Raw genomic sequence first — 127,251 nt, 5'->3', positions numbered from 1 at the left:
CGGTGTTTGCAAAGAGATATAGGTAGGTTAAGTGAGTGGGCGAAAATTTGGCAGATGGAGTATAATGTGGGAAAATGTGAACTTGTCCAATTAGGCAGGAAGAATTGAAAAGCAGCATACTATTGTAATGACTTGTGGCTCAGTTCATAGCACCCTCGCAGAGGGTTGTGGGTTCATGTCCCACTCCCGGAAAACCAAGAACTGTGATTGTACTCAAAAGAGTTGCAATCTGTGACTGTTGATAACTCGAAAGAGTATCCAGTAAGGTTTCAACAAGAAACAGATAAACTTTATTACAGAGAGCTTTTCAGGTGCTACATTCTTGATCAGGTCTCTCGCCAGGAAGCCCCGCCCCGGATTCATCCGCATTCAGGGCTCATTGGTCAGAGCCTCCAAGAACATCACGTGACCCCTGATAGACAGGAGGAGGGGCTATACCTTCAGTCACTACAACTATTTAAATGGAAAGAGGTTGCAGAACTCAGTGGTACTGAGGGATCTGGGTGTCCTGGTACATGAATCACAAAATGTTAGTATGTAGCTACAGTAAGTGACTAGAAAGGTAAGTGGAATGTTGGCATTTATTGCAAGAGGAATGGAATACAAAAGCAGAGAAATTTTACTGCCACTGCACAGGGCCTTGGTGAGATCACATTTGGAATACAGTGCACAGTTTTAGTCTCCTTATTTGAAAAGATATATATAATTGCGTTAGGAGCAGTTCAGCGGAGGTTCACTCAACTCATTCCTAGGATGAAGGGCTTATTTTATGAAGAAAGGTTGAACAGGCTAAGCCTTTACCCATTGGAATTTGGAAGAATAAGAAGTGGTCATATTAAAACGGGTAAGTTCCTGAGGGGGCTTGATAGGGTGGATACTAGGAGAATGTTTCCATTTATGGGAGAAACTAGAACTAGGGGGCGCAGTTTAAGAATGAGAGGTTTCCCTTTTAAGATGGAGATGAGGAGATTTTTTTTCTCTCAGAGGGTTGCTAGTATATGGAATTCTCTTCCCCAGAAAGCAGTGACGTTGCGTCATTAAATTTATTCAAAGCTGAGTTAGACAGATTTTTGATAGAAAAAGGAGTCCGGGGTAATGGGGGGCAGACGGGAAAGTAGAATTGAGACCACAAACAGATCAGCCATGATCTTATTGAATGGTGGAGCAGGCTCGAAGGGTTGAATGGCCAGATCCTGCTCCTAAGTCCTATGTACCTATGGATCTTAAATATTGACTCTGGACGCCATGAAGTCTCGTGGCATCAGAACATAAGACCATCAGAAATAGAAGCATTCAGCCCTTCAAACCAGCTCCACCATTAAATGAGAGCATGGAAGATTTTCTAATTCAACACCATTTTCCTGCATTATCCTTGTATTCTTTGATGTTTTTAATATGTAGAAATCTATTGATCTCAGTCTTGAACATACTCAACGACTGAGCCTCCACAGCCCTCTGGGGCAGAGAATTCCAAGCATTCGCCATCCTCTGAGTGAAGAAATTCCTTCTCAGCTCAGTCTTAAATGACCTGCCCCTTATTCTGAGACTGTTTCCCCCACCCAGCCAGGGGAAATATTCTTCCTACACCTACCCTGTCGAGCCCTGTAAGAATTTTGCATGTTTGAATGAGATAAACTCTTATTCTTCTAAACTCCAGAGAATAAAGGCCCAGTCTATTTAATCGTTCCTCATAGGACAATCCCTCCATCCCAGAAATCAGTTTGGTTAACCTTTAATTCACTCCCTCTATGGCAAGTATATCTTTCCTTAGGTAAGGAGACCAAAATTGCACCCAATAGGTAGGTGCGGTCTCACAAATTGCAGTATAATTGCAGTAAGACATCTTTACGCCTATACTCAAATCCTCTTCTAATAAAGGCCAACGTACCAGTTGCCTTCTTAATTGCTTGCTGTACCTGCATGTTAGCTATCAGTGACTCAAGAACAAGGACACCCAAGTCCCTTTGAAGTTCAACACTTCCCAGCCTCTCACCATTTAAGAAATACTCTGTATTTCTGTTTTTCCCACCAAAGTGGATAACCTCACATTTCTCCACATTGTACTCCATCTGCCAAAATTTTGCTCACTCGCTTAGCCTCTCCAAATCTCCTTGAAGCATCTTTACATCCTCCTCACAATTCAAATTTCCACCTAGTTTTGTGTCATCTGCAAACTTGGAAATATTACATTTAATCTCCACATCCAAATCATTGATATAGATTGTGAATCGCTGGGGCCTGAGCACTGGTCCTTGCAGTACCCCACTAGTCACAGCCTGCCAACCTGAAAATAACCCATTTATTCCTACTCTCTGTTTTCTGTCCTTTAACCAGTTCTCAATCCATGCCAGTATATCCCCCCAGTCCCATGTGCTCTAATTTTGTTTACTAACCTCTTGTGTGGGACCTTATCAAAAGTTTTCTGAAAATCTTGATATACCACATCCACTGGTTCCCCCTTATCTATTCTGCTAGTTACATCCTCAAAAAACTCCAACAGGTTTGTTAAACATGATCGCCCTTTCATAAATCCATGTTGACTCTGCCCAATCCTACCATTTCTTTCTAAGTGTCCTGTTGTCACATCCTTGATTATAGATTCTAGCGTTTTCCCTAATACTGATCTCAGGCTAACAGGCCTGTAGTTCCCCAATTTCTCTCTCCTTCCCTTCTTAAATAGTGGGGTTACATTTGCCACCTTCCAATCTGCAGGAACCATTCCAGATTCTATAGAATTTTGAAAGATGACCGCAAATGCGTCCACTATCTCTACAGCCACCTCAATCAACACTCTGGGATGTAGATAATCAGGTCCAGAACTTTTTTAAACTAATATTAATCTCCTGCAGTTCCTCACATACACTAGTCCCTTGATTCTCCTTATTTCTGGGAGGTTTTTAGTATTTTGCTCCGTGAAGATAGACACAAAGTATTTGTTTAGTTTAGTTAGGTCAAACATGGGCAAAGAACCCACCTACTGATTATCACTTATCTACCTCAGTTGATGAGGTACTCAGTACTCTTCCATGTTGAACACCACTTGGAAGAAGCACTCAGGGTGCCAAGGTTGTCATATCTCCTCTCAGCCTTCTCTTCTCTAAGGAGAATAGTCCCAGCTTCTCCAATTTATCCACGTAACTGAAATCCCTTATCTAGAACCATTCTTGTAAATCTTTTCTGTACTCTAATACCTTCACATCCTTCCTAAAGTGTAGTGCCCAGTGTTGAGACCAAGCCAGTGTTTTATAAAGGTTCACCAGAACTTCCTTTCTTTTCCTTGTGTGTAGAAAGTGGCTTAGTGATCTATTTTTGTTAATGCTTCTCACTCTGATCATGCTGGAAGTTTGATCCCCTTTGTAATAAGGAAATCGACCTTTAGTAAATTTGAAGGTTCCACATTAGTAGCAAGCAATAAATCTAACAATGTGAAAGTATATTATCAAGGCCAATGTCCTTTAGAGAAGGAAATCTGCCATCCTTACCTGGTCTGACCTACATGTGACTCCAGACCCACAGCAATGAGGTTGACTCTTAAATGCCCTCTAAAATGGCCTAGCAAGCCACTTAGTTGTATCAAGCCACTGCAAAGTCACAAAAAAGGAATGAAACTGGACAGACCACCGGGCATTGACCTGGGCACTGAAAAAGGCAAAGGCAAAATCAGCCATATTGACCTAGCAAAGTCCTCCTTACTAACATCTGAGGGCTAGTGCTAAATTTGGGAGAGTTGTCTCACAGGCTAGTCAAGCAACAGCCCAACAAAGTCACCCTCACGGGATCATACCTTACAGATAATGTCCCAGACTCCACCATCACCATCCCTGGGTATGTCCTGTCCCACCGGCAGGACAGACCCAACAGAGGTGGCAGCACAGTGGTATACAGTCAGGAGGGAGTTGCCCTGGGAGTCCTCAACATCGACTCGAGACCCCATGAGGTCGCATGGCATCCGGTCAAACATGGGCAAGGAAACCTTTTTACCACATACCGCGCACCCTCCCTCAGCTGATGAGTCAGTGCTCCTCCATGTTGAACACCACTTGAAGGAAGCACTGAGGGTGGAAAGGGTGCAGAATGTACACTGGGTGGGGGACTTCAATGTCCATCACCAAGAGTGGCTCGATAGCACCAATACTGACCGAGCTGGCTGACTCCTAAAGGACATAGCTGCTAGACTCAGTCAGCAGCAGATGGTGAGGGAACCAACAAGAGGTAAACACATACTTGACCTCATCCTCACCAACTTGCCTGCTGCAGATGCATTTGTCCACAACAGTATTGGTAGGAGCGACCACCGCACAGTTGTTGTGGAGATTAAGTCCCCGCCTTCACATTGAGGATACTCTCCATCGTGTTGTGTGGCACTATCACCGTGCGAAATGGGATAGATTTCGAACATAGCTAGCAACTCAAGACTGGGCATCCATGAGGCACTGTAGGCCATCAGCAGCAGCAGCAGAATTGTATTCGAACACAATCTGTAACCTCATGGCCTGGCATAACCCCCGATCTACCATTAACATCAAGCCAGGGGATCAACCCTGGTTCAATGAAGAGTGCAGGAAGGCATGCCAGGAGCAGCACCTGGCATACCTAAAAATAAGGTGACAATCTGGTGAAGCTATAACTACTTGCATGTCAAACAGCATAGCAGCAAGTGATAGACAGAGCTAAGCGACCCCACAACCAACGGATCAGATCTAAGCTCTGCAGTCCTGCCAATCCAGTTGTGAATGGCGGTGGACAATTAAACAATTCATTGGAGGAGGAGGATCCACAAATATCCCCATCCTCAATGATGGGGGAGCTTAGCGCATCAGTGCAAAAGATAAGCATTTGCTACAATTTTCAGCCAGAAGTGTCGAATGGATGATCCATCTTAGCCTTCTCTGGAGGTCCCAGCATCACAGACGTCAGTCTTTAGCCAATTCGATTCACTCCACGTGACATCAAGAAACGGCTGAAGGCACTGGATACTGAAAAGGCTATAGACCCTGACAATATTCTGGAAATAGTACTGAAGACTTGTGCTCCAGAACTTGCCGCGCCCCTAGCCAAGCTGTTCTAGTACAGCTACAACATTGGCACCTACCCTGTTTTGTGGAAAATTGCCCAGGTATATCCTGTACACAAAATGCAGGACAAATCTAACCCGGCCAATTACCGCCCCATCAATCTATTCTTGATAATCAGTAAAGTAATGGAAAGGGTCATCAACAGTACTATCAAGCAGCTCCTGCTTAGCAATAACCTGCTCACCGATGCACAGTTTGGGTTCTGCCAGGGCCACTCAGTTCCTGACATCATTACAGCCTTGGTTCAAACATGGACAAAAGAGCTGAACTCCCGAGGTGAGGTGAGAGTGACTGCCCTTGACATCAAGGCCGCATTTTCTGAGTGTGGCATCAAGGAGCCCTAGCAAAACGGGGGTCAATGGAGATCAGGGGGAAATCTCTCTGCTGGTTGGATTCATACATGAACAAAGGAAGGTGGTTGTGGTTGTTGGAGGTCAGTCATCTCAGCTCCATGACATCACTGCAGGAGTTCCTCAGGGTAGTATCCTGGGCCCGACCATCTCCAGCTGCTTCATCAATGTCCTCCCTTCCATCATAAGGTCAAAAGTGGGATGTTCGCTGATGATCGCACAATGTTCAGTACCATTTACAGCTCCTCAGATAGTGAAGCAGTCTGTGTCTGTGGTACTTAGGCTAACAAGTGGCAAGTTACATTCGCACCACACAAGTGCCAGGCAATGACCATCTCCAAGAAGAGAGAATCTAACCATTGCTTCTTGACGTTCAATGGCATTACCATCACTGAATCCCCCACTATCAACATCATGGGGGTTACCATTGATCAGAAACTGAACTGGCCTAGCCATATGTGGCTACAAGAGCAGGTCAGAGGCTAGGAATCCTGCGGCGAGTAACTCACCTCCTGACTCCCCAGGGCCGGTCCACCATCTACAAGGCACAAGTCAGGAGTGTGATGGAATACTCCCCACTTGCCTGGATGAGTGCAGCTCCAAAAACACCCAAGAAGCTTGACACTGTCCAGGACAAAGCAGTCTGCTTGATTAGCGCCACATCCACAAACATTCACTCCCTCCACCACCGATGCACAGTGGCAGCAGTGTGTATCATCTACATAATGCACTGCAGGAATTCACCAAGGCTCCTTAGAGAGCACCTTCCAAACCCACGACCACTGCCATCTAGAAGGACAAGGGCAGCAGATGATGGGAACACCACAGCCTGGAAATTCCCCTCCAAGTCACTCACTATCCTGACTTGGAAATATATCACCATTTCTTCACTGTCACTGGGTCACAATCCTGGAACTCCCTCCCTAACAGCGCTGTGGGTGTACCTACACCACATGGACTGCAGTGGTTCAAGAAGGCAACTCACCACCGCCTTCTCAAGGGCAACTAGGGATGGGCAATAAATGCTGGCCCAGCCAGCGAAGCCCACATCCGGTGAATCAATAAAATAAAGACCATAAAGAATAAGCTTAAGGATGCCATGTTTAAACTCCCCATATTTTAACCCTTAATGCAAAATTGGCATTAGTGTTAGCTTTAATACTAAACAGTTCCTCGGTGTTCCTCAGGGAAGCTGGTTTCCATTAGGTATTAGTCGACTTTGTGTGTACTATTAGTGATGCTCATTCGTTTTGATAACACTCCAATAATGTATCTTCATGTGATGCTATGGATAGAAAGCAAAGCCAACAATCAATCAATACATCAAGTGAAATGAAGGAAAATTCTGACAGAGTCTTACAGCCTGAGGGAAAAAAACATAACAGTGCAATCCATTAATGATATTTGTACTTTTGAACGTAGTTGAAATATTCCACTAAGTCAAAAAAACAAATTTGGTTGAAAGGTTCAGCAAGTAATCAACCAGCCCATGCTTGCAAAACCCAAAACAAAACATCTACTGTTAGATGTGATTCCGTGATTGGACAGCACTTGCTAAACAATCCTAAGTGTGCTAATAGCTATACTAACAACCAATTTAAGATAATCGGTCAAGCTCGTAACGTCGTTCATTTACATTTGCTGGAAGTGGCATACATTCATATGCAGGGACCTGTCCTCTGCAAACAAAATGAATATGTTCAAGCCTTGCACCTTTTTTGGATTACCAAGGAGCTTGGGGAGTGTATAGTTTCCCCATTACTTTCTCCATGGCAATACCTCAGCCAATTAGAGTCAACTTACCAATCAATCAGCACCTTTTTCTCCTGTAGTATAAATTGTTGTGATCATTTGGAATTTGGCATTCTTGCATTTGTCCTGATGAGTGCAAGATGGAAACGTTCAGCGTAATGTCTCTCTTTCCAGCAATACACTCATTGATGTAAAATCATGAATTAGAAATGCTAATTATCTGGATAATATGCTGCAATAGAAAATAAAAGTAAAAATTTTCTAAGAAAGTTGTTCTGGCAACCTGCTAACTGGACTGCATTATTTCTCTACTCACTAATTGAGAGTAAAATAAATTTGCAACAATCTGTGGAAAGTGCTGATAGGGCTGTTCATTAGTGTTTAGCACTGTTATGAGCAGTCCACGCCTCCATATATTAATTTTTGAGTATTTATGAAAAGCCAGGAAAAGCTGCAGATTACCTGTTAATAATTAAATGAGGAATTTGGGCAACATCCTAGAACTGCAAGTCAAACTAAAAAGTAAATACTGTCCTTCTCTCCTGAGCTTGAGTTGGGAAAAGTTTTAAACAGTCATCATGTATTTTTCTTTTATTCATTTACGGGCTGTGGGCTTCGCTGGCTAGGCCAGCATTTATTGCCCATCCCTAAGTGCCTTTGAGAAGGTGGTGGTGAGCTGCCTCCTTGAAATGCTGTAGTCCCTGTGGCATAGGTACACCCACAGTGCTGTTAGGAAGGGAGTTCTAGGATTGTGACCCAGTGACAGTGAAGGAGCGGCAATATATTTCCAGTCAGGTTGGTGAGTGGCTTGGAGGGGAACATCTTGGTGGTGGTGTTCCCATGTATCTGCTGCCCTTGTCCTTCTAGATGGTAGTGGATTTGGAAGATGCTGCCTAGGGAGCCTTGGTGAGTTTCTGCAGTGCATCTTATGGATGGTACATGGTTGCCACTGTTTGTCGGTGGTGGAGGGAGTGAATGTTTGTGGAGGGGGTGCCAATCAAGCGGGCTGTTTTGTCCTGGATGGAGCCAAACTTCTTGAATGTTGTGGGAGCTGCATTCATCCAGGCAAGCAGCAACTATTCCATCACTCTCCTGACATGTGCCTTGCAGATGTTGAACAGGCTTTGGGGAGTCAGGAGGTGAGTTACTCGCCACAGGATTCCTAGCCTCGGACCTGCTCTAGTAGTCACAGTATTTATATGACTAGTCCAGTTCAGTTTCTGGTCAATGGTAACCCCCATGATGTTGATAGCGGGGGATTGAGTGATGGTAATGCCATTGAATGTCAAGGGTCAATAGTTATATTCTCTCTTGTTGGAGATGGTCATTGCCTGGCACTTGTGTGGCATGAATATAACTTGCCACTTGTTAGCCCAAGCCTGGATATTGTCCAGGTCTTGCTGCATTTGGACACAGACTGCTTCAGTATCTGAGGAGTCGCGAATGGTGCTGAACATTGTGGGATCATCAGCGAACATCCCTACTTTTGACCTTATGTTGGAAGGAAGGTCATTGATGAAGCAGCTGAAGTTGGTTGGGATGAGGGCACTACCCTGAGAATCTCCTGCCGTGATGTCCTGGAACTGAGATGATTGATCTCCAACAACAACAACCATCTTCCTTTGTACTAGGTGTGTCTCCAGCCAGCGGAGAGAATTCCCCCTGATTCCCATTGACTCCAGTTGACAGAAATTATTATTAGGTATTAGTTTTGGTAAGAGAGCATGGGTTTTGCCACCAGTTTGCGTAAATTGCAGTACTTTAGAAGGAGGGACAACTGTCTGCAAATGTAGAAGAAATTTATATTCACAGTGGGTCCTAACCCAAGCAGTTGATCCACATTGTGACAGAGTCAGCTTCCTTGGCATAACAGGGCAATGCATGCATTGGCTTAGGCTCAGCAGAAAGGCTATTACTGAGGTGTGCGTTCTGAGTACATATGGAGCAATCAGTCATCTGGAATACAGAATGGCAGTGAAGGTCATTACTGTCTCCCAATTATAATGCCACAGGGAACTTACAGCTTTAATAGGGGACATTAACCTTTGAATAATTAGCATTTTCTTTCTCACACAATATGACAATTACAGACTGCAAGGTGTAGTACTCGGGAATTGGTTTATTTTGTGCTTCAGCACATATGTTTACTGTATTTTGCTGGTATTCTTTCTCCTCATAAACATGCTTCTCAGTTGAAGAATTGTCACTGACGCGTGACTGCCCAGCCTATTGGTAGTTGCATGGGATACAGAAAATCGACTTCCTGTTCCTGGTGCCAGTTTAAATTTCTTAATAATTCTATTGTGGTTGATTATGAGACACAAACCTCTCATACTTTTAACGTTCTTTCCAGAATATGGTCATCAGTCCTTCAGTGATCTGTAAATTAAAATGCAGGTACCAAAACCATGACGTTTATACCGAAATCTGTAAATATATTGGGGTGCCTGGAGAGTTACATTTGCTGTTTATTGCAAGAGTGTGAAATTTGAACCTGATTTGTGTTTCAGTTTCTAAGAACATGAAGCAGAAAAGCCAGAAAGCTGCCAGGCCGGGCAGTAATGGTGTGCACAGAATAAAAAATTAATTTCATGTTTGGACTACTTCATCTATCAGTTTCTGTTCTCTGATCTCTTTTTCATTGAGATCGCTTGGGCAGAATTTAATGCCCTTCCTGAGGTGAGTTTGGAGGCATTTAATCTGGTGTGAGGGGACAGGGTGGTGAACCCGCCACCCTCCTGCCTCTGCTCCGATTAAGTCCAGGGCAGGAAAGCTCGTGGACAGCCTTCCTCCCCGCCTATGCCAGTTGAGACCCTTAAGTGGGCAACTTAAGGGCCTCATCGTGCTGTCTCTGACATTCAACCAGAGGCAGTTTGGGCAGTCACGACACTTTCAGAAGGGGGTCCTTCATTGTCAGGCACTTTGTGTTTGACCAAGGGGCTTGGCTTTGGAAAGGGGAGTGCATGCTGAAAGCCAGCCCCTACCCTTTGTTCTGACTCCCAGACCCCCCTGCCCTCCCTCTAGCCAGCAAACCCTTCCCTACGACCCTCTCCCCCCCCATGACCCTCATCCTGTCCTCACTCACCTGTGACCTGGGCCCCTTGCTGATCCTGGGCCTCTGGTGGATGCATTATTGACAGCTATCACTGCCCTTCTGGTTGCATCAATGGCCATGAGGGGCTGTCGGCCTCCAATTGGCTGGAAGCTCTTGGGGGGTGGAATTTCTGCTGCAGGGGAACCGTGATCCCGGGAAGGCCCACTGCTGGCCACTTAAGTGCTTGACTGGCACTTAATACAGTGGGCCTTTGTCAAAGGAGGTGACCTAAAGTGGGGCTTTTGTTGGCACTCTGGCCAGTGGGCGAGACCCCCATCATCTGGATTAAATTCCGCCCCTTGTAATTTTTCTGTCCCAAAAATCATGTGCACAGACTTTCAAATACAGAATTCCAATAGATGAACTACGCTGCCTCTTATAGTCACCACCCCCTATTGTGGAGTTATCCTTTGTTTCAGGCAATGGTTTACAAATAGTTCAGGGCAGCCAACAAGAACTCTGCTGGATCGGAATGATACAGTCGCATTCACTAGCATGCACCAAAGAAATAGCATAAGATATTTCAGCAGGAAATATGAAACTGTAAAAGCTAATTTCAAAATGACGCAAATGTCTTCTCAGATTTGGTAGCTGCTTCAAATTATGCTGCATAAATGAAAGCCTTAGACTCTTACCATATGGTTTCAAAGCCACTGTTTCTAGAAATGTTAAGAATGATGAGAAAATGAAGAAAAATAAGAAAATCGCTTTCTGCTTAGCGGTGACTAAACGATTGAAACAGTATGGTTGGCATAATCTGTAATGGTATTAGACCTTATTTGTCTGGGGCTGTTCTCTTCTGGATGCAATCAAGGTTTGTGAATATTCCCTGGCCGTGTGTTGTGTGTGGAGTCTATCCTTGAGTGAAGTTGTAACTCACAGTGACTGACCATTTGTCTCATTTCGACTTAGACCTCCCAGAGGAAGAAAAGGCAGAATTTAGCTGTTTGGGTTTTGCAAATGTGTGAGTTCTCCACAAAGTTGACTGCTACCTGGTCTACTACCAACGAGCAACGGTCTCGTGAGACTTTATTAAACATCTCCAATGAGACAGTTAAATGACTTATGTTGAATCTGCCTTTCACAAAGATGCTGCTTTAATGCTTCCAAATCCAATTCATTAGGCATAGCAAAAAAGGAGAGAAAGCAGGTCAAGTCTGGACAAATAATATGAAAAATGTGTTCATCCATTGCATCCGATGAATTCATTTATAAGAGAGTGTTTCAATCAGGTGGATTCTGGACCAGAGATTTTGAAATTTTATCATTGTTTCTTAAATAAAGTTCACAATGTTGTTTTGACATTTGTAGCTTAAAGTTGAAGGGTGGCATGGTGGCGCAGTGATTAGCACTGCTTCCTCACAGCTCTATGGACCTGGGTTCGATTCTGACCTTGGGATTCTGTCTGTCAGCGCGGAGTTAGCATGTTCTCTTCTGTGTCTGTGTGGGTTTCTGCTGGGTGCTCTAGTTTTCTCCCACTGTCCAAAGACATGCTGGTTAAGAGGACTGGCTACAGTTAAATTTCCCCTTAGTGTGTGTGCCCTATGATAGGCTGGCATCCTGTCCTAAGTGTACCCTGCCTAGTGCCCATTGCCTGTCAGGATAGGCTCTGACTCCCTGTGATCCTGAATTGGGTAAAGCAGTTCTGGCAAAGTGAGTTCAAAGTTGACATCAAAATACTAAAACCTGAAGATATAACCTCCCTTGACAACCATTCCAAAAAGTAAATGCGTATTCAGTACATTCAGGCAGCAGACTTTCACTTCCATTAATATTGATAGGCTTGATATTGATACATATTACTTCCAACTCTACTTTTAAAATCATATTTATAGTCGTGGTGCTGTTTTTTGAGACTCACTGTGCCAATTTATTTTAATATAAAAAAAATACTTGTTGAGATCTGGGTGATTCTGGCAAGGTGGGAACTTTCTTGAACTGTCTGGTGATGCTCTCAGGATGTTATTTCATAGGGGATTCTAAAATATCGAGCCTGTAATGATGTAGGAACACAGATGTATGTCCTTGTCAGGGTAGTGTCTGAAAGGGAACTTGGATGTGGTGCACCTTCTCCAATGCTGGTGTTATCGTCTTGAGGGTCATAGAGCCATTTATGGTGCAGATGGAGGCTATCTGGCCCATTGAGTCAGCAGGGAGGGTTTGTTATCTAAATGATTGCAGTAAGTTGCTGCAATGCATGCTGTAGATTGTACATGCTGAAGCTACTCTGCACGTCATTACATATTGAGTTCAGTTGTAGGGATGTTGATTAATCAAATTATATGGATTGTCCAGCAGCATCTGTGGAGAGAGTAAGGATAAGAGTCAATATTTCAGGTTGATGACCTTTCAGTAGAACTAATCAGATTCCAGCATGTTCTGTTTTTATTCCAGATTCCCAACATTCACTGTGGGATGAAACTTCCCTATGTCGGGCGGGCTGGGCGGGAGCAGGGGGGGAGCCAATCGCTGCCCGCGATCGGCCATTTTACGTGGGCAGGCCAATTAAGGTCCGCTCAGCGCTACCTGTGCGGGCGGGGGGGAGGAGGGAGAGTCGGGGCCTACGCTCTTAATCAGGGAGATTAAGTTGATAAAAAAATCTTGTTATAAATAAAGTGAAGAACTATTTAAACATGTCCCCTCATGTGACAGTGTTACGTGAGCTGGGACATGTTTGTGAGTGTAGCAAAATTTATTAAATTATTTTATAAAACCTTCATGAAACCTCATTCCGCCCGTGGATGAGGTTTCCTGAAAATCGCAAAGGCTGCTTGGGCTCTTCACCTGCCCGACAACCTTAGCTTTGGATGGGCTGCGTTGTTAATAACAAAAACAAAAATAAAAACTCAGCAGGTCTGACAGCATCTGCGGAGAGGAACACAGTTAACGTTTCGAGTCCGAATGACTTTTTGTTTTGGATTTCCAGCATTCACAGTTTTTGCTTTTATCTCAGCGTTGTTAATAAGCTTGGGTACATTTTTAATGGCCTGAATAGGCCGTTGACAGTTCGGTGGGTGTGCAGCCGCCTCCGGCATGCACCCACTGAGCGAAAGATCGAAATGACGCGCGATGACATGGGGACGCACGCCCGATGTCATCTCGTGTCATTTTATGCATTGGCGTGTCGGGCCCGCCCCTGCACGCCAACGGCAATATTCTGGCCTGTGTTTCACTTTTCAACTCCGGATAGTGTTGAGTTCCTTGGGTGCTGGAGCTGTTCCATCCATTCAGGTGAATGATCAATGGAATAATCATTCCATTATATTCCTAATGAGCCTTCTAGATGATGGAAAGGCTTTGAGGGGTCAGGAGATGAGTCACTTGTCACTGAGTACGCAACCTCTGTCCTGCCCTTGTAGCCAAGGTGCTGATTGAGGGGCTGAATGACCTCCTCCTATTTCTTATGATACTGGCAAGTACAGTTCAGCATCTGGTCATTGCTGGCTCCAAAGGTGGGATGAGGTGTTGCTAGCTAGGCGCTTGTTCAATGAGTGTCCCAAAAGAGTAAACAGAAATTCATTGACTTGATGGCTTTTCCTCCAAACACAAAGACTCTAACTGATAAGTCACTGTAAGGTGTGAACAACCTTGACCCTTTTGATCACTACAGGAAGGAAGGGAACTTCAGATAACTGTAATGGAATTACCACTGCCTTATATGGAAAGGTGACTTGGCATTTTGTACAGGTCACATGATAATGGTGGCCATCTGAGCTTACCTGCAAAAAGCATTGAAAAGGGCAGGAAAAATGCAGACCCACAGAGAACCACCTTGAAGAAACTTCAAGCCAGGGGGAGACAGAGAAAGCATTTAGAAACAGCCACAGCTTCTGCCATAAGTAACTAAGCAGTTTGAATGTGTCGCACATATAGAACCAAAAGAAAGGAACCTTCTTCCCTCCCTGTAACCCCTGATTCCGCCTAGTAAACTCACCTGTTAAAGCAACCTCCAGCAATTCAACAGTGGAAGCCATCACAGCTGCAGAGACAATCCTAAAACTTCAAAACCTTCACTTCAGGCAACACAACTTCGTGGCATCAGAAATATCAGGCCTGCACCAAATATGGACTAAACGGATCCAATTTTTATAAGTATCATTTAATCTCCATTTGCGACTGAACTTTGTGTGTGTATGTGTTAAGTAACTTTATCTTTTCTTAAGTAACTTCCAGAGCAATAGAGTGAAATAAACTGCCCTTTTCCTTTTGAAGTAAAAAGGCTTTGATGCTGGGTTATTTTAAATTGAATTGCTCACTCCATGGGTAAGAACATACATACATACATACATTGTTCATGGGCGACTTTGGGAATGCACCTTTTAAAAAAGCGTCCGTGACACCAGGCTCAGCTTACTTGGCTACTCAGAATGATAGAATAGTATAAGACAGAAGGAGGTCAATTGGCCCATCAAGTCCGGGTCAATTCTTTTGAAGAGCAGTCCAATCCAAAATGGCTGTAATTTGTTGGATTGTGTGGGAATTAGAGTATAACCTTCAAAACGGCAGTTGTGCCTGAACATATTAGCTGCAGTCTGGAGGACAAGTAGATAATGCTGAACCTCTGACGTGTTTCTAAAATGTCCTTTAATCTTCCCAGTGGAATGACTTACCTTTCTCTCTGCGGGCTTTGTGAAGCTCATTTTTCTTATTTCGCTTCTGATTGCCTTGTTTATCCATCTAGGACCATGTTTTTTGGGTCTTCCATTATTAATCCCTGGTTCTATTTGTCCTTCCTGTGCCTCACTGGGCTTTTGACAGTATCCCATTTGCCCTCAACTGAGGTGTTAATGAAGGATTTCCCCAGTTAATCTGCAGCCTTTTCTAGTAGGCCTTTTTAAAATTGCATTCAATCACTGTGATCGAAACTTAATATGTTACACATCACATGCAGGCATTGCTGAATTCCCACTGGTTATTCAGAGCAGGCTCCAGATCCTCTTTGATGTTTTTTTCAGCGAAATATATTCATGTGGGCCCACTGCATTCCTTAGCTGTGAAATACTGCCACCTCTTGGCTGGATTCACAATTGCTTCTTAAGATTGAGGAATTGTGAGCAAATTACAGAGTGCTTGAGTCATTAGCTTAGAGGGAAAAAACAAGTGAAAGGGAGAGACTGTGGTTTAATACAGCTGTAACTCTTTTGATTTATCAACAGATCACATGTAACTCTTTTGAGTACATTCACAGTTCTTGGTTTCCAGGAGTGGGACATGAACCCACAACCTTCTGATTCAAAGGCGAGGGCGCTATGAACTGAGCCACAGCTGACACCTCCAATACAGCTGTAATGCTGGCCTCATTAGATCTCTGTCTGAATGGGCATACAAGCTGATTTGCCATCACTAACTACCCATTGTTATACTTTCCGAGTTCTAAGGCAAGTTATCTGTATATGAAATTGGCTTCCAATCAGAATTGATCTTCATGGGGAGACATGAATCCAGTGTAGCAGCCTACCTTCAGGCAGTTCCAGAATGTAACATATGTCTGAGGCAGCGTTAAATATTCTCATGCTGCTCTGACTCTTTGTTCCTGCCCTGGAAGCACATTCCATTGCTGATGATTTTAAACCTTTGAATACCATCTCCATGTGTCTTAAAACTATGTTAATGTATATTTTCTAATTAGTGGACTAGAAGCTAAGCTTTGTCCTGTTGCAAATTACAAAAATTATGGTACTAAATGTTTTTATTTTTTAAGTATCTTTAATTTTGTGCATTGAAATGTTAATTATTTTGAATATGTGACTATTCAGATGGTAACTATCTTGTCCTGCTGGTCATGAAATATAATGCTATCATTGGGAGTAGTCTTCAGATCTCATTAGATTGGTTTCAATGCGATATCTAATGTCTACAGTTTGCCCCTGACAGAACTTGTTCAGATTGCTTTGTGTTAACTCTTAAGTCCATAAGGTTTAATATGGTGAAAGGGTGAAATCAGGAGTGAAGTAGGTGCTGTCTAATAAGGCACAATATGTTTGAAAGTCTTACTTTAGAGTGCAGATTAGCTTGCCTGCAAGTGCTTTATCAGACAGTGCAAGTTTCACACACATGGGCTGATTAGACACAATTTTCAAGGAGAAGTTTTTTTTATTCATTCGTGGGATGTGGGCATCACTGGCTAGGTCAGCATTTATTGTCCATCCCTAATTTCCCTTGTTCAGAGGTCACTTAAGAGTCAACCACATTGCTGTGGGTCTGGACTCACATGTAGGCAGACCAGGTCAGGACAGCAGATTTCCTTCCCCAAAGGGCATTCATGAACTGGATGGGTTTTTACGACAATCGACAATGGTTTCATGGTCATCATTAGACTTTTGAATTCCAGATTTTTATTGAATTCGAATTTCACCATCTGCCATGATGGGATTCGAACCTGGGTCCCCAGAGCATTACCCTAGGTCTCTGGATTACCAGACTTGTGACAATGCCCCCTCCTTGCCAGTTGTGGGTTCCAAGCACCCACTTTGACTGAAGTTGTGAAGTGGGCTGACTGACACACAGCAGCAGGTTTCAGGATGGCTCAGGTTTGAAATGAGAGGGCACACAAGTTCTCAAACGTATGGATTAGGAGCAGGAGTAGGCCATTCAGCCCCTCAAGTCTGCTCCACCATTCAACAAGATCTTGGCTGATCTGATTGTGGCCTCATTCCGCCTATATACACCACACTGGAGATCCTAGTGGAGAAGGTCCAGAGGAAGGAGTCCCCTTTTCCTCCTGTCCCTCCCTCCTCTCTCTAGTCTCATGTGCTCCTCCCATTCCTCATTCAGATCAAGGGGCCTCCTAGCAAGATGCCCATGCCCAAGCATTCCCTTTCTCCTGGAGACTCTTGTGCAATAAGGAGATGTAGCACAGCATTTGCATTTTTTAGGTGAGGTCCTCAGAGAATTTCTGTAATAAATGTTGATAGAATGCTGGCAAAGTCTTACTCAAAAAATGTCCCAGAAAGTCTCCCAAAGTGAGTTTAAATCTCCAGCAGTAAGTCAACAGTAAAAAGGTGTTATACCTTTAAGTAGCACTCAAAATTCTCAACAATGACCTGCTTCCTTCTAATCTTCTGGCTACTGTTAAGAGACAGTGTTAGGTCAAGCGCTATCCATCAGAATAGCATGCAGCCTTGTTAATGAGCGCTAGCAGGCAATTTAAGTGGCAATCAACTCATTAACAATCCTCCAGATGGCTAGTCCTAGCTCGTACTTCTTTATCAAGATGGCATCCCAAGCTAAATGTGGGCTAAAAAATCCTCCAGGTGGCTAGTCCTAGCTCGTACTCCTTTACCAAGATGGCATCCCGAGCTAACTGTGGGCTAAAACTGGTGTATCAGAATAAGATGCCAGTTGGGCCACCTCAGAGCCTCTTTAGCACCTCAAATTTCCAAGGAAAATTGTCCCTCCCACATATTTAATAAGAATTTTTAAAAAACTGCTAAAAATCAGGATGTGATTTATTTAAAATTATGGTTACATGTGCTGCAACTACATGTTAATTATGTGCATCGACGGTACCAAAAAAACACAGGTGATTTCAAAATTTGAAGATAAAAAATAGTTTTACGAACAGTTCAAATCTAATGCACAATGTCACATAGCACAGGAACTCTTATAAGATACACACCAAAGTGCTTCACATCAAGCAAGGAGGCTCAAGAAAAAAACATAATTGAATGGTATATGCTTTTAAACAAGTTTTCACCAAATAAACAAATATTCTCAAGAGATCAAATAAGTTGCATAGATTCAATGACAAACCAAATTGTACATGACTTCTAGATGAAAAAGCTTTTCTTCATTCTCCCTACATTTTTTATTCAAATATAATTAAACCCAAGAGTGAAAAGGCTGGGTGACATGAGTTAGAAGTGTTTTAGTTAGGATGTGGTATATTTTACAGATATTGTTAAAATGATGATGGATATTCGTGTTGGCAAAGTAAAGCTTCATCAGATCAGTTTAACATTGCAAGGGACTGGCTGTTGTCAGGAAAAAGGATTTCTTTCAGAACTTCAAAAGCTTTGCTATAGTTGCTAGTTCAAATAATCAGGAAGTTATAGTTCACTTCAAAGTGGGAGAGGGTGGACAGAGAATACATAAGCTATAAGAAATTTATAATATGTAGAAAATTAAAACAAAATATGTTTGGCCGATGAATAAGTGGCAAACAATCATCATTGTGAAGCCTAGCTGCTGATAACATCGGTGGTAGCTGACTTATATTAAATTTAGAATGTATGAATGCTGCAGACATCTCTAAGATCACACACTTCCATTGCCACAATATTGCTCATTTTCCCTCCTTCACTGTTGTTATGATCACCGTGGAGACAACTTTTGAAAACAAGTGGATTTCCCAGCGACTGATGAAAAGGAGTGCAGGACAAGATTTCACATTTTTAGTCTTTAACAGTAACAAACCAACTAAAATTAACAAAGACTAAACATTACCGAACAAAGAAAAGGTACTTTCCCATTAACTAATTAAAACAACCAAAATACTTTATGACACATTTTACTTTACTTCATGCTCCCAGCAGAAATGTAGCCTTAAAGATTAAGTCCCACACTCCACCCTGCTTTTTAGCAGGGTCCCTTCCCCCTGGCCAGACCAAAGCAAGTCTTTCAGTGTCCTTTGAAAGCCATTCCACTCAGTCTTCTGAGTATCCCCGAACTGTCTTCCAGCATCAAAACTCACTCTTGCGACTCCTTGTTCCTTAAACCTCCACAATTCCCCATCTCTTTGAATGGAGAACCAGTTCTCACCAGCATCCTGCCTGGTGGCTAACACAAAAAAAAAATTTACTCTGCTCTTTGAATCAGTGGCTGTTTTTTCTCCCTCTCCAAAGCTCTGTGTCTATCTGTCTCTATGTCCAGAAAACTAGCTGCCCCATTTTTATACTAAAGTGTGAAAGCTGTCACTTGATTTTCTGTAGGTTTCAGTTACCAATCACATGGGCCTATCTCAGTGCAGAGTTTAGTATGATCATCATTCCCCTGTCAGGACACTATTATTTCACCTCAAGTTAAAGGAGACAATTTAAAACATAACTGTCTTATGAAGTCTTTTGTAACACTTTTGGAATTTGATTTATGGCAAACTCGACTTCTCACTCATCCCACCTTTATGACTTCCTGTCTAGACAAGCTCAAGATCATCAACAACAGTGTGACCCAAGCCCCCCTGTGCCACTAGGTATTTATGTATCAAATTCAGAATCCTAATCCTTGTTTACAGGTCCCTTCATGGCTTCATCACACGCTACCTCAGCACTCTTCTTCACCCCTGCTTCTCAGCCTACACCCCACATTCCTGTGACTCTGACTTGCTGTGTATTCCCTTCTTCTGACATCATTATTTAGTGGCAGATCTCCCAGCTATCTAAGTCCTACCCCACAGAACCCCCTCTCCAAACCTTTTGGCTGTGCTTCTCTCCTCCCCACTTTTCTGACCATGCTTTAATCAACTGCCCTAATTCGTCTACTATCACTCAAGCCATAAAAGGCGCTATAAAAATGCAAGTTGTTTTTGAGAGTAGAATATTATAAAGCCAAAAATTTGTTTAACCAACAAATGATACAAAGTGAGCTTTTTCATCACTTTACAAACTGATAGCAGCTCAACAACAATAACAATCATAAAGATCTCCCTCACCAATAACGTGCATAACAACAGTCGCTGCACTCTAAAAAAAAAATTAATTGCGTGAAAATGCTTTGGGAAGTTCTGACATGATAAGGCTCAACATAATTACAAATCACTTCATCGATCAAATCGCCTCATGTTGGCAGAGTGCCCACTTTGTAAAAATTTGGGGATTACAGTTGTTCAAGAGTACTCTGACAATAGGGAGTCATCCAAAGTTTGGTGGCTATGTGGCGTTGCCTCATATCAAGATTTTGTTTCCCTTGATAGGAATGGATGATGGTCACAAAAACCTCAAATGGATCCTTCTCACTGGTGTTTCTTAATTTACCTTGCCAAAGCCTCATTCAATCATTTATAACTTGTTGCTATGAAACTGCCTGTCGTTTTTAGTATTTAATAGAACTGTCTTCAGTTTGGAACAGGTTGAAATTATGATTCTCTTGGGAAAGCAGGATGAGCACAAATAATCAATGTGCTGTTTGCTCAGGGTACAAAAGTGTAAAATACTTCCAAATCCAGGACAAATATATTCTCCCCCCTGGCCCATCAGTAGAAATAATGCCACTACAGTGCCATATTTTTTTCTCTCAAACTCTACAACATACATTTCTGTTATAGAAGGGATATTAGCAAAGAAATTGCTCCTTTGAGTCTTGCATGCCTTTGCAGATTATCTTGCCATGCCCCAAGAATTTTAAGGATCTTGATGAACAATTCCACTGAACCCCTGCTTCACTTCGCCCATCCTCTCTCCACCCACAGCTTGAGTAGCAGTTATGAGTAACAATGACATGCGTACTGCTACATGCTGCTATTACACACGGAAAGGCACTGTATCCTTTGTCTACACACCTCTCAGTATTCTCCATGATAACTGCAATTTATTCTTTCTTTTTCAGAAGCAATTAACAGTAAAATATCTTCAACTTTAATTTGCATTGTTGGGGTGCTTTTCTATAAGAAGTAATAACAAAGCAGCTCTGCCTTGCTATCATTTATCACTGAGATTCCGCAGAGACGCCAAGGCCAATCCCAGGGGGTGATTTTGCTGCTGCCTCTGGAAGCGTATGGGCCATCATAACGAATAGGAGTAGAAGTAGGCCATTCAGCCCATGGAGCTTGCTCCGCCATTCAAAAACATCATGATTGGTCTCATTGTGGCCTTAACTCCACTTTTCTGCCTGTCCCCCATAACCCTTAACTGCCTTATAGATCAAAAATCCATCTCATCAGCCTTGAATACATTCAATGAGCCAGACTCCACTGCTCTCTGGGGAAGAGAATTCCAAAGACTAACAACCTTCTGAGGGAAGAAATTCCTCCTCATCTCTGTTTAAATGGAGAACCTAATGAGGAAACATCCTCTCAGCACCTACCGTGTCAAGCTCCCTCAGAATCTTATGTTTCAATAAGATCACTTCTCGTTCTTCTGAACTCCAATGAGTATAGGCCCAATCTGCTCAACCCTTCTTCATAAGATAACCCATTCATCCCAGGAATCAGCCTAGTGAGCCTTCTATGAATTGCATTCCAATGTAGGTATATTCCTCTGAAAGTAAGGAGGCCAAAACTGAACACAGTACTCTAAGTGCAGTCTTATCAATGCCCAGTTGTGGCAAGACTTCTATATTCCATCTCCCTTGCAATAAGGGCCAACATTTGCCTTCCTTATCACTTGGTGTACCCACAAGCTAATGTTTTGTGATTCATGTATGAGAATGCCCAGCTCCCTCTGTATCGCAGTCTCTCTCCATCTAAATAATGCCCTGTTTTTTTTCATTTATTCTTTCATGGGGTGCGGGTGTCACTGGCCAGCATTTATTGCCCATCCTTAATTGCCCTTGAGAAGGTGGTGGCTCCCACATGTTCTTCCTGCCAAAGTGCACAACCTCATATTTTCCCACATTAAACTCCATCTGCCAATTTTTTGTGAAAATTCAGCAGTTGCTGCCAGCAGCATTTTCTATCTGTGATTTACTCTGGCTGTGGATGGGATATGTTCTCTGATTATCCCCGACATCTGTTTATAGGTCAGAGTGTTAAAGTCAAACATGTAACTGCTGCATGAGGAAGATGATACACATGCAGTTATTCTGGGATTGTTAAAGCATCCCACAGTGTAATTATGATAAATAGAATAGAACACAATAGAACTAAATTAAGTCACAGAGTCATGTGGCTACATAATTGCTTTTTATGCTGTTGGTTTTGTCACAATTCCTTTATCTCTTTCCCTTTAAAAATCTTCCAAAGTTTATAGTTATGGTTTTGTGCAATAAAATTAATTTAAAGAAATAACAAGAACTAGGACGGAGATGAGCTGAAAAAACAGATATCGTGTTATCCTAGGTCACATCACAGGCTGAGCCCATGAAGCAAGTCCTAAAAGTTCCGGGGAAACGTTTGCCAGAGCTATAGGTGTGGAGGAAAAGTTTGAGAGCAGATCTTGGTTCTGCCGTGGCCTCCTATAAAAACCTCAATTATTTTGGTAATTGAAAAGTATTCAGTGCCCCTGTACAACAGAAACCAGATGGAGGCAGCGAAAACAGCAAAGGAACTATCATGTTATCAATGATCCTTGATGTGCCAGAGAACAAGTTAAAATCCTGGGGAATTCATTTATTGCTCTAAGCCAACTTATTGTCTGAAACTGAAGGAACTGTTAACCTTCAGTTATAATTTGTAACTAGCAATTTTGAGTTGCAATTCAAGGCAGTTTCTTTGAACAATAATGGTTATCAATTGATAACTTTGTCTTGCGGAGAATTCTCACAATGATGTATGTGCATTTGTAAGCATGCTTCATGAGAAATGGATGTAGGGGCATATTTGTTGGGCACCCCAATGGATCCAGTAAAAAAACAGGTCCAGTGTTATTCAAATGCAAGTGTCACCATGGCAATAAATGGTACAGGAAGACAACCATCCGCTAATTCAGTTCAGGACAGCCTGTCTGCTTTCCCTCCCCAGCTGCTGCTGCTACAAGACAGCTGGAATCCTTCCTCGGTCACTTCCGGGTTTGGGGAAGGGGCGTGGCCAGGGCTGATTGTTGTGTCACGGCGGCGGTGTCACGTGACGCGGTGTCAGCTGAGGGGCTCGAGCGGAGCGGCTGGAAATGGCGAGTCAGTCCCAGGGCATCCAGCAGCTGCTTCAGGCCGAGAAACGGGCGGCCGAGAAAGTGGCCGAGGCTCGGAAGCGTGAGTGTGTCTCCAGTCCGCCCTCCACCCACCCACCCCCACCTGCAAACCCACATCGGCATAAAGGCCCCGGCGCCCGGAGGCTTTTCACTGTGGGTCCGTGTGTCCCATGACTGGGCCCAGTTGGTTAGTTAGTTAGTGCGGCCCTCGGGGGTTGGGAGGTGGGAGCCGCAGCCGCTCCCATACTCACCTCCCCCCCCCATTCCAGCTTTTCCAACCCCATTCGAAATATTTTTGAAGCTTGCTGAGTCACTTTGTGCGGATTGTGCAATGGTTCTCCCTTTTCTATCAGCATGCAAAATGTGGGAACTTGTGTGTGAAAGTCTATTATTGTCATTTCCAGACCTTTTAATTGAATGTGAATGTGCCTTTATACTTTTGAAATGCTAATGCAGCCTGCAGCTTTCAAGCTTGTCCTTTTTTTATAGAAGAAAATCAGAACATATACAGAATTTTTTTATGGGAAGCTGCTTAATTGCTTCTCCTTGACTTATTTACGTAAGTTAATTGCTCTTCTGTGAAGATGTATAATTATGTGGCAAATACTGATGATTCAAGTTAATAGGAGATTGGCGATGTTGGCATGAACTAATTCTAATCTTTAATTCTAGTGTTTTCCTTTTAGTATTTTGGATCACTTGTGACACTAGTGATCATTCCATGCCTCAAATGAATTTGATACTATTCCAACATTTCTTGAAATGGCTATTTATCTGAATTCACTGGGGCATTACATTTTGTGTACATCTAATGACCAACAGCCCCAAGCCTATTATAGTTCATGTTCAAGATCAATAAATGTACTTAACAAGCAAAATTGGTATCAGCTTGCTTCAATACATATGCAGCTACTGTAGCTCAATCTACCTAGAAGCTCTGTTTTAAATATTCCCCAAATATTTTTTCCTTTTTAAAAACTAATGGTCTCTAAAAAATTTTTCAATTACAGGGAAAAACCGCAGATTGAAGCAAGCAAAAGAGGAAGCTCAGGCTGAGATTGAACAGTACCGTCTACAGAGAGAAAAGGACTTTAAAGATAAGGAAAATTCTGTACGTAGGAAAACCATACTGTATGTTTTAGTGTAAGCTATTAAGATTGCAGCAAATCAGGCTGAAAGCTACAAACCCTTGAACACTGAATATGTTAATTTGAGATCCTGTTTATTCTGGTTTGCAAATAGCTCAGTATTCCCTCATTCTGGGCCTATATATAGTAAGATTGTTAGTTTTAATAAAGTTTTTATTCATTCATGAGATGTGGGCTTCGCTGGCTGGGCCAGCATTTATTGCCCATTCTAAGTTGCCCTTGAGAAAGGTGGCGGTGAGCTGCCTCCTTGAGCCACTGCAGTCCATATGGTGTAGCTATGCCCACAGTGCTGTTAGGAAGGAAGTTCCAAGGTTTTGACCCAATGACAGTGAAGGAATGGTGATTATATATAGATGGTGAGTTACTTGGAGGGGAACCTCCAGGTGGTAGTGTTCCCATCTATCTTCTGCCCTTGTCCTTCTAGGTGGTAGTGGTCATGGGTTTGGAAGGTGCTGTCAAAGGAGGCTTGATGAATTCCTGCAGTGCATTTTGTAGATGATGCACACTGCTGCCACTGTGTGTTGGTTGGTGGCGTAGGGTGTGAATGTTGGTGGATGCGCCAATCAAGCGGGCTGCTTTGTCCTGGACAGTGTCCAACTTCTTCAGGGCTGAGATAGCCTTTGTCGTTTCTGGTGCCCAGGTCAGTGCTAGGTGGTCTGCCTGGTTTCATCCTTTTTTGTGACTTTGTAGCAGCCATTTCAAAGGGCATTTAAGAGTCAACCACATTGTGGTGGGTCTGGAGTCACATGTAGGCCAGACCAGGTAAGGATGACAGATTTCCTTCCCTAAAGGACATTAGTGAACCAGATGGGTTTTTACAACAATGGTTTCATGGTCATCATTAGACTTTTTAATTCTAGATTTTGTATTAAATTCAAATTCTACCATTGTGGGATTCGAACCTGGGTCCCCAGAGCATTACCCTGGGTCCCTGGATTACTAGTCTAGCGACAATACCACTATGTCATTGCCTCCCCTTAAAGTTGCAAGCTTGCTGGTTGAGCGGCATACTAACATTTCTCGAGAAAGCAAACTGTTGAGCTTCAGTTAATGATTACTTTTCACTTTGACCTTTTGTGGAAATAAGAGTTAATTTCAACTGCCTTGGTTTGAAATTGAATGAGAGGTCCAGCGCTTGTGATTCTGCTTTCAGTGCACTATACAGGCCCTTATGCAGGGCAGTTTTATTTTACTGATTGGAGAGACTGGTGTTGATTTTGATTTGTATAACACTGATGCGATGGCTGATTAAAAATGAAGATCCAAGGACTGATTAGTAATTTCTTTGCATTTAATTGTTACATGACAAATGGAATATTTTCCCAAGTCCAGCTGTTCACAGAATTACTTTGAACTATATGGTCCGGTGTTAAAACTAGAAGCTTAGAGGTGAAGCACTTCCCAAAAGTTGTAGGAGAAAATTGGGCAGAAATCCAGACATTTATTTCTATGGCAGCTTTCATGACTTCTGGACATCCCAAAGAGCTTTACAGCCAGTGAAGCACTTTTGTAGTACAGTCACATAGGTTGCAGATCAGCCACTATTTCCAACTCCACATGCCCACCTTTGCCCCATTTCCCATAAATATCTTTGATTACAAGAACCTGTCTCAGATTTAAACTTAAATGACGTTCAATTATTGCCATTTGCAGAAGTGTTCCAAATTTCTGCCGCCCTTTCTGCAATTCTAATTTTCACTCCCGAAAGACCTGGCTCTAATTTTTAGGCTATGGGCCTGAGTCATATACTCTCCAACCAGCCGAAATAGTTTCTCTCTACCCTACCTGTTCCCCTTGATACTTTGAAAACTTCTAAATTCCAGGGTTTACAAACCTAGTTGTGTAACTCCTTGTAATTTAATCCTTGGAGTCAAGGTATTATTCTGGTAAATCTGTACTATACTCCCTCCAAGGCCAATATACACTGCCTAAGATGTGTCCAGAACTGCTCACCATACTATGGATGTGGTCTAACCAGTGCTTTGTACAGCTGTAACATAACTTCAACCCCTTTGTATTTTAGTCCTCTAGATGTAAAAGCCCACAATCTATTAGCCCTTTTGATTATTTTTCTGTGCATGTTCATGACATTTTAATGACCTATGTACCTGGTCCCTTAAGTTACTTTGGACTTCACTGTTTCTAGCGTTTCACCATATAAAAGGTACTTTTTTTTAATGTCCTAAGCGGATTGCCTCACATTTGCCAACAATGAAATCGATTTGCCATGGACTTTTATTTGTATTCTCAATTGTATGCTTGTATAAAATTTTATTTGCATATTGCCACGAAAGCATCTTAATTGAAAGGGATGGGGCATATACTTTGCTTTCACTAAATTCTTCAATTGGGTTGATTCTCATCATCATTTGCAAAACTTTTGAGTTATTTGATCTCTGCCAGAGCAGAGGTGAAAGACACTGTCCCTGAGGTAGTAAGGAAAAGTTCAGCTTGGGTCTAACTCGTGGTCTTAATCCAATAATTTCCATTGCAAGTAAGTGCACTTCTTTGGGAATTGAAGATAGGATTAGAGTTGGCTGTGATCATCTTGAAAGCTTTCTAAAGAGAACATCACTTTCTGTTGCTCATTATCCAGTCATATGGAGGTGGCCTTTTGGGAAAATTGCTGCAGGCTGCTATCTATCTTTCTAACCAATCAGATTGAAGAATTGCGAAATTAACAGCAAAGGACTGAGAAGGAAGTCTAAATTAGAGCAGGTGAATCCCATGTTAAATCAGGTACAGAAAGAAAGAGGGGGAATGAAAGAATAAGTTGAGAGAAGTGGCACCAAAAGGAAATGTGGAAAAGTTTTAACTTAAAATTTTTCACTTAATCTCCAGCAACAATTCAAACCTGAAGGAATGAGACTCCAGACTTGTAATAGTTAATTTTAAGTGTCGGGGTTGATTAGCAAAAAATAGGTGCATCACTGTTAAAATGGTATTTGGATTGAAATGGACAAGTGTTATCTTAATGTGGTGGGTTTAGTTCCTATTTGCTGTGCAGTGCTGTAACTTCATGCTGTTCAATGCTTTTCAATTGAGATAGTGAGATGCCATTCTTAAAAAGCTAATAGTGGAGTGGTGAATCTTTCATAGCAACTTTTAGATTACTGTGCATCTATCCTCGCCTTGTTGCTGTAGCAGTTGCATGTAAATAAATGAATTATGTTCCATTGACTTGGATTTAAAAATTAAGTGAGAATAGAACACCAATTGAATTTGACAGAGGGAAGATTCACTGACATATTTAAAGGAAATTGGTCCTTAATCAGATGTGACTGCTTCTGCATTGTATGCTATTCACATCACCAAGTTCTGATTGTTGATATTGATATATGGTACAGTTACAAGACTTATTCAACATTATTCAATAAGTCTTTGAGCAGCTTGTTTTGTTTTTCATGAATTTTGAGCTTTGATGCCTGAAGGAATAACCAATTAATATTGGGCAGTGTTGCTACTTGAATGTATTTTACAACTCTGGGGAAAGGGTTCAGTATGGGTCTTGTTTATAGAATTAAAAACAAACTTGACATTTTTACATTCCTTTTCAGGCACTTGGTTCACATGGTGATTCAGCAACTGAAGTAGACAAAGACACCCAAGAGAAAATTAAGAAAATTGGCGCAAGCTATGAACAGCACAAGGAAAATGTCTTGAATAATCTTCTTTCCTTGATCTGCGACATAAAACCAGAAATTCATGTAAACTATCGCGTTAATGGTTAGATTAATGCACAAAGCAACACCAAACTACCATTGAAATAGCAATCTTTTGTGATATTACTGTGATTATGCAAACTCTTATTTGTGCAGCACTTTTACTTCTCAAAATCTGCATCAGATGAATTTGTGAAAAGGGCGGTTTGAGTTCCTACTGCAGAGTGTCCTTATTAATATTGAAACTTCTTATTCCTCACTTCCACTAGATATATCCAGACAAAACTGTAGGTGCTATAACTGTAATGAATTACTATTTACAAAAAGGAGAGGGGAGGTTAAGTCTTTAATAAATGAAAAGTAATTTTGGGGAGGGGACAGATGAGAAATGTAACCCATAATTGTGTGCATTTTGAAGTATTTGAATCTGAAAAGGATATGCTGGACATTTTCTAAAATTACAGGGTAATTATTATTTTGTTAATTGGATCTAATTTGGAGGTGGACCGAATTGCAACTGAGCCTGAAATGGTCTTGTGCAATTGTAAATCATTTAATGGTCCCAAATTAGTTATTAGAAATGCTCCTGTTGGGGACAGCGTGTTTCTGCATGTCATTCAAATCCAATTCAAAAATAAAAAAGCACCCTATTGAGCTTTTTCTTCAGAATCAAAGCTGTTTAACAGCTGACAGTTCAAATGTTTTCCAGGTTTGTGTTGAGATGTTTATTGATTAGTGTTATGCAGTATGATATAGCACACAGGTTGGGAGCAGTTTTATATTTCCACTTGAACTGCTTCTAGCAATGTTTTATGCTGCTTGTTACCTTTGTTTTCTGTAACTGTGTTCAGAAAATAACCATTTTCCTCTCCTAATAAATCTGTACCAATAAAGATTGTGCTTCTCATCATAGTGTACCCAGATTTGTTTTTGTTCCATATGCATGTATTGTAGCTGCTTTTCCTATTCTCAAATGTTGGACACATTATAGTTCTTTATAAATCATTAACCTCATGAAAACAAAGATACACAAACCAAGCAAGGGAAAGTGACAACAGCAAACCCTTGCATTATGCCTCTAGCACTCCAACTTAAGAACAACGTCTTGTTAAATGCTTCCATCAACATTATTAACTAAACACAGTCAACTCCACTTTAAAGAGAGAACTCAACCAAGACAAAAACATCTCAAATGTGGCTTGAATTGATTTTTACATAGAGTAGGCTAAATGAGTTATGGTGGAGTGGAGACCAAGGATGCATTATTAACTGGCAGGAACAGGAAAAAGGGAGGGTGACGATGAATTTTACCCATAGCAAGCAGAAGACAGATTTGGGTTTATCAGCAAGATATTAAGTTTCAATTTTGGACATTACTTGCTGAATATATTGGCAATTCTCCACCTGAAATCAAGTGAAATCAAACCAGTGAGCTTGTTTATTTTCTGGAATGGATAAATTGCTTTGATAGTTTTTGATTGCATTTGCTCTTAATATTCTGCCTTGAGCACTTAAGCAATATTCAGCGACAAACCTTATCAATGAATGAAACATGCAAAAGTAACTAATTTTAATTAATTGAAGAATAGTAGGACCTAAACACATAATTTAGGCTTCAATTCCTGTGCAGTGTGGCAGGATTATTGTAGTGCCAGAGGTGACCACCTGTTGAGAAATTAAACTGAAGCCCAGTTTGCCTTCTAAGCTGTATTTTGAAGATTCTGAGGTGCTATTTGAAGACCAACAAAATACTGTTCTGGGAAACATGCTTCCCTCACTAAGCACCACTATTTTATTCCTATTTGTAGAGCTCTACTTTGAGTAAATGGGCTGTCGCCTACTTAATAGTTGTATGCAGCACTTGAGTGATGGGGCCATTGTTATCAACAATGTATAATTTTAAGTTGAATTTACATATATTTGTGTGTTGAAAAAGGTAATAATGGTTCCAGTTTGATTTAGGTTAAATTGCGAGCCTGGGAGTCTGAATAGACTCTTGACTGAAGGTCAGGTCTTTTGGGTTTGTTTATACATATTTTTACATTTTAGTAAGTTTAATTTTAAGGGGGTTAGTGATTATGGGGAGAAAAACACAAAAGTGGAAAAACTTCACTGCTGTCTAGTGATAATGGTCAAGTGACAGACACAGAAAAGAGAGTTCAGTGTGTCAGAGAGAGGACAGGAGTTTTAGGCTCTCTGATAAGACTACAAGGCTATTGAGGACAGTGGTTGACTAAATAGTTATAGGACTTAGTAAAGTGATCAGTTTAACAGAGGTGCTACTGGAAGACTCAGCCTAGGGAACTCTTGTTTGCTCTGCAGTTGAAGAAAATGAGTTTGGAGTGCAGTTTGGGTGTCTTGGGGAGAGATGTGAGCTGGGTGAAAAGCATCAAGTGAATCCTCAGGAATTCATCAGAAGAAAACCATTTGCCACTGTGCCAGTCCCAAGTGAGAAGCCTTTGTGTCAAGCTAGTGGTAACTCCACTGGTTTGTGTCTGAAGATATTGCTGGGGTAAAAGAATAGTTTGAATCTGAAGTGACTTCATGTGTTTGTATTGAGATCTTTCCAATCTTCTTGTCTGGTGTAATATCGTTCACTTTTCTTGTGAAATAAATATTTTATTCTTTGTGTTAAAAATTCATCAGCAGATTCCTGGGAATTTATTCAGTAACTTTCCTCCACGGTTTCTTAAAAAGAGTTGGGATCTATCAAGCCAGGTTTCACTCTGGGATCTGATTTGTCCAGTATTAACATCAGCTGGGATTGTAACACCATTTTGAGGAAATGACAATATATATATAAGAGGCATCCCTCCATCCCTTCAAGTCAGCATTGACAGCTAGGTCTTCTGCTGCCTCACACTCTGCATTCCCTTCTTAAACCAGTTGCAGGTCCAGACGCCTCTCTTCCTTTTAGCGGCACTTCAATGTATGGGCCTACAGGATCCCAGCCAAATTTGGGGCCCTGTGCACATTTGTATTGTACAGACAAGGCCAATACAAACAAACGCTTTTAGTTCAGTGATATGGTGTACTTCATTAATGTAGTGTATAAACATTCTCCTGGCCTATTCATATATTTTTCTATATGTTTTTTTAGAAAAATATACTTTATTCATAAAATATCTGAAAGAATATTACAAAACATTTCTAAATGGCCCTCACAAAAAGTGCAATCGCATTCAACTTTTACACATGGATTACAAGGTGCTTCAATACAATCAATGAATATTGCAGTCATTTCAATATGGTCATTACAGACTGTGCAATGGCACTGGAGTTATCAACGTGCATCATGTTGCACTCTGAGGTGCTTCAATAGAATTATAATACAATTAGTATTCAATGCATACATTCAATGCGAGCTGTACAGCCCGAGGGGTCCATACAATTCCCAGCCCCTCGGTGCACTATGGCAGAAAGGCCTTAGACAGCGACCTTTCCCCATTGTGCCTTTGCGGTGGCTGCCCCAAGCTTTGGTGTGTCCCTCAGCACGTAGTCCTGGGCCTTGGAATGTGCCAGTCTGCAACACCTGGTCGGGGACAACTCTTTGCACTGGAAGACCAACAGGTTTCTGGCAGACCAAACAGCGTCTTTCACCGAGTTAATGATCCTCCAGCTGCAGTTGATGTTTGTCTCGGTGTGTGTCCCTGGGAACAGCCCGTAGAGCACAGAGTCCTGTGTCACAGAATTGCTCGGGATGAACCTCGACAGAAACCACTGCATCTCTCTCCAGACCTTCTTTGCAAAGGCACATTCCACAAGGAGGTGAAGAACAGTCTCTTCACCCCCCCACCCCCACCCCACCCCCAACCCCCACAGCCACAGCCACAGCCACCTCGAGGGCAATGTGCAGAGGGGGTGAGACTCCTGGCATGTAGGAAGGATTTGATGGGGAGGGCCTTTCTCACCACCAGCCAAGCTACATTTTGGTTTTTGTTGGAAAGTTCTGGTGATGAGGCATTCTGCCAAATGATTTTGACAGTCTGCTCAGGGAACCAGCTGACAGGATCCACCATCTCCTTTTCCCACAGGGCCTCTAGGACGTTACTTGCCGACCACTGCCTGATGGACTTGTGGTCAAAGGTGTTTCTCTGCATAAATTTTTCCACGAGGGACAGGTGGTCCAACTACTTGGAGCATTCCTAAGCAGCGTGGCCAGACCCATCCTTCGCAACACCGGGCACAGGTAGAACCTCAGCATGTAGTGACACTTGGCGTTTGCGTACCGAGGGTCTATACACAGCTTGATGCAGCCGCACATAAAGGTGGCCATCAGGATGAGTGCAATGTTGGGCACGTTTCTTTCCCTCTTTATCTGGAGGCTTGTACGTCGCGCCCCTGCGAACATGATCCATTTTTGACCTGCAGATAAAGCGAAAGATGACTTGGGTGATCACCATCGCGCAGGAGTGAGAAATGGGCCAGACCTGCATCAGCAACAGCAACAGCGAGAGAGCCTCACACCTGATGACCAGGTTTTTACCCGCAATGGAGAGGGAGTGTCGCTCCCATATGCCCAGTTTTCTTTCCACCATCGACACTCACTCCTTTCAGTTTCTAATGCATGCCTCGATCCCTCCGAACCATATCCCCAGCACCTTCAGGCTGTCTGACCTGACGGTAAAGTCTATGTAACATTGATTAAATCTCTATCGTCTACTTCCTACCTGTAGGAAACTCGTTCGAGTTACCAACAGTCACAGATTGCAACTCTTTTCGAGTACAATCACAGTTCTTGGTTTCCGGGAGTGGGACATGAACCCACAACCCTCTGATTCAAAGGCGAGGGTGCTATGAACTGAGCCTATCTAAGTCTATGTTTGTGGTTTGAAAGATGGGAGAGGTGGTTATGTGAGGGCAGATGCTGAAGAGGTCCTCACAATTCTCAACCTGGTGATCCCACTTTTAAGTCCTTCCTTAAAAGTCACCCAACTAAGACTGTTGGTCGCTTAATCTTTCATTCTTTGGCTGATTGAGCCTTGGAAAGTATTCCACATTAAAGGTGCTATATAAATGCAAGTTGTCCTCATAAGTCTTTCATTTCTTGTTTATTTATTTATTTAGCATGTGCATAGTTACAGAGCCAATCAATAGTCTTGTCAGTGGCTAGATGGAGTTCTTTAATCCCACCTTATATTTTAGTCAGCGGACACTCCTCGACAACATGATTAATTGTTTGGACTGCACGACAACTGCACCCTGGATGGTCTTGATGACCTCACTGATGTTGGATGGCTGAACAGAGGCCTGGGCCAACTTGGAAATGGTTTATAAGGGCCCATTATTGCTGTGGGAGATCAAAGCCAGGTGGACAAGCAATAGGGGCTACGATGAGAAAGCGGTTTCTGGTGGATGTTTTCCCCTGTCATAGGCCCTCAGTTGTTACTCCTCGGGTGTGAGGGAAGGCCTATTGCTGATAGGTTGAGAAGGTCATCGAATAAGGGCAAGGTTGGGTTGGAGTAGGCCTCCTCCAGTAACTTGCCTGTTGCAATTATTCTCCTGCTCTTGTGGAGGGTGGGGGTGTGGGAGGGCCAATGTTGCTGAGGTCTAGGATCCAGGGGAGGTCAGTTGGCTGAAAAGTACCTGCGATGATGCGCATCGTTGAGTTGCACATTGATAAGTTTGGTGTTGACAGATTGGTACCGTACTGGGGTGCAGTATTCTGCAGTTGAGCACATGATGACAAGAAGAGAGGTACTTAGGGCCTTATCCTGTGATCCCCCTGAGGTACTGGCCAGTTTATTGTGAATTTTTTCTACAGTCTGTCTGGATGTGAGTGGTCTGTCAAAGATGATGCTTGGATAAAATGGGTGGGGATCCTTCTTCAGTCTCTGGCCATCCAGGATAATGTTTAGTTCTCTCATGGTGCTGGCATTGTGAAGGTGGGAATGTTCTAGGGACTGTTTTACAGGTGCTGAGTTGTAAATGCCGTGTCTTGCAGTAGTCAGCCAGCTTTACAATATCATTGTTTAATGCACCTTCCAGCTCAGGGATAGTCTGAGCCTCTATGCTAGAACAGATGTCATCTGCACAGATAAACCTCCGGGACCAGATTGGGGGTAGGTCTTTGCTGTACAAGTTGAACAGGGTTGGGGCTAAGAAATACCCTTGGGTCATTAATCTGTATCCTCCAGGTACTAGTCTTGTCACCCATATGTACTCTGAACCATCTGTCCTGGGGTAGCTGTTTAATGGTGTCAGTAACCCAGGGAGGAGGAATATTCATATTTTGACAAATAGGCCAATGTGCCAGGCTGTATCGCGTGCTGCAGTGAGGTCAAGGAAACTTGCCCCTGTTTTGAGATTTGTTTGAAAGCCATTTTCATGAAAGTGGTTAATGTGAGGACCTAATCACATGTGCTTCTTCCTTGTTGAAAGCCTGCTTGGTCCACACTCAGGATGTTCTCAATGTCTAGCTTGATACACTGCAGGATTAGTTGCTCTACTACTGTTAAACATACTGATGGCAGGGATATTGCTGATAATTTTGGTAATTGGTAAAGATTTGAGCCAAACAGGAGTGAGCCCATGGGCCAAGGTGTTTTAGGAACTCGGGGAGGATGTCATAATCAACAGCAATGCCCAGCTTGATGGTTTGTAGTACAGTGTCCGACTAATGAACAATAAATAAATACATTTCTTGGTAATTAACTAGTCAGTGAATTCCTTAACTGGATTGTTTCTTGTATTTTGATAGTTTTGCTGCAGATAATTAGAATTTAAAAAAATCTTTATTTGTTAAATAATTTTCCTTTAACCAAACCAAGTAGCTGGCATCTAGGCAATGGAAGATCCAGCTATTGTCCTTATAAAGAGCAAGGATTTCTGTTTCATTGGGTAAATAAGTACAACATTATGGAAATTTGAATTAGGTGCCATGTGAAAGAAACAAATACATTGATGAATTTTATTGAATAAGTGGTTGATGCATTTACGAGGAAATTAGACATGCACATGAAGGAGAAGGGAATAGATGGTTAGGATGGTAGATTTAGATGAGACAAGGTGAGGCGGCTAAAGTGGATGCACCAGCATAGAATGGTTGGGCTGAAAGGCTGTTTTTGTGTGGTGTAGGCAAGGTAATCCCAGGCAATAAAAACAGAAAACGCTGGAAAAGCTCAGCAGTTCTGACAGCATCTGTGGAGAGAGAAACAGGGTTAACGTCTTGAGTGAAGAAACTGAAGGGTCAGACAGACTCGAAACGTTAACTCTGTTTCTCTCTCCACAGATGCTGTCAGGTCTGCTGAGTTTTTTTTTCCCCAGCATTTTCCATTTTTATTTCAGATTTCCAGCACCTGCAGCATTTTGCTTGTAATCCTATACACAATGGGCGGACAACAACTATATTTTACAAACAAAAAACTACTGCGGATGCTGGAAATCCAAAACAAAAACAGAATTACCTGGAAAAACTCAGCAGGTCTGATATTTTTGTTCTCCATCAGAGGTCACAAGGAGGTGTCAGCTGTGGCTCAGTTCATAGCACCCTCGCCTTTGAATCAGAGGGTTGTGGGTTCATGTCCCACTCCCGGAAACCAAGAACTGTGATTGTACTCGAAAGAGTAGCAATTTGTGACTGTTGATAGCTCGAAAGAGTATCTGAGGTCACAAAGCAGTTTGGACAGCAGTGCAGTTGAAGCATGTTATTTAAAAGTTTGCCTCTTCACTCTGAGGCGATCTGATGTTATTATATGATCTACGTTAATCTCACTAAGACGTGTTTGATTCTGGCCGCTTTGGTGGGTTAATGAACTTGCAATCCTTTCGCGGCGAGGAGTGGACGCGCCGAGTCACTGTGTGAACGGCGGCTGAGGGAGGCGGACGAGTCAGGTCACACTAGAGGCTCCAGTCCGGCGAGTATGGCGTGTGGAGCGGGGCTCGCTGCTCGGTATCACTCACCCGAGTCTTACTGCAGCAGTGCAGCAGAACGGGACGGCGCCGTCCGGCGGCTGAAAGGTCAGGTCCATGTACTTCACCACAGCAGTTGTCAAAAAATGTCACTAAACCAGCATTTGGGATATCACATCTGGAATATAGGACTGAGTAGCTCATCCGTTCTTGGGTGTTTCTACACTTCTTTGCTGCTGGCTGGTTAAATCTATTTTTTTTTTAAAGAGTAGCTCAAACTACGTAACATGTAAGAATAATCCGTTTTGTGGTCAACTGATTGACAATGCAAACTATTGGGTTCTGATACTGAGCATCATAAAACATGTGGCCACTTGTTGAGTCTGGGATGATATCAATAATTTCCAATACAGTACTTTATAACAGAGCCATCGCTTTTCGTAAGTAGAGGGTTTGGAGCAAGGACTTGAGCAATTAACCTCGCGATTCACCCCCAAAACACTCACAACTTAATTTTATTGGTCGAAATTACCTTAAACAACCTCGTGGAATGTAGTCCAAAGCTTGACTTGACACGGAGTACTCTCATCACTGAGCCAGAAAGGTTGGGAGCTCAAGCCCTACTACAACAACAACTTGTATTTATGTAGCGCCTTGAACCTAATGAAATCTCCCCAGGTGCTTCACTGAGCCACCAAGTCACACAAGGAGATATTGGAACAGGTTGCTCAAAGATGGAGGTGTTTAAGGAGCTTCTGAAAAGGGAGGAGAGGGGTAAAGGGGTGGTGAGGCTTAGGGAGTGAATTCCAGAACTCAGGCTTAAAACTTTTCTTCCTGTGAAAGTCATGTCAGTCTGTCGCTGCACCAATCCATGATGGCACTTAACCATCATCAAGGTGCTTCATACTGCATATATCTCACTAATGCTGGATGAGCTGAGCCACACTGTCTATACTAGGCCTTTGTATATTTGTCAGAGGATTTTTAACACTGCACGAGTGAAGTGCTAGTGTTATAAAGACCAACTTCAATTCAAAAACTCAGTGGTTTACATGGGATCTTTAATTTAGAAACTAATAGCCTCTATCTTAGACAGGTCTGAATATAATGGAAAACGGACTAGTCTTGTTACTAAAATGCCACTTTGAAATCTCATTTACTTACAGTTGGATAAACCAATATATGGTAATTATCATACAAATGATTTTTGGGTTTGGTAGAGGTAAGTCTCCCAAAATTGGTTTCAAGTGGCTCCTAATTACAATTCATGTTGGTGAATAAATGACAGGCTTGAAATCACTGAATTGAAATTTTTGAGATTGGATGGCTTGCAACAGCTTACTTTGGACTGGGAATTCCAATGAACGCTTTGGAGTACTTAGGAATACATAACATATGAAATCAGCCATTGATGAACGGATGGTAAATAGAAAATGCGGGTTAATGAAAAAAAACTAGGTAGGTGGGCCCATTCAAATGTAAAATATGTTGGTTAGCTGGCTAGCAATAAGTTAATCTTCTCATGTTATGCACCTTGATCACCATTTGATGATACTTTAATTTTTCATATTTTAGTGCTTCATAATGGTCAAGTGATTCTGGTTCTAACCAGTGACAGCTATTATTGGTCCCAAGGTTTTGATATGGATGCCTGTGCTAGGAGACTGGAAGGATTGGGATTTCAGGTATAGTAGCTTATAATATAGCCAGTTCCCTGTCCTAATGCTAACCTGTTTGCCTGTGATCCAAGAACATTTGCATTTCACAGGGAGGTGCAAACAAGTGGGAAGTCAAGTTTTTTTAAAAAGCAGTAAGAAGTTCGTAATGTAACAAGTGCTGAATGTCGGTGGCCTAGTTTTTAGCTTTGTAAATATTGGTATCACAAGTGCGATGTATTATATTTTCTGTAGTTTCCCTTACTCATCTAATTCTTGATGCAAATCTCAACCACACATATTTCTAAATGATTCTCAAATGTCAATTGATCAAGCTACAGAAGTGTATTCTTCTATCTGAATGATGCATTTGACATGTGGACTACAGTGGTAATTCTTACATAACATTTGGAAAAGATTATTAACAATAATAAAGAGCAACCTTCTACATTTCTTTCCATAACTGTGGTATCCGCTGCTTGTCTAAAGCTTTCCTTTCTATTCCTAACTACAGGTATCTTCAGGTGACTACAGAAATCGAATTGAGAGTTCACTAATGGATTCAGAGGTACAAAGGTACTTATTCTTTAACTCACGGGCCTTCAGGCTGGTACTGGTTGTGGTAAGTTTTATTGCACTGGGAAGGAGAAATTATAAATTGCCATAGCATAAAGGAAACACAGTGGAATTCTGCAGTAGTCATTCAGTGAAAGTATCCTTAACCGTTTTAAGCCTTAGTAGTTCTTGTCAAAATGGCCCAGTAGCCTTTTAAGATGCTTAAGCAATTCTACAATATAAAATTAAACAAATTTGTTTTTCACGAGGAAAAAAAAATTTAACTGGAAAGGAGGAAATTTACTTTGAGCAATGGTGTAAAAGAGGCGATCATAAACTCACTGCCCGTTCTACATTTCTTCAGAAGCGAGTAGAAATATAGATCAGGAGAGTTGTCAATTGGGCAGAGAACTCACTATCACCCACTTTACAAGACCGTGCAAAATCAAAATTATGCCCTGATTGTCTGAAATACTTTACATCCTAGATTTTTTAACACTTTGAACCTTCAAATTTAAATTTTAACTTGGTCGCGTGATCTTTTAGAGCCACTGGAAGCAACTGATCCGCATCTGGACTCTGAATGACAAATGTTAGGAGAATGTTTAAAGTGGATGGAAAATTCCACTGCAAGGGGCGATTGATCTAAACCACTCCCAGCAGGAGAGTGGTGAGGATGAGATTGCTATTTTGAAGTTGTCATGCTCACCATTATGAGGAATTTCTAGCCTGGCTTACATATTATTCTTTGACTTTCCACCTGATCACACTTTTTGCTTATTTAAGCCCACATAGAAGTGACATTTAGTGTATAACTCTAACAGGCAATCATTTGTATATTTGGGAGCTCACTGTTATTGAATAAAGCAACAGTGCGGTGGGGGATGGGGTGAGTGTTCAGCAAGTTGTTGAAGGTTCAGAGAATTTACTTCTGGCTACTTTTATGACAAAAAAGCCTTCCCGATTCAGCTTTCACTGTTAATCTCTTGCCACACAAGTCTTTTGCCTGTGATTAAAAGGTGTAAGTATTTTGGAGGAAGTTTCTGTGTAACTAGAGACATTTATCCTAGCTCTCCAAGGACAAGGTGAAATCCGTTTGAAAAGTTGAACTGTCGGAGTCATCCGTGGAGAGTTCAGAGTAATGTATCTCTGCCGTCTCAAGTCCCCGATGCCGGCGTAAGTCCTTGTATTTGAACACATTGCGATTTCCTCTGGAGTCACGACACTCAATACGTTCGCCGTTATTGGGATTGGAAGATCTGGGCCAGGATGGTCGTACCCCTGAGGTACCCTGGAAGATGCCCCAGAAGTCCCCACGTGTTGACTACACGGGAATTGCCCGAGAAGTTTCAACTTGCCCTGAAACTCTGATTTAAAGTTGGAGACTTTGATGGTTCTAACACACTTAACAGAATAGTACCCGAGAAAAGTTGGAAGGATTAAAACTAGTTCTAACAACGCCCCCCATTGCCACCCCCACCCCAACACTACCCTTCTGACCAGCCAACTACTTCCTCACCCCACCCACTTTTTTTTATCCATTCATGGGATGTGGGTGTTGCTGGCTAGGTCAGGATTTATTGTCCATCCCTAATTGCCCATGGTCAGAGGGCATTTTAGAGACAACCCACATTGCTGTGGGTCTGGAGTCACATGTAAGCCAGACCAAGTAAAGATGGCAGGTTTCCTTCCCTAAAGAACATTAGTGAACCAGATGGGTTTTTACAACAATCAACAATGGTTTAGTGGTCATTACCAGACTTTTAATTCCAGATTTTTATTGGATTCAAATTTCACCATCTGCCATGGTGGGATTCAAACCCAGGTCCACAGAGCATTACGCTGGCTCTCTGGATTACTAGTACAATGACAATACCACTGTGCCACTGCCTCCCCTTACCTTCTCTCCCAGCTTGTCGAAGTGGCTGGGACATTTAAACTTACCAGAGTAGGGCAGCTAGTGCTGTAAAAGGGGACACAGCTTCACCTCTCCCCGACGATCCTACATTCCAAGGGAAGGATTCGAGGAGCAGCTATGCTCCACATTTCTCAGCAGGCCCAGGTCAGAAGTCTGGGTGAGAAATATGTGGAGCTCCGGCCTAAGGTAAGAAAATAGGAGTGGAGTGGCAATCTGATAGTGATTGCCACTTCACAGAAGATTTGGCCCAATATTATCTGAAAATCCATTCAGAGATAGTCCTGTTGAATTAAATAACTAGAGTCAAGATATAGCAAGGAATCTAAAGACTTTTCTTCCCACTCCCTGATCTTTGACCCCTCTCTCGACATCTTTGGTACTCAAGCATGAACAACATCCTTGCAGGTATCTCAGTTTGTTCCGTTTCTCATTCTTTGGTCAGGGTAACATCATCGTGAAAACTGCTGCTCCGAATCCATCTCCACTCCTGCCGAGGTAGTGCTGACATTCATTTGTGTCATTAATCCACTTCCCACCCAGACTGAGGCGCTGTGAGTGAGGTGGAACCTTTGAGAGGTTGCAGTTATTCTTCACAGATTAATCAGCACATAGAAACATAAATGAACAGAAGTTGCTGCAGCATCCCGTGTGTATTATTTGTTACTTAAATAAGTGTCAAACTCCCTTTAACACAGCCCTCACCTCTCAAGCATGCCATTTCATTGAGTTCTTCTCCTTTAATTATCAGATTGACTCCCTGATAGCATCTAGTACTGGAGCAAGGTTTAGAAGTATCCAGCAGAGGCTGACGAAGAGGATCCACACAAAATAAACCAAGTTACTTCACTGTTAAGTACATTTGCTGGAAAGATATCTCCCTGCTATATAATACCTTTCTAGCAGTTGTGAACCTCTATAATGGCTGTGTTAAATTTTTGATTGAATGTTCCATAGTAATAATCACCCCGCCAAAGTTTAGATTTCACAGGTCTGTGTACTTTCCAAGTGTATTTATACACCTCCCTTTTGCAGATTTTCTACTTGACTGCCTGGGGAAACATATACTCCACCTTTCATCAGCTCAACGTGAATGTTCTGATCTTCTACCTGCTTGTGAGCCTGGGTGCAACAGGCGTCACCATAATCATTATACTGCTCCTTGATAGATACACCAAGAAGGTATGGGGAAGAAAGCTGCTGCTGCTCAGTTTTGCACTGCAAAGACAACTACTATTGTCCAACATGCGATGTCCATGATTGTGCATCTTCAGAAATTCTCAATCTTATCCAAGTTCCAGATGGAAATTCACTGGTTCCTCAAAGGAGAAATTGGAAGTTGAGACTATTTACTGTTTATCAATTGAGAGTTAATTGTATTCAGGTGGTGGGTATTTGCACTCACGTGTCTGTGCGTGTGTGTCTGTGTGTGTGTATTATTTATATATATATACATATATATATATACATAATGTGCAATGTGTGTTTCTGTAAATAAAAGCATAAGTGTACAAAGACTAGGTTCCAGTATTCTAAGCTTCACTGTCTGGCTATCTGAGTTTTAACAGAGATGCCTAGACCAGTACATTATTAACCTCCTGTCCACTGGACTGAAGAGCTGAATCAGCACATACCCCATAGGAGATTACTTGTCTCAACCTTTTTGGTTAAGGAATTGCTTGTGGAATCTGAAAGCAGAGGGAAATTGATTTTAAAATAAATCTTGCCGTTTACTAGAGAGTAATTCTGTAGTTTTGAAGTAAAGCCTGAAATGTAATCAGTGAAATGTTTGACTTTATTTTTATATTATAAAGGTAATAGCAGTTTGACTCTTTATGACCCCGAAGTTTACATGGCGAAACTCCAATCCATGTAGATGAAAACCCTTGTGGGAATCATCTCCCAATTGGTTTTCCGTTTTTATATTCATTTTTGGTGAATCGTTTGCTCATCAGGGTGAGAGTTGCTGGTGCTAGGAATAGAGTGTTTCTGTGCTTCCAGGCAAAATATAGGTTGGATAGAAGACAACATTCCTTCTACTCCTCCAACAATGTGCTTTAATTCCAATCTCAGATAAGCATTCTCTACCAAACCATTATGAATTTCAAATTTGGCCATGTTTTCAATCTGTGAGATTTGGGATGAAATTGTGAAAATTTGGCTTTTCTCTACATTTGTGCTGACTTAATACTCTAACTAGTTTGTCACAACCCAAGTTCAGTTTGCTTAATAATTTCATAATGACCAGAGGGATGAGCTTTTCCCTTCATCAGCCTGGGCTGGATTGAAATGTAGATCCCAGTGGTGAAAGGATAATGTGATAATCCTCCCAGCTCATTGATTTCTTTCTCATCTATCATTTAACATATAAATGACTTGTTTTACATTTATTGTCTTCAGTCACTTAATGTGTTTCTTTTCCAGGTAAATATAAACACAGATATGCGTCTTGCTGCTGTAAATGAAATGCTCATGAACCACAATCTATTGGTGGGGGTCACAGACACCATGGAGGGTTTCCGAAGTGCACTTCAAGTATCCCTTTTGCCATTAAATTCTGAACACTTGCTGTTAACAGCTCTGTGTTTACAGCTGCAACAAAAAATAGAGATGTCTACAAATATGGAGGAAATAAGTATTAGGTTTAACCATTTTTGTTTTAAGATTTACCATAGAAAGCTTTATTTAGCTTGATTTGAACTGTCAAATATAATGCAACTTGATTAATAGTAATTAAACCGCTACTCAAATTGCCAACAAGACAAAAGTGCAAGAACCATTCAATAAAAGAATTGACATCCATTCAACACTTAATATCAAATGAGTCATTTTTATGTAGGAGGCAATTTGTGCATAACAAGGTCCTTTAGAGAGTAAATGAATAATTAAATAATCCCGTAGTGTTGGATTAGTTCACCCTGCACTTTTCAATTAGTGCCATGGAAGTCTTTTAAGCTCTTTGACGTACTGTTTTATATGAAATAGAGCATCCCACAGAGCTGCACAGAAGTGTCATCTTAGATTATGTGTTCTAACCTGTGAAGGAAATCGATGAGAGTGCTACCATTTGGGCCAAGCTGACATTTTAGCAGGTTAAGGACAGTAAGTGAGTCACAGTAATGTTGGTGGCTGCTTTTTTTTTCTGATTTCTGAGCATGTATTATATTATAATTGCAAAAGTAATAGTTTTAAAAGCTATCAAAATTGTAGTAGCATAGTCATGCAGCTTTGTTCAGATGGCAGTAGCATTTGTCCTGATTTAAAGTAATTGCAGTCTATAAGGTCATTGTGACATAACATGACACTCACCACTTGCTTCAGAATGGGCATCTTATTCAATGAAATAACAGTTAGTTACCTGCAGGAACATTTATAGTCTAAGGAATAAAACGCGGCATTATCTCCCCAATCGAGCACTTGCAAAATTGAACTAAACTCACAGTATAGTGGTTCAATTTTTGTCTGTGATCCATAAGTTATTTCCGATATTTAGATTACACCTCTAGTAAGCTGATTGCAATCTTCTTTATCCCTGGCTCCTCGGGCATTTTTTTGGTTTTTCAGTTACCCCTTTATATTCAAAATGTGTTAAGGTAGCAATTTCTTTTGTTTTGGTCTGAATTGATCTGATTTCAGATTTCGTCTGAATCATTCCCTGTAACTCTTGCAAAAAAAAAAGGAAATTTGACTCATTCTCTGAAACACCAGTGGTTTACAACATAGAGTCATAGAGCCATAGTTAGGTCTACAGCACAGAAAAAGGCCCTTCGGCCTATCGTGTCTGCGCCGGTCAAACAAGTGCCTAACTATTCTAATCCCATTTTCCAGCACTAGGCTCATAGCCTTGTATGCCATGGCATCGCAAGTGCACATCCAAATACTTCTTAAATGTTATGAGGGTTTCGGACTCTACCACCCTTTCAGGCAGTGAGTTCCAGATTCCCAACACCCTTTGGGTGAAAAAATTCTTCCTCACATCCGCTCTAAACCTCCTGCCCCTTACCTTAAATCTATGCCCCCTCGCTATTGTTCTCTCTACCAAGGGGAAAAGTTCCTTCCTGTCTACCCTATCTATGCCCTTCATAATTTTATGCACCTCAATCATGTCACACCTCAATCTCCTCTGCTCCAGGGAAAATAACCCCAATCTATCCAATCTCTCCTCATAACTAAAACTCTCCAGCCCAGGCAACATCCTGGTAAATCTCCTCTGCACTCTCTCTAGTGCAATCACATCCTTCCTATAATGTGGATTCCAGAACTGCACGCAATACCCTAGCTGTGGCCTAACCAGTGTTTTATACAGCTTCAGCATAACCTCCCTGCTCTTATATTCTATGCCTTGGCTAATAAAGGCATGTGCCTTCTTAACCACCTTATCTACCTGTCCCACTATCTTAAGGAACCAGTGGACATGCACACCAAGGTCTCTCTGATCCTCGGTACTTCCCAGGGTCCTACCATTCATCATGTATTCTTGTGCCTTGTTTGCCCTGCCCAAGTGCATCACCTCACACTTATCTGGATTAAATTCCGTTTGCCAGTCCATTTGCCAATAACAGTCTTTTGTTATTTTGTTTTCTGACCAGCTCTCCTTTAAAATGACAATCTCTGCAGCAAGTGAATTTCTATTTCTTTCTTGCTTCTGGCTTCTTATTTTCATGTTTCTAAACTGAATAGTATTGTCCTTTCTGTACTCCAAGTTTAAAGCTTTAAAAGGAGGCTTCTCTGCACCAATATTTGGGCATTTCCTTTCAATCCAACTTTATCAATCTTTAGCATGTGTTTAGTATGAGTGATTTCTTGGCTTTCATTGACTGCTGCTGATCACTGATGCAATCCCCTAAAGTATCTCGAAAAATTTTGATGTCCTTATGTGATAACAGGATTTGTCATCAATCCCTTAAAATGAGGATGATGTCTGCCAGGCTTCATGATTTGTATGTCCTTGGATGACTCAGCAGGTCAATCCTGGAGCTTCAGGTCTGTGGGTAGAGAGGGCAAAAGGTGCCCTGAGGAAGGGGGCTCTTGAGCCAGGGTCCTGCTCTCGCTCTTTCCACTCTCATTGCTTCTCTGCATTGGAGTTTATGCGGTCAGTTTCTGACTGTATTCTAGGTTGTTGGATGAGGCCCAGTTTGAGGCAAGTTCCTCCCAACGCATCGCTTTCAACTTGTCACCTTTTCAAGGAGGCCTTCATAGTATCCTTGAAACATTTTCTCCTCTTTTGAGGTCGGATGCCATCCTTAAGTTGTAAAAGAGGAGCTGCTATGGAAGCCGATTATTTGGCATGTGGTTGCAGTGTTTAGACCAGTGGAGCTGATTGCGTATGATCTTGGTCGTGATGCTGGAGGAATTGTCCTGTTAGCAGGATTATGCTTATCTTTACCCTCATAATTATTCTGCAAGATAATGCAGCTGCATGCAGGGGAGGATAGATTCAAACCCATTTTATTCTGATTTTTGGGCAAAGAATTGATGTTGGGATGGGGGTGGGGCAGTGACAGGTCACAAATTTAGGACTTCTATACAAAATTGATGAGCAGATAGGCACAGTCGTTACAGGTCTTCTGTCATTTAATCTTAGTGCTTAAAGCAACATCTGGAGGCCGCCCACATAAATGTAAGCAAGCTTTGTTATTGCCTCCTCCTAGCTCCCAGTTTGGACTCATACACGATCCCACGCCCACCCACTGGCTTATTCTCCACACCACAACCCGCACCCCACTCCACCCCCCTACTCCCGCCACCCCCAGGCGCATCAGAGCTGGATAAAATCTCTGAAACCGCAACTGGCAAGCTGCATCAGAAGGTCACACTGTCCCCTGCATCTCACCACTTTCATGCAGATGAGGCCAGTAGTCCAATTTTGAACAGGCCTCAATTTTCAGGTCCACTAAACCAGCGTGAGTTGAAATTCTCTCCATCTACATATCTTCATTTCCTCTTTCTAAGTATGAATTGCTTTGAATGTGTGGATTAAGATGAACTTTGTGCTATTCTTCTCCTGTCAAATCAAGACCATTATTTTGCTCTTGCTTCTCTGCTGAAACATCATGAAATGATGAATGGACGAATAATAAGATGCTAAACTACAGAGTAAAAAATTAAATACCATATATCATTCCCTTTATAATTTTCTATTGATGCATGTGAAATTGCATAAGACCCAACTACATTACATTATAGACACTCACTTGTCAGCCATGAACCTTAACAATTTCTATCAGCTATTGTTCATATATTTTAACCTTGAGAAATGCAAAGGAATACTGACAGCCCTACTTGAGCAAAGGAAGATGGATATCTTCTTCCAGGTAATATATGCATGCTTGACTTTTAAAGTGAATCTTCAGTCTCGATGAAGAGATATCAGTGTTGAGAAATGCAATAATTTCCCACTCCCTGTCCTTCAAGCCAGTGTGTAGCACTGCCAGGGTTCAGTGCAGTTTAAAGAGACACTAATCACGAAAGTAAACCACCTCATGCATCAATATTTTACATTCACCACATAACACCCAGCTTCTGACCACAGTTAGCTACTTGGCACTTATCAGCCTAAGCTTGAATGTTGCTCAGGTCTTACTGCATATGGACATGGATGGCTTCAGTTTCTAATGGTAATGAATACGCAATCATCAGAAAATGTCCCCACTTCTGACTTTATGATGGAGTGAAGGTAATTATGAAGGAGCTGAAGTTGGTTGAGGCTAGCTGGACACTGCCCTGAGGAAACCCTGCAGTGATGTCCTGGGTCTGAGATAATTGGTCTCCTTTGTGTTAGGTATGACTCCATCCAGTGGAGAGTTTTCTCCCTGATTCCCATTGATTTTAAATTTACTAGGGCTTCTTGATGCCACACTTGGTGAAATGCTGCCTTGATAGGGCAGTCACTCTCACCTCACCCCTGGAATTCAGCTCATTTGTGCATGTTTACACCAAGACTGTAATGAGATCTGGAACCAGGTGGTCCTGGCAGACAACCAAACTGATCATCAGTGAGCAAGTTATTACTGAATAAGTGCCGCTTGATAATCTTGTCATGAATTCTTCCATCATTTTCCTGATGTTTGAGAGTAGGCTGATGGTGATTGGTTGGATTTTGATTTGTCTTGCTTTTTGTGGACAGAACAATTTTCTACTTTGTCAGGTAGATGTTAGTTTTGTAGATGTACTGTAATTGCTTGGTTAGACTAGCAGTTAATTCTGGAGTGCTACAGTGGGGATGTTATCAGGGCCCATAGCCTTTGCTGGATCCATGGTGTGCAACTATTTTTTGATATCGCGTGGAGTCAATCGAATTGGCTGAATACTAGCTTTTGTGATGGAGGAGACCTCAGGATTAGATTGAAATGGATCATCCACTTATCATTCTGGCTGAAGATGGCTGCAGATCTTTTGCAAAGGCGGCCTTGTCTTTTGCACTCGGGTGCTGAATTCTGCCATCATTGAGAATGTTAATGGAGCCTCCCAATCTCATTAGTTGTTTAACTGTCTACCGCCACTCATGGCTGGATGTAACAGCACTGCAGAGATTTGATGTGATCCATTGGTTGTAGCTTTGTTTGTTATCTGCTACTTCCATTGTTTAGCATAGATGTAGTCCTGGTTTGTACCCTCAGTAAGGTGGCAGCTGATTTTCAGATATGTCTGCTGCTGCTCCTGACATGCCCTTCTACACTCCTCACTGAATCAGGGTTGGTCACCTTGTGTGATGGATATACCATGAGGATACAGATTGTGGTGGAATATAATTCTGCTGTTACAGATGGCCCACAGTGCTGCACGGATGCCCAGTTTTGAGTTCGGTTCTGAATCTATCTTATTATGTGCAGAGGATGCTTCCTCTTGTGGGAGAATCTAGAACTAGGGGTCACTGTTAAAAAAAAGGGGTTGCCCATTTAAGGCAGAGATGAGGAAAAAATGTTTCTCTCAAAGGATTGCGAGTCTTTAGAACTTTCTTCCTCAAAAAAGGAGTGGAAGCAGGGTCTTTGAATATTTTTAAGGCAGAGGTAGATAGATTCTTAATAAACAAGAGATTGAAAGATTATTGAGGCCAAGTGGGAATGTGCAGCTGAGGTTACAACCAGATCAGCCATGATCTTATTGAATGGCGGAGCAGGCTCAAGGGGCTGAGTGGCCTACTCCTGCTCCTAATTCATACGCTCGTATGTATTTAGCACAGTGGTTGGATCACCCAGCCTAATGGAGGGTGTTCTCAGATTGGAGTTGGGACTTCGATGCCTGACAATACTGTCATGGACAGATGCATCTGAGACAGGTAGATTGGTGAGGACAAGGTCAAGTAGCTTTGTCTCTCATAGTGGTTCTCCCGCCACCTACTGCAAGCCCTGCCTGGCAGCTATCTCCCTCAGGATTCAGACAGCAGTGGTGCTACTGAGCGACATTGAAGTTCCCCACCCAGATTACATTCTATGGCCTTGTTACCCTCAGTTGGGTAGTCGGATAGGGTCAGGTGGAGCCAGGTGGAGAGGGGATGGTAAGGTCGAGTTGGCTCAGGGTTGGGTTGGGTTGGGGGAGTTACTGGGTTACTGCAGTCGAGGGGGTGGGTATTTGGGTAGGGGGGTGGGGTGGGTGTTGGGGGTTGGGGGGGGTCAGTTGTGGAGTTACCCTGGTAATAGATTAGGTTTTAATCTGTCTAGCTATCCATGTAAGCCCCATGGAACTATCCAAAGTCTCTGATTTTGGCGCAGAGTTGGAGACTTTTGCAGACAGCCCCAGGGAGCAGGGGAATTGCTCATTGGAAGTTTAAACTTCCTGGGCAGTTCCCACGTAGTTCCAAGTGTTAGAACTTTCATAGGGCCCTGATGTGCATCTTCCGTCCCACATTCCAGTCTCTGCCAATCCAGACTCCAGAAGATTTGGCACACAGTCACTATTCCTGAGACTAAACTTTTTATTCTGGATTTATTTAACTGAATTTTAATTCCTCAGCTGCTGTGGTGAGATTTGAACTCATGTTGGTGGATCTTTAGTCCAGGCTTTTGGATTACTAATCCAGTAACATAACCATCATGCTACTGTTCCTGCAATATGGGCAGTTTTGGATTTAGGATGAGGAACTTCTGCCTAATGTAGGTAAAAATTGATTCTGAACATGACATGATACTATTGAGCATAAATTGACCGCTTCACCCTGAAAGATGGCTCTTTCAGAAGCAGTTGCAACTTGACACAATTCGTTTAGCCATAGTACTTTGCCCAGTGTGCCCATTTCATGTGTGAACCTGGACAATCAGGGGATTTGTTCCCAGGCACTGGGAGGCAGGACTGCACGTGTGAGGAGAGTTTCTGAAACTGATATCAGGTTGTGATCCCAATGTCTTCCGACCCTCTTCTGGGTTTCTGTGGAGTGGGATTGAAAACGAACGGAAACCCCTTAGATCCATTAGTTAAGTTATCAAGGCAATTTAAAAGCCAATTAAGAACTGCTTTAACCTTCATTTCTGAATCTCCTAGCCTGGGAACCTGTTTCCAGACATGGTCACTGAGGCAAGTAGGTCGAACCTCTTCAGTGAAACTGACAAGCTGGGAAGGCTTTTAACAGTGAAACAGAAGAGCTCCAGCCATGGCCATTGAGAGACTGCTGTTCAAAGCACTTCTTCTTTCAGACAGTGCGTTCACTGCTTGACAGGTGATTGCCAAATTTTCGGAAGGCAGTTTACCTGTCTGGTACTTCACTCACCTTCAGCTGCATTTCCTTCTGCCAGCTTCCACCATGGCATGGGAGCAGCATCTGAAGCTCCACTTTACACCTCCGAGAGGCAAAGACAGAAGCCACACCACTACCGACAGCACCAGTAGCAGCAGCAGCAGCAACACCAGCAGCACTGGCTCCTTTCCCCTCACATACATGTCCCTCCACAGGGTAAGGCTGAGAACCAGCTGGAAGGAGGTGAGACCCCCCCCCCAACACAAGGTCTACAGGCAGAGGATCAGCTCTCTCAACGTGTCAGAGCAGCAGTGCCTCAGGAGGCTGGGACTCTCGTGGCAGGTCGCTGCTGACACCAGCAGCTCCTGGAACAAGACCTCCTTCCCAATGGAGCAGTTGGTCTCACATTGCTAGTGGCCCTGACAGTGGAGGGCAAGTGCCCGTGCTAACCCCCTCCTCCATCCGGGTCTCTCCCTCTTGCCAAGTTATTTGTTCTCCATTCCCACAAAGGGAGATAGCAGAGAGGTGTGAGTGTTTGTGATGTTTTGTGTTTTGAGGAGGGATGGGCAGCATTTGTGGACGGTGACTGTGAGGCATGGGTGAGAGAGGCTGAGGCTGCATGTGATGTTGGCCATTCAGATGGGGACGTGAGCAGGTGCTTGGCGAAAGAGGAATGAGTGGAGCTGCAAGGTGTGCTGCCCTGAGGAATGCTGTGTAGGAGAATGCTGGGAAAGTCAGTGTGGGACTTGACGTTTGAAAGTGTTCCTCCAGTCACCTATCATACCCTCCTGAGGCCCTAGATCCTCTGGGGCCACTGCCTCCAGGTCGGAGGGACCACAGCCCTGCTGTGAACTTTTCAGCCAGTTCTATCCATGCCTGCTTGGCTGGAAATGTTGTCCTCTTTCTCCCAACCTTGGGAGAGCTCACCTCGCTGCAGGGCCTCCCATCACGCAGCAGGACTGCCGGGTAAGAGGGAAAGACCCGGGGGCAGCCTTCCCAGGTCTCCTGTCTATTCCTGTGGTTTGCTGCAAGCTTAAAAATCCAAGTGCTGCTGAGTCCTTATAAAACCCCTGTCGTGGTCCCTTTAATGAGAAATCCCCAAATCCATTGACAGAATTGACTGGTCAGCCTGCCCACTCTCCCTGATTGGTCAGGCAACCTGGAGGCGGGATGATAATGCTGTGACTGAGTTGTAGAGCTGTGTCTAAGCCCGTAGTTTAGTACATTTTTTCCCGGTCCTGAAAATAGTCCCACTATTCCAGCAGGGACTAAGTCCATAAGATTTCCATCTATTAGTGTTAACAGCCTTCAGCCTGGGCATGGCAGTTGTTTTCCCTCAATGTCCAGATGCACATCCTTTCCTTTAGAGGTTAATTACAATGAGGAGCATGACCTTTGACTGGAATTCACCCACTGAGTTCTGGAGTGTCGAATCCATTTGCAACAATCCAAGTTTGCCGTGACTGAGATCAACTAACTTAGCACAAACCAGAAATGAAACTTGGACCCTTTTGGCCTGTACAGCTCAGCAGATTTTAATAACTGGCCAGTTACATCATGCAGCTCCCTTAAACTCACAAATTCTTTTTACTTTCCATTGCATCCGTTCCTCTTCCTGGCAGCTGTCGGAACCTGAACCAGACCATTTGCAACCTGATGTCATATTTGACACGGAGATGAGTTCTCAACCACATATCAGCTCCATTACCAAGATTGTCTACTTTCACTCCTTAATATCGCCCAATCTCCCTCTGCCTCAGCTTGTCAGTGCCTGATACCCTCCTCCTCATCAGCCATCTTCTTATTGAATGGCAGAACAGGCTCGAGGGACCAAATGGCCTACTCCTGCTCCTAATTCGTATGTTCATAAGACTTTGTTACCCTTAGACTTGATTATTGCAATACTCTCCTGGTTGGCCTTCCATCTTCCACCCAAAATAAACTTGAGCTTATCCAAAAATCTAGTGTGGGTATTCCATATCACACCAACTTTTGTTCAGCCATCACTCCTGTGCTTCAAAAACTTCATCCTTGATTTCAAACCTCTCTGTGCCTTGCCTTCCCTATCTCTGTCTTCTCCTCCAGCCAACCATCCAAGATCTCTGCACTCCTCTAATCCTGGCCTTTTGCTCATCCCTGATTTTAATCGCTACATTATTGGCGGCTATGCCTTCACCTCCTGGGCCCTAAGTTCTGGAATTCTCTCTCTCAACCTTTCCGCTTCTCTAACCTTCTCTCCTTCTCTAAGACACTCTTTAAAACCTACCTCTTTGACCAATATTTTGGTCATTTGTTCTAATATCTCCTTGTGTGGCTTGGTGTCAAAATTTGTTTGATAATGTTTTTGTGAAGCGCCTTAGGTGCTATATAAATGCAAGGTGACATTGTTAAGAATCCTTTGATTGTAATATGCAGCTCAAATTAATGAATCTTACATGGATAACAGATCTGAACATTTATTTAAGTGCTGTAGATGTTTCTTACCTATCCTTTTAATGTGTTAGCTCCATCCTTTGTTTATCTTGTGATCTGGTAACAATGCCAGTTAGCAGTGCTTGTTAATGATGACAGATAACCAAATAACATTAGTCTCAGCTATTATCCAAAAAGGCCCTCTATCAGATCTGCCGCTTTTAAATTGGTCATACATTGCTGATTTTTCCAGTACTATTCTTTTGTCAGGCAAATAATAACTTCAAGTTGTAGCAAAGTATACTTGTGTAATATACTGTGCAAATTGCCTCATACCTACATTTATGTCTGATTTACAGTCAGAGATACAAAAGCAGCTGAACCATCTGTACATGATACCAAGACACACTGTGACTCTGCATGATAAAGTCCAGAGTCAGGTAATTGCTGCTTCTGAGGAACAACCCCTGTTATTCAACAATAGCCAGAAGCACAAATCTAAGGTTACCTTCAGTGAATTGACCAGTTTCGTCCCTCAAGGTACCTCTGAGGTAATATTATGATTTGTTATCTTCAATTGCAAGTGAAACAGAAATGATGGACCTTTAAATTTGGTTTAGTTCACACGTTATATTTTCCTTGTGCTGAGGAACTTTTACACAGCGAGTTGTTATGATCTGAAATGCACTGCCTGAGAGAGCGGTGGAATCAGATTCAGCGGTAAGTTTCAAAAGGCAATTGGATAAATAATTCAAAGGGAAACGTTGCAGGGCAATGGGGAAAGAGGAGGGGAGTGGGATTAATTGGAAAGCTCTTTCGAAGAGCTGGCAGAGGCATCATGGGATGCATGGCCTCCCTCTGTGCCGTATGATTATCCATTGGGGTGTTCCTTGGCATGATTTTCTTATTAGAGATGTCATACAAATGTAAGTTATTGTTGCCCCAAACTCTGATGATGATCCTTAAGCAGTCTGTACACCCACAAAGGCTCAGGCAACTCTATTTCTACTTTATTTAAATTTTACTAATTTCTTCCATTTGAATTTCATGAAGCTGGTGGTTGGGAAAGGCTTGTTCCCAGCGTTGCTTTTTCATCAGAAGATAAGTCTTAAATCTGAAAACTGGGGTCTGTTGGTGGTAACTTGTGATATTTGTAATTCCAGATGAACTGGAATCTAGCAGGATTCCAGATGTAATGCGTAACTATTGCCTTCAGTCCACTGCTCTTAAATTCAGCGACAGCAGAAATGAAAATGTTCTCCAGAATCTTAACCACAAGTGTCAATGAATGCAAGACTCTTCCATCTCAAGGCAATGGGATGGATACTTCTAATTAACAAGCAGTCTGCTGTGTCCCGCCTTCACTGGTGCTCCACTGTAATGTTAATTCCTTTGCAGCTCACCAGGCTAGAAATATTGAATATATTGGCAAGAAGTGATATTGAATTTGGATAAGACATTGGTTAGTTCAGAATTGGAAATTTCCATGTATTTCTGGACACCTCATTATAGGACGGTTATTAGAACCATGGAAATAGTACAGCAAGGATTGACCAGAACAGCATCAGAAATGAGAATTGATATTTACAAACAAACTCTTGAAAAGCTGGTACTTTTTAAGCTGGAATAGAGAAGGCTGGGGGGAAGCGGGTTTTATAATTCAGAAGGTTTTGAGAGGGTTAATGATAGGAGATGTCTTTGTCTATTTGGCAAATTGGTATCAAGTGGTTACTGACTCATGCTTATCACAAAAGAATGAAGGGGAGTAGCTCTTCAAACAGAGACAATAACACTGTTTAAAAGAAAATTGGATAAATATTTGGAATGATAGAATCACAGAATCACACAGTACAGAAGAGGCCCTTCGGCCCATTGGGTCTGCACCGACATGTGAGAAATACCTGACCTACCTACCTAATCCCATTTACCAGCACTTGGCCCATAGCCTTGAATGTTATGACGTGCCAAGTGCTCATCCAGGTACATTTTAAAGGATGTGAGGCAACCCGCCTCCACCACCCTCCCAGGCAGTGCATTCCAGACCGTCACCACCCTCTGGGTAAAACGTTTTTCCTCGCATTCCCCCTAAACTTCCAACCCTCACCTTGAATATAAAAGGATACAGGAAAAAACAGGCAAAATGGGATTGCAACAATTGGCCCCGGTTCAGGATGTAACGCAAGCCAAATATTTTCATTCTTTTGACTCCTGATCTGCTTGTTAATTATAGCAGCACAGGACTGTTGACATTCATACAGCAGGATGTGAGACAACATAAAAAACATTGGGCGGAGTTTTCCGTGCCCGCTGGTGTCGGGCATGTTTGGCAGCGTGAGCAGACAATACGGCGATAATGCCAAAAATCGGTTTCACAACCTCGTGAACTCAGTTTGCAATCATCTGCCCTGCCCTTCAATAGCAGGCCGTGTTTCCCACTATTGGACGTCGGGAATCTCATTGTAATACATCTGCATATCATTATAAACCCAGCTCGCCGGAATCATCCGCCCGCCATGCTGGATCATCCGAGCATGTCAGTGGGAAAACACGCCGGTGCAGAACATGTCTTGGCAAGTGTGACGTACAGAAGTCAGGACTTATCGTCAGGGCCTGGCTCTATTACGGACATCCGAGGAGCAGAAAATACTGGAGCCTGACAGCAACTGGAGGAATGGCCATGGCACGCTGGGTGGATTCTTATGGACATGGTTTCGCTGTAAAGTGGCTCACAGAAGATTGAAAGTCACCGTTGAGGGTCTGCTCACAATGGATGATCATCGAGGTGATGGAGAGGAAGGCCCGGCAGTGTTTGGGAGAGGAAGATGTACCAGGGGTTGAGAGAGGAAGGTCTAGGATCGACTGGGAGAGGAAGAGGTGTCAGCAGGGGTGAGGTTGCTGGGGATGAGCGAAGGTGCTGGGTGGTGGTGGGCGGGGTAAGGTTGGGAGGAGGGGAACAAAGCTGTCAGGGGGGTTAGGTTGGGAGGGGGGAAAGAGTAATGGGAAGGAGGGTGTAATGGGGGAGAAGACGGCAAGGTGGGAGGAAGATGTAAGGGAAGGAGCTCTAAGGGGGGAGGAATTCCAAGGGGGAAGGAGTTCTAAGGGGGGAAGGAGTCCAGAGGGGAGAATGTCCAGATGAACATGGGGAGGGCTTTGTTGAGTCCATGACTGCCTCCTTGGGAGTGAACTGAAGGTAAGCGTAGTAGGAGGGAATGGTGAGAATGACTGAGGGCAGAGTGAGGTGGTAGGATGGGAGGGTGAGGGTGCGACGGTATAGGTAGAAGGGACGGCAAGGGTGGCTGGTGGGGACTCAGATGCAGACGCAGACCCTGGTGGTGGGAAGGAGGAGGTTGGGATGGTTAATATGGAGGGGGGTGGGATTTTTGGAAAGGAAGGGAATATGTATGTTCACCTGGATATCCCCAAAAGGAAAGGATTGTGGTTGGTAGGTGATGGTGGGGAGGTGGGATGTGATGCTAGGGGGGTTCGACAGTGATGGGGGAAGGAAATGGGTAACTGGGGGAGCGGAAAGGATGGGGAACCTGAAGAAAAATGTGAGATGCATGATTCTTGTTAAATCAAAAGTGAAACGAGGGTTGTGGTGGGCAAGATCAGGTGCTGCCTGGGAGTTTGATCAATGCGTGGGCAGAGATGCAGGTCAGATCATATGGATAACTGAAAGCAAACCCCAGCAGGCATCATTGAAAATGCTCAGGACATTAAGGTGAGTGTTAAGTGGGAAGGATTCACATTCGGGGGAGAGTGCTTGCACGAGGCTCCGAAAGGCCCTGCCACATGCACACATTTCTCCTCCAGAACTGCTCGTGGGCCGGTTGCGTGCAGCTGAACTGAACTGCTCACAATGCAGCTACATGGGGGAGGCTAAACGTGGACTGGGTGATCGCTTTGTGGAACAGCTTCGCTCAGTCTGAAAACACGACTCACATCTTCCTGTCGCTTGCCATTTCAATTCACCATCTTGCTCTCATGCTCACATTTCTGTTCTTGGCCTACTGCAATGTTCCAATGAAGCCCAACAGAAGATGGAGGAAGAGCAGCTGATCTTCCAATTAGGCACTTTACAGCCTTCTGGACTCAACATTGAGTTCAACAACTTCAGGCCATGAACTGTGTCCTCCATTTTGAATTATTTCCCCTAGTCTGTACATTGTTCTCATGTTTTTTCTTTCAGACAGCGCTGATCTTTATTCTGCTATTAACACGTTCTGCTATTTTGCTTTCAGACAGTGCTCACCTTTATCCTGCTATTAACACCTACTCTGACCAAGCTTTGTGTCTTTAAGCCTATCATTATCACCGCCTTTGCCTATGTTCCGTGACATCATTGTTATTTTCCCTCCTCTGCTCTCTAACCTTTCCCTGACCTTTTCATCATCTTCACCTGCCCCTCCCAACGTTTACAACAGCGTAAAACCCATCACATTTCTGCCTCTTCTCAGTTCCGAAGAAATCATACAGACTCAAAACATTAACTCTGTTTCTCTCTCTACAGATGCTGCCAGACCTGCTGAGTTTTTCCAGCAGTTTCTGTAGTAACATTTCTAACATGGTAATGTGAAGTTTGAAATTATTGTCCTCTGCAGAAACTGGACTTTTAAAATTAAGTTAAAGTGAATTATTTCAATTAGATGAGCCTTTCAGCAAATATATCAAGAGCAACTTTAATTATAGTCTCCTCAAACCAAACTCCTACATCATTCTTATGTTCGTGAAAACAGAACTAAGTGGAGTTCTATTATAATGTGCAGTGTGCAACATACATCTATAATATATACATTTTAAAATGTTTGTATTTTTGGAAACAGATGTAGCTTTCAGGTATATTCAGGGTGTCAGATACACTCAGAGCCTGCTGCACCTGCAATGTGACACTGAGAATCAATTAACACATTCAGGATTTCACACTGATGTTAACATCAAGTGCTTCTATCTCATAATGCAGAAGCTAAATTTCCTTTGGTGTTTGTTGACAACTGTGAAAATTTTTCCTCTCCTCCCACATGATCCAATCATCGTCAGTCAGAAAATTGCCTTGTGCTCTGGAAAGGTGCAGAATCCAATCATTGGGATACAGAAAAGGATTAGGTTACCTCCTTTGTGAAGAATTTGTAAACTTGCTTGCATTGCCCTTCACGTTATTCTGCCACATTAGGCTGTACAGCAGAGGTCATGAAGCATTTTGTTTCACGTATCGCCCAGGTTAATGCTATGGAGCCAGCTGATGAGGATCGCATTTAACATTTAAATATATGACCCCTCTACTTTGCATTTGTCAGCAACTGCTGATCCAAATAGACATTGGCATTATAATTTTGGTTTGATCCAGCAACAAGTGAGTGGTCCTATAGAGAGCCCCTTCCAGAGATACACATTTCAAATAAGCAAGGAATATTACCACGCATGGGACTGAGTTACCTTCAAGGGTGAGATTGCCAAGGCATAAGGGTCATATGTAGCCTCACTGTTAACTCATTTTATTTTCACTTCACCTTTCAGGAAATGGCACACCAGCTGCTGATCACATACAGTGGAGTTTATGTCAGGCTTTTAGTGACTGGTCAGCTACCTCCATCATCAGTAGTTCACCATGCGGATCAGATCCCTGCTCCATGCCTTTGTCAGTTCATACAGAACAGTGTACTGAACCTCAAGAATACCTAAGAATACAGCCCTTGTGCATAAAAATAAGTAAACATTTTCGGGATTTAAGTTACTGCATGAAATTGTCAGTGTGATTAGCTGTTGTATCATTTATACTGAATGAACAGACTGTTGTCAATAAGGAGTGAATCAAGGTTTTTGCAAAGTGTGACCATGAAAAATTATTCAGACTTTAATTTTGTGCCTTATTGGACTTTAGATTAACGCTGCAGACAATTTTAAAATGAAAGGGTAGAAACACTGCAACAGCAATGCAAATGGATATTTGGGGTAAGCCAAAGGGAAGTATTTGGCTAATGTGTCCTTTTGGACCTGGGCAGTGCAGTGCATATGAGCACCACCTTTGGGCCTGAGTTTCATTCTATCTCAGATTCATCAGATCAAAGTCTTATGGGAAGTGTTGAGGTAGTGTACACGTGATGAAATATAAATTGATAAAGATCTCTGTCCCTCACTTCAACCTTCCTGTTCAATGACGCCTATGTAAACAAATTAAATCAGTTATAATTTTCTATATCCTGGGATTTTGTTTTCTAGAGGAATATTCCATGATATATGGATTTTATTTTCTCTTAAAATGACTCTCAATCCAATTTCAATCTGTTTTAAATGAATAAATGACAATGTTTAACACAGCTGTTGTAGAAACTATTCAATCCACAGTATCAACCTCGAACCAGCCACATATCAGCAGAAAAAAATTCTGATACTGAATATTATAAAACAGTATTTCTGTTGATTTTTAAAACATTTTAAGGTTAAATAATTCAGGAAAAGTTATAATCTTCTATTTTGGTAAGGTGTATGCAATGGTTCCCACATCACAATACACAAAACTGAAAATTCATCTTTGAAAGAGCACCATCAAGTGGATTAGTGTTGCACTTTCCACATTCATTGTCTCTTCTGAGATTGTTAAATTACAGCCAATTGGGTCAAAAGTGAAACCAGTTTGGTTGGACAGGTATGTGACAATAAGCAACTGATTTGAAGATTCACAAACTCAGTCACTTCAGCTCTTAACAACCTTCGCCTCCGTCGCATCTGTTCTGATGACGCTACCTTCAAAAACAGCTCCTCTGACATGTCCTCCTTCTTCCTTAACCGAGGTTTTCCATCCATGGTCGTTGACAGGGCCCTCAACCGTGTCCGGCCCATATCCCGCGCATCCTCCCTCACGCCTTCTCCTCCTTCCCAGAAACATGATAGGGTCCCCCTTGTCCTCACTTATCACCCCACCAGCCTCCGCATTCAAAGGATCATCCTCCGCCATTTCTGCCAACTCCAGCATGATGCCACCACCAAACACATCTTCCCTTCACCCCCCCTGACGGCATTCCGTAGGGATCGTTCCCTCCGGGACACCCTGGTCCACTCCTCCATCACCCCCTACTCCTCAACCCTCACTTATGGCACCTCCCCATGCCCACGCAGAAGATGCAACACCTGCCCCTTCACTTCCTCTCTCCTCACCGTCCAAGGGCCCAAACACTCCTTTCAAGTGAAGCAGCATTTCACTTGCATTTCCCCTAACTTAGTCTACTGCATTCGTTGCTCCCAATGCGGTCTCCTCTACATTGGAGAGACCAAACGCAAACTGGGCGACCGTTTTGCGGAACACCTGCGGTCTGTCCGCAAGAAAGACCCAAACCTCCCTGTCGCTTGCCATTTTAACACTCCACCCTGCTCTCTTGCCCACATGTCTGTCCTTGGCTTGCTGCATTGTTCCAGTGAAGCCCAACGCAAACTGGAGGAACAGCACCTCATCTTCCGACTAGGCACTTTACAGCCTTCTGGGCTGAATATTGAATTCAACAACTTTAGATCTTAAACTTCCCCTCCACCCCAACCCCTTTTTTTTTCAATAATTTATATAGATTCTTCTTTCCCCACCTATTTCCATTATTTTTAAATCTAAACTAAAACCTTGTTAGTCTTTCCACCCCACCCCCACTAGAGCTGTACTTTGAATATCCTGTCTTCCATTCTTAATTAGCACTTTTCTCAGACAAATGTCACCACCTTCGACATCTCTTTGACCCTTTTGTCTGTGACATCTTTTGATTATCTGCTCATCTCCACAATCACCACACCCTCAATGTGTCTCTCCCCCCCCCCCCCCCACCCACCTTAAACCAATTTATATTTCTCCCTTCTTCTAACTATGCTTCAGTTCTGCCGAAGGGCCATGAAGGCTCGAAACGTTAACTGATTTCTTCTCCGCCGATGCTGCCAGACCTGCTGAGTTTTTCCAGGTAATTCTGTTTTTGTTATGAAGAGAGGACATTGTTTTGTGTATGGTAGATTTTCACTTGGCTCCAAAGATGGAAATCTATTTTACACATCGTGTCACCTAGTGTTCTGCAATAGTATAATTTTTTGTTACTACAGTGAAATTTATGTTTAGAGAATATCTTGGTGATTTATCTCAAGTCAACTAAGAAATGCAGACAGGACTACAGGAAAATAACTGGAGTTTTGTTTCTGAATTTTTCATTCCTCAGCATGGCCTTAAAATATGATTTAGAAGCACGTGCAAAAAAAATGTTTGAAGGAATTTTTAAATTATGTTGCAGTTTTAAAATGAATGTATGCAGGCTAACACAGGGGAGTCTTATTAACTGAAGAATGTGGGCTGCATATCCATGGTGCAGCTTCCCAAGGGTATACATTTCAACAACATGCTATCTTTTTATAATCTACAGTGGACTTGAACTTTACACCATTTATTTGAAAGGGTTTAACACAGTTCTCAGGCATGAGCATTGCTTTGTATTAAGATAATGAAGTAAACTGAGCATTAGTCTAAACTTGACGATGTTAGGTAATTAAAGGCAACTGAAAGTCAAATACAACACGTGATTAATAGCAGTAACAGGAGGTGAGTATGAGGCTAGAATCTAATCAAGAAGTTCAGATGACCGTCATATACTGCTTGAATGCTGGTTAATGACATATTTTGAATTGCTTGGTTAAATTACTGTCTTGCAGTTTATTGACAGAGGCCTAGCCTCCATATTATTGTGTTCGAAGTACAAAACACAAAATAACTTTTGCAAGAAGCTGCATGAAAACAACTGCAATGCAATCTTATCCCATGCCATGTTAATGAGCTCATTTAAGTTTGCAACCTGTATTTGCATGCCTTTACCTAAATTTCAGTTGGAGGAAAATAAGACAAGTCATTTGGTAGTACAGGGCTTGAGTACAGCTGAAAAAAGAGAGATGCTATCAAAGCTTTTCATCCTGCACTCATTAGGATACTCTTTCGAGTTATCAACAGTCACAGATTGCAACTCTTTTGAGTACAATCACAGTTCTTGGTTTCCGGGAGTGGGGCATGAACCCACAACCCTCTGATTCAAAGGCGAGGGTGCTATGAACTGAGCCACAGCTGACACCTCTGCACTCATTAGGATAGTGCACAAGAAATTACCAACTGTAAAGGGGATCAAATATTTATACCGCATGAGAAGAAAGTGCTGATTGGTTGGCAAGTGGACTCTGCTTGGTGGAGGTGTTGCCCAGCTTTATTTAAATTCAAACCAGGCAGGTTAACTTGTTGACCTGGGGAATGAACCAAGACATTATTGTTCCAAATGATTGTTCCCCAAGCTTTAGTTCAGTTGAAAAAGGTGCAAAGTGTGGGCACGTTCCTTCTGTCTGCAAAGAACAGGGCCCTGTGTGTGAATATATGTGGCTTCTAGTATGCATAAGTGAGCTTCATTATGAGCCCAACTGATAATCTTAAATTAGTTTTCAGTGTAATTGTTAGCACAATCAGGATTGTTAGGCAGGTGTTATCCGATTGCAAAACCACATCCAATATTGGACACTTTTATGAGTGGAATTTTCCCTTTCAGGTCCAAGTCCCATGGCGGGGGTGGGGGCAGGGAGTGTTTCCTGCTGCAGAGGTCACTGGGAATTCGCACCATTTCGCGCAACCTCGGTCACATAATTATGCTGTCAGCATTTCCCAACCTTCATCACGGCCGGACGGGGTGGATGATAGGCCTCTGCTGTCATATCTGGGCACCATATTTAAAAGGCACCAGGCCATCAATTTAGCCACCACGCTGATTGAGGAGATGGCCAGAAGAGGACAGGGAGCTCCGGCACGCAAATTCAGCAATGCCTCCTTGGCTATCCTGCTTGAACAACTGGAGGCCTGGATGGGAGGAGGAGGCCAAGAAGGGAGATGAATCCTACATAGGAGCAAGTCTCCAGGGCAGTCAGTGCCCAGAGCCTCTAACAGAGGACTGTTCTGCAATGCTAAAAAAGAATGAATAACCTTATCCATGTCGCCAGGGTAAGTGAACCTTCAACTGCTCACACACACTTCAATGAACGGTACAGGGCACATGGGCCTCAGTGACAATGTGATAAGGTCATGCCTCATAGCCCCACTGTGGTTCATCTATTCTGCAGGTGGAGAGGCCACTGTGAGTCCCTGACCCTTCCACACGGAGAGCTCACTTGCTGTCTGGGAGCAGGGGTGTGTGTGTGAGATTGTGGGGAAGGGGCTTGGGTGTTGAGGGTACCAGCAAGTACAGCTACATGCCTCTCTGAGCCTTACCCTTGTACGTGGATGGGCTCACCATCGGGAGGGTGCTGGCCCAGAAAGCTTCTGGATAACCTGCAATGCACCAATCAGATGGCACACAACCCAGTGGGTTATTTGTAAGACAGAAAGCATGGAAAAAATACTTGAAACCCAATTTCTCTCAACCCTATCTTCTCACTTTGCACAGGAAAAGTTAAGCCATAATAAAAGAGAAGGTGTCGTCCACACTTAAAAGAACTGACTGACTTTGAGGAGAGGGCAGCCCAGCTGGCAGGGGTGGAGTGGGACAGGGGCAACGGAGATGGAGAGTTTGGCTTGCAGCCTCCATCCAGTAAGGATCCATGCATGTCATATAAATCTCAGGATCAAGGGTGTCTCCATGTTGGAGGTAATTCATGCAGTCACCCGCTCTCTCCTTTCTCACTTACAGGTGCCACCGGGAAGGGGACAAGGCCTGAAAGTGAGGATGCCCTGTCCAGCATGTACACAAGCTCGGAGAGGAGTGAGGACATTGCTGATGAAGAAATTGCACCCATAGAGGCATCTACAGCAGATACTAGCACCCTTCAGCAGCCTAGAGACACACGCCTTGGTGAGTATTAGCTCTAGTTTAGGAAGGATCTCACATTCTGGTGGTCACCGCATGGACACGTGTCGGCAGCAGGAGGAGGCAGTGTCAGCCAAGCTCATTGGAGCAGTGCTAGTGAAGAGCCTTCTGCGAAGTTTGTGCCCGATGACAGGCCTCTGAATCAGCCTTCCATGAGATGCTGGAGAGGCAGCAAGAGACTGGGGAAAATCAGACAGAGATGTTGGAAGCCCTCAGCAGGGCGGCACACAAGGCGGAGGAGTCTGTCCAGCTTCTGGCTGATGAAGTGGTGCCAACCTGGGCACGCATGGCAGTCTCCATGGGGAGGGTGGCGGACTCCATGGAGAACCTGGTCCAGCGGATTCTGCCAGAGATGCATGCACACCTGCATGCCATCGCTGTAGGCATGGGTGAGCTTCTGCAGTGGCTACGCGAGAGGGGGACGGGGCACCTCGACCTCCCTCCAGGTGCTCCTCCCCTTCAAGGGGTTGAGCAGGAGCCTTAAGGCACCCGAAGGTAGGAAGATTGGCAGTTGGACACCCTGGGACATCCACTCAGGACTCTGAGGGTGTCCGGCCCTTCTGAATCCTCTTTGCCTGTGACCCCTCGTCCTCTGTGACTACAGAGGAAGCAGCTGCCCCACAGCTGGACAGTCAAAGTAAGCTGGGGCTCAACAGGCCTCAGGCCTCCAAGGACGGCCACCAAGGTCATCCAAGACAACTTGGCAAAGTGGTCGCAGGCTGCCTCCACCCCTGCTGTGGATGTCGGAGGAGCACTTAGAAGAAGTGGCAGGGAAAGGAAAATTAGGAAGTTCTGAATTTACAAGTGGTTGCACAGGTGCACTATGACTGTTACAAATATCACACTTCTGTAAATATAGTTCACTTGCACTTTAATTATGTCTGATGTGGTTTATATGCGATAGCCTTTAAGCCTGTGCATGCCCCCTCCCCACCCCAAATCTTCCAAGGGACACCTCATGTCCCCTGAAACCGGGCAGGTGCAGGGAGGCAACGTTCTTTACCAGGGTCCTTGTGAGCCACCTGCAAGAAGTCTCCCCCGCACGCTGAGCCTTTGCCCTTCACACTCTGATCCATCCCAAGGCCCTAGCATGGTAAGTATTACATGCTGGGGTCCCCCTCCAGTTGTCCAGTCGAGCTGACCTGCATCTTTGCCCACCTCCAATGACCCAACTCCCACGCAGGATCTCGCGATCTCCTCCACGAGGCACTATTTGGTAATGAGTAGCCATGGTGGTAGTAACATTTGAGGTAGCGTCTAATAACCTTTCCCCTCCCCCTATCACCCATGCACTCCGCTCCCATAACCATTGACCACCCCACCCCAGGAATTACTTTTGACCACCCCACAGTCACCCTTCATCATCTTCCGTCCTGTGCAGGGAAATGCAAAAGTTCCCCTAACTTCTCAAAAATCCCAACCCCGTAATGATAGACATGCTCCCCCTCTTTCTTCCGACCCACGAACCTGTGTCACTTTCCGCATCCCCTCCAACAACCCTCAGCGCCCCTTAACTCAACATTACTGCGCCCCCACCCTCCCACGCTACCAGTTTCACACCTGCACAAACACCACCCCACACACCGCCTGCAGCCCTGCACAGCCCTTTCCACCTTCCTGCTCCATACCAGCTCACCCATCGCATGACCCCCACAGAAGTTTGCGTGATATACAGTGCATGATGATCTGACCAGGATAGCCATTGTCCCACAGGGTGGCTTTGATGTGCCCTATCTACCTCAGATTACCCTGGAAGGGTTAGGTGTCTCAAAAATTTGAGCAACTGTTGAGCTAACTGTTGCACACTGTTACTATTCAGTAGCAACACGAGTGGTATTCTTCACTAACAGGATGCTGCCGTCAAGCCAGGAAGATGTTCTGCTTAGCACACAAACGAGTAATGTGGTATATGAATTTCAGTGCCAGTGTGATGCCAGGTATGGAGGCCATACATCCCAACAACTGGTAATCGTAGCAAACAGCACATCCCTTCAACAAAAAGCTAAAAGCTACTGCGGATGCTGGAAATCCAAAACAAAAACAGAATTACCTGGAAAAACTCAGCAGGTCTGGCAGCATCGGTGGAGAAGAAATCAACTGTTTGCCATAGGATTTAGACCTGGAAGGGAAAATTCTGCCCATAGTGTCCAGCATTGGATATGATTCCGTGATTGGACAACACCTGCTAATCAATCCTGATTGTGCTAATTACATTGAAAACCAGTTTAAGATTGTTAGTTGGACTCACAATGTGATTACTTATGGATGCTAGAAACCACATATATCCACACACAGGGTCCTGTCCTTTGCAGTCAAAAGGCACATGTCCACACATTGTGCCTTTTCCAACTAAAGAAAAGCTTAGGGAATATTCATTCCCTGGTTCATTCCCCAGGATAAATCAGACCAATCAAAGTCGACTTGCCCGGTTTGAATTTGAACAAATCTGGGCAGTTAACTGTTCCATGCTGCATCCTCCATGGCAACGCCTCCACCATTTGCCAACCAATCAGCATTCCCTTCTCATGCAGCATCATTCCCCTTTTATCATTGGTAATTTCTTGTGAGCTGTCCTGATGAGTGCAAGACGAAAAACCGGCGTGTTGTTATTCCCACATTTATTGATGATTTATGAGGAAAAATATGACAGGAGAGAAACTTGTTGAGAAAGCATCATAATTATAAAGACAGTTAAAATTCAAGAGCTTAAAATAAGTTTTCTTTTGTATTTTACAGTGATGGGTATTTCATTAAAACATGTTACAAATTGAGATGACAAATATATAAGATTGACAGAATGGAAAGCAACACAACATGTTTGCATTGAAATGGTCTGCACTGAAAGAGTGGAGTTCAATATTTGGCAGTATTTAGCAAGCAGTCAGTATTGTGCAGTGTTCAGCATGCAAGTGGGAGATTTAATTTCGCCAGCATCTATTGCGGCTCAGAACTCCAAGAATGGGATGACAAGAGCGGTAAATTATCATTGCCATGTATGATCTTAATAGAACAATCTTTCCAATTCTATTTGGTTAAGATATGAATATTTCAATTTGTTTAAAGAATTAACTTTGAAAATAAAGTACCTGTCATAATCATCTAGAAAAAAGGTTATGTCCACTCAATGAATTCGTTCAAAAAAGCAAATTTTCAATAATTAGATTTTGATTTTTAGGTGTCTATATTCTCGCATACTGACTTCACCAAGTTGAGCATTTTTTTCATGTCCCCAGATATATGGAAGAGGTCGAAATGTGTATTTTAAAATGTTTCTGCTTTTTGAGGTAGCAATGATGTATATATTTATATTATTTCAGAGCAAGAATCCAATCAAATAAAGGTTCAGATTGCTGCACAGAACTGGTGGTCAGAATGTTTTCTTACTGTTTTAAACTTAAACACTGACCTTGTTTAGTGTTTTAAACATAAGCACTGACTTTAATGATTGGATGTTAACTAGGAATGGTATAATGGCAGAAAAAATGTCAACCTAATGGCAGAAATGTTTGCTCAATGGTTTCCTGCAACTAAGCTCTAAGGAGCCCAGTTAAACTTTTACTGTCTTTCACAAGGTAGATTTTAGCAGAATGGTTATTAAAGGAGTCAAGTTTCTGATTTCAAACACCAGCACTACTTTAGCCAAAGAAGTCCATAGGGGAAAGTGATGTTGAGTAAAACAGAAGTGATGTGTGAATAATGTGGAGCAGGCTTTTAAACTTCAATGGAGCAGGTGCTATCAGTGATGAGATTGAAAAAGCAAAAGAGTTTAATTCAGGACATTACAGTCACATACTGCAGTGGTCTAACAGAAAATTAATAATATCATCTGAAAATGTCTAGGTTCTGCTGTTTTACAGGTACAGGTAAAGTATTTTCAGACAAGTTCATTTCTGCAATGAGAGGTTGTGAACAAGCCTTCATCAATCACTGTACCAGAACAATGGTTTCTCTCATGGTTTACTGTTGAAAAAGCAATCACATTCCCAAAATACACTGAGGAAAAAGCTGAAGATGAGCCTCCTTTACACAGAGCTATTCTTTACCCTCAGGGGCGACATTGTGCAGCTGAAGGCCTAGGAGTTATCATCTCCTTGTGGACTGGCTTGTTTTGAATTTGCGCTTTTTCATGATCTGCATTTGGATCTAAACAGAAATTAAAACAAAAGTAAGGTGAAACAGTTCATGCTGCAAATGAATATTTGTCACAGTATCAATCATGCTGGATTCTTTGATGCATTTTCGAAGCTTTTAAGAACTGCAGTTTTCTTCCTGTGTGTGAGGAGGTAATTCTGAGTGTGGGTGGGGAGGTGCAAGACATTTTAAGGGTCTGAAAAAACTGAAAGGAAAAAGCTGGTAATTTTAACCTCTAATAGAAATGATAATCTGGCTGAATTTAAAGTATTATAATTATGTACATTGTAGAGATGTCAATGTAGGATTCTTTGGAAATAGCTCCAATAACATTAATAGTTTTGGCTTACCTTTGGCAATAGAATAGAATAAAAGGACCAAACTGACAGATCCTGATTCAATAGAGTAGTTTTGTTCAGTGATTTTAATGGTGATGTTTAGTTCCTGTAAAGCTTCAGGGATATTTTTGATGTGTAATTAATTCCAATGAATACCAGTACTCCAATAGACTTTTACTCAGAGACTAAAGGCAAAAATGCAATTGAGTTTGACTTTCAAACTAGCTGGCTGGATTTACACTCTATCTCCTTCCTTAATCAAACTCTACCTCACATTAATTTTCAGGAGGAAAATTTCAGGGAGGATTTCACCATTGCTTTTCCAATCAAGGTGAAGGAATTTTGCAAATGTCACCTGTCAAGTGTTCTATATCAAAATGCCCTGAGGTGCTCCAAATGATGAATCAGCTGCCTGCTATTCTGCTTTGGTCCAAAATGGCGTGTTACTGCCAGAAGTTTTAAATCTATTTAATTAATGAAGTTCAACTTACCACGCAGGTCCTTCCTGTTATTAGAGAACACAATACTGCAAAGTCATGCTGACAGCAGCATTGCTCAAGCAGTTAAAGCGTCATCTGATTTATTATCCAAGTTTTCCTACAGCAGTTTGTGAGGTGAAGAAAACTGGAATCTCAGGAACCTGGCTGCATTTTCAATAAATATTCAAAAGCAAAAACTGAAGATACTTTCTGCAATTAAACTGGAAGTGTAGATGTTCAATGAGGCATTACAGTATGTTAAGAGTAATAAGATATTTTATCTGCACACGTACACTTTGCCTGTTTGACTGCGGCTGGAGTTGACACAGACTCCACTCGGTCTTCACCCTTGCCCCCACAAAGAGCAGAGATCTTCCGTGCCACATAGCCGCAGGCTTGGAAAGAGAAAAAAATGGCAAAGTTGAATCGTGAAATATTACTTTGCAATTTTTGTTACCCATTCTGGACACACATACTGATTTGTACGACAGTTCTCACAGCAGGATATTAGTTTTGATAACAAAGCATTCAGGGATGAAACCAATTTTAAGAAGCTCAGAAAAAAAACCCAAAATACATGATAGTACAAACTTGTTTCTTGACCAGTACTTGGCAAGTACTGTGGAAAAATGCAATTAAGCAACAGCTGGAATCATAGAATAGTACAGCACAGGGAAAGGCCTATCGAGTCTCTGCCAACAGCTATAAAGGAAAAAAGTGAATTTGTGCCCCAATTGAAACAATTGCAAATATTTACAATGCTATTTACTGGATCCAAGTTTTAATAACATTTAACAAAACAGTCCATGTAAATTACTGTTTTACAAGGCACCTCATGTTTTAATTTTTCCTCTGGTTTTTTGGTCCAAGCTGACATATATCACCCATCAGCAAAGGCCGGGCAGGTAACTTGTTACCAGGACATTCCTATAGCTGTGCACGTCAGAAAGGTTGACTTACTCTCCATTTTTTCTTCACGGAGATGTAGAAGGACAGTTGTCAACACTAACCCACATTGTAACATTGTATACCGTAGTGGAATGGAACCCAAGACCCCAAACCACCATATAAAATCTCATCTTTTCCAAATGGCTTGTTATAATTCATATAAATCCTCCTATCAACACTGCAGTTTACTTCCCTAACACAATAAAGTTAGAAATGCTTATTATAACAAAGACTTATAATAAATGTCATTCACTTCTAAGATAGATTTCCCTTTTATGACAGTGTGACTCAGCACTTGTCTGGGTCAGTAGGTAACAATTACATTCAGTAAACAAGAAGCACTTATTTCTACCTGACTCAGATTAAGTGAAATGGAAGTTAGAAGGCACAACCCTAGACCTTACCGTTAATAAGAACTCACACCATGTTGCTCCTTCTTCTACTGCTCAGACTTGGCGGGTGCCATTTCCACTTGGAAGTTACTTTGTCCTCAACAATGCTCCCACAATCTTACTGAGCGTGGGATTGGATTCTATCTGCGGGGAACAAGATGTAGCAATAGGGGTTGTGTTACTGTGAGACAAAACTTCAAAAGAACAATTAAGTCAGCCCACAATGCTACCTACCAGTAAACATAACAGAATGCAGGTTGTGAAAGTTTTTTAAACAAAAATAAAGCGTGATCTAGCACCAGAATAACTTCACTGTCCGCTGTGTATGTGCTGGAATCTACAAGGTCAATAATTTTGCCCCAGTAACCACATCAGATGTTCACAGAACAGAGTTTAACCTGAGAAATATCTGCTTAACAGGCATCAAGTCACAATACACAACAAGAATATGATACCTGCTGAGCTCGACACCGACTCTGCCGCTAACCGTAACCATATCTTCAATACAGCTGAAACTTACCCTTGTGTACACCTGCTGAGCCTTTATGTTTAGAGGTTTTTATTGTTAGACAGTAACTCCACCCTTTGTTATCAGGGCAACCATGTAACACGTGAACAAAAAGGAATTAGCCGATCGAAACAAGGCAAAATTTCAGCACTTCACCAGTCAGGCTTATTCAGTCCCTGTTTACAAGACATTTGCTTCCTGATTAGCCTTTTACTAAAATGTTGCCTGAGCAGCTTTAAATGTTGCCTGACTGTTTTACTGTGGACTTGACAATGAAATTGTATATATATTTTTTGATAAGCAATAAGTGAAAATCTTGATTTATAGCTAGCTACTGTTCTTAAAGAGGTCTGTAAAACATGGCATGGACATGAAGCAGAATTGGGAGCTGCAGGTGGTGGGATATTTGAATTATAACACCTGAAAAAAGGTGTGGAGGTCATGTTGCTGCCTGTTCATTTAAATAGTAGCCTGCAGCCCAGCATTAATGTGCTGCATACCTCAGGAGGGGGCCCACTTTGTGCTAGCCTGCACTAATTAAAGCCAGCTTGTACCACTTAAAGGCAAAGTGCATTCTGCATGCAGCACACAGAGCAGGGATCATGCTCCGAGGTTCTCTGATGAAGCACAGGAGGCCATGGTTTGGTACTGTGCAATGATAAGGGGTTGATTAATAATCTTGTTGTATAGGGTCCTTTAGAGAACAGTGACCATAACATGATAGAATTCTTTATTAGGACGGAAAGTGAAGTAGTCTGATCTGAAACTGGAGCCCTAAACAAAAGAACACGAAGGTATGAGGCGTGAGTAGGCTAAGGTAGATTGGCTAATATTTAAGGAATGAATGTATACATTGCAATAGTTATACATTCCTTTCTGGTACAAAAACATAACAGGAATAGTGGCCCAACCATGGCTAACCAAAGAAATTAAGGATAGTATTAGATCCAAAGAGGAGCCATATAAAATCGCTAGAAAATGTAGCAAGCCTGAGGATTGGGGGCAGTTTAGATTCAGCAGGAGGACCAAGTAATTGATTAAGAGCAAAAAAATAGAGATTGAGAGTAAACTTGCAAGGAACATAAAAGTGGACTGTAAAAGTATGTAAAAAGAAAAAGATTAGTGAAGACAAATGTAGGTCCCTTACAGTCCGAAACAGGAGAATTTATAATAGAGAACAAGGAAATGGCAGAGCAAATTAAACAACTACTTTAGTTCCTCACAGAAGAAGATACAAATAACTTCCCAGAAATGCTAGGGAATCATGGTTTCAGTGAGAAGGAGGAATTGAAGGAAATTAGTATTACTAAAAAAATAGTGCTGGGGAAATTAATGGGACTGAAAGCTGATAAATCCCCAGGGCCTGATAATCTACATCACAGGGTACTAAAGGAGGTGACTATTGAAATAGTGGATGTGTTGGTTGTCATCTTCCAAAATTCTGTAGATTTTAGAACAGTCCCAGCAGGTTGGAGGGTGGAAAATGTAACCCCACTAATTAAAAAAGGAGGGGGGAAGAAAACAGGGAATTACAGACCGGTTAGCCTAACATCAGTGGTAGGGAAAATGCTAGAGTCTATTATAAAGGATGTGATAACAGAAAATATCAACGGGATTAGACAAAGTCAATACGGATTTATGAAAGGGAAATCATGTTTGACAAACCTACTGGAGTTTTTTGAAAATGTAACTGGCAGAATAGATAAGGGAGAACCAGTGGATATGTACTATTTGGATTTTCAGAAAGCTTTTGATAAAGTCCCACATAAGAGGTTAGTGTGCAAAATTAAAGCACATGGGATTGGGGGTAATATATTGGCATGGATTAAGAATTGTTTAGCAGACAGGAAACAGATTAGGAATAAATGGGCCTTTTTCAGAGTGGCAGGCGATGACTAGTGGGGTATTGCAGGGATCAGTGCTTGGGCCCCAGTTATTCATAATACATACCAATGATTTGGATGAGGGAACCAAGCGTAATATTTCCAAGTTTGCTGATGACACTAAACCTTGTGAAAATGTGAGTGGTGAAGAGGATATTAAGGGGCTTCAAGGCGATTTAGACAAGTTGAGTGAATGGGTAAATACATGGCAGACACAGTATAACATAGGTAAGTTATCCACATTGGTAGGAAAAACAGAATGGCAGAGTATTATTTAAATAGTGATAGATTGGGAAATGTTGATGTACAAAGGGGCCTGGGTGTCCTTGTACACCAATCACTGAAAGCAAGCATGCAGGTGCAGCAAGCAGCTAAGAAGGCAAATGGTATGTTGGCCTTCATTGCCAGAGGACTTAAGTACAGGAGCAAGGATGTCTAACTGCAGCTGTACAGGGCCTTGGTGAGACCACACCTGGAGTATTGTGTGCAGTTTTGGTCCCCTTACCTAAGAAAGGATACACTTGCCATAGAGGGAGTGCAGCGAAGATTCACCAGACTGATTCCTGGGATGGCAGAATTTTCGTATGAGGAGAGATTGGGTTGACTAGGCCTATATTCACTGGAGTTTAGAAGAATGAGAGGAGATCTAATTAAAACATATAAGATCTGACAGGGCTGGGCAGGCTGATGAAGGGATGATGTTTCCTCTACTTTGGGGGGGTCTAGAATGAGGGGTCACAGTCTCTGGTGCAGGATTTTGCCCTAGGTGGGGGTGCTTGGCGGGGGTGGTCGGGAAGCCGACCGCCGCCCGCGATTGGCTCTGCACCGCGATTTCGCATGGGCGGGCCAATTAAAGCCCGCCATTTGAGAATCGTGAGTGGCAGCATTGAGCGCTGCCTATGTGGGTGGGGGGAGGAGGGTGAGTTGGGCATAGCGCGCAGTTCACGCATTCACGAGAAAGAGGCACGGAGCTGCCTCAGGGAGATTGAAGCGCTGTTTAAAAAAAAATGAAGAGAATAAAAATTTTAATAAAACATGAGATGGGACATGTTTTTAGTTCCAAAATAAAGTTTCTATTTCATGTTTATTTGCTTTAGGAAACCTCATCCCGCTCGTGGATGAGTTTTCCTTAAAAATGTGAAGGCCACGTAGCCTTTTCGCCTGCCCGCCAACCATAAGGTTGGATGGGCAGCATAGATTTGAATTTAATTAGATTGTTAATGGCATTAATAAGCCTTTTAATTATTGGCGAGCGCGCAGCCGACTCTGGCGCGCGCCCACCAAACAAAATATTGCGTGTCATTTTACGCTCGGGCGTGTTGGGCGCCTGCCCACACGCCGAGTGTAATATTCAGCCTCTGGATGCAGGGTAGGCCTTTTAGGTCTGAGATGAGGAGAAACCTCCACTCAGAGGGTGGTGAACCTGTGGAATTCTCTACCGCAGAAAACTGTGGAGGCCAATTCACTGAATATATTTAAGGAGGAAATAGATAGGTTTCTCGATTCTAAAGGCATTGAGGGCTATGGGGAGAGAGTGGCGGTATGGCGTTGAGATAGAGGATCAGCCTTGATCATATTGAATGGCGCAGCAGGCTTGATGGGTCGAATGACCTACTCCTCTTATTTTCTATGTTTTTATGTGCAGGAGGTGGACAGGAGGTAAGAGGTCCTCTATACCCAGGTGGGGCAGGAGGCCCACAAGACAGGCACTGAGAAGACAGATAGACATTGTGGTCAATGGGCCAATGCAAACGGTGTAGCCCCGAGGACTTGGATGTACTGCAGGAAGAAATTTAATGAATTAATCACTAGCCTCATACGCTGCTCCACCCCTCCCCGCTCCAGTTAGCAAGCAACATTCTCTATCAAGCACAATTCATACCTAGCATTCATAGCCTCGCCTCACCCTCACACACGTAGCCCTGCTGGAATCCTCGCACATCTCTCAGCTTGCCCATACTGCCTGCTATTAAACCATGATAGCTACATCACCCAAACACTGTAATTACTGACACACTTCCCTCTCTCTTACAGGACAAGATGGCACATAACTGCAGGCAGCAACAACTCACCAGTAGAGGAAAGGCACACCTGCATGTTCATACAGTCATGGAGGAGTCAGTCAGTGCTGACCAATGTTGGAGCAACCACAACCAAGGCCATGATCATCAGCGGGGCTGAAACCATTGAAGATGACAAGATACTGATTGCTAAACCTCCTTCTCACATTCCACTCTTCCCTCATCCCTCGCTCTCTTCCGATTTACAAGCTGCACTTGATCTTGGTTTTCGGGGCTTCCTTCACCAGAACCCTATCCTTGATGACAGGCCGAGCTTTGATGTTAATGATTGGGAGGAGCTTGCTTCCAATCGTTCAGAATGACGACAACTTGTCCATCAAGCTGCATCGTACTTTGAGTCACAATGTCTTAATGATGAAGCAGTGTGGCAGCAGAGAGGAAAGAAATGGAAGTAAATCCTGCACTCTGGAGCTCACATTATGGGATACCCTGAGGCTTCTTTCCCCGACTGTCTTGCCTACTGCTTCCCCCCATGACCCTCTCATTTGCCGCTTGCATCCCCGACCCCCTCATTCACCAGCCCTCCTACTCGTCACTTCCCTCCTTGGCCCTCTTGCTCACTGATCCTCTCATGTGCTGCTTCCATCTCCAACTCTCTTGTTTGCTGCCCCCTCGCTCACCGCTTCACTCCTTAACCCTCTAATTCACTGCTTCACTCCCTGACCCTCTCACTTATCGACCATCCCACTAGTCATTTCTCTTCCTGACCTTCTTGCTCGCCACTTCCCCCTCTATTGTGCTAATGCCAGCCTTAATTAAGAAAGCTACCCCTCTACCTTTCCCTAGCTTCCTGCCCATCTTAAATGTCATGTACCCTTCAATATTCAGGGAATGAGTGTGTGTCACCCTACAGCCGTGTACCTGTAATGGCTATCAGATCGTACTTATTTCTATTAGCACTATCAGTTCATCTGTTTTGTTTTGAATGTTACATGCCTTTAGTTTTGTCCTTTTATTATTTTTGTAATCTCTAGCATTATCTGATGATTTATTCTTAGATTTGTTCTCTCTGTCCCTTCCTGTCATGGTCTGTTTATCATTTCCCACATTAATACCTTTCTCTGTTGCCTTGTCTCAACTCTTTGATGTAACACATCTTCCCAAATTTGATCCCTTACCCCCACTATTTAGTTTAAAACCCTCTCTCTTTCCGTAATTATGCAGTTCACTAGAATACCAGTGCCAGCATGGTTCAGGTGTAGACTGTCTCAAGGGTACAGACTCCACTTTCCCCAGTGCTGGTGCCAGTGCCCCATGAACTGGAATTCACTTCTCCTACACCACTGTCTCTAATCTTCTTTGCCTTATGCCAATCTGCATGTAGCTCAGGTAATAATCCAGAGATTATTATCTTGAAGTTCTGTTTTTAATTTAGTGCCCAGCTTTTCATAATGGCTATGCAGAACCTCTTTCCTAGTTCTACCTCTGTCGTTGATACCTACATGGACCATGACAACTGGAATTTCCCCCTCCTACTGCAAGTTCCTCTCCTGACCTGAGAAGATGTCACCAGGCAGGTAACATAGTCATCTGGACTATTGCTCATTGCTACAGAGAGCAGTGTTAATCCCCCTCACCACACTGTTGCCTACCCCGACTACATTCCTTTTTGTTCCCCTCACTTGAATGGCTTCCTGTACCATGGTGCCATAGTCAGTCAGCTCATCCATCCTGCAGCCTCCACTCTCAACCAAACAAGCTGAGAGAACCTCAAACCTGTTGGGCAATTGTAACGGCTGAGGCTCCTGCACTCCTGCCATCTGGGTCTCCTTACCTGCCTCACTCACAGTCACACACTCCTGTCCATGACTACTGATCAAATTAGAAGACCCTATCCTAAGTGGTGTGACTGCCTCATGGTATAAGGCATCCAGGTAGCTTTCCCCCTCCCTGATGTGCCACAGTGTCTGCAGCTCAGCCTCTAACTCAATGACTCTGAGTCGAAGCTCGAGCTGCTAACATTTACTGCAGACGTGTTTGCCCTGGATGACAATGGCATCCAGGAGCTCCCACATGCTGCAGCCTTAACACATCACCTGTCCTGTCATCCTTAATGTGTTTTAATTAATTACTTAATTACATTATTCAATTTTTTATTTCCATTTTTTATATATTTTGTTAAACTTACCACCAATTCCTGTACTATTTTAAACCTTAGGAATAGAATAGACCTTAACCACTTACTGGATATACACAAAATATCTAGCTTCTTTCCCTGTAGTGGAGTAAGAACCAATTCCTACAGATGAAAAGGTTATGAAAAGCAAAAGGAAAGGAACACCTCCTTCCCCCACTCAAAAAACTCCCCTACTCATCAAACTTCCCCACTCACCAAACTCCCAGGTTTAGTTCCAAACTGCACTCGTTTGCAAAGCTGCATTAAAGACCCCTGAATTTATACTTATCTAAGCTGCAGTTATGGAAAAAAATTAAACCAGTTAGCTAATTAACAACTCAGCTCTCTCAGTAGAGTGTGTTTTTCCTGCCGAAGACTGGCAGAAACATTACTTACTTATTTACAGAGTACTTTCCAGTTACTGCTAATTACAGAGAAGACAAGATTTTCAAGAACTTCAAACTCCCCCACTCACCAATCTCCCAGATATACACTCAGTTCCAAACTGCACTCAGTCCTCATGCTCAACCACCCATTCATCACTTCCCTCCCTGACCTTCCTGCATGCCAACCCTCCCCTTCCCAGGCCTTTTCACTCACTGCATCCCTCTCACTTACAGCTTGCTTCTCCCAATCCCCTGCTTCCCCACCCTCTTGCTCACTGCTCCCCCCCCACTGACTTTCATGCTCACTGCTTCCTTCCTGCTTGCTTCTTCCCTCCCACTCATCACTTCCCTCCCTGACCTCCCTGCTCTCTGCTTCCCTCCCACTCACCACTTCCCTCCCTGGCCTACCCGGCTTGTTGCTTACCCCCTTTTAATCCTTTTAAATAGCACTGGGATGGAAAGGGACCTTCCTGCTGCTGAGCACTTGCCCAGCTGTGCGTGGCTAAGAGAGAGTGTCAGGTGGAGTTGTGAGGTCAAAAATGGCAGCACTGGTGTTAAATCAGAATTACGTGCTGACTGACATTGTGATCTCCCTACTCTGCATACTCTGCACTAATGCCCTCACCAAAATGGTGTCCAGTGGAGGTCATGCTTGGTGTGCATGTGCAACATGTGCAACATTGGTGCCATTTTGTACCAAAATGGTAGCTGTAGCACTGAAACTACAGGAGTTGCTGGAAGGTAGAACGTCTTTATTCATATGCCACATAGTGTGATACACAGTAATGAAGGCACAGAAGGGCTAGACTTTAGCTATGTTTAGAGTTTGATCTCAGCATAGATGGAGAAGGTTACAATTGCAAAACTGCCTCAGCCAGAGTTCCTGCTCCTGACTGCCATCCAGTAATCTCCTCACAAAGTGCACCTGCTGGCATCAGGCAGAGGCAAGATTAGGCTGTACCCATGATCCAAACGCCCTGACTCACACATGAAGAATAGCTGTGTGGGTGTGGTATCAGAGAGAAGGCACGGTACAAGCATCAGTGCCTCAGGAAACGGGAACTGAGAAGAAAGAAAAAATGAGAGAAAAATTACCAGCAAGGAGGAAGTAAAAATGAAAATAAGCACAGCAGCTTTGTCCCAGCTAGCAAGAGTTTCAAATCTGATTCATCTGCTCAGCTTAAAATTTAGATAGGCATTTTAGACAGGTGATGGCAGTAGAGGTTTAAGAATCATGAGACCCACATTTGAGAAATCTTTCAATTACTTTTCTCTCTTCCAGTTCTTAATCTGACTTTATTTGATGGTATAGAGGTGGTGACTCTCGAGGGGTCCAGCTCCAAATAGCCCTGATTGTTATGATTTTATTTTCCCTCAACCTCATTTTGGGCTTTCGTGGGCGACATTCACCACCTCAGTCAGTCTGAATCCATAAATATATAAAATGGATGATTGATACGTTTTTGCCAAAGGAAACAGCTTCAGCACTTGCCCAACGGGCAACCAGAAAAAGCAGAAGTCCTTGGTTTTTTACGTACATTGTAAAATTTCTCGAAGTCCAGGGTATGATAGTTTGGATACCTGTTACCCTGCTTTCTACCCAGAGCATGAACTTCAGGGATTTCAAGCTGTTGCTACTACACAGCTACACTGTGACCAATTACAGAGGATCAGGTGAATACCCACATTCTTGGCTACACTAAGATGTCTTTATTTACAAAACTCCACTGTTCCTCCCCTTTGAGCTTAAGTAAAGCGTCAGTAAGTTCACAGATGACACAAAACTTGGTGGGGTGGTAAATAGTGAGGAGGACAGCCTTAGATTACAGGGGGATATAGATGGGCTGGTCAAATGGGCTGATGGACTGGCAAATGGAATTTAATCTGGATAAGTGTGAGATGATGCACTTGAGCAGGACAAGCAAGGCACGGGAATACACGATGGATGGTAGGACCCTATGAAGTACCAAGGATCAGTGCGACCTTGGTGTGCATGTCCACCGGTCTCTTAAAGTAGCAGGACAGGTAGATAAGGTGGTTAAGAAGGCATATGGGATACTTGCCTTTATTAGCCGAGGCATAGAATATAAAAGCAGGGAGGTTATGTTGGAACGGTATAAAACGCTGGTTAGGCCACAACTAGAGTATTATGTGCAGTTCTGGAATCTGCATTATAGGAAGGATGTGATTGCACTAGAATGCAGAGGAGATTTACCAGGATGTTGCCTGGGCTGGAGAGTTTTAGTTATGAGGAGAGATTGGATAGATTGGGGTTATTTTCCCTGGAGCAGAGGAGATTGAGGGGGGACATGACTGAGGTGTATAAAATTATGAAGGGCATAGATAGAGTAGACAGGAAGGAACTTTTCCCCTTGGTGGAGGGACCAATAACCAGGGAGCATAAATTTAAGGTAAGGAAAGGAGGTTTAGAGAGGATGTGAGAAAGAATTTTTTCACCCAGTGGGTGATGGGAATCTGGAACTCACTACCTGAAAGGGTGGTAGAGGCAGAAACCCTCATAACATTTAAGAAGTATTTGGATGTGCACTTGCATTGCCATGGCATACAAGGCTATGGGCCTAGTGCTGGGAAATGGGATTAGAATAGTTAGGTACTTGTTTGACCGGCGCAGACATGATGGGCCGAAGGGCCTTTTTCTGTGCTGTAGACCTCTATGACTATGACTTTAAAGTGGAGAGCAAGTTATCCACTGCAGGCCTGGATTATGACACTGAATGGAACACATTACTGCATTAGTAAGAGCAATTATCATAATCTATGGGCATAGTGAGGTCAGTTTTCTGATGTTGAGTAATTTGAAGCTTCATACAAGCTCTGAGCTAGAATTCAATCTCCTACTACACTACCTCTCAAGAATGCCACTTGTTAATGTATATTATCGGGGATTGATTGTGTTCTGGTGATAGGTGTTAATTGGGGACTCAATGTGCTCCTATAGAGATCAGTGTTACAGTGTTTACAGCCCCTTTAAGGGGCTTTCAATTTGTTTAATTAGTTCATTTGTTAATTAGTCTGTTTTATATACTCAAAAGAGAATATAGAGATCAGGCTGAAATGGTGTTGCTGGTTGGGGAAGGATATTTGTCTCTATAAATGAAAGAATAAAAGCATATAACAACTGGGTTTCAGTTCTTTCTTCCTATCTGAATTGTAATATCTCCTTTCTATTTTCTGCAGCCTGTCTGTGAACTGCTTCCTCAGCAGATGCAAACTAGGGATTCCTTGACTCATACACTTCTATCCCTGATGCTTCATGCAGTCTTCTGCAAAAAGAATAAAAGAGAACAAATGAATGACGTTACTAGAAAGACAAACAGATAAACCCTTCTAACAGCTTCCCACCTGTAATGGATATGATTACAACAGATGAAAGGAGTTGCCAAAGGGAACAGCGATTCAGGTTAACTGGAAAGGATCTGTGCAAAGGGAAGGTGCTACACAATGGCTAGGCGTGGGAAACTCTGTGTGCCATAACACTGTGTGGGTGCAAGGCTACCTTTGTGGCTGATACTCTATATTAATATGAGGAACTGGATGTGATATTTGACCATGTTACACCAAGTGAGATGAGGAAACTATCTCCAGCACTGTAGCCAGCTCTTCACAAATACTGTAAACATTCCCATGGCTCACCACCTCCTACTAGGCATCCTGACACACTTGATGTGACATAGGAGACCATTCACAAAAAAGAAACCTTCTTCCTCTGCTGCAATTGCTCCAATACAATTCCCACATTTATACAGATAGTTGATTTGTGCACAATCACCATGAAGTGAAAATCACTGTAGCCCCAGAGAACCACAGGCTGCTCTCTCATTAGAGAGCGATGACTGGTGGTGAGTTTAACCTGAGGGTCACCACACCTCAGACAAGGGGTGAGGTTGATCCTCTTTCGAGTTATCAACAGTCACAGATTGCAACTCTGTTGAGTACAATCACAGTTCTTGGTTTTCCGGGAGTGGGACATGAACCCACAGCCCTCTGATTCAAAGGTGAGGGTGCTATGAACTGAGCCACAGCTGACACCTCTTAAATCCCCAACTGGGGAAACTCTTTCGAGTTACCAACAGTCACAGATTGCAACTTCTTTCGAGTACCTCAGCCATTATAGCAATTGAACCCCTGCTGTTGGCGTCACTCTGCATCACAAACCAGCCGTCCAACCAACTGAGTTAACTGACCCCCTCAGGGCCCCATGAACAGCAGATGGACAGCCTCATCATTGCCTTCAGCTGTCTAGGCCCAATTTGTTACTTTGGTGCTGGCTGCGGAACAGATGGTAGCCAGGACATCAGAATTTCTTGTGAATTTCTTTGAAACTGTCTGTGTTTTACATCCATTTGAACAAACATATTTTGGAAAATTGTGAGCAGCACATGGTTCAATTTCTGATATGGGTTGCTGCTTAGCAAAGTTTAAAAATCCCTGTTAGTGTGTTGCCATAAATAATAGTAGATCTACTGCTTGCATATTTGTACTGCACAAACCCAGAGTCGACAACATTTTCACAGAAAGCTTCCAATGATTAGTTGGACATTGGTGTATTCCACCCTTTTGTGCGGTACAAGGCATAAATGCAGAAAAATTGTGTTGAATATGATCCAAAAAAGGGAACAAAATATGAATGCAGTTACAACAATTGGAAGAATTTAGCTTCATTATCCAGCAATGCATATGGTTAATGGACTCTGCTGTTCTGTGAACTGCACTAGCCTGCAAAGGTATCAAATAGTTTTTGTCCAAGGCTGTCTCATTTGTCCACTTCAGTTCTCTACCTGAAGGTGGGTCTTGGGTGATTATTCGCTGAACCATGGCAAAATGCTGTTTTTCATAACTACAGGTAGGGCAAGGAGGCAGGCCCTGAGTCTACCTCAGCCAGGACAGGGATTATACCCCATGCTGTTAGCGTTAATCTAATCCACACACTAGCCATCTAGCCAACTGATCTAACCGACTCATTTGTACTGAGGTATTTCTCTTGTATCAAAAATCACAACCCAATAGTAGCATCAAATGTGTAAATTCTGACTAACAATGAGAAAAATATGACAAACATTTGACCCTTTATTTATATCCGGAGGTTAGTTAATTGACCTGTATGTAACCAGATGGTCTATTTATATTCTCAATTCTTATTCACCAATGATCAACTCCTTTTACAGGTTGTAATGATTAAACACCCAGCTCCCGCTTTTTGAGTTTGTATAACCGAGGTGACGATTGTAACTTTGTACTTTCACAGTTAAAAAAAAAGCCAAAAATTGCAGTTAATATCCAGCAGTAACTACAGACACCAGCCCTCCGAATGCCAGGAAGCTTGGTTGAACCTGCCTCCTCCTGTTGCGGACAAATGTCCGTGTGGTGACCACGAGATTATGAACGCGAGCCTGCTCTAGATCTAGGTCCCACCGAGGTCTGTGTCACCGTGCTGGTGCAGGGTGTGGGTAAGTGCTATGACGGGTCTTCCAGGTTGCTTATTTCCAGCTCTTCCATGGAGGGGGTGTCCTTTTGGCTGGAGGTGAGGACCTGGATGGAGCTGAGGGACTGGCTGGCTGAGAGCATCAATCGCTTGGCAGAGCTCCCTGTGAACCAAAGTAGAAATAATTAGTGCTTGGCAGCGGAGTCAAAAGCAGGAGAGAGAGCACTCACAGTTGCATTGAGAGAGGGATGAGGTGGTGCAGGATCCTCAGGTGGGTGTTCACTGCCAACCTCACTGTCATCGCAGGCACGGTCCACATCCTCACCAGTCAAAGTGAGCGAGGGTCCTAATGTGGGCCACTCCACTCCTGGTCTTAGACCTCTCCCTCCTGTTGTGAGCCAGCTTCTCCTGTATGAAAACAGATGGAGAGAGTGTGAGCAGGACGCACACCACGGCTGATGATAAGGATGTGTGGAATGTTTGTATGGTGATCAGAGGCATGGACGGGATGAGGACATGAGCTCCAGAAGATATGAGCCTGATGGAGACGTGAGAGTGTGTGTGAGAGTTAGTGGTGTTATCTGTTGAGGTGAGACATTCCTGTGGATGTGTGATGGGTTTGGGAGTGTGTGAGTTGAGAGTGATGAGGTGGTTGACTTACCCTGGCAGAATGGATATGTTCACTTAGCCGCTTCCTGCATTGGATGGGCTGACCTCCCCTTTGTTTGGATGGCGTTGACCACTGCTGCCACTGCCTCCCAGGCCGGATTGGTGACTCTGGTGGACCTCCTGCGGCCAGAGCGGGGGTAGAAGATATCGTGGCAGTTTTTCACTGCGTCCAGTAAGCGCCCCAGAGAGACGTCACTAAATTTGGGGACTGCCTTCACCTTTGGTCTTGGGGCCATCTGTCACCTGGAGCAGTCCTGGTCTGTAGACATGAAGTAGGCTGCGCTCTGGTGCGCTTTAAATATGGTGCCTGGAGCAAGGAAGCGCTGAGGCCGCGGCATGGCGGGCAAATCCGCCATCCAACGAATAATGAATTCATTATTAATGAGGCAGGATGGGCTGGGAAGTGGACGATATGATGTGGAAAACCGCCAATGCAGCCGGCAGGTAAAACATTGTTTTTCAAGCCGTTACCGCACTTAGTGCAATTCAGGGACGATTCCGCCCAATGTCTCCAACCTTCTTATTTTTGCATTGTGTTGCTTCCCACTGGCCTTACCTAGTTACACTTTTTATTGTTTGGTGTAAAAATCATCTCGGTCTTTTATCTACCCAAGAACAATGAGCAATCCAAAGTAAGAATAGTTTACTGGGGGAAATAAGCCAACCTCAATGGGGTAAGAATGGATCTGAGATGAATAAATTGGAGTCAAAGGGTGGCAGGGAAAACGGTAGCTGAACAATAGACTACCTTCAAAGAAGAGATAGTTCGGGCACAATCAAGGTATATTATCTCAAAAGGGAAAGGTAGGGCAAACAAATCCAGAGCTCCCTGATGACAAGAAAGATAGAAATTAAGATGAAGGAGAAAAAGTGTGCTTGTGACAGACATCAGGTAGAAAATACAATTGAGAGCCTGGCTGAATATAAAAGGTTCAGAGGGGAGGTGAAGAAACAAATAAGAAAAACAAAGAGAGAGTATGAAAAGAGACTGGCAGCTAACATAAAAGGGAATTCCAAAGTCTTCTACAGGCATTTAAATACTAAAATGGTGGTAAAAGGACGAGTAGGGCTGATTAGGGACCAAACAATAGATTTACACATGGAAGTAGGGGGCAGAGCTGAGGTATTAAATGAATACTTGGCATCTGTCTTTACCTAGGAAGAAGATGCTACCCAGGCCACAGTAGAAGCGAAGATGATTAATACACTAGAAGGGTTTAAATTTGATAAGGAGGAGGTATTGGATAGGCTGTCTGTACTTAAAATTGATAAGACACCAGGATGAGATGCATCCAAGGATATTGAGGGAAGTGAGAGTAGAAATTGCAGAGGCACTGGCCAAAATTTTCCAGTCTTCCTGGGCTGGTGTCAGAGGAATGAAGAATTGTAAACATTACACCCTTGTTCAAAAAAGGTGTAAAGGTAAGCCCAACAACTACAGGCCAGTTAGTTTAACTTTGGTGGTGGAGAAACTTCCAAAAACTATAATAGTTACATGGACAAATGCTGGTTAATTAAGGAAAGCCAGCATGGGTTTATTAAGAGAAAATCGAGTTAACTAACTTGCTGGAGTTTTTTGAAGAGGTAACAGAGAAGGTTGATGAGAGCATTGCCGTTGAGGTGGTGTACATGGACTTCCAAAAGCATTTGATACAGTGCCGCACAGCAGACTTGTGAGCTAAATTATAGCTCATGGAATAAAAGGGACAGTAGCAACATAGATATGAAATTGGCTAAGAGGCAGGAAACAGAGAGTAATGGTTAATGGATATTTTTTGAGCTGGAGGAAGTTTTGCTGTGGAGTTCCCAAGGAGTCAGTGTTGGGGCCCTTGTTTTTCCTGATATATATTAATGACCTAGACATTGGTGTTCAGGCACAATTTAAAAATTTGCAGATGATACGAAATGAAACATTGTGAACTGTGAGAAGGATAGTGTAGAACTTCAAAAGGACATAGGCAAGTTGGTGGAAGGGGCAGACAAGTGGCAGATGAAGTTCAAGGGGGAGAATTGTAAAGTTATATTGTCTCTCCATGAAGAACATGGAGAGACAATATAAAATAAAGGGTACAAGTCTAAATGTGGTGCAGGAGCAGAGGGACCTGGCTGCATATGTGCATAAATCATTGAAGGTGGAAAGACAGGTTGAGGCTATAGAATACAAAAGCAAAGAGCTTATGTTGAACTTGTACAAGGCACTAGTTCAGCCTTAGCTGGACAATTGCATCCAGATACAGATACCACACTTTAGGGAAGACGTGAAGGCATTGGAGAGAGAATGCAGTAAAGAATGGTTCCAGGATGAGGAACTTCAGTTATGAAGATAGATTGAATAATTTGGGACTGTTTTCCTTGGAGAAAAGAAGGTTGAGAGAAGATTGATAGAGGCATTTAAAATCATGAGGGCTCTAGACAGAGTAGATGGGGAGAAACTGTTCCCACTCATGAAAGGATTGGGAACGAGAGGGTACAAGACTTAATATAATTGGCAAAAGAAGCAGAAGCGATATGAGAAAAAACTTTTTCACACAGTGGGTGGTTAAGGTCCAGAATGCACTGCCTGAAAGTGTGGTGTGCATCTAAATAAAATACCATCTGGGGCAGTCCCTGCAGTAAGCTTTCCATTGTTCTCTGAAAGATGGCACAAGCAGAGGAGACACCGAAAGGCAATTGTGTATATTGGTACAACAATTTGTGAGTATTAATTGTGACAAATTCCCGGGATGCATTATCCAACTCTAGTTGTTGATAAGCATGACTCATGTCAAGCTTTGTGTACGTTGTCCCTCCTGCCAGGTCTTCGATTTTTGGAATGGGGTGTCTGTCTAGCTTAGCTACTTTATTAACTGTCAGTTTGTAGCCTCCACAAGTTCGGACGCATTGGTCGGGTTTAAGGATGGGGACTATGGGTGCTCCCCATCCTGAGAACTGAACAGGTTGTCTAATGCCCAGTTTCTCTAGTCTGTACAGTTCAATGTCGACTTTTTCTCTCAGGGTGTATGGCACCAGTCTCGCCTCCATGAAGTGAGGGGTTGCTTCCAGTTCCACATAAATCTTGGCCTGTAGGCCCTGGATTTTCCCTAGTTTGTCCTTGAAGACAGTGCGTACTTTCTAAGTAGCCCACTTGCTCTCAATTGGAAAATTTCAGCCCATTCTAACCTCATCTCCTTTTAACCAATTTCGCCCCAGGAGGCTGGGCCCTTCACCTGCTACCAGCATCAAGGGTAGCTTTGCTGTTTGACTTCCATATGGACAGTTACTCTGCTTATGCCTTTTACTTGAATGTCTTCACCCGTATATGTTTTTGGCTTGGTGGCTGTTTCTTCTAAGCTTAATTGATGTTCACCATTATTCAAATATCCAAATCCCCAATTACTGTAGTGGAAGCTCCCATGTCCACTTCCATTCTAACAGGTTTGCCATTTACATTCACTGTGACAAATATTGGTTCTGTCTTTCCAACTTTCAGATTAAACAATGAGTAAGTGTCTGAATTTGTTGTTTCAGGCTCTTCTACATTGTAGATTTCATTGGGCTTCTTCTTTTGTTTATAAGCCTGCTTGAATCTTTCCTTTCTTTGCCTCATCATATGTCAATTTCTACGACAGTAGTAGCATTCGATTTTTAAAAAACTGCCAATTGTTAAAAGATTGATTGTTTCCACCTCTAATAAAATTATTCTTTGATTTCTCCGCTAAGCTATTTTTCTTTATTCTTCGGCTAGCGGGGGCTGTTTCCCGCTTCTCAGAGGAGTCTCACTTTTTAGCGCATCCTTCGACTAAGGTTTCTCGCCCGATGTGGAGGATGGCGCCATTTTGCGCACCCTGTATTGCTTTTGAATCTCTTACTGCTCTTTCCATGACCAGCGCTATCTCTAGTGCCTTCCTGAAATCCAGATTCATTTTGGACAATAATCTTTCCTGAATAGTGTCCTCCTTCACACCACACACTAAACGATCGCTGAACATGTTGTTCAAAGACATCCCAAACTCACAATGTTCCATTAGCTGCTTCATATTTGCCATGTAGCATGTAATTATCTCACCAGGGGGTCTATTTTGTGAATTAATCCTGAACCTCTGCATTGTGACTGAGGGCTTGGGTTGAAAGTGACCCTTCACGAGGTCCACCAATTCATCGAAATTCTTTGAATCTGGGGCACTGGGTGCCATCAAACTTCAAACCAAGTTGTAGGTTTTACTCCCGCAAGTACTCAAAAGGATCACTCGCCTCTTCTCTTCTCCCATAATCTCAGTTGCTTGAAAAAAGAACATGAGGCGTTCTATGTATTGAGACCAATTGCCTGTAACAGGTTCAAAAGGATCAATTCTCCAAAATTGTGGCATTTTGAGAGGGGATATCTTCTTCAATTCTAACGGAGCTTGCTACTTACAATCACTGGGCGATGTACAGTGCCGCTTTTTTTTAAACTTGATTTCTTCTGTTCAGTCCTGTTTTATCCTCATCGCCAGTTTGTTGTAGGGTGGCCAAGTTGTACTATTAATGACAGAGTTGATCAGCAGACACTTCTTGGCTGGAAACTTGAAGTTTGTTTACAATATACTTAGCAGCAACTACACGTGTGCTTTCAAATCCAACTCTATCTCTACACTGCCTCTGAGGTAACCCAGGCTACTCTCCTATTGGTTACTACAGTCATACTTGCTATCTTCCTTAACAAATATTACTCTTAAAAGTATATTACACACTAACTAATACCATAATTACTCCAAAACTGTATCCAAGGCTAGCCATTTTTCCACTGTATGAGGTTAACTTCTGGCTAAGATAATATTAAAGTTAAGCTAGTCAAAGAGAGAAAGCTTTGCATTTATAACACACTCAGCATTTCATCACCTCCCTGCCTCCACACAGGCCAGCTAGGATTTTTAATATATTTCAATAACATGTTAAAGGCTCCCAGATACTAAAAAGGTTCCTGTGTGCATGGAAAAACCCCACTAAAAGGTTACTCTGCACAAGGACACTCCCATTCCCACAACTGCCTCTGATGTTATCGGATTTCCTTGCCATTCTATCCTTGATATTTTTCATTCCCAGGCATCCCAATATCATATCATAGATTAACAGGTGAAAAAATGTGTATGTTTAGGAGATCTCTTTTTAGTAGGTAAATAACCTTGCTGATGTTTGATCTCTTTCTGATAAGTAATCTTGAGGGCCTTTATTACCTATTTTGAATAAGTGATCATAGTGCTATAAACAAAAGTTAGGAACTGCAGATTAATATTTTTATTAAATAATGGTACCAAGGAATATGGAGCTGCAATGGGTAAATAAGACCAGCCATGATCTAATTGAAAGGCAGAGCAGGTTTGAGGAGCTGAACGACCTACTCCTATGTTCCTAATACCCGCATTTTACTTTCTTTTTGACTGTTTAATGAAGCTCTCTTCTTTTCTACATGAAGCCAAATAATGCTCACAGGAAACCAGGAACAAGAAGTTGCACAATTTGCAAGTTCTGTAGGGAACTGATGAGTTCACAGATTTCCTATGTTTTAACTTCAAAATGCAACACTTGTGGCAGAACGTGCCTCTCACAGATTGATCTCTTCAGCCATCAGCAAAATTACACCATATAAAACTACCCCATCACCAACAGATTTGCTGAATATCCATTATCTTACATACATGGAAGGGTGCAGATGACAAATTTCTGCACGCACTGTTCCCAGTGGCGGAAGCAATTTTTCCAACTGGAATTTTTACCTGATAGATTTTTTTTAAAATGTATTCATTCATGGGACGTGGGCAACACTGGCAAGGCCAGCATTTATTGTCCATCCTTAATTGACCTTGTTCAGAGAGCATTTACGAGTCAATCACATTGCTGTGAGTCTGGAGTCACATGTAGGCCAGACCAGGTAAGGACAGCAGATTTCCTTCCCTAAAGGGCAGGTGGGTTTTTATGACAATTGACAATGGTTTCATAGTCATCATCAGACTTTTAATTCCAAATTGTTTATTGAATTTAAATTCCACTATCTGCTGTGGTAGGGTGGGTTTCAAACTCAGGCTGCCAGAGCATTACCCTGGGTCTCTGGATTACTAGTCCAGTGACAATACCACTATGCCACCGCCTCCCCCAACATAAGCCAATGAACAGAATCATTAAAATTGGTGCAAGGACAGTTAGCCCATCCTCCTTAAGTGTTCTTTATATCCTTGTGAAAATCAGGACAATTCCTTGACATATAATTGAACAGTTTCAAAATTAATGGTGTGTTCTTTATTAGAGAGTGAAGCATTCTATAATCATACAGCAGGCTGTATGCTGGAAAGAGCATTACTGGATCGGTGTTGGAGGGCAATGAATGTGAAGCACAAACTGATGTGTTGCTATCACAAACCACTTTAAAGTACTTTTATCTTTATGCTTGCTTCCCTTTGCCCCATAGAAGAGCTTTACACAAAAGCTGAGTCAAAATGAAAATACATCCTTTACCTGTTAGAAGTTATGAAAAATGCACAGCAACTCAATGCTTTCAGTATTATTATGACATTATTATTATTTGACAAAAGTCTGTATGTTTAAAGTACCCCCAGTGGTGTTTACCTTTCTTGGCCAAGAGGCTGGATATTACCCAATTACTGTTTCCAGAGCTTAGCCTACCACATCAATTCTTTATAATACAACAGTCACAACACTCCAAAAATATTTCATTGGCTGCAAAGCCTGAAGTTTTGAAAGATGCTAAGCAGTGCAAGCTATTTCTTAATTCTTTCAATAGGAGGTTCGTAAGGATAAACTTGTCCCTGTATAATGTGTTCAGCAGCCTGAATCTAGCACTTACCAGTTTGTATAGGTTCTGGTATTGACTGAATACCATTTCGCACTGATAGTTTTAATAAAGGTGACTGTCACCAGGTTTATTTTTTAGACGTCCAACATTAAATTCTGATAAATTTGAGCTTTCACTGGGGCGTACCAAAAGGAATGAACCAGTTGTACAGCTGTAAGTTCCTGATACTGCTCCCCTGTGATTAAGATTGTAGAATAGTGATGGCTAACCCTGGAAATCTGGTCTTAATGGGGTAGAATTTAGCCTTGGATGTTGGACAGTGTTTTTGAATTTGTTTTGCTTACCTTTTAATCACTGATATTCTACTCTCTCCTTTGATTCTCGCGGTGATACGTCTCCATGTGTTTTAGTGGCCCTTCAGTTCCTCATCCAAGTGTCTATTCTTTTTGTGTGAGCCTAGACTGTTAGTGTTGCTTGACTATTCAAGCACAAAAAGCATCACAGCCCAAATATTGTTCTTACCCACCATTCACACACATACATTTTTCAGCAGGTATCGCTGAATCAGGGCATAGCAGCCCAACTGAGCACACTACAAGAACTGAGTCTCTGGCCTCCTGATCTGTATGACTTTCGTGCTACACCAATGTCCATTTTATGCATTTGCCCAAAGTTGCATCAGATCAAAGGAAGTGGCTTATAGTTGTCAGAAAAAGTGGTAAGCTCGAGGAATGGGAGCAATTTAGAATCCAGAAAAGGAGGACCAAGAAACTGATAAAGAAAGGGAAAAGGGAATATGAATGCAAGCTAGCGAGAAACATAAAGATGGACTGTGAAAGCTTGTTTAGGTATGTGAAAAGGTAAAGATTAGCAAGGACAAATGTAGATCCATTACAGGCAGAGATAGGAGAATTTATAATGGAGAATAGGGAAATGGTGGAGAAACTAAACAAATGCTTTGCGTCTGTCTTCATAGAGGAAGATAAGACAATGTCCCAGAAATACTAAAGAACCAAGGGACTTGTGAAAATGAGAAACTGAAAGAAATTAGTAGTGATAAAGAGGCAACACTCAAAAAATTAATTGGACTGAAGGTTGATAAATCCCCTGAACCTGATGAGATACATCCCAGAGTGTTGAAGGAGGTGGATATAAAGATATTGGATGCATTAGTGGTTATCCTTCAAAATTCTATAGATTAGGGAATGGTGCCTGCAGACTGGAAAGTAGCAAATATAACCCCACTGTCTAAGAAAGGAGGGAGAGAACACGTAGAACTACAGACCTGTTAGTTTGACATCAGTAGTAGGGAAAATGTTAAAATCTATTATAACACAAGTGATCACTGAACACTTAGAAAGTAATGATATGATTGGGCAGAGTCAACGTGAATTTATGAAAGAGAAAACATGTTTGACAAACCCGTTGAAGTTTTTTGATGATGTTACTTGTAACATAGATAAAGGAGAACCAGTGGATGTGGTGTATTTGGATTTTCAGAAGGCTTTTGATAAGGTCCCACACAGGAGGTTAGTAAACAAAATTAGAGCACATGGGATTGGGGGTAATATATTGGTATGGAATGAGAATTGGTTTACAGACAGAAAAGGAGGGTGTATGTATAAACACATCATTCTCCGGATGGCAAGCTGTTACTAGTCGGGCACCACAAGGACCTGTGCTGGGATCACAGCTGTTCACAATCTATGTAAATGATTTGGATTTGGGGATCATATATAATATTTCCAAATTTGTTGACGTCACAAAACTAGGTGGGAATATAAATTATGAGGAAGATACAAGGAAGCTTCATGGGGATTTGGACAGGCTAAGTGAATGGGCAAGAACATGGCAGATGGAATATAATGTGAATAAGTGTGAAGTTATCAACTTTGGTAGAAAAAATAGAAAGGCAGATATTTCTTAAATGGTGAGAGGTTGGGAAGTGTTGATATTTGTGTCCTTGCTCGTGAGTCACTAAAAGACTCCCAGTTCGGTTTCCGCCAGGGCCACTCAGCTCCTGACCTCATTACAGCCTTGGTTCAATTATGGACAAAAGAGCTGAACTCCCGAGGTGAGGTGAAAGTGACTGCCCTTGACATCAAGCAGCATTTGACAGAGTGTGGCATCAAGGAGCCCTAGCAAAACTGGAGTCAATGGGAATCAGGGGAAAAACTCTCTGCTGTTTGGAGTCATACCTAGCACAAAGGAAGATGGTTGTGGTTGTTGGAGGTCAATCATCTCAGCTCCAGGACATCACTGCAGGATTTCCTCAGAGTAGGGACCTCAGCCCAACCATCTTCAGCTGGTCCATCAATGACCTTCCTTCCATCATAAGGTCAGAAGCAGGGGTGTTTGCTGATGATTGCACAATGTTCAGCACCACTCGCGACTCCTCAGGTATTGAATCAGTCCATGTCCAAATGCAGCAAGACCTGGACAATATCCAAGCTTTGACTGACAAGTGGCAAGTAACATTCAGGCAATGACTATCTCCAACAAGAGAGAATCCAACCATCACCCCTTGAAGTTCAATAGTATTACCATCATTGAATCCCCCAATATCAACACTCTGGGGGTTACCATTGACCAGAAATTGAACTGGACTAGCCATTTAAATACAATGGCTACAAGAGCAGGTCAGAGGCTCGGAATCCTGTGGCGAGTAACTCAGCTTCTGACTCCCCAAAGCCTCTCCACCATCTACAAGGCAAAAGTCAGGAGTGTGATGGAACACTCCTCACTTTCCTGGATGAGTGCAGCTCCCTCAACACTCAAGAAGCTGGACACCATTCAGGACAAAGCAGCCCGCTTGATTGGCACCACATCCACAAACATTCACTCCCTCCACCACCAACGTACAGTAGCAGCAGCGTGTACCATCTACAAGATGCACTGCAGGAATTCACCAAGGCTCCTTTGGCAGCACCTTCCAAACCCACGACCGCTACCATCTAGAAGGACAAGGGCAGCAGGTACATTGGAACACCACCACCTAGAAGTACCCCTTCAAGTAACTTACCATCCTGACTCGGAAATAAAGCCGTTCCTTCACTGTCGCTGGGTCAAATTCCTGGAACTCCCATCCTAACAGCACTGTCGGCGCAACTACACCACATGGACTGCAGCGGTTCAAGAAGGCAGCTCACCACCACCTTCTCAAGGACAACTAGGGATGGGCAATAAATGCTGGCCCAGCCAGTGAAGCCCTTATCCCATGAATTAATTAAAAATAAAGGTGCAGCATGCAATTAGGAAGGCAAATGGTACATTGGCAAATGGTATATGATTTGAGTGCAGGAGTAAAGATATATTGCTGCTATTGTACAGAGTCTTGATGAGACCACACCAGAAGTATTGTGTGCAGTTTTGGTCTCCCTATTTAAGGAAGGATATACTTGCCATAGAGGGAGTGCAATGGAGGTTCATCAGACTGATCTCTGGGATGACGTGATTGTCTTAGGAGGAGAAATTGAGGTGACTAGGCCTGTATTCTCCAGAGTTTCGAAGAATAAGAGGTGATCCCATTGAAACTTTCAAAATTCTTAGAGGGTAGATGTGGATAGGATGTTTCCCCTGGCTAGTGAGTCTAGGACCAGGGGACACAGTCTCAGACTAAGCCATTTAAGACTGAGATGAGGGAGAATTCCTTCACTGGTGGTGAATCTTTGGAATTCTCTTCCCCAGAGGGCAGTGGATGCTCATTCATTAAACATGTTCAAACCAGAAATTGATAGATTTCTGGATACTGATAACATCAAGGGATATGGGGAAAGTGGGGAAAAATGATGTAGCGGTAAATGAGCAGTCATGATCTACTGGAATGGCAGAGTTGGCTTGGTGTGTCAAATAGCCTACTCCTGTTCCTATGTTCCTATGTGAGCATTAAGTACAGGATATATTTAGTTCAGCCTCCGTACAGAAGTGTTGCTTTATCAATATTCATATGTGCATTCAGCCAAAGTAATTGTTTCATTTAATTTAGTTGTGTAGTGCATGCAGATGTTCTCACGTGCATAGTATCATGTGGGTATCATTGTATCTCAACAAGGCAATTATAATCTGTCACTTCTCCTTTGCTGTTGGTAAGAGAAAAGTCAGAGCATGCACAGGAGCAGGAGACTCCCCTAATCTTTGCAAATTTGCCCCATATTGGGATGAATCCCTCCTAATCTTGTAGAGAGGGGCTATACAGCATGTTGAAGATGGGGAAGGAGGAGGACTAGCCCTAGGTCAAGGGCTGTGGTCACAACTTTCTCATGCTGCTTTTTCTAGTCCTATTCTCTCAGTAAATCACAAACTGTACACAGAAGCAATTGAACACGATATTTGTTTTCATTGGAATCTATGGCCAGAACTTTTTGCTCGAGCGTAAAATAGCACGCGATGACGTTGGGTGAGCGTCCTGACATCCTCGTGCACTTGCGTGATATTTCAGTCTGCAGGCGCAAGCAGGGGTTGGAGCCTGCCATCAATTATGAGGCCAGTTAAGGCCATTAAAAAGGCAATAACGCTGTATTTTACGTTGCCCATGCAATTTAACGCTCGTCACACAGGCAGGCGGGCAGCCAACAATTTCGGGCCGGATAAAAAGGGTCAGCAGCATTGCCAGTTTGAGTAGTAAGGAGTTTTCAAGATAGTTTGCTGCTGGTTGCTTATTAGTACTTGGCAGCTTCATCTCTGTTTGGGGCTTCAATCTTAGCATTTGCAGGCTTCATTTCAGGAATTATTGGAGTCTTCAAGGCCTCCGGAGGATTCAGACCATGTGGACCCTCCCAGGTATTAGACAGCCTTCCCTTACCCTGGTAATGGGGATTGTGGTCTCAGCTGGTGGCACCTCCTTTGAGGAGGGAGGGAGGGGAAGAAGGGAGGGGAGGCCAGGTGTACCTATGCAGCTTCCAGGGGAGGGACCTGTGGGAGGAGAGGCACAGGCTCAAGGGGCACAGGGCCAGCAGGTAGTCCAAGGCGGAAGGGCTTGCAGAAGATGCCACTATCCTGCTGCCAGGGTTTACAGGCAGCGATGCAGCCACCTCAATATGTCGGAGGTGCAGTGCCGAAGGAGGCTCCACCTCTCATGGGAGACCGTGACCTCCATTTGTCAGATGATTGGGGATGAGATCAGCTCCAACTGTGTGGGTGGACACCCCATGCCAGTGCATCCGAAGATCAGAGTGGGCCTCAACTTCTATGCCTCCGGCGTCTTCCATCTGTGTGGAGTCTCCCAATCAGCTGTCCGCAGTTGCGTCAAGCTGGTGACAGAAGCTCTGTTCAGGTGGCTACTGACCTTAATTCTTTACCGTACAGATGAGGCCAGCCAGGCTGAGTGAGCCAGAGGCTTCGCAGCAATTGCTGGCTTCCCCCGCGTCCAAGGTGCAATAGACTGCACACGTGTGGCCATCAAGGCGCCAGTGGGTGAGCCCGGAGCCTTCGTCAACAGGAAGGGCTTCCACTCCATGAACGTGCCGATAGTGTGTGACCACAGGATGCTGATTCTTCAAGTATGTGCAAGGTACCCAGGCAGCTCCGACGCCTACATCCTCAGACACCTCCAGGTGCCGGGACTCTTCAGTGCTCCAGCCCGGCTGGATGGATGGCCGCTGGGTGACAGGGGATATCCGTTGAAGAGATGACACATGACCCCTCTCTGCCACCCAAGAATAGAGTTAGGACAGCGTTACAATAGGAGTCATGCCGCCACAAGGGCGGTGGTAGAGAGGACCATAGGTGTTCTCAAGATTCGCTTCAGATGCCTGAACTGTACAATACCCCCTCCAGAGCAGGCGTCACTGATGGTGGTTGCATGCTCTGCAATCCACAATCCGGCACTGGCAAGTGGGAACCTACTGGAGGAAGAGGATCTTGACGTAGATGCACAGCCCACAGATGATGAATCCAGTGGTGAGTCAGAAGAGGAGCATGGTGAGGAGAACAGAGGGTGTGGAGGCAGACATTGGTAACCTCCAGGGAGGCAGGGATACCAGGGATGCCTTGATCCAACACCTCTTCAACTAAGCTACCAAAGATCTGCTTCCACCTCATGCCAGGGCTGCCGCCTCCAGCCCGGACATCTGAAATGACCGTTTCATTTGCACCCAAAGTCCACTCAATGCCCGTGCAATAAAATATCCAGCCACTCACGTCCAGCATTACATGCTGGCTTACCCAGCAGCAGAAAGAAAAATGGTGAAGCATACTCAGGCCATCAGAACCAAAGCAAAGTTAATGTTATTGTTACAATGACATTACCATTATTGCTGTTGATGACCACACCAGCAGACATATAATCCAAACATAAATGAACAGAAAATTAGCCGTGAACAGTGCCTCTTGAGCACATGGTGCCTTTAACTTACGTTTCCGGGTGCTACGACTTGGTGCCACCCCCTCGCTGGCACCGGCATTGGAGACAGCCTGTTGACTCTGCTGTGTTGTTGGCCTTGATGACCTTGGCAGTCGTCCTCTGGCCAGTGGAGCCTGTGCTGGCCCCACCTGGGAGAGAGCAGCCAGTGCCACAGCTGGCATCTCCCCAGTCATTGCAGCTTCATCAGATGCCACAACCACTGGCGGAGGGGCGGAGGAGCTGCTGCCATCACCCAGAGCGCCCTGAGAGGAGCCGCAGAGACAACAAGCAGCTTGTGCGTCAACGTGATGTCGCTCTGGAGCTCCCTGCTCATCATTGATGGGCGGGACCTAGCTGGGATACTGGGTGCCTCTTCCATCTCCCACACTGGCACTGACCACCTGAGGTCAATGCCTGTGTGAGGGTTTGCAGGTCCGAGCGCAACCCCAGGAACCTCTCATTCTGTCCCTGGAGCTGCTTCTCCATGACAGTCACCACTCTCAATGGAGAAGGCAGTGCATTCAGTCATGAGGGTCAATGCAATGCTCATACTCTGCATAGATTCCTCCACAACGGAGACCATAGCACGCACGCCCTCATGGATCTCCGCCAGATCCTCCCGCACATTCCACTGAACATCCAGCATCTGCCGCCTAATGGACGACTCCAGAGGCTCATCATCTGCCTTCAACTAAGCATTGACCTAGTTCCCAGCAGTCCTCTGACTGCTGGCGCCCTGGGCACACTCTGCCTCCGCCTCCACCTCAACCGAGTGTGAAGCGCTCTCACTGCTGTGCACCGACATTCTAGCCACCGATCTAATGCCCACTGAAGTGCTGGTATTTGCGCTGGTGCCTGGTTCAGAGGGTGGGTGTGACGCAGGTGCAAATGAAGCCTCCGGTCCTCCAGTGTCAGGAGTGGCCCTTCGGGGTCCAGAGAGCGAGTGCGTGCTGGTGAATCTAAAAGGAAGAACAAGGACATATCATTAGTTAAAGTCATCACACTGTCACTGCGCATGCCAGGCACTCTGGTGAGACAATGGCGATCTGCATCATGGTGCCATCATCTTTCAATGATCAATGGGGACCCCAGGTTCGCGGCTCACATCAACGAAGAGACTACACTAGAATGGTTGCACGTTCTGAAACTCTCACCTCTGTACACTGCACTCTTACCTTCATCTGGCACCCCTGCCTCTCCACACCTGGTTGCACATGGAGTGTGCCAGCTCTCCAGTTCAAGGAGGCATCCTGCTCGAATCCGGTGAGCAGCAGCAGGTTGGGCGGATCTCCACCTGTCTGTGACCTCTCCAATTGGTTATGGCTTGTCTTCTCCTGAAGAACAGAGGAACGTTGATCAGTCCACTATCTACCTGCAGCGCCATTGCAGCCTGGCCAAACCCTGAGGAGCTGAGGAGCACCTTGCAGGGCACATCCAGATTGTGGTCCTCAAGCTGCAAGGCACTCAGTCCAAGTAGCCAGGGCTCACCCTCTTGGCCAGCTCTGGCATCATTGACAGTTGGCACTCAGACTCTAACACCCGTGAGGTCCACGGCGGGGGACAGCCACACCTTAACACTTCTGCACACTGACCCATGACAACATGGTTCCTTCCTGAGTGCAGCAGGTCATTGAACCTCTTCCAGCACTGCACCCATGTGCACAGCAACATGTCATGGCTGCTAACCAGTTCTGCAACCTCCTCCCATGCCCTCTTTGTGAGGTGCGGTAGCCTCCTCCTCCCATCTTGACCAACAGGTACCCGCCCCCACCCACCTCTTCCCGACCAGTGAGGAGCCGCGTTAATTGGCCTGTCAGCGTGAAATCGCGGTCGGGGACTGATTGTGGGTGACGGGGAGTTTCCCAGCTACTCCCGAACCCACCGACCTCAAAATTTTGGCCTATATGTGTAAACTTGTCACAAGAGGTGCCTGAGGAGGCTTTAATTGTGATGATTAATTCCATTATTTCACTTGGAGTTAAACTGAGACTAATAAATCTGCAGTAACTTGGCCTGTGTTTTCGCTCTACTTTCCAGTTTGTTTTCAGTTTACCAGAGCCTCCACAGTATACACTGACTGCCGCATAATATTCATCAATGCCCAACAAATTCCAGCCTTCCTCTCTCAGTATTTGATAGAACATATGCCATTAAGCTCTGTGAATTTATTTGTTCTGAGCCCTTTTAATGTGATGAGGATTTTCATTGATTTATATTTCAATAATTAATTGTACTTGGATTATTCTTGTTTCTTGAGGTATGCTGCTTATATTTTTTTGAGTGAATACTTGCCAGGAATAATCATTCAGTATATTAACTATCCTGTGCTTATCCTTAGCTTCAGTTGGTTAACATCTTTTTTGATTCTCGCCTCTCTTCTAACTAGCTTCTGACTGCTATTTATCACCCCTTTAGCCCTTTTAAAAAAAGCCTTCATGTTCCTAATTTTAGTTCATCTGACCCTCTTAACTCTTCTTTCTGGACTAGTAGAGCTTATTTTCCTTCCCTACACCACTTCTGATTAGACTGAAACATCTTGGTCCCACTCAGCCCTTCCGTCTAAGATGTGACTATTTTGGAAAAAAAAAGCCCCAACCAGATAATTTGCATAAGCCGTTTCCTTGTTCCTTTTAAAATGACTTTTAAGATAAGCTTGACTCTTGGGGTTTGCAGTAATTCTGAAGCTCAAACCATTTTGAACTTGATCATTCCATGGTAACTGTGTCCTAAACTTGCTAAGATTTCCATTTCTTATATGCTATTACTTACCATTGCCAATTCAGGCTGCACATTGTCTGCCATGCCTTCTTGCCTCAACAAACCATAGAGAAGTTACAGCACAGAAGGAGGCCATTCAGCCCATCTTATCCATGCCAGCCTGAGGACACCCAGGTGCCCTTTCTAATCCCACCTTCCTGCACCCGGCCCATAGCCCTGCAGCTTATAACACTTTAGGTGCAGATCCAGGTACTTTTTAAAAGAGTTTAAAGTTTCTGCCTCTACCACCAACTTGGGCAGCGAATTCCAGACACCCACTATCCTCTGTGTAAAAATGTTCTTCCTCATGTCCCCCCTACACCTTCTGCCACTTATCTTGAATCTATGTCCCCTGGTTCTAGAATTCTCCATCAAGGGAAACAATTTTATCCTGTCCACTCTATCTATCCGCCTCATAATTTTGTACACCTCAATCAAGTCACCTCTCAGCCTTCTTTGTTCTAAGGAAAATAACACCAACCTATCCAATCTCTCCTCGTAGCTACACTTTTCTAACCCTGGCAACATTCTTGTAAACCTCCTCTGCACTCTCTCCAGAGCTATTATGTCCTTCCTGTAATGTGGTGACCAGAACTGCACACAATACTCCAGTTGTGGCCTCACCAGTGTTTTATACAATTCCAACATTATATCTTTACTTTTATATTCTATACCTCTGCCAATGAAGGAGAGCATTCCATATGCCTTCTTTACAACCTTGTCTACTTGAACTGCTGCCTTCAGGGACCTGTGTACTTGTACGCCAAGATCTCTCACTTCATCTACCCCTCTTAGTATATTTCCATTTATTTTGTAATCCCTGTTACTGTTTGACCTCCCTAAATGTATGACCTCACACTTCTCTATGTTAAAATCCATCTGCCACTTTACCGCCCGCTCCACCAACCCATCTATATCGTTTTGGAGATTATGGCTATCCTCTACACTATCCACTACTCGGCCAATCTTTGTGTCATCTGCAAATTTCCCAATCATGCCCCCCACGTTCACATCCAAATCGTTAATATTATAACACAAACAGCAAGGGTCCCAACACTGAGCCCTGTGGAACACCACTTGAGACAACTTTCCATTCGCAAGGGCATCCATCGACCAGGCATCCATCGAGGCAGGGACACCAGGGATAGAACCACAGAACCATAGAAACAGTCATAAGTTACATTTAACTTGCAGTTCAAAGCACAGGTATTTTCCCAATTTAACTTTAATTGATTGAAATTCCTTATTCAAATAACCTTCCCATTTTCATATCCTCCTTTCATCTACAGTATACTCATTCAGGGGGTGGAGATACTTCAACAGAAATGTAGTTGCATTTGGATGTAGATGAGAGAGGGTGGAATCCATTAAAGCCCCAAGGGTGTTGGAAAACCAGCTCCAGCATGGAAACTTCCACATTCCACTCCAGTGCATTGGGCTGTGTGCATGCAACATCCACAGAGAGGCAGGCTGTCAACTTCAAAATATTTAAATTAAAATGATACCTCCACGGGTTTCCCAGGATCTCTGAAACTTGCAATGAACCCAGCTGCAATTGAGGGGAGCTGAAGCCAAAACAGGGCAATATGCCAATAAGTACTGCCTCAGCAGTGCTAATATTTGTTTTCTTACCTGTTTGTGTGAATGGGTATGTTCACAGTACTTGTGCTGAAAGGCGACTTCACACATTTTGGAGGTGTCATCTACAGTTTGGAGGTTTCGGAGGTCAGTTCTGCACCGATCTATCAGATTAGTAAAAGTGCTGTGTACGTTGTGTTACTTTGGTGCACGGATGAGGATAAGCAAGACGAGCGGCAGCACCATCAGCCTGCTGCCCTCAGTCCTGCAGCTCCACAGGACAGAGGGGAGCAGCAGAAAGCTGCAGCTCACAGGAGGCAATATCTGGTACACTGAGTGCACAGGCAGAGGATAAGCTTCCCCAGCGTGCCAGAATACCGGGGCCTGAGAGTGTACAGGGTGTCGGGCCAGGTGGTGGTTGATTTTTGTGGCCTGCTTCACCAGTGGCTGCCAAAGTCAGTACCAACCTGAACTTTTTTGCCTCTGAATCCTGCCAGAATTAGTGGCTAGTGAGATAGTTGATGCGTTGGTTTTAATTTTCCAAAATTCACTAGGTTCGGGGAACGTTCCATGAGATTGGAAAATAGTGAATGTATCTCCTTCATTCAAAAAGAGGGAGACAGAAAGCGGGAAACTACAGACAAGTTAGCTTAACATCGATCTTAGGGAAAATGTTAGAAGCTATTATTAAAGACGTCATAGCAGGGCACTTGGAAAAATTCAAGGCAATCAGGCAGAGTCAACATACGGCAGAATTTTGCCCTTGATGGGTGGGCGGGCCCGACCGACTCGGTGGCGGGCAGGGAGCCGATCGCCGCCGCCGAAACGGGCTCCGCCGCCATTTTACGTGGGCGGGCCAATTAAGGCCCACCCAGTCTGCCACCCAACGGGAAGTGCTATGCGCTCCCTGTGTGGGCGGGCGGGATTCCCCGTATGCGAGAGTTCGCTCTATTGCGTATGCGCGTGAAAGAGCGCACATCTCCCTGAGGCTCAGTGCTGCCTCAGGGAGATCACTGAAAGGCTGTGAACATTAAAAATAGTAATACAAAAAAAAAATTAACATGTCCCCCTCATGTGAAAATGTCACACGAGATGGGACATGTTAATGAAATGCACATAAACTTTATTAAACTTTTTAAATTCCGATATCAAACCTCATCCCGCCACTGGATGAGGTTTGTTAAAAAATCACTTACCCGCCTGCCCGTTGGGCCCATGCGCCGAGCCGAAGTTCGCATGGGCCCCTCAAAATCTTCGTTGATTGGAGACTTAATGGCCTTGACAAGGCCTTTAATTAATGGCAGGTGCGCGTCGCGCTGCATAACGTGCCCGCTGACCTAAATATTGCGATGCCGCGCGCTGACGCCGCGCGACATTTTAAGCGCTGACAGGTGGGCTCCACTACCCGTAAGTCAGCCAGAAGATTCAGCCCATAGTTTTGTGAAAGAGAAATCATGTTTAACCAATTATCATGATAATGAAGGAAAAAACACCCAATTGCTTCCAGAAATATTGGGCTTTAAAAATAAGACCTGAGTTTTTAAAGAATGTGCACAAACCAATGGCTGGAATGGGTGACTCTCTAAGAGGTAATGGAACCTCATCTGTTGGCAGGCAAGGTACGTCTAAAGGTATCCAGAAACTAATTTCTCCCTCTGGTACAGGCAGCTGAACGTAATGCGAGATGAGTATTATCTCATTAAGAAATCCTTTGAGCAATGCCCAGCCAGATTTGTGAATTCACTTCCCATTTGGAATATACAAAGAAAGGGTTAAAGGTTAGCTGAAAAGCTGCCCTGGTGTCTGTCTGTGGTGGGTGTTCTGAGAGAGCAAGCACTGGAAGGTTGACTCAGAAGTAACAACCAAACACAGTACTCCTGCAAAGTGCCATTTTGTAGGTGTCCCAATCTCTCTCTCTCTACCGAAATTAACTCTACTGGAATCTCAAAACCGACTATTCGACCGAATAGTCAATTCTAGTGGAATCTCGAATTGCAACAGCTACAACACTCAATGACCTACTCCCCACGAGTCAAGGACTGTTCCTTTTGAAATATCTATATATTCACTCACTTCAAGCTAAATTCTAATTTTTTACCTGTATGACTTTATGTGCATGTGTTTTATCCTTTCTTGCCTTTAGTAGGTAATAAACTTACTCTTACCTTTACTCAAGAAAGTCTGATCAAATTGACTCCTTCAAAGCCAGAATGATTGGGTCTGGGAAAAAGGTATCCGCGAAAGAGATTCTTTTTAGATTAAACCTTGTTGCGAACAACAGTTGGCGGCAGGGGGGAGGGGGTTGGTGGGGTGGGGGGGTGGGGGGGGCGGGTGGATGTGGTGGGGGGGGGGGGGGGGGGGGTGGGGGGGGCGGTGTGTGGGGTGGGGGTGGGGTTGCTAAGTAAAGAAATAAAGACATGAAGCCAGTTCATCCCTCCTTATCCAGGGAATAACAATTTGGGGGTGTTCCAGCCAGATGGTGACAAACTGAGGGGTCTCTCCTGGATCACAAAATCACAGAATCACAGAATCACACAGTGCAGAAGAGGCCCTTTGGCCAATCGAGTCTGCACCGACACGTGAGAAACGCCTGACCCACCTACCTAATCCCATTTATCAGCACTTGGCCCATAGCCTTGAATGTTATGACGTGCCAAGTGCTCATCAAGGTACTTTTTAAAGGATGTGAGGCAACCTGCCTCCACCACCCTCCCAGGCAGTGCATTCCAGACCGTCACCACCCTCTGGGTAAAAAAGTTTTTCCTCACATCCCTCCTAAACCTCCTGCCCCTCACTTTGAACTTGTGTCCCCTCGTGACTGACCTTCAGCTAAGGGGAACAGCTGCTCCCTATCCACCCTGTCCATGCCCCTCATAATCTTGTACAGCTCGATCAGGTCGCCCCTCAGTCTTCTCTGCTCCAACGAAAACAACCCAAGTCTCTCCAACCTCTCTTCATAACTAAATGTTTCATCCCAGGCAACATCCTGGTGAATCTCCTCTGCATCCCCTCCAGTGCAATCACATCCTTCCTGTAATGTGGCGACCAGAACTGCACACAGTACTCCAGCTGTGGCCTCACCAAGGTTCTATACAACTCCAACATGATCCCCCTACTTTTGTAACATATGCCTCAATTGATAAAGGCAAGTGTCCCATATGGGATAAATTGTTTTCTGGCAAGGATGTGTTCAGTAAGTGGAAGGCATTCAAAGGCGAAATTTTGAGAGTGCAGAGTTTGAATGTTCCTGTCAGGATTAAAGGCAAAGTTAACAGGCATAGGGAACCTTAGTTTTCAAGAGATATTGGCAATCTGGTTAAGAAGAAGAGAGAGGTGTATAGCAGGTATAGGCAACAAGGAGCAAATGAGGTACTTGTAGAGTATAGAAAATGTAAGAAAATACTAAAGAAGGAAATCAGGGAGGCAAAAAGAAGACATGAGGTTGCTTTGGCAGATAATGTGAAGGTAAACCCGAAGGGTTTCTACAAGTATATTAAGAGTAAAAGGATAGTAAGGGACACAATTGGTCCCCTTGAAGATCAGAGTGGTCGTCTATGTGTGGAGCTTCACGAGATGGAGGAGATCTTAAACAGTTTTTTTGCATCAGTATTTACTCAGGAAACTGGCATAGTGTATAAGGAAGGAAGGGAAACAAGCAGTAGTGTCATGGAACATATAGAGATTAAAGAGGAGGAGGTGCTTGCTGCCTTACAGCGAATAAAGGTAGATAAATCCCCGGGGCCTGACATGATATTCCCTCGGACCTTGAGGGAGACTAGTGTAGAAATTGCAGGGGACCTGGCAGAAATATTTAAAATGTCCTTAGCCACGGGTGAGGTGCCGGAGGATTGGAGGGTAGCTCATGTTGTTCCGTTGTTTAAAAAAGGTTCCAAAAGTAAACCAGATAATTACAGGCCAGTGAGCCTGATGTCAGTAGTAGGTAAATTATTGGAAGGTGTTCTGAGAAATCAGATATACAATTATTTGAACAGCCAAGGGCTGATTAAGGATAGTCAGCATGGCTTTGTGTGTGGTAGGTCGTGTTTAACGAACCTTGTAGAGTTTTTCGAGGAGGTTAACAAGAAAGTAGATGAAGGAAAGGCTGTGGATGTTGTCTACATGGACTTTAGTAAGGCCTTTGACAAGATTGCACATGGGAGGTTAGTTCAGAAGGTTCAGACACTTGGTATCCATGGAGAGGTTGTAAACTGGATTCGAAATTAGCTGTGTGGGAGAAGGCAGAGAGTGGTAGTGGATGATTGCTTCTCAGACTGGAGGTCTGTGACTAGTGGTGTGCCTCAGGGATCTGTGTTGGGACCATTGTTGTTTGTTGTCTATATCAATGATCTGGATGATAATGTGGTAAATTGGATCAGCAAGTTTGCTGATGACACTAAGATTGGAGGCGTTGTGGACAGCGAGGAAGGCTTTCAAAGCTTGCAGAGGGATCTGGACCAACTAGAAAAATGGGCCAGAAAATGGCAGATGGAATTTAATGCAGAAAAGTGTGAGGTGTTGCATTTTGGAAGGACAAACCAAGGTAGGACATATACAGTAAATGGTAGGGCACTGAGGAGTGTGGAGGAACAAAGGGATCTGGGAGTTCAGATACATAATTCCCTGAAAGTGGCGTCACAGGTAGACAGGGTTGTAAAGAAAGCTTTTGGCATACTGGCCTTCATAAATCAAAGTATTGAGTATAGGAGTTGGGATGTTATGGTGAGGTTGTATAAGACATTGGTGAGGCCAACTTTGGAGTATTGTGTGCAGTTCTGGTCACCTAACTACAGGAAAGATATCAGTAAGATTGAAAGAGTGCAGAGAAGATTTACTAGGATGTTGCCAGGTCTTCAGGAGTTGAGTTACAGGGAAAGATTAAACAGGTTAAGACCTTATTCCTTGGAGTGTAGAAGAATGAGGGGAGATTTGATAGAAGTTTGCAAAATTATGAGGGGTATGGACAGAGTAAATGCAAGTAGGCTCTTTCCACTTAGATTAGGAGAGATAAACAAGAGAGGACATGGTTTTAGGGTGAAAGGGGAAAGGTTTAGGGGGAACATTAGGGGGAACTTCTTCACTCAGAGAGTGGTGGGAGTGTGGAACGAGTTGCCATCTGATGTGGTAAATGCGGGCTCACTCTTAAGTTTTAAGAATAAATTGGATAGTTACATGGATGGGAGGGGTCTGGAGGGTTATGGACTGGGTGCAGGTCAATGGGACTAGCGGAAATATATTTCGGCACAGACTAGAAGGGCTGAATGGCCTGTTTTTCTGTGCTGTAGTGTTCTATGGTTCTATGGTTCTATGCCTTTTTCACCACCCCACTAACATGCTCCTCTGCCTTCAGAGATCTATGGGCACACACGCCAAGGTCCCTTTGTTCCTCAGAACTTCCTAGTGCCATGCCATTCATTAAATAATTCCTTGTCAACAACTTCAGGGAACCTCACCTGGGGTTTGGGTTGTAACACAATTTATTAGGGTTCTTTGAAGAAGTAATATGTGCTATGGATTAAAGGGGAACCGGTGGATGTACTGTACTTAGATTTCCAGAAGGCATTTGATAAGGTGCCACATCAAAGGTTATTGCGGAAAATAAAAGCTCATGGTGTAGGGGGTAACATATTGGCATGAATAGAAGGTTGACTAGCTAACAGGAAACATAAATGGGTCATTTTCTGGTTGGCAAGATTTAACGAGTGGTGTGCCACAGGGGTCAGTGCTGGAGCCTTAATTTTTTACAATTCATATAAACTTGGATGAAGGGACTGAAGGTATGTTGCTAAATTTGCTGATGACACAAAGTTAGATAGGAAAGTAAGCTGTGAAATGGACATGAGAAGGCCACAAAGGGATATAGATAGGTTAAGTGAGTGGGCAAAGGTCAGGCAAATGAAGCATAATGTGGAAAATGTGAAATCGTCCACTTTGGCAGGAAGAATAAAAAAAGAAGCATGCAGAGGGATCTGGGGGTCCTAGTACGTGAATCACAAAAGGCTAGTATGCAGGTACAGCAAGTAATTAAGAATGGAAATAGAATGTTATCATTTATTGCAAGAGGAATTGAATACAAAAACAGGGAGCTTATGCTTCAGTTATACATGGCATTGGTGAGACGCATCTGGAGTACTGTGTTTAGTATTAGTTTCATTATTTAAATAAGGATATAAATGCATTGCAAGCATTTCAAAGAAGGTTTACCAGACTAATAACTGGAATGAGTGGGTTGTCCTATGACGAAGGTTTGGAGAGACTAGGCTTGTATCCACTGGAGTTTAGAAGAGTAAGAGGTGACTTGATTGAAACATATTAGATCCTGAGGGGTCTTGACAGGGTGAATGTGGAGAGACTGTTTCCTCTTGTGGGAGAATCTTGAACTAGGTGTCACTATTTAAAAATAAGGGGTCGCCCATTCAAGACAGATTCATGGAGAAATTTTTTCTCAGAGAGTTGTGAGTCTTTGGAACTCTCTTCCTCAAAAGACGGTGGAATTAGAGTCTTTAAATATTTTTAAGGCAAAGGTGAATAGATTCTTGATAAGCAAGGGGGTGAAAGTTTATCGAGGTAGGCAGGAATGTGAAGTCAAGGTTACAATCAGATCAGCCATGATTTTATTGAATGGTAGAGCAGGCTCAAGCAGACTACTCCTGCTCCTAATTCATATGTTCATGAGAATGTTTGTACCAGCACTCTGCTGGGATCATTTGCAGGATCTGACCATTGTCTGAGCACATTTTCATAAGACAGGTAACTAATGGCTTGTTTGTTAGGGTCAACCATTATGTCAACTTAGGTGTTGGTGATGACAGTCAGAATGAGCAAGTGCGCCAGTTTCCAACCGGTGCAGGGTGTCACCAACTGCATGCTTGAGGCAATCAAGGGGTCCATAGATCACCCAGGGGCACTCATCAACTACCTGGGTTTTCACTCCAGCACACAGTGCAGCTGATGTTTATGCAGATGTGCGCAGGACTACCATGGAGTTACCATGATGCTTTTGTCCTGCTGCAATCCACCTTACCTGACCTTTTCACACCAGGAATATTGAGTTACTGGTCGGCTGCTCAGCGGTGATGGGTACCTGCTTAAAATGTGCCTGATAACACCTCTCAGATACCCGAGGAACGAGGCCCAGGAGTTGATACAATGTTGCCATATGACCACCAGGTATGTCATTGAACAAGCCATCAGCATGCTGAAGGTGCACTTCAGGTGGATGGGTAGATCACGAGGTGCCCTTCAGTATGCACCAGCTAGAGTCTCCAGGATTGTCCTGGTGTGCTACACTCTGCACAACGTTGTGTATAGCAAGATTTGGACCTGAAGGAGCAACAAGGCACGGTGCCTTTTCAGACAATTTCAAGGGGGAGGAGGAAGTGGGGAAAAGAAGGCAGGTGCAACACCAGCAGCACACTTTGCTGTCTGGGACCACCTCATTATTGCGAGGTTCACCTATACATCTATCTGACAGCCACTGGCAAAAGCCACTTTTGAGCCCCACAACACCTCTTCCACCCCTCCATCTCATTTCCAGCAATCCTGAAAACAACCAAGAATCCCTCTCACACATCCCAATTTCTCAGGATTAAATCATGTCTTCCCATTCATTATCATGCAACTAACCCTGTAGGTGGAGTGCATTTGTTAATGATGTCCATGAGGGCGAGACATGACTTGCATAATGACGAGGGTGAGTGTGAGTGCTGGATGGATAGATGGGAATATGGTGAAATGCAGAAAGATAGAGAAGGATGAGCAAATCTACATGGAAAGTGGATGTGAGAGGGATTTGTTTGAGTGGGCTTCAAAAGGCAGAGTGGTGGGATGGGATGATACATACATCAGGATGTAGGTGAATGTGCCACTTTACTCATCTTTCCAGTCCAATGTAACACAGTGTATTCACCACCACTGCTGATCTGATAGATGAGAGCTTAAGTGCAGACCTGACCACCAAACCATCAGATTCTATAAAGGGACCTTTCAGCACAAGTACTGTGAACAAATCCTTTCACACAGACAGTTAAAAAAGCATCTGTTAGTGCTAAATACTGATTTGCATAGTGCCCCAACATGACTTCAGCCCCCTGAATTCATGGGTGTCTGCCTTGTTTCCATTGGCAAGTTCCTGGAATCTCGGGGGACCCATGGAACAAAGTGAAATTGCAAAACTCAAGTAAGTATCATTCTAGTTGAGTGATTAATATTTTGAATTTGCTAACCTCCCTCCCCTATGGGCACTGCACACACACAAGAGCATTTTTAAAAAGTTTAAGTTTGTACATGTTTAGTACAGGGATTAAACAGTCCAGTAAGGGAGAAAGGCAAGAAAAATCGATGCAGGAAGTGTTTATTTAAGTACAGTGGCTGTTGTAATTAGAGGCTTAAGGTGTTTTTCATGTTTTGAATGATGGAGTTTAAGGTGATAAATGTGCTTGCATCAACAGACATTGGCCCAGATTTTGCAACAACAATGACAGCAATTTCTGGAGTCTGCACATGCGTAGTTAAGCACAGAAATCCAGAAGGTTCCGTCAGTGATTCTATGGTTCTCCTTAAGGACTGCTGTTGAAATCCTGCCATCCTGCAATCAATTAGAAATCACTGATCTGATGAACTTGGCATCTTACACTATTAGTTTGACTGTAAAAGTCATTTAAAAACACTTTCATGAATGAAGTTTAACTGAGTTTTTAAGTGTACTAAGTCCAGAATTAGAAAAGCCGCACTAGCCCTGAAAAGCTAATTTTATATTTATGGAATGTCAAATTTCTCCATTATGATAAAAAAGTTCACACACATTTGAACCAATAACTTTTAAAAAAAAGTTTGTTTATGATATTTCAGCTTCTACCTTAATCACATTCACATTCCCAAATCTTTATTTCACTTTCTGTAAAACTGTAAATTGAAATATTTTACTTCCCGGTTTTCTATCTGTGAGAACACTTCAGTGTGATTGATCAATCAACCTGCTTGGCAACATCATTGTTGCTGAATGCCTGGAGATCCTCTTTGCATGATGCCAGATTCAAATTGACCTTGGGAAAGGGGAAATCCATGCCACAGAGATCACACACAGGTCTTTGAGGGAAGCTTACTTTGAGGCCACCATTAAGCAGCGAATTTTGCCCCTGACCACAAAATCTGGGCCATTAGTTTCTTGTTAGACTGAACTTGGATTTTTATAAATAAATAAATTAAAAAGCTAATGGTGTTAAGGAGTGGAATTTACAAAAACTTAATAATATGGACCAGATAGCTCCTGCTGTTAAATGGTCATTGTTAGAGTGAGTTATATAATATTTCATTCTAATTTTTAGTTTGACTTTTCGATTGAAATTGGATTTTTACGTGTACATATATTGGATTAATTTTCATTTGGGTGCTTTAAGCAAATTTCTAAATTATGTTTTTGACTAACTATCCCTATTTTCCCCTTCCCATCTTGTACTGGCTCTTATGGAGATACAATATCCCATCACACAGCTTTAGTCTTTGCCCTATGATCATTTTTGTTGTATGAAGCTGGATAGAATATTTAACCATTCAGGCCATCACTGCGTTTTCTTAACTCTGTCCGTCCCTGACATGCCAGCACATTCATTTTCTAGAAAAGATCTCGTCATTGTGAATAGGTGTTGTCTATTTCCTCATTCCTTAGCAAAGGATGCTGAAGCCAATTGTGGAGTTCTAGCTGCTGCCCTGGTTGAGGACTAACACAGACTAACAATTGAACTTGGGATCTGCTGAGTTAAGTAGCTTAATGCTGTGCTGGAAACTGCCTTTGTTAAGTGATTACTGGTGCATTTACCAATTGTTAATGCACTATTTTCTGCTCTTCTGAATGGTAGAGAAATAAACATGGGCTTTTGGAACTCACTTTGGCAGATTTTATTGGACACCTATGTACTCATGTAGGCCCAAGCCAAGGATGTTCACTCTGTTCATTTGTTCTTGGCATAAATGAATGTAATTGGTTGGGTTTTAACTCTTTTGGAGTTAAACAATTAAACTAAATGAACAAAATAAGGGATAAAATAAACATAGCCCCTAAGTCAGGTCAGCTGTAAAACCAAGGACAAAGTTTAAAGGAAACTTACAAACATCAAACCAAAATGTGATAAAAGGGGTCGATAAAACACCCCAGTTCCCGTGGAGCCCACCGGGCATGGAAGGCCTCGAGGGTGCCGGCAGACACCACGTGCTCCCTCTCCAGGGACACCCGGCCGCGAATGTAGCCGCAGAAGAGGGCCAAACAATCAGGTGGGACCACCCCTCGATCGCCCGCTGCCTGGACCTGTTAATGGCCAACTTGGCCAGGCCCAGGAGCAGGTTCATGAGGAGGTCCTCCTCCTTCCCGACCCCCCTACGCACCGGGTGTCCGTAGATCAGGAGCGTGGGACTGAATTGCAAACAAAACAGTAATAATAGGTTTTTTAAATAACTGAAAAGGGAGTGCAGCCTACCACACCCTATATAAGCATGGTCCATGGACTCCACAAGACCACAAAAAGGGCAGGTGTCCTGGGAGTCCATGAACCTATACATTCTCTGGTTGTAGGGGACTGCTGCGTGCAACACCCTCCACCCTAGGTCCCTGATGGAAAGCGGGAGGACACCTCCGTAGAGGGCCTCCCATCGGGGGCCTCCGCTGCCGGACGGCAACAAGGCATGCCAGGGCGTGTCCGGGCGGCGGGCGAGGGCAAGAAAATGAAAGGTGTGCAGCAGCAGTCTGTACAGAAAGCTCCTCCACACCGTGCCAATGACACGGAGGGCATGTCCGCAAGGCGGCTCATATTGCGGGGCACTGGCACCCGAGGGAGGGCTCGGGGCTTGGGGCCAATGTGGAATTCCATCCGAACAGGGGAACGTTCAGGCAGAAGACCACCGCACACCTGGGCCACCTCGAGACCTAAAATTACGTCGAGTCCGAGCATGACCGTCCTTAGATCTCGGATGGCATCGGCCGCGAGCCGGACACTCACAGACGCACGACGCGCCAACACCTGCGGGACCATCCAGCCCACTCCTCCGCCACCCAGCACGTCCCTGATCCTGGTCACCCCAGCAGCCACAGCCTTCCTCTCCGCCAGCCACTGAAAAGGACTGAGGGGCAGATTCCTGAGCAGCGGCTCTCTGATGATAGTCGCTACTCCTGACAGGGGAGAGCTGCGTCGCGAGGCGACCATATTCCAGACTTTGATCAGGTCCTGGTAAAAGACGGGCAACGCCTGCAAGGAGACACCGAGGCCCCTCTGCTCTATAAACAGGAGCTGCACGTCATAATTCAGGCAGTGCACCTGGCGGAAGAAATACGTCGCCAGGTCACACCATCTCGGAGGGGGCTCGACGTAAAGGTATCGCTGCAAGGTCTGAAGGCGGAAGGTCGCCACCTGTGTGCGAAGGCACACTAGCGCCTGACCGCCATCCCTAGTTGGGTTTTAGAAGGACTGCAATTCTACAAGAGCTAATGGGTCAATCGGAAGGGATTGAATGTTGGATTGGTTAGATTTTTCTGTTGTTAATGAATGATTAGAATAATGTGGTCACAGAGACTCTGTCTTGTTTATGTGTAACAATACAACCATGAACCCAGCATACTGGGCCAGCCTGAATAGGAAGCAGTCAGTTCCAAGCCATGGGCCAGGACAACAGAGACTAAGATAAAGAGTGCTTTGTTAGACATGCAGACATCTCAAAACTAATTATTCCAAAAACTGCAACAAAGGAAGGACATTATCCCATGAATATGAACATCAGTGCTCAGCATGAGCCAGCTTGAGGACAATCGAATAATCAAATCAAGTGAGAAAACAGGGATTGCCTCACCAGACAAGCAGGCATCAGGAAGGGCCTGTGAAAGGCAGGAGGACCACCAAATGTGGAGGATGCCTTGGAGATCAGGACTGCAGTTGGGAACAAATGGCCTGGTCAACCATTGGAAGGTGCAGACAGGGAGTGACTAACCAACGGAAACGGCTTTCATGCAAAGGCAAACTCAAAAGACTTGGGTGAGAACATTGTTGTATTGCTAATTCGCTGAGTGATCAGTAAAAGGGTTACTGTGTTTCACCAGAGTACTTTGTTTTTGTTTGTTGCATTGTTACCTAGAGCATAAGGATCCGAATCTAAACTTCTAGGTATTAGACTTAGATGAATACCTTGTGAAATATGGAGCAGAATTTGCTCAATACTAATTTGGGAAGCTAACTTGCCTGTGGGAAGGTTAACATCATTATTGAGTGAATTAGTTGAAGCGCTTTGACAATTAAGGCTGACTATTTTCCATTTGCTGAAGTAAGAACTTGTCCAGCTTGAAATGTTTGAGTGGTTTCAATCCTCTGAAGTAATACTTTCCATTTCTTTTGTTGAAAAATAGTCTGTACAATCAGTCAATCACTTTGAACTGTCATTTGTTCACTCTACTTAATTGAAGAATTTTCATTGTTAATTTCCATTGTTTTTTGCCCAGATACTGCATTTTACCATGCTTGTAATTCACCATTCAATAGTTTGTAGGCAGTATTTGCAGAATTAGCATATTTGACATATCCCCTTCTTTCCAGGTTCAGACGGATTCTTGTGAGCTTCTGGGGATTCTGTTTATTAACTCTCTCTGTAAAGACCACAATCGCTGAAAGTGAATGTTCATTTAGCCATGTCAGCTGTGTCTAGATTGGTAGTGCTCTTGCCTCTGCGTTACAAGGTTCTGTGTTCACATCCCACTACAGTTTGTGAGCACAAAAATTAAGGCTGACACTCCAGTGTAGTACTGAGGGAGTGCTGCAGTGTCACAGGTGCTGCCTTTCAGGCAAAATGTCAAACTGAGGCCCAATCTGCCTACTCAGGTCCCCAAAGATCCCAATGCACTATTTTAAGGACGGTTGTGCTCGGACCCGATGTCATTTTAGGTCTCGAGTTGGCCCAGGTGCGCGGTGGTCTTCCGGCTGAACGTTCCCCTGTTCGGACGGAATTCCACATTGGCCCCAAGCCCCGAACCCTCCCTCGGGTGCTGGTGCCCCGCAATAATATGAGCTGCCTCGGGGACATGCCCTCCGTGCCATTTGGCAAGGCGCGGAGGAGTTTCCTGTACGGACTGCTGCTGCACACCTTCCATTTTCTCGCCCTCATCCGCCGCCTGGACACGCCCTGGCATGCCTTGTTGCCGTCCGGCGGCGGAGGCCCCCGATGGGAGGCCCTCTACGGAGGTGTCCTCCCTCTTTCTATCAGGGACCTGGGTTGGAGGGTGTTGCATGCAGCAGTCCCCTACAATCGTAAAATGTGTAGGTTCACGGACTTCCAAGACACCTGCCTTTTTTGTGGTCTTGTGGAGTCCGTGGACCATGTTTACATAGGTTGTTGTAGGCTGCACTCCCTTTTTAGTTATTTAAAAAACCTTTTGTTACTATTTTGTTTGCACTTCAGCCCCACGCTCCTGATCTACGGACACCCGGTGCGGAAGGGGGTCGGGAAGGAGGAGGACCACCTCGTGAACCTGCTCCTGGGCCTGGCCAAGTTGGCCATTAACAGGTCCAGGCAGCGGGCGATCGAGGGGGGAATCCCGTCCGATTGTTTGTCCTTCTTTCGCGGCTACGTTCGCGGCCGGGTGTCCCTGGAAAGGGAGCACGCGGTGTCTGCTGGCACTCTCGAGGCCTTCCGTGCCCGGTGGGCGCCGCGGGGACTGGGGTGGTTTGTTGACCCCTTTAATCACATTTTGGTTTAATGTTTGTAAGTTTCCTTTAAACTTTGTCCTTGGTTTTACAGCTGACCTGAATTAGGGGCTGTGCTTGATTTCTCCCTTGTTATTGTTAATTTAGTTAATTGTTTTAACTCTACAAGAGTCACAGTTTGTGAGCACAAAAATTAAGGCTGACACTCCAGTGTAGTACTGAGGGAGTGCTGCAGTGTCAGAGGTGCTGCCTTTCAGGCGAAATGTCAAACTGAGGCCCCACCTTCCTACTCAGGTCCCCAAAGATCCCAATGCACTATTTTGAAGATGAGCACAGGAGTAATTCTCAGCGTCCTGGCCAATATTTATCCTTCAAACAACACCACAAAGAACAGATTGTCGAGTCATTATCACATTGCTGTTTGTGGGAGCTTGCTGTGTGCAAACTGGCTGCCGTATTCCCTACATTACTGCACTGAGCTTCAGTTGGCTGCAGAGCACTTTGAGATGTCCAGTGGTCATGAAATGGGCAATTTAAATGCAAGTCTTTTTTTGTCATTTCTGCACAGATTATGTGGGGCAGAAAATTCACACTCATTGGCCGGTGTGCCAGTTTGCTGGCGTCATCACACCCCCAGGCCATTTCCCAGGAAGCGAGATCAGAAATGACAGGGCGACTTGCCCACAAGCGGTGGGCAGACAATTAAAGATATTTGATGGTTTATCGACGGAAGGAACCTGGAAGTTTTCCATTCACTCTGCAGACTCCCCGAGGGCACCTGGAGGTGACCCTCCCATCTGCTCAGCCTGCAGGCCACCCTGTGAAGGGGAGCTCCCTCCACAGAGCGGCCTGACTGCTGAGGGCATTTTTAAATTCATAAATTTAAAAAGTTGGAGAGAGGGCAACTCTCTCTACTTGAACTGTAAGCTGCAGCCTTTTCCATGCTGGAGGATCTCTCATGGGTTCTCCAGCTTCCATCCTTAATTGGGTGGTGAGCCCACCCTCTGGCCACGAATTAGCTGAAAATGACTGCTGGGGATTGTTTACCGCACAGTAAGGGGTCGTGACCCCCATTTGACTCTAAAGTCGGAATGCTGACCTCAAACCCAAAATCCTGCTGTGGTTTTGAGTTGCACTTGCTCAACACATAGCACAGACTGGAGTTGTTTAGAAGACTGGGGGCTGAAATTTCCCCCCATTGCGGGGGAAGCTGATGGGCGGGCGTGCTTCCGATCGGCGCCCCCGATGGGAGGCATGGCGCCATTTTATGTGGGCGGGCCAATTAAGGCCCACTCAGCGTCACGTCCGCACTGAAGCGCTATGCGCTTCCTGTGCGGGCCGGGGGGGGGGATTCCTAAAATCGAGAGTGTGCTCTTTCGTGCATGCGCATGAAAGAGTGCACTCATCTTCCTGAGGCTAAGTGCAGCCTCAGGGAGATCGGCTCAAAATGTTAAAAAGCTAAAAATAGAATAATAAAATTCCCCTAACATGTCCCCTCATGAATGTCACATGAGTTGGGACATGTTCATAATTTCCAAAAAAACTATATTAAAATTTTTAAAACCGTACATGAAACCTCATCCCGCCTGTGGATGAGGTTTCATGCTTTTTCTACTTCCCGCCGGGACTCCCGGCCTGCCCGACAACCTTAAGGTTGGACGGGCAGGTCCACTAATTACTTTAATTGCCCTGTCAATGGCCTCAATTGGCCATTGACAGGTTGGCGGGCGCGCAGCTGATTTTGCTGCGCCCCCACCTTCCTGAAAATTGAAATGGGGCGCGGTGATGTCGGGAGTTCCGCCCAACGTCACCGCGCGTCATTTTACATGTCGGCGAGCGGGCCCTGCCCCCGCTTGCCAACGGTAAAATCCAGCCCTGGAAATTTTAGATTTAAAAATGTATTACACAGCAATATACCAATGTGAGAGCAGTCTTGCTGAACAACATTAAATAAAAACATAGAAAGAAATGTGGAGCTGTTAACACTCTCCAAATCGTAATGCTAACTCTTAACCTTTTGGTCAGTTAGACTGGAATCTTAACTGATATTCTGGAAAATGAAACAAACTGTGAGACCAGCTTGTTAATGTAAATGGACTATGATTAACTGCGACAATGACTTGATTATGTAACACTTTTACTGTACCACCTTTGATCTCAACACCCCACATCAGCCTCGCACTTTCTGTCAATGGCCAGGCCAGCGGGAGTTCCATTGCCAGTTGCTGGTATGCATCCACAGCAACGTGTGTTCTTATAATTTTTCATTTTTTGATCATTTAATAAGTGTTTATCTGCAGTACAGGCTGTGGAACTGGGAGATACATTACCAGGAGGCTAAAATTGCAGTGTGGGACAAATTTACACATTGTGATTTTTTTTATCCATTCATGGGATGTGGGTGTGGCTGGCTAGGCCAGCATTTATTGCCCATCCCTAATTGCCCTTGAGAAGGTGGTGGTGAGCTGCCTTCTTGAACTGCTGCAGTCGATGTGGTGTAGGTACATTCAGGGTGCTGTTAGGGAGGGAGTTTCAGGATTTTGACCCAAGGATCACAGAATCACAGAATCACAGTGCAGAAGAGGCCCTTTGGCCCATCGAGCCTGCACCGACACATGAGAAACATCTGACCTACCTACCTAATCCCATTTACCAGCACTTGGCCCATAGCCTTGAATGGTATGACGTGCCAAGTGCTCATCCAGGTACTTTTTAAAGGATGTGAGGAAACCTGCCTCCACCACCCTCCCAGGCAACGCATTCCAGACTGTCACCACCCTCTGGGTAAAAAAGTTTTTCCTCACATTCCCCTTAAACCTCTTGCCCCTCACTTTGAACTTATGCCCCCCTTGTGACTGACCCTTCAACTAAGGGGAACAGCTGCTCCCTATCCACCCTGTCCATGCCCCTCATAACCTTGTACACCTTGATCAGGTCGCCCCTCAGTCTTCTCTGCTCCAACGAAAACAACCCAAGTCTATCCAACCTCTCTTCATAACTTAAATGCTTCATCCCAGACAACATCCTGGTGAATCTCCTCTGCACCTCCTCCAGTGCAATCACATCCTTCCTGTAATGCGGCAACCAGAACTGCACACAGTACTCCAGCTGTGGCCTCACTAAAGTTCTATACAACTCCAACATGACCTCCCTACTTTTGTAATCTATGCCTTGATTGATAAAGGCAAGTGTCCCATATGCCTTTTTCACCACCCCACTAACATGCCCCTCTGCCTTCAGAGATATATGGACACACATGCCAAGGTCCCTTTGTTCCTTAGAACTTCCTAGTGTCATGCCGTTGATTAAATACTTCCTTGTCAAATTACTCCTTTCAAAGTGTATCATCTCACACTTTTCAGGGTTAAATTCCATCTGCCACTTATCTGCCCAATTTACCATCCTGTCTATATCTTCCTGTAGCCCAAGACACTCAACCTCACTGTTAACCACCCGGCCAATCTTTGTGTCATCCGCAAACTTACTAATCCTACCCCCCACATGGTCATCCATGTCGTTTATATAAATGACAAATAATAGGGGACCGAGCACAGATCCCTGTGGTATGCCACTGGACGCTGGCTTCCAGTCACTAAAGCATCCTTCTGTCATCACCCTCTGTCTCCTACAGCTAAGCCAATTTTGAACCCACCTTATCAAATTACCCTGTATCTCATGTGCATTTGCCTTCTTTATAAGTCTCCCATGTGGGACCTTGTCAAAGGCTTTGCTGAAATCCACATAAACTACATCAACTACACTGCCCTCATCTACACACCTGGTCACCTCCTCAAAAAATTCAATCAAATTTGTTAGGCATGACATCCCTCTGACAAAGCCATGCTGACTATCCCTGATCAAACCTTGCCTCTCCAAGTGGAGATAGATACTCTCCTTCAGAACTTTCTCCAATAGTTTCCCTACCACTGACGTGAGACTCACTGGCCTGTAGTTCCCTGGCTTATCTCTACAACCCTTCTTAAATAGCGGAACCACATTAGCTGTTCTCCAGTCCTCTGGCACTTCCCCCGTGGCCAGAGAGGAATTAAAAATTCGGGACAGAGCCCCTGCGATCTCCTCCCTTGCCTCTCTCAGCAGCCTGGGACACAAATCATCCGGACCTGGAGATTTGTCCACTTTTAAGCCTGCCAACACCTCCAATACCTTGTCACTCCCTATATCAATTTGCTTAAGGACCTTGCAGTCTCTCTCCTCGAGTTTGATACCTTCATCCTCATTCTCTTGGGTGAAGATGGACGTGAAGTATTCATTCAATACCCTAGCGATGTCCTCTGGCTCCACCCATAGATTGCCCCCTTGGTCCTTTATGGGCCCTACTCTTTCCCTGGTTATCCTCTTCCCATTGATATACTTATAGAATATCTTGGGATTTTCCCTACTTTTACAAGCCAGAGCTTTCTCATATCCCCTCTTTGCTCTCCTAATTGCTTTCTTAAGCTCCAACTTGCACTGTCTGTACTCCACTAATGCCTCTGCTGATTTGCTTCCCTTGTACCTGCTAAAAGCCTCTCTTTTCCTTCTCATCGTAACCTGCATATCTCTGGTCACCCATGGTTCTCTGGCCTTGTTACTCCTTCCTATCACCCTAGAGGGAACATGTTGAGCCTGTACCCTCCCCATTTCCTTTTTGAACACCCCCCACTATCCCTCTGTAGATTTCCCCACAAATAACTGTTCCCAGTCTACCTTGGCCAGATCCTGCCTTACTTTACTAAATTCCACTCTCCCCCAGTCCAAAACTGAATACTGAATACTGGATACTGAAGGAATGGCAAAGTATTTCCAAGTCAGGATGGTGTGTGGCTTGGAGGGGCAATTCCAGGTGGTGGTGTTACCATGTGTTTGCTGCCCTTGTCCTAGGTAGCGGTCATGGCTTTGGAAGGTGCTGCATGAGGAGCCTTGGTGAGTTCCTGCAGTGCATCTTGTAGATGGTACACACTTCTGCTACTGTGCACCGGTGGTGGAGGGAGTGAATGTTTGTGGAAGGGGTGCCAAACAAGCGGGCTGCTTTGTCCTGGATGGTGCCAAGCTTCTTGAATGTTATTTCAAGCTGCACCCATCCAGGCAAGTGGGGAATATTCCATCACACTTGTGCCTTGTAGATGGTGGACAGGCTTTGGGGAATCAGGAGGCGAGTTACTCGCTGCACGATTCCTAGCGTTTGACCTTCTCTTGTAGCCACAATATTTATATGGCTAGTCCAGTTCAATTTCTGGTCAATGGTAACCCCCAGGATGTTGATAGTGGGGGGATTCCGTAATCTTAATACCATTGAATGTCAAGGGGTGATAGTTAAATTCTTTCTTGTTGGAGGTGGTCATTGCCTGGCATTTGTGTGGCGCAAATGTTAATTGCCACTTGTCAGCCCAAGCCTGGATATTTTCCAGGTTTTGCTGAATTTGGACATGGACTGCTTCAGTATCTGAGGAGTCGTGAATGGTGCTGAACGTTGTGCAATCGTCAACGAACATCCCCATTTCTGACCTTATGATGGAAGGAAGGCAGCTGAAGCTTGATGAAGCAGCTGAAGATGGTTGGAGCTAGAACATTACCCTGAGGAACTCTTGCAGTGATGTCCTGGAACTGAGATGATTCGCCTCCAACAACCACAACCATCTTTCTTTGTACTAGGTGTGTCTCCAACCAGAGTAGAGCTTTCCTCTTGATTCCCATTGACCCCAGTTTTACTAGGGCTCCATGATGCCACACTCGATCAAATGCTGCCTTGATGTCACAGGGAGTCACTGTCACCTCACCTCCATCATAAATGAGGACAAAGGAGCTTGTTGTGGAAAAAGTTGGCAAGCATCTGAAAAAAATCACAACTAGAAATGGACATTATCAGGTGCTAGATTTTGACTATACTAATTGCACACTGAGACAAGAGCAAATGTTGTCTTCATATTAAGTAGTGTTGGAGGATCTGGTAGCAAATTTGGGCTCCTATTGCACTCATTGTTTAGCACAGGTCCTTGATTCTGGGGGAAGGCCCACTGCTGGCCTGTCAATTAAGTGCCTGAGTGAAACAAGAGCTGGGAGGCCTTCCCAAAAAGAGGCATCGCCGGGTACCTGCCAGCCCTCCAGCCAGCGGCAGAGACCCCCGTCACATGTACAAGATTTTGCCTCTGATGTATAATTTACACAATACAAACAGAAAACGATACCAATGCTTTGAAACCAAAAAATGGTCTCTCTGTCTCCAATGTGATTAATCTATAGGACAAGTATTCAGATTCATGGCTTGTTAGCGTAGATTTATTTTGATACTCCCCTGAACTAGAAATTATCTATTGTTCTCTGTGAAAATGCCTGATGATGGCAATTGTGGAGAAACAGTTGTGCAACACAGGCTATCATCACACTCCTGACTTGCGGAAATTTTGTTACATCAAGGAGCTGAGAAAGTGCGAAAAGAATAAACAGTTTCAATAGAGGAAAATGGATTGATGATGTCAGGTTAGACTAAGTGGTTGCTGCATACTGTGAAATTCAACGTGAATACTTCACTTCCCTGTAAACCTCTTTGGTTTTGTTTTTAATTCATCACTTCGACTGAATAATGAAGAATTCATAGGTCAAGTGCAATCTGCATTTTATTTAACTCAGAAATAGCTTAACACCTCTAATGCTCAATATTCAATTTTGGTATTGAATGAATCCAAAAGACCTATGTTTAATTTATAATAAAGCCAACATAATTATTCAAAGTTCCATACTTCCCACCAGAAAAAAATCTTGTGTCCAGACTTTGGTTATACACGAAGCTAAGTATTTCCTAGTTTTTGTTGGAAGTAACCCAGCGTGTTTGATCTCCCACGCAAGAATCACTTCTCTATTCTGGGAACCTCAGTGCAGTTAGCTTCAGGCAAAAAAAAGTCCTTAGTCAAGGAAATTTGTTTATTATGTGAGCAGAGACTCCAGTGGTTAGATTGTTTGATCATTGAGGTATCAGTTTTGACTCAGTGGTGGTATTCTCAGCTCTGAGTCAGAAGGTTGTGAGCTCAACCCCCACTCTAGGGGTGGGTTTTTCCACACCCCCCCGCCGTCGTGCCTTCCGGTCCCACCTCAAGTCTGGCTGCCTCGCCCGCGGTGGGTCCCACCCGTGACGGGGCCGGAAAATCCCGGCCTCGGACTTCAGCACAGAGATGCTGGGCTACAAATTTGTCTGCGCCGCTTTTGGAACGTTGGCTCTGATTCGTCACCTGCCCACGCCCACTTACATTGAGGCAGGCAGCATCCAAACTCTGTGGTGCCTCATTTGCCTGATTGCACTCCAGGGGGCTGGCTAGCCTAGTGCTCAACAGGGGACATTGCAGTGAGTGAGGATGGCACGAATTCCAGCCAGCCTCCAGCTCTGAAAGGGAGGCAACCTCTCTTAATGGGAAGCTGCGCTTGCACTGACTGAAAGGCCAGTGTGGTCCTGATAATGGAAATTTCAGATTCCTTCTCTCCCGGCCTCTGTAACAGCACTTTTAATCTTTACACAGGGATGTTGGTGACGAAATACAGAAAGCCGACTTTTTCCCGCCACAGGTAGGAACGGAAAATCCCGGCCGGAGTAATTGAGATTCTCCTTAATACAATTAAGGATAGGCAATGGTGTAGTGGTATTGTTGCTGGACTAGTAATCCAAATGCCCTGGGGGCTGGTGTTCAAATCCTGCCACAGCAGATGGTGGAATTTGAATTCAATAAAAATCTGGAATTAAAAGTCTAATTATGACCATGAAACCATTCTTTTTTGATATAAAACGGCCTTTAATATAAAACCATTGGTTCACTAATGTCCTTTAGGGAAGGAAATCTGTTTTCTGGTCTGGCCTACATGTGACTCCAGACCCACAGCAGTGTGGTTGACTCTGAAATGGCCTAGCAAGCCATTCAATTCTCAAGAGCAATTAGGGATGGCCAATAAATGCTGGCCTAGCCAGTAATGCCCACATCCCATGAACAAGTGTAAAAACAAATCACCTGTTGCCAGTCAGTGACTACTTCACAGTATTATATTAAGATTGAGGTAAAACTGCAGCATCAACATGGCTTCTTTTCTGATATAAAATGGCCTTTAATATAAAATTATGAAGTTAAGCGAGTATTCTAAATCCAACTAGAATAAAGCCTAAAATTTAAGCCAGTTTAAATTTGTCATGTGTTCAGAGTTTGTTTTGAAGTTTTCCTTCTCACCTACAGGCTGAGTATTAACTCATAGTTGTTGATATTTCCAATCTTGTGGGAATCTAACAGACTAAAGAAAGTTCCTCTGATTTGTATGCTTGTCAGACATTTATATATGTGCAGGTCACAAAGCAGGTTTTGGCATTTCACCCAATCATAGTGTTACTGGTGATAACGCAGAGAATGATGTCTTTGTGCAATGTATGGTTTATACTTTTTAGCTTAAATTTTCGTTTTCTACAATGGAATAGTTTTGAGCCGAGGGCTGACATCTGAAGTTTTCTTGCCAAAATGAGATATTTAAGCAACAATTGTGCAGACTATTGAGAGGAGTTATTTTACAGTCATCGGATTGAGATGGAGGGAATGTCATCACTCTCAGGTACTCAATATTTGATGAAAAGCATCAACGCAGTTAAGAGGCTGATAGAATCAAAAAAAAGACACAGGTCAAAAAGTGAGTGAGGAATCTGAACAGGTTAAAGGAAATGAGTTTTAGTCACCTAGTGATGGTTATAAACTCCTACCCAAGCAATGAGGAAACGGTGTCGTCACGCAGCAAGAAAAGAGAATAATCATAAAGGGAAATCGAGGATAATCTCAACAAAAAGTGGCTGACTAACACAGGAGCAGTGGCTGAGCCTACTTAAACAGGGGGCAGAATTTTGCCCTTGACGGGCGGGCAGGCCCGACCGACTCAGCGGCGGGTGGGCAGCCGATTGCCGTAGCTGAAACGGGCCGCGCCGCCATTTTGCGCGGGCAGGCCAATTAAGGCCCACCCAGCAGGTTAGCGACTCCCGTGTACAACCGGGAAATCGTTGTGGCGGCGGGCGTGCTCAGACCGCCGGTTCCAATGGAGAACCGGCAGTCTGTATGAAGAGTGGCCAGGCAGCCTCATTGAGGCAGTGCACCATGGCCGCTGACAGAGAGCGACATGCTGCTTTCAGGGCACAGGAGGAGGAGGAGGAGGAGGGGGGCAGGCTGCAAGGTAGGCCAGCGGGGGGGGCCACTGTGCCCCTCGCTTCTCAGATGCATGCCTTGCTGTCCTCCTCCAAGAGGTGTCCAACTGTTGGGATATTTTGTATCCAGAGGATGGGAGGAGGAGGGCCACCCACATCACCAGGCAGGCGTGGCAAGAGGTGGGGGAGGCAGTAAGCACCCATGATGATGTGCGGCGCACCGGAACGCAGTGCCGCAAGCGATTCAATGGTTTGTTGCGCTCTGGAAGGGTGAGCACCATGTCAGCCTTGGCCATTTGACCCAGCAGGTAGCCTTAGCCTTTGAGCACCCCCCCCACCCCACCCCCCACGTCTTACTGTCGTTACTGCATTAGGCATTTGGCACACGCTGGGTGGGCAAACAGATAGTGACCATGCTTACATCAGCCTTAGTCGTTGAGGAGAAGGTGGGTTCTCCCCGCAGCATATGTTGGTGTTTGTCACATTTGAGTAGTCTGGGGGAAACCTGCAGGGAAGGCAGCTAGACACATACTCAGAACTCCAACACATGTCTTATTGATGGTCATGAGATGGTGGAAGGGGAGCCTCAAGGTGTCGTGGCCAAGAGCCATCTGCTGGCCTCGGTGCATCACCTAGTTGCGCCTCCTTGCCATGGGCGCTAAGACCCGTGTGTTATTGAAAGTGATGGACGCCGAATGTGTCCAAGGTGTCCGTTGGGGGAGGGGGTTGGGACCAGCCGTACTATCTTCTGGGGACTTATCACCAGTACTGAATGGTGGAGCAGGCTTGATGAGCCATATGGTCTACTCCTGCACTTATTTCTTGTTTTCTTGCAAACGAAATGAAGGAGGCAGCTCAAGTTACAGAATGCATTGGGCAAAATGTGATACAGCAGCAAAAATGGCAAATTAAGGTTTAATGTGGACAAACCTAAAGTACTGCGCATAAGAAGGAAAAATGGGACCATAGATGAATGGTGCTGAGAAAACTAAGGTTGCAGTTGAAAGAGAAACCAAAGGAGACTCAGTAGACACAATACTTAAAATATTCAATCAACTCAGCAGCAATCAATAAAGAACTGAACAGCCAACACAGTGGCTTACAAGTCAGAAAAGTACATGATTTAAACTGTATACTGCTCTGGTAAGATTGTAGCTTGAATAACCTGCCCAATTCTTGCTTAATTCGTGCGATTTCCAATTTATGAATATACTACTGAATCCACAGCTATCTTTTTGGGAAAGTAAACAGGGGAATGGAACACTAGCCATTTTGAAATGGTATTTCTTACAAGTTTTGATTGTTGTTCTCATCTGTTGCACCTGGATCACAGTCTTCATTTCTTCATTTCCTCAATGCCTGGTTATGCCTTGTATCCATTAGTAATGTATTTGCTTTAACTTGTCAGATTCCTTTTTTCCAATTTTGATAGGTAATGGCAGATGTGTGACATTAGTAACAAAAGCTTAATACATTTTTAAGAAACCCTCATTAATGAAGCTATTAGCCCATTAAGCAGGTTAATATCCTCATTGAAATAGCAAACAAAGGAATTTCAGATGAACATTAATGCATTCAATTGTAATGCCATGAAAATTGATTACAAGACTTTGGTTACCTTTCAGGTTGTATGCAAACCTATGAATTGTATTATCACCTTTTATCCTAAATAATATTAGGTTAATCATTTTTCAATCTATGGTGATCATTCACCTCCTTGAGATGGTGGATGAAACATCTGAAGTCAATAAGCCTTTGCCATAAAAAATAAATTCTATTTGCCCTAAATGTGACTTTATGTTTGTTCTTTTATCTGTAAGATTGTTAAACGAATATAAAATTTTACATGAAATGGAAGCGGCCTAATGTATAACCAAAATCTTGTAGCTGTGTGCACTTCTGTCTACGAAACCATCTTCTCTGTTGTCATATTTTTATCATAAGTATGCGTGAACTTATTCCATTACAAGTTCCTTTGTAATGGAATAATACTGGGAGCTACGTTACCTATGTTAAGTTGTCACACTGTAATGACACCATTTTGCCAGTGTTGCTGATGTAAAGCCTCTACTGCAGAGAAACAAATTATTTTATTCAAGCCAACTTCACTTCCTTATTTCTCAAATTGACATAATTTTTGCTTTTTAACTGCAAATAATATAAAAATAATACCAGAATGTTTGATTTTAAAATGAGACAGAATTGGATCTATGCTCCCTGTTGCATCTATCTCCTGCTCTGTAACTGCACTTTAGCTGCAGACTAGGGTCTTGACTCCCTATGCACAGCAGTATGGAAGCTCGACCATCAAACACAATTCCATCGGATTATTATTGGATGGAGTAAAGAAACTGTATGAGGAATGCCTGAAAAGCATCTGTGTTTGAGACGGTGGTTTGGTGGTGCATCACATTTCTGCACTGACATGTTCTGCGATATGAAGCAATCCTTAACCTCAGCCAGACATCAGAGAGAGGCAGTGAGCATAGTGGGGAAATAATTGGAAGATGTGTTTGCTTTTGCTAACAGAAATCTGACGCAAGATAGTATAATGACTTCAGATATAAAAACAAAAAACTACTGCGGGTGCTGGAAATCCAAAACAAAAACAAAAACAGAATTACCTGGAAAAACTCAGCAGGTCTGGCAGCATCGGTGGAGAAGACCCTTCTGTTGAAGGGTCATTGGACTTGAAACGTCAACTCTTCTCCACCGATGCTGCCAGACCTGCTGAGTTTTTCCAGGTAATTCTGTTTTTGTTTTTGTTTTAGTATAATGACTTCGCCTTCTTGGTGAGGGATAGTGTGATCTTAAAAGGTAGATAAAAAATGACTAAATGCTGACTAATAGTTAGCCTTTACAAAAATACTTTTCAAACAAAAATAAAATTATTCAGTATTCTATTTTGCTTAGTAAGGGCAATAAAGTTATTTGTTTAAATCCAAACATTCTTAATTGTGATCTAGCATATTTAAAACTGCTGTATTATAAGCCTCTAGTAGCTTTTACTGTTGTATTAGCTAAAACAATCTTCATCTATATTTATAATTGGAGAACTGGTTTGTTGTAAATGTGTAAGAATTCTTATTTGTTCTGTAATATAGAAGTTAATTATGCCACACAATACGAAGTGGAGAGACTTTTCTGAATACCAGTGATTTTTGTTGGATGTAACATACAGGTCTGTACAGATCAAACCACAGGGCAGGATTTTGCTGTAGGCATGTGGGGGCGGGCCTGACACACCGATGCATAAAATGACGCGCAATGACTTCAGGCGTGGGTCCCGACATCACCGGGCACCATCGCGATATTTCGGAGGGTGGGCGCGCTATGACTTCTGAGGCGCTCCCGCCATTAATTAACGGGCCAGTTAAGGTCCTTGAGGCAGTAACTGACAAGGATATCTCGCAGCCCACGCGATTTTCAGTGTGTCACTCGGGCACAACAGGCAAGCGGGTAGACCACATTTTTAAAAACTTCATCCGCAGGTGGGATAAGAGGGGTGAGTGGGCTCACTAATGCGAGTTGTTAGTACTTTACTTTTTAAACTTACTGCTACTTGCTTGTGTGAACAGGACAAATTCAATTCTCTTCAGAGCTGCTTTGACAGAAAGAACAGGCTTCAGTTCAAGACTCTGGAGGAATCATTAAACTTGGGGCCTTGCAGGTTTCAGGCAGCCTTCCTTCACCCTGGGAATGGGGATTGTGTGCTCCACTGGAGGCAACTCCTCAAAGGAGGAAGAGAGGGCCAGGAGGGGGAGGAGGCCAGGAGTCCATATTCAGCCTTCAGGAAAGCCACCTTTGGGAGTACAGGCACAGGCACAAGGGGCGCAGGGCCAGCAGGAAGTCCAAGGCAGAAGGGGCCGCAGAAGATGCCACGATCCTGCTGCCAGAGTTTACAGGCAGTGATGCAGCTACCTCAATATGTCTAAGGTGCAATGCTGAAGGAGACTCCATCTGTCAAGGGACACAATGACCTCCATCGGTCAGGTGATTGGCCCTGGGATCAGCTCCAATTGTGTGGGTGGACACCCCATGCCAGTGGTGCTGAAGGTCACGGCTGCCCTCAACTTATATGCCTCCGGCTCTTTCCAGGGGTCAGTGGATGATCTTTCTGGAGTCTCCAGTCGGCTGTCCATAGCTGCCTCAAGCTGGTGACAGACGCTGTGTTCAGGTGTGCATTGGCTTTCATTCACCACCGCTCGGACGAGGTCAGCCAGGCAGAGCGAGCCAGAGGCTTTGCTGCAATTGCTGGGTTCCCCCGCGTCCAGGGTGCAATAGACTGCGCACATGTGGCCATCAAGGTGCCAGCGGGTGAGCCCGGTGCCTTTGTCAACAGGAAGGGCTTCCACTCCATGAATGTGCAGATAGTGTGTGATCACAGGATGCTGATTCTACAAGCCTGTGCAAGGTACCCAGGCAGCTCCCATGACACCTACATCCTGAGACACCCCTATGTGCTGGGGCTCTTCAGTGCTCCAGCCCGGCTGGATGGATGGCTGGCGGGTGACAAGGGCTATCCCCTCAGGAGGTGGCTCGTGACTCCCCTCTGCCATCCAAGAACAAAGACCGAGCAGCGGTACAATAGGAGCCATGCCTCCACAAGGGCCATGGTTAAGAGAACCATCGGTCTTCTCAAGATACGCTTCCGATGCCTGAACCACTCAGGAGGTACACTACAATATCCCCCAGATCGTGTGTCACTGATAGTGGTTGCATGCTGCGCTCTCCACAATTTGGCACTGGAAAGGGGGGGATGGAGTGGAGGAAGAAGATGTAGATGCAGATGCTCTGGCTGCAGACGATGAGTCCAGTGGTGAGTCCAAAGATGAGCACTG

At 43.8% G+C, this 127,251-nt stretch overlaps 2 protein-coding genes and 1 long non-coding RNA gene across 4 annotated transcripts; 2 read left to right on the top strand and 1 right to left on the bottom strand.

The window, feature by feature from the left end:
• Positions 1–22,952: 22,952 nt before the first annotated feature.
• On the top strand, positions 22,953–28,767 carry LOC144685601 (V-type proton ATPase subunit G 1-like). The gene is made up of 3 exons (XM_078550275.1): positions 22,953–23,111; positions 24,061–24,161; positions 27,756–28,767. Exons 1-3 carry the CDS (start codon positions 23,030–23,032, stop codon positions 27,927–27,929), a joined length of 357 nt encoding a protein of 118 aa, XP_078406401.1. The 5' UTR covers positions 22,953–23,029; the 3' UTR covers positions 27,930–28,767.
• Positions 28,768–35,637: 6,870 nt separating this feature from the next.
• On the top strand, positions 35,638–57,618 carry LOC144686139 (transmembrane protein 268-like). The gene is given in 8 exon segments (XM_078551284.1): positions 35,638–35,819; positions 37,287–37,396; positions 37,881–37,988; positions 40,872–41,018; positions 42,261–42,371; positions 46,064–46,150; positions 52,278–52,469; positions 57,433–57,618. Coding segments are annotated over 8 exon segments (1,038 nt in total). The 5' UTR covers positions 35,638–35,722.
• Positions 57,619–65,502: 7,884 nt separating this feature from the next.
• LOC144685600 (uncharacterized) lies at positions 65,503–69,707 on the bottom strand. 2 transcript variants are annotated; one of them, XR_013577749.1, is made up of 4 exons: positions 69,577–69,707; positions 69,069–69,200; positions 68,010–68,111; positions 65,503–66,911 (listed from the first exon to the last, which is right to left on the bottom strand). It is a non-coding gene; the product is annotated as an uncharacterized LOC144685600 (long non-coding RNA). The 2 variants fall into 2 exon arrangements; XR_013577748.1 differs by having other exon boundaries at positions 69,512–69,590.
• Positions 69,708–127,251: the final 57,544 nt, after the last annotated feature.

The sequence above is a fragment of the Cetorhinus maximus genome, chromosome 10 (genome assembly GCF_964194155.1).
Source record: "Cetorhinus maximus chromosome 10, sCetMax3.hap1.1, whole genome shotgun sequence".
NCBI classification, from domain to species: Eukaryota; Metazoa; Chordata; class Chondrichthyes; order Lamniformes; family Cetorhinidae; genus Cetorhinus; species Cetorhinus maximus.
This window is presented reverse-complemented; position numbering and strand designations above follow the sequence as displayed.

What these genes read in the sequence shown, in the direction of transcription:
- LOC144685601 (XM_078550275.1), top strand. Translation starts at nt 23,030, where the DNA reads ATGGCGAGTCAGTCCCAGGGCATCCAGCAGCTGCTTCAGGCCGAGAAA. An exon ending in AGTGGCCGAGGCTCGGAAGC is followed by an intron (nt 23,112 to 24,060) that starts GTGAGTGTGTCT and finishes TTTCAATTACAG; the next exon opens with GGAAAAACCGCAGATTGAAG. An exon ending in TTAAAGATAAGGAAAATTCT is followed by an intron (nt 24,162 to 27,755) that starts GTACGTAGGAAA and finishes ATTCCTTTTCAG; the next exon opens with GCACTTGGTTCACATGGTGA.